Here is a 144,179-nt window from a genome sequence, read left to right on the forward strand (position 1 = left end):
AACCATGGGGACATGGGGATCAGTCAGTTGGTCAAACAGTCTCCCAAAGGAAGCAAAAGAAGATCCAGCACTTTTCAGAGTAAAAATTGGTCTGTACAACAGAATAAACAGTTTGAGTGTAAAGATAACTTTTCTTCATTGGAAAGGGGTGTTGCACAGAGCAACACCTGTTTCCCTGTACAAGAGAAACATGAACAAAGTAGAGTGAGTCCAGTGAAGGGCCTCGAAAACAATTAAGGGCTTGGAGCATCTGACGTAGGAAAAGAGGCTGAGAGAGCTGAGTCTGTTCAGCTTGCAGAAAAGAGGTCTCAGGAAGAATCTTATCCATGTGTATAAATACCTGATGCAGAGAGTAAAGAAGATGGAGCCAGACTCTTCTCAGTGGTGCCTGGTGAAAGGACAAAAGGCAATGGGCACAAATTGAAATATAGGAAATGCCGTAAGAAAAAGTCTATTTTACTGTGAGGGGAAGATACTGTGATGTCTCTGTCCTTTGAGATTGTCAAGACCTAACTGGGCTGAGAAAGGTCTTGAGCAACCTTCTCTAGGTGACCCTCTTTGTAGAGGGGGAGGTGGACTATACGATTGCCAGAACTCCTTTTCAACCTCAGTGAGTCTATGACTCTATTTTCTTGGCAGTATTTCCATTTCCTAGTCTTAGCTAAAATTTATCAAGTGCACTCTTACCAGCTAGTTGAGGCAAGAACAGCCTACAGCCATTATAGAGGACTTTCTTCCAGCCTCTTTTGACTGTATTTTACAGGGCTAGCTTCATGCAAATACATGCTACTTCCACACTGGTTACCCTGTAATGCAGATACTAAGGCACTACAAGCATATGAATCAGAACATTTGTAAGTACAATAAGCCTTCCTAGGGACAGATCAAAAGATACCTTTTGTTGTGCAGCTGAGAAAACAGCAATTCAAGAGAAATTAGAGTCTTCAAAGTTGTGGCTCTGGAGCTTAACAGATGGGCTTCTTCAAAGATTCATTATTATTCTAACAGAAACTATAAATACCAGAGTGTAAATTGAAAAACCAAAACACACACCTGCCAGTTTAAATCCATCAGATATATGGTCAGCTTTCTGCAACAAAGGCAACGGAAGAAAACTCTCAGTACTCTAAAAGAAACAATATTAAGCACCTCATCTTGATATGAGGGACACAAAGGTGGTTTTCACCATATAAAAGATTATAACAAATGTATGTCACTAAACATCATATCCTTAGAAAAAATGCAAACACATTTTTTATACATTGTATACAAATGTATACAAATACATTTTATACACTTATATCTTTTAAGATCTGGGGTTATCACACAAGAGAAAATTTCAAGCAAAACCTATTTCTTAATTGTTAGATTTTTCAGCACTGCTCTTTATCCTCCCTTCCCTGCACAGCTCACGTCTGTGCTTCTGTTTCTCAGACTACTTCTAGGTTGAGACCCGCTCGGCAGTGCCTCGTTGTTTGAGGACTGAAAATGCAAAGTGACAGAGGGAACCATACAGAAAGTGTGTGTAACAACGAGGCATGCATATCAATAAAGATATAGATGATATAAATGATAGATATAGATATTCCAAGGGTAGCCAGATGCCAGCTGAGAAGAAATATGAACAACGTAGGTTTCTTCCAAATCATGCGAGTCTGTGCTGACAGCCATGCTTCTTTGACAGAGAAGAACAGGCTCAGTTCTGATGGAATGGGAAATTTCTGCCAGACCAGACTACTCCCAAAGCAAGTGACACTGATACCAAATCCCCGCCGCAGCATAGTGTGCACTGCTCTCTACAACCGCTCTGCAGCTGGGCAGAGGTGAGGTCTGTCCTTCATCCTGCTGAGCACCCTTTTGGCAGAGACTGCTGCTTAATGAGAAAGATGAAAATTAGAAATTGATTACTAGTTTGCAGAGTCTTGACTCACCTTCACAGAAGATGTGTCCCTTTCTGTTTGGTTGCCTGTGTACAGCTACGTACATCAATAATCTTCATCTTTGGTAACAAATACAAAGAACTCTTTCATTTTTCCTCAGCAGCCACTCCATGTCTGTTTTCTACTGCTGTACTATATAGTTTCCTTTGATAAACTCCTTTTCTGCAGTGATTTGCTGTTTTTCATCTCTTAATAGTGTTTTAAAGCCTTTATTTAAATACATTAGCTGTGGGTTTCTTTGCTCCACTTTGTTTTCTCCTTATCACTTTTCTCCTCATATTCTGTTGTTCTTCCTTTCCTAATGCCTTGTTATACCACTGATTGCTAAGCCTAACTTTCTTTTGAAACCAATAGGAAGCCTGCCTAGGAGTCTTTTCCTGCCCAGCACAGGATTTCTCTTACTCTTTCAAAAAGATTTTTGCAACATATAGGGGTTTTTTTCCACCTCAGAGACCTATTTTGTTAGGAAGCTGCAATCACAGTTACTTTGTATAATTCAGGATACTTCTGTGATTAGGATCTCGAGGAGCCTGGGGTTAAGTCCTTGCTTTACACAGATTTGCAGGTTTTGGGTGCGATTGGTTCACCCAAGGCACCAGAGTTGTTCTACAAGCAAGAACAGCTCATGCTCTAATTCAGCTGAAAATATCAGTGCAGTGCGGTGCTGGAGTGCTTCCTTCTTGCTAGGTGGCTAAATTCCTCCCAGACAACAGAAAGTTTCCTATTTGAGCTGCCTTGCATTCAGTGGGCTCACCCAGCTTGCTCCTCTTTGTCCGCAAAGAATGTGCAGGTATCCTCTGCCACTTAGGGCATGTAGTCCCTTGGCTTTGACTGCCCCTCCATATAATAGAAATAAATCTCCCACTTACCTTTGGAGGTTCTCTAAGGATTGCTACATTGAAGATTTTTATACATTTAGCTACTCTGGTAATATAAATATGATTAAAAAATCACATTTATTAATATTAGTAAAATTGCATAAAAATGCAGTCAAGACTCAGTGAGCTGCAGATTTGAAAATTTAGTGTTTTATATTTGATTTTAAAGTTGATTGAGAATTAGTTGTCTCTAAATCCTGAATGCTGCACTCTAGCTAACACAGGAGTGCTGTGACTTCATTCTCCCATTTCTGGCATGATGGTTTGCATTACATTCACAGCTTAATATATGCCATCGTGCAAGCTTCTTTTGCAAGAATCTTGGAGGAAACCACAGGATGCCACTTGGCAGGGAAAAAAAGGATGGTATATTATTGGCAAGAGATATTTCCAATAAGATTCCTCTCATTTATTAATCTGGAGTGGTTGTAACTATAGGTCACAAGTGATAGTCTGGTTGGTGCTATAGGTCACAAGTGATAGTCTGGTTGGTGCCTGAGGCTAGATATACTCTCTTCCCTGCTGGGTAAGCAAGAAAGGAGAGAGAGGGGAAAAAATATGTTTTAAGTTTATGTATAGCTGGGCACTTTTCACATATATTCTCATCTATCTTGTTTCTGCCCAGGGACTGATAGTTGCAGGACTTCCCATCATGCTGGATCTGACATCCTAATCCACATACTCATCATGCACTCTCTCTGGCTGTTACTATCATTCCGTAACATTCTGTATCATATCTGCTTCTCTATGGGGAGGAAGTTTCCAGTAAATAAATATTAGTTAGATATCTTTTTAGCTGTAGTTTTAATTAATTTCTGCTAGACTTCTGAGCAGCTTTGTCACATGAGTTACTTCTGCTCATGAAAGGATTACTTATTATCAGAACTGTTGGAAAAAAAGAGAATAGAAGCTTTGTGCAAATAACGAAGCTGGGGAGAGTAAATGAAATGGGCTATTTGAACCCCAAACTGCTCATTTCATCTAGAGGAAAAGAAAAAAAAAGCACATGAAGAAAAAGGCCTAGAAATTCCTGAAGAACATTTTATGTCTTCCACAATATCCTGCAAAATGTGATCGTACTAGATGAGCACATTTTGCTTTCACTAAAGATGAGAACCAATATAACAGGTGACTAAATTAGCAACCAGTCAAAATTCAGAATTGTTTTTATAGAAAAACAAGATACATTCCTTTGCCCTGGATAATAGAAATCTAGGAATCTGGAGATATCTAGTCGTCTATCTAAATTGTTTGGGTTCTGTGAAGTCAAAAGACATCACAAGTGACCCATTTCAAGCAGTGTTACTCTAGCAGTGGATCACTGTAGGATATACTATGTACTTATCCTTTACCTTTAGATTTTCTCCAGTGTATCCAGTTTTGGGCAGACATTGAAGATAATTCTGTTGAGATAAACTGAAATAAATCCTCTTTTCTTCCTATCATCTTTTAGCTATTTTACTTAATAAAACACCTAATTTTTAAGGCATTTCATATATGCTGAAGATAGCATTTGCAAAACCCATGAGAAGGGAAAAGAATCTGCTCTCCTCAGAAGATGTTCCTCAGTGCAGTTCCATGTTCAATTTCATTAAAAGGTGGAGAGAGAAGGTTTGTTGATAAGAAAGAGGGCCTTCAGCATATTTTGGAAATGTGAAAGTACATCTCAGGCAGTGACAGCAAACTTCAGAGGTCAAATACGTTCAGTAGGACTTGTCTGAACCTATTGCATACAGTTTGCTGAACAGAGTAGTGCGGAATATATGCGCAAAGCCACTTTAATTTCTATATCTCCAGAGAATCTACAAAATTTCATTCAGAGTTCATCGTTCCTCAGGCTCCATGTGCTCCACAATACTCAACAATTGTGTGTTCTATAAATCAGTAAGTCTTGATGTGATTTGAAAAGCCCTGGCTGGAGTTTTAAGAGAGTTGGCTGTCTTTTTTTGGCTCTTATCCCTGTTTCCAGATGGTAGAATGCATTTATAGACATTGCATACATTTCCACCCAAAACATAAACAAATAAACAAACCTGTGCTAAAAATTATCCAACATTTAAAAAATCAAGCACCAGAAGTTAAGAAATGTGAGATTACAGGGTCATCATGTAGCCAGTTCACAGAATATCCACAAATTAGAATGCTTGAAATTAGGAGACTTAACTACTGTAAATTTGAAACAATTATTGATTCTAGGTCAAGGACACTTTTTTTGGTCATCTATTTTTTGCCACAGAGATCTTCAAAATGCCTATTTAAGAGAAAAACCTGCTATCACAAACTGAAGCTAGAATGCAATAAGATTATCTGCTTTGTAACTTTATCCTCTAGCTGTGTTAAGTGGGCTCAGTAGGTTTAGTGTCACCCCGTTGACTGAGATTCATCAATAATAATCTTGTTCTGCTGCTTTGTTTGCTGTGCTTCAGTTCTGTATGAATAAAATGCAGACAGCAGAACTACAAAAGACAGACCACTGGATCGACTCTCTGCACTTGTTCTACTCTGAATTTCTTAAGCACAAGGCATCACATTTGTACACAGGTTTCACAAGGAACTACAGCAGCACTGATCCCTATCCCTAATGAAAATATTTCTTGCTGAGGCAACCCTAAATTTTTTCATAGCAACAGCACACCAGCAGCTCTCAACCAGTCTCAGCCAAAATGTATCTGCATCTTCCTTTTCTTGTTTTCAGCTGATGATTACTGCAGAAGTTCTAGTTGCCAGCTCAGTGACGTTGCCCACTGTGCTATGGAGTGTAGGTTTATTTCCATTTTTCCCAGCCTGCTAAGCCATCTCATTCAACTGATAACCATCTCTGTGCTGGTTATACCCCTAGTTTTGTTTCATTGGCACAAAGCTGGCCAATGAATTTGGTTTGCCAGATTATCAGATGCTCAAGGGACTCCTTTCAGTATCTCCCAGTAACCTGACACCTATTGCCATCTCTCTCTGCAACAGTTCTTTGCCCATCCTACATTACTTCTATATTAAATATATACCTATATAATCCTTATTTTGTCATCTCCAATTGCAGCTCACAGTCATATTCAAGGCAGCCTCAAGACAGGTCTTAACAGACTAGGTACCCAAACTTGTAAAACTAGTTTCTTTCATAATATATGAAACTTATAAAATTCGGGCTAACTTGCAGGATATACATGTTTACTTTTTCTCCCTGCAGTTCTAATACAGAAATGCCCTCCTATGTTGTTAGTTTTAGGCTTTGTTTATGATGCTGAACACAAATTTCCATAATAGCATTGATATATCACTGTCTACAAGTCATTACCATGACTGAGTTATTTATGTCCCTAAATATTTACGTATTTCATTTCAACTGGGCACTATTTATCAAACAAAGGCAATCACTGTGAAACAAAGTCAGCTTTTTGCTTGTGAAGGATGATCCAAATATAAGCACTCTCTTCCTTCTGACTATACATTAATCTTCTGTGAAATAAAAAGCCTGTCCCTTTTTCCAAGCCAGGAGCAGCAAAATGATTTCAGACTACATTTTTAAAGTACTCTGTAGAAAATTATTCATTTGCGAAGTCCTGATCAAGATATTTAGTGCTGTATGCATATTTCATAGCAGGGCAGATCGCTATTAAACATACACAAAACCATTACGAGAAAGATAGTATCAAAAACACAGCAGTAATAAAAATCTTGCCTCAAATGGTAGAATTAGCTATTATTTAACAGGAAAAAATATCCTATTTCCAGGTGGGTTTTTTTTCTTTTACAAAAGGATGAAAAGTTCATCAAGAGCTTTGAAAAGAATCTGAGAATAAGACTGAATTTGTCGGGGCCCAGCTTTTGTTCTGCGAGGATACAGTCTGCAGCCATCACAACCCTAAGCCCAACTGGCCCCTCCAGGCTGATGTTACCATTAATAATTTCAACGTGATTTGCCTGGAACATCGTGTCCAGGCTTTCTCTTCTTTGCCCTGTTCTGTACAAATCTCATCTCTACAGACAGACTTCCAGAAAACAGGGCCCTCAAGAGATCTTCTACACCATCCCTTTGGGCCAAGGCAAGGCCACGCATATCTAAACTGCTCACTACAGGCTTTTTGTCTAACCAGCTCTTAAAAATCTTAGTAACAGAAGTCCCACAAACCATAACACGAGTTGTAACACTCTTCTCTCATTATTAAAGCCAGTGTTAAAAATTGCATCTTAAAATAGGTGCTTTAGTCATGTTCGTTTGTTAAACATTTAATACTTAGGGGGAAAAATCATTAAAAACTTATATGAAGTACATTGTTTTAGATACATTATTTTAGACTATTAAAAAAAAAAGTCTTGGTATATGAACACTAACTTAAGCAGCTACTGATATTTCAGCATACTTTCCTGGCAACTAGTTTGATACTCCAGCTACAACTGTCTACATCAGACCCCACTCCTAAAAATTATGCTTATCCTGTCAGGTATTGACGAACACAAAGTACCCGTACCTTTAATTAAAATTAAAGTAATTAAGAATATTATACGTTCAAAACAGTTCTGCAGCTTAGAGGTCAGGGCCAGATCAGTCTCTGAGTTGTTATTTATCCACACAAAATACCCTTTGACTAATTTGCCTATAAGCAGCTTATACATTTCCAGATTTTATTGTCATCATCTGTTTACTGGCAGCTATGAAATACAAAATAGCTAAGTTCAATGAATAAATTATTTGCTATCAGCAGTCCAGCAAGCTCTCACTTTCCGTTAACATCAGAATAGCATTGCTTATCTTCAGAGTAATACTTTTTGTTGAATCTTTTTCTATTGAAAGGATAGAATTTCCAAAATAAATCAGCAAAAGGAAAAAATAGATGGTATAAATAATTGTTCTGCAGTATATTTGGAGAAACAGTACATCTCAGCCTGAAGGTTGTCATGACTGGAAATGTTCCTTTGAGGGGTCCTGTCACGGGTCAGCTGCAACTGGTTGCAGCACACTCATCTGCACAGATCGCTGGCAAATTGCACAACAGCACCAGCGAAGCATAGGTTCTCACTTACTGACATTGTGTTCAACAGAAAATTGAAAACAAGAAGGCCTAAGCTGTGAACAACTGACATCAGTCCCTGGAGAGCTTCAGAAATATAACGAAGCAGATAAATCGAAACCAAGAAGTCAATGGGCTTTGAAATCCTGGGAGCTGCTGCTGCTGCCTCATAAAATCAGGATGATGTGTGTTTGTGATGGGAAATATGGGTTATAAGTAGCACTGTATCATTAGAAGTAGTGTATTCTCCAGCTCTGTATGAAACTGTCACCGATTATACCTCCTGCTGACCCCAGAAGATGATGCACTGTGTTGGGATTTTTGCCCAAAAAGTCCTTTGAGAGACAAGAACTGCAGCAGGCAGCAGTGGCTAAGGTATAGCACTCAACTGAACAAGAAACAACAGCTTTTCCCAAGTCCCGTAACAACACTGATCTAGCCAGAAGATTCACCAAGCCACTTTACCACCAAAGTGTCTTAGGGCTCAGCTAGTTAAATTATGCCAGGTTAGGTGTTTTTAACGCACAGCCACATAGTCCTGTGCACCAGGATTTTAATTACAGATGATGTGTATTAACAGATCACAAAATTGGTCTTCACCTTGTGCAGTACAAAGGCAGCTGTGCTGAAGTGAACCGTTCGGGAGCTATTTTAGCTAGGTTATCTTTGCACAGAAGTGAAGAAAATGTCCTAGCCATGTGGCTTAGCTGTGATATAATTACTTCCACAAATTAGCAGTTAAGGATAGTTTTCCCTTACACTACTTCTGTAAGAATATCCCTCTCTTTGCCCTGGACAAGCAGACTGACCAGAAATATTTGAAAATGTAAATCATGTGAATGCTTCTTGTTAATTTTTAAATTTGGCTGAAAAGGGAAGATTTGGGAAACTATCCATACAAAAGACCAAATGAGGCAAGCTAGACTCAAGCCACATTTATGTGTGTTATGCCATCTTGATCTGCAAGACACCAAATGAGAGATCTTGGTCAGACTCCTTGGTCCTGAGTGACTAACGAACAACCACCACCAACAGGACAGCTGAGTTTTACAGTATCACAGTCCAGATCCTTGTTCTCTCATTATACATTGTGCTTAATGTAAGGTTGAACTGATTCTCCTCCTTCATTCTAAATCTGGTTTTCAAGAACTAAAAGAAAACTGCATTCTTTTTCAAGCCCACAAAGTAATTTTGTTTGTTCTCCTAAAAGAGTAAAGAATGAAGCAGGCTTATCTGTAAACAATTCTTTTTCTTTTATCAGTTCTACACTTTTCACATAATGCTTGTCAGAATATCAGAAAGACTGCTTAAAAAAAGAAAAGAAAAAAAAGTCTGACTCATGTATTGGACTGCTGAGATAACACTGCAGAAATGGGTACAGGGAAAAAAAAAACAAGATAATGTTTCAGAAGGTTCAGCTTGCTGAGGCTGCAGCTGGTATTATCCTGTGATGCTTAAATAACTTATACTTTAGAAACCTTGCAATCAAAAAACAACTGCCAGAAAGCCAACCAGACTGAAATATTAGCAGAAAAAGAGCATAATAGTCATGTACCTCAGAAACTGCGAATACGGACTCTGTGAATATCTCTTGCCACTTAATTCATCACCTATTAAAAAAAACAACTGTCAGCATAGTTCTCTAAAGCATATGTGAATACATATGCATAAATGAAATACTTCTAACAAGAACCAATCTGTCAGAAACCTCATAGCTGAAACACCAATTAAACCCTGCCTCAGCTCTTCTGCTAATCCAGTCAACGCTCTCGCTATGAGTCTCAGCCCTGGGCACCAGCAGCCAGCACCGTGGGTTGCTGGAGATGCCCAAGGGATTTCTATGTACGACCACACAGGCAGAGGGTGGTTCACAGGCCTGAAGTAGGACAGAAACACCTTAAAAAGTGCTGTTAAAAAACACCACTACTTAGCCTGGCTGATAAAGCTAACCTGCACCACTTGTCTTTCCAGCCAGTGCTACATCACACAGCATTGGCAAGATCTGAAGCACCCAAAGGGTGTCAGCACATTTCCTGACTTCTCATATATCTATGAAGCATGCCCTTCATCAAGATCTTATTTTGGAAAATACATTTTAGGTATATATTACATGAGCAGTCACAGCCTTTTGCCAGTAAGGAAAAGATGAGATTCACTGCAGCAAAGGGTATATGAGAATAGAAAGCTGTTTTCTTTCATGTACTCATTTAGAAGTGGTAAGTTTTAGATGATTAAAAATGTAAGCGCTACTAATTTTTAATTCAATCACATTTACATGATTTTTTCTTTAATTTTCAGAACAACTATCAAAATTGTTTTATCACTCTTTAATGATTTCATTCCTTCACTATCATTAAAGGAGTACTTTGGAATATTTTACAAACATTAATGGGATAGCACCTTCTTTTTAGTGCTATTTTTGTCATGTAGGTTTTCCAAGAAACATTGAGAATGTTAACAACCAAAATAGAAAATTGATTTTTTTTTTCCCTAATAAATACACCTGAAATTTACTTTTCAAATTTTGCTGTCTGTTGAGGGAACATGTATCACCTCTTCTTTGGATAGCATTCTCTAAAAAAGGAGGAAAAAATTATTTAAAATAACAGAATTATAATGAAAGGGGAAATAAAAAAATCACCTTTTTGAAGACGATATTAATAGAACTGAGGCCAGTGCCTCAGTTTACACATCTATAAAATTTATTTTGTTAAATAAAATTAAAGTATAAAATTAAAAAGTATACTTAAATTATATTAAATAGCTACATTATAAATGTATATACATTATATAGTATATTTATATTATAAAGTACTGTGGTACTTAGGTTTAAAAACTTTAAAACTGAAGCAAGCAGGCTTCGATGCTCATAAAAACAAGCTAAATTTAGGTTCGACATGGTTCAGAATGTTCCAAAGCAATAAATCAGCCCTAGGAAAATGGGGAGACCGGCTTAAAGAAAATGAGAAGAAACTTTATGAACACACTTTTTGCTTTAAAGATAGTTTTCTGACATTTAAACTTTTATGATGTAGATTGGTCTCATTTGCAGTTTGACCATGAGAGCTAAAGAATGCTTTCCTCCGAAGACCAAGCTTAGATTCTCACCCTCAAAGACCTGACATCCCCAGCTCATATCCAGGCTTACAACACAAACCTCACAATAGGGCCTCCAGAAAAAAAAGGAAAATATGACAGCATGAACACTGCTGCAGCAGAGAGCAATTTAGCTTCTCCTAGTGGGCTATAATTTCTTCTTTGCTCAGGTAAGCAGACACAAACACTACTTAGATGTCATGAACCCAGATGTTCAGCTAATAACACAACTGTTTTCCACAGCAGTACTGCAAGTATCTGCCTTTGCCTTTCACTAATGCAAGATATGTTCTCTGCTACATATTATTTTCATTTTCATTCTTGCCTCATAAATTTTAGAGTGAGTAGGAAATTAGTAGGACCAGTCCTGCCTTTGTCTTTCCATATGGACATCCATTCCCTCAACTGCCGGACCTACATCAATTTAATCTGAACTTTAAAAGCATCGCAACTGATCCATAACACTCCAGGAATGCTATGGATGTTCTGAGAGGGATGATGGTCCCCATTTCACAACATGAACTTAAAAGTTCACTGACAAGTACCAATTATCAGTTGCTGAGGCATGTGATTATACTGTGCAAGCTACATTATCAGTTTATATAATTACAAATTATAATTTGTGTCTCTGTCTGAATGGATTACAGAGATTGCAATTTAGCCCTCGACATTCTATAGCCTCTTCATGATGAAGGAGCAAAACAACCATTAACAAGGAAAAAGCGTACCCCACACAAGAGGTGCGCACAGTGCTTGTGGCTGACAACCAGTGCTGAGTGGGATAGGATTATCCATGATCTAAATGAAGTAAACCGCAATGGGAAGAGGATTGCAACCGAGAGAAACCCTGCCCAGTACCTGTTATGAAATGCTGAATGAGAAAAAGAGAGATTTTTTCTGACCATTCCCAGAGACATACTAATGCAAACGTCTTAGTCTATATGTTTTGCTATGCTGAAATCTAAGCATTTCCTATTACATCTGTATTATGTCTCTCTCTTCTTTTTCCAGCTTCTAATCTACAATTTCTTGGTTTAGCTAAAGCGTCTAGTTATACCCTGCCCTTGCTGGAACAGAGCTGGGTGAGAAAAGGCTCGGCATTAACTTTTCACCACCACTTCCCAGGTTAAAACTGGCATTTCTTCAGATCTCCTGGCATAAAGTGTTCAGCTGATAACCTGATTCAGTCAAACCGATCAGGCTTAGCTAAAACATGTTAATAGAGGCCCAGGCAAGCAGAGATCCCACCTGGTGCTGACCCAGGTCAGAGAGCTGTCAGCCCCTTTGCCTGTTCATCGCCACGCTCACCCTGCCTTTCTGCAAAGACTAGCACCTCCTCAGAGCTGCCAGACAAGCTGCTGGGGGTTGTGTGGTTGTTTTTATAAATACCAATCCTTTCGGAAATCTAGGTATGGAATATCACCAAACAAAGAAACTGGCCCTGAAACAGAAATAAGCAGAGAAAAAATTCTGGTCAAGGACTGGAAAAGGATCTTCCTACACAAGGGTGGGTGACAGCTACAACCACATAATCCCGCTCTAACACAAGCAGAGTTGTTCTATTTCTATTTAGTGTTTTCTATTACTAGTCTAAAATTCAGAGTTAGAGAAACAGGCTTTCTGATATTCTTTATTGCCCTAAAATACCTCTTACAAAGAAATTTCAAAGGTTTTAGTTGCCTTCACAGAAGCAGCATTACTGTTTTCTTACATTCATCAGAAGGAATTGTAACTTGATTTTAATGATCACAGAACTCAGTTTTCAGAAAAGTAACTGCTTTTAAGGTGAATTTGCATATGTATATTTTTAACAGAACATTCAGTTCATTCTTAAATTATTTAAAGACTCTTGGATGAACATGCCAATATGACATTTAACTAGAAGAAAGGAAGAGCGAAACCGGAGGAGTGAATAATACTGGATGAGAGACCTAATGTAGCCCTGTAGCCCAGTAAATACAGTACAATCATTGCTCATAACCGGCCACAGGCTTCATATGAACCTGGAAAGGCCTCTGGGGTGAGGTTTGTCAGACTTTGTCTGAACTTGGCTTGGCCTGCCTGGAACTCTGTTTTAGCTTGTTTAGCTGTAACAGTGATTTTTCTAATAACCAGTTAGCTAATTGCTCATTTGTTTTACTTTGCATAATCTCCTTGTATAATTATTTGGGATAGCCATAATTTTTATGTGCCTAGTACTTACAAGTAGTCCTCTGGGGTAGAATGAAATACTGATGCCCCTAGCATAACAATGCAGTGTAGAGGAAGGCAGGCATGATAAGATGAAGGACATGATGTAGAGAAGCACAGGCAAGTGGTAACAAGAGAGGGAGCATAGGCTAATGCAGGTGACAAACTACTCGCTGGTGATCTGTTAAAGAAATGAGAACTGTGCAAAACCAGTTTCAATAATAACCAGGAGAACAAAGAACAAGTATCCAAAACCATAAGGCATTGCACATAAAGCATATTTAAATGCAACAGGAAATAGCTGAGAAAGAGGAAGGAGGTAAGCGTGGTAGAAGATGTATAGACGGTGCCAAGTGGACTCCACAGTAAGAAGGAAGGAATCATTTGCGTCATGCTCCTGTTGGCAAAAAGAAACCCCACCATCAATGTCATACGGCCCCAGAGAGGGACCCAGGACTCTGGTAACTCAGCATAACTCATCCATCCTCCTGACCAAAGCCCACAGCCCAGGACCCAGAGGGTAGCCAAGGGGTGAGCGTAAGTGCAGAGGGAGAAGTGGATACTAGAAAGCATGAGTACAATAAATCAACCATACTGTTAATTAGACTTTTTTTTTTTTGTAATGCTCTTCTTCTCTTTTTTTTTTCTTTACCATTAGTAATTAGGTCTGGACTAGTAATAATTCTTTGATTAGACTGTTAAGATTTCAATTACACTGACAATATGTTCTTGGCTTTATGTGTAACATGGTTTTTCCCTTGTTCATAACAAGATTTTAAGTGTAACTCTGAAGAGGTAGCGATTATTTGTAAGATAGTCAGGTTAAAACCCTGCAGCAACTACTTCTATCAATAAGGTATCTGCTATATTAAGGTCCTAAATTAGGAAAGAACTATAGTTTTTATGCAATCCCAGAGAAGTGAGATTTGGAGAAAGGGTTGAATTATTTCAGTGAAATTCAAGGACCAAATAAGATGTCCCAAAATTTTTAGACATGAAAGCTACTTAAGAAAACTTATGACTTTGTACTTTCCCCTCTTTTTGTGGAACCTGTCATTACAGTATTTTGTAAGCGTTTTTTTTTTATTTGCACTTTGTGAGTTTGTAGACTAATCCAATCCTGTGTCCCCATAGTAAGAACTGCAATTCCTAGCAGAGCAAGAGGCGATGTCCCACTGCCATCCTCCCTGTAACGTACACCAAATCCTGCTCAGGCCAGGTGACTGGCTCTCTAACTTCAGCTCCACTCTCAGCACCTCCACTTCAGACAGTGATTCCTCGATATGATCGGACTATGCTCTATCTAGTTAGCCATTTGCCTCAGCAAACAGTGAGGAATCAGCCTCAAACTCCTTACGCTAGGTTTCCCTGGTGATTTCTTCTGCAATTTAAACTAAAATACCAAAGGGGTATGCTTTTCTAATTAAGGCATGAATTTTAACAGACAAACATATGATTCTCTGTGCTGTACTGTAAAATAGCTATAAAAAACAGCAAGCGCTTAGCTCCATGATCTATGTTCTATGATTGACAGCCAAGTGGGAATTGCCTTCATACTTGCTGTGCCATTGCTAACTTATGTATTTGTTATTGCTAACTTATGTACTTTTACTGAAACTATGATATGGCAGAGCTAAAAACAAGTTCGACTGCCAGCACTGAGCAGGCAGAACACATTTTATTTAAAAAAAAAATCTGGAAAAATATAGTTAAAACAAGAAATATTTCCAAAGTTTGATCTGCACAGAATAAAAACATGGAGGTATTTCACTAGAGGAGCTAAGGCTCAGAATAGTTGTCCTGGAACAACCCTTCGTGCAGACATCATGGCTTCATCTACACCAGATAGCAAAAGTAGGCTAGCAGTCAGATTCACAAGCTGTCAGAATCACACAAATCTGAGCCTGCTCTAAATTTTGAAAACATGTCTTAACGTACCTTGCTAATTTTCAGCTAGCTTAAAACTCCATCCTCAGTGTAAAATGTACCAACAAGCTAATTCACCCACCCTCCCACCTACCTCTCCCAGCTGTATTAATGACCCAGCTCCCCTTCAGGAGGTTTTCCAGACTTCTACTACTTCCTTTTAGTCTGCTTATCTCTAGTTTTAGCTCAGTTGACAATTGTATTCTTCTCATCTACTTATTCCAGGCAGAATCTAAAAAGAAAGGCTTTCCACATCATAACTGGTCTCTGGAAGGCCAGTCCTTCAACTCACTTATCTACCTGCTGTGGGTCACCAGGAACTTTCTGCTTCCCCAGTGAAATCCTAGCCATCTTGTATATGCATTTCTCCATTCATCCTAATGAGCACATGATAAAAGCTATATAACACAGGAAAGGGAAGGAAGACAGGAAGATACATTCTGCATAAACCTGTTAAGAAAATCATCAGGAGTCATTGTCTGCAATGGTTAAGAAAGCTACCAGAGTGAAAGAACTATATAGATTTTTTTTCCTGCTTCTCAGTGAAGACACCGTTGTGTGGCAGAAGCAGTGCAGAACCATGATACATAATTATTATATACATAATCAAATATTGGAAAAAATTCATCCATTGTATAGACAGGCATAATACGTGTTAAATGAATGACCTGGAAATAAATTTAACATGACTGAAAACTGAAAGTGAGCTCAGGAGTGGTATATAAAGGCTGTGCAGACCTAACCATTACTGTTTACCTTGTGGGGGAATCCAGAGGCATCTTCTCGTAGCGCAGGCTGAAGTCCTTCCTGGCTGATGTGACACTGCCTGCTCCTAACGCAGGATGGTTTTAGAGAGACCAGTTCGGACCGTGCAATGCGGCTATGTGGGATTGCTTTTCAGAGTGCCTAAGGCTTCAGGTCGCTCCTAGAACAGCCGTCTCAGCACAGCAGAGACATGACAATCTGTATATGTGCTCTGCCCACCTAAAATGTCTTTGTGCTTGTCTAATTCTATCCAAAAAGGAGAGATCATGCTACTGCTGTATCTACTAAAAAAATGGCAAACTCATATGTACAAAAAACCTGCAGAAACAATGACCTCATAATGTAAAAGAACATCACTAGGGAATCCAAAATTGAAGTGACTCATTTGGAAATCTATAAAGATTAAAGAGACGAGTTCTTAGAAGTCTTAATATTTTTTTTTCAACAGAGTAAAAATATGCAATAAAATGAGATGGTCAGCAAGGGCTACAGTTAAATGAGTAGCAGCTCAGAGTATGGTTTCTTTGTTTAATTAGGTGACTCAAAATACTTCCCATAAATGAGTGGCAGGGACATGCCCTTTCCTCTGAGTTAATGAATCCATTAGGAACCAACAGCCTGGGCAGGACTTCGTATTATTGCCAAAGAAATTTTATGAGATTTGAAGATACCTGAGTTTGAAAGAGGAGCGCAGCTTTCTGAGAGGTCAGGTGAGTAGGTATCAGCAAGAAGTCCTTTTGGTTGTTAGATTTCTAGAAGCTGTAGCTATGTGAAATGAAAGCAATTAGGATTGTAAAAGGATATGCTGTTTCTTTTTACATGGCTATTGTTTTGCATAATCTATCCAAAAGCCACTGTGTTTATCCTAAGTGTGCTAGAAAGATATTCTTTGATGCACCAGAAAATTGAATTGAAGCTCAATGAAAAATATGGTGTTTTTATCTCCATAAAAAAAATCAAATTTTCTGTGAAAAATAGAAAATTTTAGCAAAATAAAATTGTTTTACTTGGTGAAGAAAAAAGTAAAACAAACATTTACAATGAATTTTAAATAGGATTCTGTTATGAATACTGATCAACCTTGAGTCTCCCTGTAACGTCAAAACCTGCACTTGTATTTAAAGATTACACAATAAAGCCATTCTTTAGACAATTTGATTTTGGTCTCAGGAAGTCAAAGGCAGCCTGGAGACCTCCTTCACTGAATCAGAGGAGACCCTCTGAGAATCACCGAAAAGAGCAGTTACAAAAATGCTGAAAGTGAAAAAATTGCACAGCTAAACCAAGGGAAAAAACTTTCACAGCCCCTTGCAGCCAGAGACAAACAAGAATGTGATACTATCAGAAAAGCCAGACTTGTCCATCCCAGCTTTGAGCAGTTATATCTCCCTTTCCTGCTGCTGAAAATAAGCTTTTCTGGTACATAAACAGGGAATTTTGAAGCTTCTAAAACAAATTGGTCCTACAGCCCCTGCTGCTGTTATATTAAAAAAAAAGAGAGAGAGAGAGAGAAATGTTCCAGCTGAATCTTTAAAAATAGAAGGAAATGTTCCCTTTATTGTAGTGAAATGTCAGCCTGATGTGCAACTGAAAAAGCCAAGACCCCAACAATTTTTATGCCCAAACCACAAAAATGACTGAAATTGTGCTTTGTATCCAGCATCTCTGAAGACATTTGCCTTAGTTTTTGCAATAAATTACAATTTAGTGCAAAAGCTACAGTCCTCCAATGCCAAATGAATTAGACATTGGAATGTCTAATGCATTAAGGTTCTGTTTAATGTAAATACATGTATCAAAATTTGGCTGCTGCCAATGGAAGCAAAAACATATAAACTGAGAGAGCTCATATCCCCTTTCACTTTACCAAGTGACTTCACTGCCTATGTTAGAATTACTTCTGATTAAAACAGGTGTGACTGAGAAGAAAATTAGGCATCATCTCTAGCATTGATCTAAACATATTGTTGATGCTAAACATATAAGATAAGTGTAGTTAAGAGAAATGAATTTTCCTCCTCTATACAACCACTCTTACCAAATACATCCTTCTAAATGTCAGACTCCTTGATGAAGTAAATACTGTATGAGTCATAAGCTTCTTTAAATGCAAAGGCACTATATTGAAGCAACTGAAAATGACTTTTAATTTTCTCTTTAACGATGCTAAAGGGTGTGTATCTATAAGATGCCCAAGTCTGACATCTGAGGCAGAAGCACAGATGCAGTTTCTTATTGTCTGTAAATCATCACCCATTCAGTATTTCTTTTTTCTAGCACTTTGCCTTAGATTTTTTTTCTCTCAAAATTCAATAAATCATATCATGAGATTTAATCACAGCCTTCTGTACAAGTTATGAAATAATCATTGTCTGTTGCATTATTTCTCCTTGATAACTTTGTTGCATAGTGAAACGCCATACAATTGTACTATGCTCCAAATAGCTAATTCTTTATTAACAGAGAAACAACAGCAGCAGCCCATAATAATCTTTTTCATTATGCTCCAACACCTCACAAAGTCCTTGGTGCTTTTTTTTTTTTTTTTTTTTGTATTGTAAGACTCAGATACACAAGATGGAGACTTCTCATGAGATTGTCAAGAAAATGAAGAAGGGAGAAAGGAAGAAAGGAAACATTTATTACCAGAGAATAAATCTGAAATGCAGTACACTGAATAGCAAAATGATTCTTTACCTGAGACTGATTCCTTTGGCTGATTCAAAGCCCAGTGATCTCAGCATCCAAGTGTGACACCCAGAGTTGCTCAGTTCTTCTTGGTTTCTTTTGTCTACTTCCAGAACAAAATGCCAGCTAAGATCTTGCTCCTTTCACAGGCTGGAATCTAACTACCTCTGAAACAGACTGGAATAAATTAAAAACTACATGGGTGAAATGAAGATGTTTGAGTACAACTATGCTACAAGCACATCTGCTAAGGAAAATAACGCTGAGAGGATGTTAGATCTGACACTTGCCAGGTCATTGCATGCACAGTCCTTGTAGTGGGCAGTGGAAGGACTTAAGCAGTTATAAAACCCCACATTTGGACTTAAATTTTGCATTTTGTGCTTAGGTATCGTGCTAGATAAAGTTACTAACTGGTGAGGGCAAGGCCTTATTCAATCAGTGTAACAGAAACATTACTAAAGAAAGAAAGCGAAGACCCAAATAGACCCCTAGTCTTGTTTACAAACATATTCCTAAAATCCATCCCAGTTTTCCAGCAATTTACTCTTTTGCTAATGTCCTATCTGTCTTTTCAGCTTTATTTGGGGGATATTTTTGGCTTCAGTTATGTTGATCCAAGTTCCTTTTGTTCCTTTAACTGCTTTGGCTAATGTTGGCTCATTCTGGTTTTTTATCATTTTAGTTGCCATTTTTTTGTCTGTCAGCCCTCCAATATTCTGTCTATTTTTGACAAGCTGTCAGTGGCTAACTCTGTTCTGTGTAAGTCAGGTGCTCCATAATATAAAAATATGTTCGATAAATAATTGTATTTATTTTCTCAAAAATACCTGGGAAGCTCAAACTTTTCTGTCCTAGAGCTAAAGAGAAGAAACTTGAAACATCAAAAGACTAATTAGCTGGTTAATGGAAATTGTCATCCATTATAAGTGGACAGAACAACTGGAGGGAGCTGCTTTTTTCTCCATTGCTTTTCTCAAATGAAGCATAAAATAGTTTTAGGCCTCGCTTTTCCTCCACCATCACCAACCACTCTTGCCTTAAAATAGTTTTCTGCTACCGGAACTCCATTACCTTTAACTAAGCTAGCATTGATTTATCCTGCATGGGGGAGGAGGAATCATGAAGAGGATGAAATGGCTCCTACTTTTAACAGAATACTTTCCTCCTGATCTCACCTTGTGCTGACATCATGAGCCAGTTGTGGTTACCCCTCGCATGCCATCATGAAGTTAAAAAGCTTTGATATCTGGTAATAAAAGAAATAGCTTACATAAATGCCCTTTCAAAAAGGTATTTAGTAAAGAGGCTTGAAAGGGTTTCCTGCATCAACTGAAAAACCTTGAGAGTTGAGTGCCTACTCATTTCACTGCTGCCGTGAAACATAACAAGAGAGTAAACAAAAAATTACAGTGACATACAACAACATTAAGCTCTAGCAAGGTGAGACCACTGAAATGAGGACTTGCAAAGTGCTTGTATTTCAAAATACAATATTTGTGAGTTTTGATAAAGAAACACGTCTTTGCAAAGCAAACTTAAATACTACCATACAACACTTGCACTTAAAACAACATTTGTTAGAGCACCATTTTATGTGAGGGCATGAGAGGAAATGTGTTTACTTTAATCTTTGGAAGCAGATGGGGCTTCTGCTATCATAAAAAAAAGGAGCTGATCGTTAAGTGTTGTCAATATAGCTGGGTTCCTGCTCTGTCGTTCTGTTTTAGAAAAATTCGACTTCGAAGCACTCCATGGCTCCCTCAGCATTTCAGCACAGACAGAAGTCCGAATGGAGAAGTCAAAGCGGGGTGGGCATTCTCTTAGCAAGACTGTCCCTTTGAACTAATATCTGATTGACAGTTGCTTATCAGGGGAAATAACCAACACAAGGTATTTGAAATAACATTTTCCTATCCCCCCAAAAAGCCCTCAAAAGCAGCCAAACTATAAGTGTAACGATAAAATTCAAAGCTTATCTATTTGGGAACAATATAGTAAGTCAGTCCGAACTGATGACGGGTATAGACACACAAACAAGTTACAAGGAAAGATAGGCTGTGAACTTAAGATCTTAACTTTAACAACTCTCACAACTGTATTCATGCATGTTCCTGTATCCAGAAAATGAAAGACAATTTACCTCTCTTACCTGGTGTTTATTACAGTCTCCACATCAAGAGTTACCTCGGATTAGTACTGTATTGCAAATTCAGTCTTGCTTACCTCGTGGTAACTTGTGCATCTGTCCATATGCCAGACACACTTCACATCTACAGCAAATTATCTATCAAATATTAAACTCCTCTGCAGAAATTGTGCATTTTAATTGGGAGTAAAATATTATTTTAGTTTAGTATAATTAAAATTCGTGGTAAGCTCAAGCTAACTGAAGATAAGGTTAATTCTGAATTTAAGTGTTTGCAGAAGAACTAATTGCCTTTCAATGAAATCAGTATTAAATGTCAGTCCAGACTGGGGGTCTGCTGTAGGTCTGCTGTAGACAAACCCTCAGAAATCAGGCACTGCACTCAGGAGTCATTACATGCAAATACTCAGAAGAACAAGCAAGCTGCATGAGGTAGCTTAGCTCCCTCATGCTATCTGCTAAATTATGGTATCTCATTAAATCATTTTAGCTTGTATGACAGTTAACAGAGTTACATAAGAACGAGATTTGTGAGACACCCTCGTAGTGACTTCTGCTTAAGTGTTTAATTAAGCGCAAACTGGCTGTGAAGCTCTGGACTCCAGGTCTAATGCATAGATGGATAAATAAAGGTTAAAGAAAGAAAAGTAAATATCAAATGAAGATGATATGCAATAAAGGTTATTTTTATTCATTGTGGTATTTTCCCAGGTTAAGCTTTTATGAGTTTTGTAAATAGCATCATCTGTTAACTACTTAAGCCAGATAACAAGCTTTACAAAATACCCTGATTTTACCAGAAGAACTATGAAAAATGAAGCAATACTGAACTGAAATTAAATTTTTCTCTCACTTCAGTAAAAGCATTCCTCTCTAATTTTATCTGGGAAGATGCACACAATCAGAAAAACAGTCCCAGATGTGGGTCTCTAGCCACACCGAGCAAACCACACGCACATCTGCAAGGCTATGCCTGTGTCGGGGGGCCGTAGCCTAACCACCTTGGTTTATGGCAGCCTTGCTTTGCCAGCCCACTGCCTGCCTTCAGGTTACCTTCCCGATCCAATGCTGCTGCCGCAGGCGGTATCAGAGCTTCCTTTTCTGCTTGCTTTCTGGGAGAGTGGATTTCTAGGAGATGGTTCAGCCACATTCCTCACAAACTAATCCACCAGGCAGAAATCAAGATCATATACCCACATTTCATCACAAGACTCATCTGTTTTGTACTAAACTAGTTGTTCTCATTGTATTTTCAGAAGCACATAGGTAGTTTAGAAGCACCAATGTAGTTGAAAACTCTTTCACTGGTGGTTCCTTAAATCATACCAATACTATTGAAGAGTCCACCTTCCATAAAGACAGACTCACTTCTTCAATTCAAGAATGTCTGGAAAGCCATCTGCTCAGAACAGATTTACCCTATGTATAATCAGATAATCAAACACCAAGATGCAGCAGCCTTTACGAAATTGTACTTTCCCTACAGGTTGACTTGTTAATCTGGTGCCAGGGCACACATACATGCCTTTGTGAAACCAGCTGTTCCTCAGAAGATTGCTATGTCATGGTAGAGAAGATACCATCAGTATGTGATTCAGCACATGCTGCCATTGCTAACACTGCTTGGAGATTTTCTAACAAAATAGTTTTTGCTTGGAAGAAGTCTGTTTGTCAAAAGCTGAACTACCTACTGAAACATGAACACCAATTTAAACAAGAATGTCATTGCCAAGAGACACTTCTTTTCCTCTAGGATAGTTAATAAATACTCCTGTGACAAGAACACTGATCTAAGATGTGAGCAAACAAACTTCTTTTCCCTGTTCTGTTTTCTTCCCTGATTCTTTCCTGATGGGTTGCAGAAACAAGTTTTCTTCTAGCCAGAGCTGTCAGCTGGAGATTCCTGCCCCACTCGGTGCTGCCATGTGGCTCAAGGAAACCCCTGCCAGATGAGCCATTTGCGTGACGGGATTACTCAAAACTAACTGCTACTTAAGCAGTTTAAGCCAGTGTTCCTCTTTTTGACTGAAGTTAATATGGGAACAACTGCACGAGTGTCTTGGGCAAGACCTCAGGTGCCAGCAGCACGCAGCTGAGGGTTGGTGGCAACAGTCACAAATTCCAACCAAGCCTGGAGTTTCCACTCTTGGGTTCAAGCATACTGCTCCACTCCCCTGGCTGTTCTGCATAAGCTTCTTCCTACACTTCCCAGGAACTATTTTTCCTTATAGACAGTCATTCAACCCTCAGTCCTCCTCCATTCTGATTAAAAGTCTTTTCTGTATAATAATATACTTTTTCTGGCTAAATGAATATTTAGCTACTTAATGTTTAAGCGAAGCAGCTCAAATAAGAAAAAAAATGGCAAACAAGCCTAGAATATCTCCTAGAGAACAGAGAATTCTGTAGGTTATTACTACAATTTCAAGTTTTTCTAGGCCTCAGAAAGCTATTTTTTATTCCTTCTCAAGTCATGGCTCGGTCTGCAATTTCAAGAAATTGCCTTGAGTTTCCGTAATTCAGGCAGGTACTAATTATGAAGGCAACTATACAATTTTATGGTTACCATCCTTTAATCCATTTGGTTGTTCCATCACTACTTATTTCTCCTTGATGCTCATCTCCCTCTCGCCTTCCCCAAAATCTTGTTCAACAAAGCTGATCTTTAAAAGCCTTTCAGTTCCTATCTGTAGTAGACAAAATCCTTTAAAAAGCTAATCTCAGGTTTTGTTCCGTTTGACACTAACACATTAAGCCTCCAAGAACTCTTTGTATTGTGCTGTCAGCTTACATTTTTCAGTGTTATAGGATTGAAAAGATGAAAATTAAACGGCAAGCCAGAGCTCGCTCCAACAGCACGAGTAGATAACCATGGCTCTGTCTCACCTCTTCAGTACATTTTTGAAGGCACCTCAATAGGTTTTCTCCATATGTATACAAAACTTTATTTTTTCTATCACCACAATAAAGCACTGCTCTGGGGCCCTGACATCAGAGCATGTAACTTGCAAGAACTCCAGGATTCTTAAATTCAGACTGCAACTACCAATTCACATAAATAAGAGCCACATCCTATCCGTGCTGAGGGAAACAGAGCAATTCCTAACGCTTCTATCAGGTGGTGGTGTTTGCTACCGGCCAGACGAGGCAGCTAGGCATATTTGCTTTAGTCAGTCATGACAACAGCCTGCAGCTGACAAAAGATCGTATTTTTTACTGGCTTTCTTCAGTGCAAACTGATTTTCAGCACAGTCATAGTGTTCTCAGTTTCTGTCCGCGTGTGTTACTTTCTACTGTGCGAGGCAGTAGGTCGTTCACGTTGCCCGAGTACCTTTTTTCACCCTGATGGTTCACAGGCTGATGTTAGTCACCAGCTAAACAGAGTAAACCAGCGCCAAACACTTCAAATGCAGAACAAAATTTTATGGCTACTTTGTACTAGTCTCTATGTAAGGTGCAAAGCAGAATACTTTCAAACCCTTTGTATTTCATGTCCTCTTCTGATCAGAGTGGGCAGAGGGGAGCGAGGACTACTGCTTTATTCCAACGCGCATGCCATTTTCTCCGTGCCTTAGAAAAGTCCTGAGAGGCTCCCTGTTGTACAAGCGTAGCATACTCTCAAACCTTACACCAGCCTAAAGTAGAAACATCACACTGCCGAAATGCAATAGCTTTCAGAAGACTTTTACTTCTAATGTTCACAGGTTTCTGCTAATAACTTGCTTTTGTTCCTAGAGGGCTATTCATATGCAAATATTGGTCACTCTTCAGTCTGTTTAAAAGCCTTCTGATAGGTAAACTCAGTAAATATCTTGGCCTCTGCTTAGCAAAAACAACAAGCTGAGATTAGTTCATTTTTTTGGCATATGTTTCACAGAATATTGGCTGCTTAAAATGTACAGGTAACAAGCTGCTCATAGAAACCTGGACCTGTATGCAATGTATCACAAGCAGGGAAAACAGATAAATGTATTTAAATGGAGCAGGTGTGCTTGCTAAATGTATATCTCTGTACACACACTATGTATTCATCTGTGTACATAATGCATACAGTAAATGCATTTAAATAGAGTAGATGCTCCTATAATCAGAATATAAATCAATAATTTTTATGATGGATTGTCCTATTATTGCTTGAAAATCAGCAAGATAGCTACAGAAAAGTTGAGAGCAACCCATTTAAAAAGCATATCTAACAGGTAAAATACCTATGCTCAACTTTCCCCAACTGTAAAGCATAAGTAGTATTTCTTTTATTTATATATATATACGTGTGCGTGTGTGTGTATGTATGTGAAAGAACATTTCAGAATAATAAGTCCAAGAGAACAACACACACAGACAGAGCCTGTCTAACAAACTAACCTGTTTTCAGATTTTAATAGAAAAAAGATCACACAGAGATAGTCATCAGTTAGTGCATAATGCGTATATTATATTCCTTTGAGACTTTTCTGTGTAGGATTTTCAGACTTGAACACTGATTTCTTGATCAGTGTTTATAATAAACAGGGAAGCAGACTGCTTGCAAATATTTATGCAAGTGAAAAGAAAAATAAAACACTTTTGGCCAGCTTGATAGTTGTTTAACATGCCATGCATTTCTTTAACGAAAAGGAGCATCCAAGAAGCTGTGTTTGCTGTTGTGTGGAAAAATACAGATATCTCCTGAAAACTAATACTGGCATTATCTCCCAATGTAGAATTAATTCCTATCTGCTCAAAGACTACATTGCCATGGGTAGTTTGTTCAACTCACGAAAGTAGCAATCCCTTTTCTACAATGTTTTAAGAGGAACTAGCTATCCTGCGCAGGAATAAATAATGCACCAGTGGGAATTAAATTGTATTTTAACGAATACAGTGTGGGGATTTTAAAACTGCTCTAACTTGTATAGCTTTCACATCAAGAAAAAAACAGTACTATGACTAATCTTTTTGTTAGACTCAGTCTTTTTGTTTACATGACTTAACTTGAAAAGGTACTAATCCAGATAAAAAGTCAAGTATTTTAATTAATATCTGGTTCATTATCATGTCCAAATCTGGACATTACTAAGCTTGTAAAGTACATTCTCTATCAAAACTATGCAAGCATTTTTGCTGCTTGGGAACTACCCTCAGTTTTGTCCTAATTCCTTTTCAGTTATGAAGTTTGCTTTCTTCCCCATTCTTGAACAGTACCTACAAAAAGAAATACCCAGGACCAGGACTGTGACATTGGCTTTCCCCTTCCATGGATTCCCCTTGCAAATTTGTGCAAGACGTGTGGGAATCCTTGTAAACATGACAAGCTGCCTACTTGCCCACAGAAATCAGATCCAACAGATCCCTGTGGTGTGCACATTACCATTGAATCTGCCACGGAATAGAAATCAGTTAGTGGATCTGGGCTTTCATCTCCCTGTGCCTCCTTGCCTTTTTTGTGGAATAGTGGACAATAAAACTTTTGAACATCACAGTGTTAGTTTTAAAAATGAAATCTGCTACATACCTAAATACTGTTCTAAAGGAGACAGACAAAATACTACAGATAGAATAGGTGTTTTAGGTGTTTTCCAAAGAAGCTACAGAGACTGGAGTTGGTACCCCTGCAACACGGACAGCTGCGCCTGAGCGAGGCACCCTGTGCTTCTTTATAGTCAATGAAGAAAAGCAGGGCGAGTTTTGATGTTTCCTTTCATCCCATAGCAGGCAACTAAACCAGATTGCACAAACCCCATTTCAAAAGTGTTTATCACTCCCCGTTCACTACAAAGGGCATTTAGGGGGAGTAGCTCATACGCTGATCATTATAGAAAACAAAAATTAAGTGCAGCAGATTCCTACCATAGCTGTCCAATTTAATGAACCTGGTTAACCGTTTTCATTAGGTTCTTTTGCTGCAACAGAAAATTACTCTTAGCAACATCCTTTCAGCTCCTTTTCAGTACAAGGAGGAGGAAGGAGGAGCCAACGCCATATGGCTAGCCAGCTCTCCACTGAATGCTACCAAGAACTCCAAAGGACAGGCTTCAAGAACCACTGTTACACAATATACCATTAATAATATTTTCACTGAATTAACGTCTGGGGATGAATCCAGCAGAAAACATGCACAAAAGACCTTTCATAAGCACACATGCAGATGAGGTCCATTCTGGCAGACCTCTGTGAAAATGGTTTGTACTAGACTTTGAAGGGGCAGGAAAAGGTAAAGAAGCCAAAAAGGCATGGAAAACCACTAATCTCCAACAGCAAAGAGACTAAGATCAGCCTCAGTTCAGACCTGAAGAATAAATTATTTGTATAGTGTTGTCTTTACTTCTAGCATACATCAGAAATCTATTATTTTACGCTAAATATTATGTCTCTGGTAAAGCCAGATATTAAGCTGCACAGAAGTCATTTATTGGAGCCTAGAATATTCTTTAATAAATTCTATGTGTTTAATAATGCCAGCAGTTTCAACTATTATGACCATCTGTGACATTTTAAAAGTGCTTTTCTGCTAGAAAAGATTGCCTGGAAGTAGTTAGAGTGCAGTCACCAGGTCCAACCCAATCAAGCTGGCATGAGTCCAGACGAAGGTGACTCAAACTGAACCTTTGCATTACATTTGCAACAACATTTGAAAACTAGATCTGTCCTAACATGAACTTCTTCAAAATATAGAGCCTCTGATCCCATCTGAATTGGCTTTGACATTTAAACAAATTCAATTTTCAGAAGAGTTTGTATGCAACTTGAGTGGACACATTAAAATATTTTTCTTTCCATACATACTTATTCATGCTCGCCAAAAATTTATTTTATTTGGCTATGGAGCTGTTTTTACTTTACTGAAGTGCATCAGGCAAAGAACTAGGACAGAAAGAGTACCTTCCCTTATTTTAGATATATGGCTTCAGCTTAGACTGCAGGACTGCAGTTTTGTCTATGAGGGCAGAGATTTTTATGGCTGCATGCACTCAAATACAGTCACTTTGTTGGCTAAGTTACACATCAGGTTTCAGAGTGGATAGGCACAAGCTGTAACAGAGTTCAAGACTCTGAATGCCATATCATAGGTAATTTTATCACTTGTGACCTTAGAACAGTCATTTCACACAATCTGCAATACAAATTTCCTCTTGTCTTTTCTCTCCATCACACTTCAGCATTTAGGATATGTGACACTAAACACAGCTAACACAAGCCCAGAAGACTCGTCCAACTATCACTGATTGATCTCATCATCACTATAGACAAGAGTATGTATTGTGATAATGCTTTGCACACCTATCTATTATGGATGGTATTCAAATTCAACCTAATTTGGAAAGAAATTCACTGAACAGTAAAAACAGTCAGAAGAAAGAGGCAAGAACTGATAAGCCAAAGCCATTGACAGCACTTCACCTACTCACCTGATGAGGAAACATGAGGGGTGCTGAAAGAGTGAAACAAGAAAAGAGAAATACAGTTTCTCTCTCCTTCAAAAAAAGACACATGAGGACAGAGAAATTAAAATGAAGAACATGAAGTGATGCTTTGTTGGCATAAATCCACATAAAGGGGTCCATATTAAACCATTACAGAACTCATTCAGTTCCATATCCACTAATGGTGGATAATTCTTCTAACAGCTGTAAGAAACCCATGACTTCTGGGACATGTGGGATGTGTGCAAGGTGAACCAGGGAAACATTTGCTTTTTTTATTGTCCTCCTTCCCTAAGCATCATTTACGACCACAGCCTGAGCTAGATATTGCTTTAGTCTAACTCTCAATTTGTCCTTCATAAATTCTGATCAGAAAATCAGTTAATTGAATCTATTTAATATTTAAGAATTAAAACACTAGACCTTATGGACCAATTTTCCATGTTTCCATGACACAGATTAAAAAAATAATTTTCAGTTCCCATTAAGTCTGATTTAATTAATGAGAGATGCTTGAATACACTGGAAAAAGTAGTTACTGTCCCTTCTTTATGACACTGAAGCCAACAGATTTTTGTAGGCTCAAAACCTAGCCTCATAATTCTTTTATAGCCAAATAGAAGAATCTGCAACAGACAGAGGTCATGCTGACTACAGCCCAAAGAACAATATTACTTCTTATTGATTTCTTTTGTCCTCTAAAAAAAAATCTTACTCCACCAGCTTAATGTTTGATCTAGCCAGAATAACACTACGGTAGTTGAATAAATGACCCATAAATTTCACTTATACACTTGTTTTATGTTTAAAAGCCCTCATATAAAATTGCATTAGCCCATAACTTTCTGCAGCATGTCGGTTAATGTAAGGAGCGCTTTCGCCAAGGAAAATACAGTATGTGTTTTTTATTATTCCTCTTCAAATAATCAACCACAACTTTCAGCCCTGATGTAAGAGGGCATATCTTAATCTCAGTCATTAAGCTCTTGTCTTTAGCTCTTGATGATGAAAGCTAGAAAGATGAAACCTGTTAGATGAAAGAGAATGTCAGTTTGATGTATAACCCTCCGTCTCACTCTCATTCCTTGACCATAACATCTGTATCCATGGAAAATCTGAATGTTTTCTAACTCTATTATCAAGTTTTCATTCCCTAAGCCTTGCTATACATTTCACTTAAGAAATTATGAGGCTTATTTCTATTTATCATAAATCAATATATTAATTAGACTACAGGCTTCATATGTCTGATAAAATTAATGCCAGGAAAAGACAATACTTCTCTTGGTCCTCTTTATTTTCTATACACTAGCCATCTATGAAACTTGCTTAAATGATATCAAAGACAAAATATTCACAGAAGCGTTGGTTAATGCACAGGAGCCTGAAGTGAAGCCAGAAAATCTGTCCAATGGTTACTTATATATAGTATCATATATATTTCTTTCTTTGCATGAGAATTTAGAGAACCCTGCAGAGTGATGGTGCAAAATCAGCTCTAGAACATAAACCATCAGTATCAAAAAGCGTGCAGCTCAGTAACAAACCAGTTCCATTTTCCACTTCTGTCAAAGAAGAGACTAACAATTGTGTTGACAGTCAATGACAAAATCACTTAATTGTAAGTTATCAAATGTGCATCTTTTAGGAAGACACTTCAGCAGAAGGAGGAGCATAACATACCTTTGTTACAGATTGGCAATGTATCACGAGTGACTTCAAACACAGACAGGATCAGTGATTATGTCTCAGCTGCAAATCCAACTACTCAGGCTCACCACTGTTTTTGATTAAGTGAGCAGATCCAACTGTTCTCTCACTCCCTCACTTTCTCTGGGTCGGTAGATAATTATTTAATACAAAGTAGAATAGCCCCAACATATGATCCTGAGACAAAGAACACTCTTTCCTCTGACATAGAAGCAGATGTGGGTTCAAATCTTGTTTTTAAAATCAGACATCCAGAAAGAAGCTGTACCTAGGCTTAACATTACTTCTGGGAAATGCTTCAACCATGGGGTTAAAATCTGTTCTAAGAGGGCCTCCCTTTCCTCTTTACGGAAGGGAAAATAAGACTTAAGCAGGAGGACTTAAGCAGGACTTAGGCCAAACTAAAATGTGGATTAATCCACTGCTCTCTGGCTGGACTTTTTAAAAGTCTTTAAAAAGTATTTCATCTGATTTAAGTTAATTCAGTTGTTTTTTTTGAGGATACATTTATAAAAATAATATAAAAAAAAGACAAGGCTCCCATAATTGCCTAACCTGGCAAACTGTTAGCTCCTTTTTAGCCTATACCAATTACAAGTCTCCCAGACTATGCCCAGTTTGGGGAATAGCCTGGGGCAGTTAATGCCCCAACAGGCACATGGATCAGGCCACTCTGGGGCGGGAAACAAGTGGATGCAAACAGTGTTGTGCCATGTCATTTGCCATCAGATTGGTCTTAGCCAACTTATTTACTAGAAAAAGCATAGCCAGCATGTTTTTCTTTGGGTATCGTGCACTGTGCCAGATTCTCCACACTAGACAATAGGTTATCTAGCATTTTAGTGTTACAAAAGATAAAAGCCTGGGACAAAACAGTTTTGACTTTCTCTGGGCCTTCCTTCATCATTTGTAGAATGAGATAAATTTTACTTCTTTTTCCCTTTGTTACTATAAATGAGCAGACTGTAAATTCTGATGTATATGCAACATCTGATACAAGCTCAGTGCACAAAATAGGTAAAAAAATTATATCAGAAATCTGGGAACATATCTATTATCTGAACCCTCTAGGAGGACAAGAGAAGTGAACTACAGTTACCATTTGCCCTAGATGTAAGGAAAGATCCTTGATTAATGACTATTTACACACAATAAAAAGAGGTCAAATGACATTATGCTTCTATGTTGGCCTTTTAACAACTTCATATAGAAATGTGCTTGATACATAAAACAAGTACTATTGATTTTGACAGGAAAAAAGAATTAAAAAAAAGAGAGAGACTTTCGTATCCAGGGACATTCGCTAATGTTGTTACCTTGGTTTAGAAAAAAGAATACTCGCATATCGGGAAAACAAGTTCACTAGGGAAATGCCAACAAGATGAAATTAAAGCAGCAAAAGAGTAGGAAGCTTTCAACAGACCACAAAGTGAGAAGCAGCACATTTTCATCTGTGAGGTTATCATCTGGGGAGAATTCTTATCCTGTTGGTTTGCCTTTCTTTAAAGCAACAGAAGATTTTGAAACGTGGAGCCAAAAAAAAAAAAAAAAAAAGAAAAAAAAAAGGAAAAAAATCAAACAGACAATAATTATCCTTTGCAAAATGCAAGCAATGTTTACAGGGGAAAGAACTGCTCAGCACTCTCCTTGCTGAAGAAGGTTTCTGAAAGTAAGGAACCAGCCTCTGGGGCAGGGCAACATGCCACAGGCAACTCTGGGCTCCTAGGACGATGCAGCTTGTGTCCCAGAACAGTGCCTGAGGGCAAAAGCAGCCCTCGCTTCCCACAGGTTGTTCTGCACATCACTGTTAGACAGTCCTTGTGACAGCCTAGTCCTAAACCATTAGCTGAAGTTCAGCTCAAGCCCATTCTCCTCTCTGAAATAAACGTCCCAAGGAGAACGAAGGAGCTGTCTGACACGCAGCAGATCCCATCCTGCATTGATGAAATGGCCCCACCAGAAATACAAAAGTAGGAATGAAAATTAATTGGTAGTGAGTCTATTTTTTTTTTCATTTTTAAACTCTTCTCTCTTCTGCGAGTTTTCCTACAAGTAAATCTAAAATAGAGCAAATCAAATTCAGTTTTGTGAGGGGAAAGAAAAGATAAGTAGATGACTCCCTCTCTTTTTAATTCCTCTAAGGTAAAACACAATGAAAAGTATCTGTAAAAATTTAATACAAAGTAGAATAATTACAACAAGATTGAGAGAACAAATATCTGTATGACAACGGCTCAGTCACCCTGTTCCAAGATCAAAGTAGATTTAGGTTCAAGTTTCATCTCCAAACTGGGCATATCAGGAAGCTTTATAGTCATGTCATGTGTACCAGGGAAGTGCTGGTAAGTCTTTGGGTAAATGCCTTCTCTTGCTAGCCATGTAGCTGAAATCTTGACTCCCCTGAAGTCCTTGGCAATCCTTTCACTAAACTTGAATAACACGAATGATAATGCTGAATAATGTTATTAAACACACACAAGCTATCTTAACATTAAGGCTTAAAAGCTGCGACTAAATTCTTACATCTCTTTCACACTGGTAAGAGATGTTGGGTGCTTAGCATCTTTGAAAACTGCCTTTTATTTCAGTGCTAAATATTGCAAATCAGCTTAGCTTAATTATTTTTCATGTCTTTTGCTTCTTTTGCCCTAATGATTTTTCCCCTCTAATTACTGGAAAACTGTGCTTATTCTTGATATTGTGACATCCGGAACTGAAAATAAAATTCCACTGGACCCCAAAAGTCACAGAAAAGGAGTTATATTTTTGCAGTCTAAGGTTAAATATGCTCATATTGTCCTACTTGAGGTATATAAAAAGACTTTTCTTCCCATAATTCACTGCCCACTCAATTCTTTTAGAAAGGCTGAATAGTTTTATGGTTAAAATTCATATCAGGAGCTAAAGTAATACAAGTTCTTTTCCTGATATGCTGGAGAGACCTTTATGTGCTTCATTCTGGAAGAAGTACCACGTTTTCACTTGATGAATGCCTCTTGGAACAGCTCGTCTGGCTTAAGCCAGAAAATTGCTTCTCCTGAGAATGCTCCCATCTCTGAAGGATACATCTGTGTATGTGCCAGTTTCTCAACTATAAAATCTATAAAGTAACACTATGGTGCCTTAATGTACCACAAGTTCTGTTTTTGAGTTGCATGAGAACTGATAAGAAAAGCATTTATAGAAATCTAATCACGGAAACATAACCTTGTTACTCTGCCATCCAGAGTTTAAAATTTCTCCCAACCACTGACCACGTGGAATCAACTTTTATTTAGCTTTTGCAGATATTCTGAATCACTCTCATTTCCTGTTGACTTATTTCCTCTGTCTCTCTTCTTTCATTTTTTTAAAGATCTTTCACAGTCAGTTTTATCTGCAAATGTCATTAATGTTGCAGGTTTACTTTTTATTTGTAACAAGCGTAGGACAGAAGTACGTGTCTATCAGAAGAAATTTATACAGTTACAGCTTTCAGTGAAAAAAAAAAAGAACCTATTTGCAACATATGCCTGACCAAAATTTTTTGAATTAGCTCACAGGAATACCTAGTAGGATCAGATTCAGTCAGTTTAAGCCAGGGATAAAATTAATCTAGTAAATCTTTGCTGACATCCACTGAAATATTGGGGTCATACATTAACCATCTGTTGAAATGATTTCATGACATAAGGATATTCAAAGCTTCTAAACAATAGTGCATTAGATTTATAAGCACATATGTTGAAGGATTTTGAGGCCAACAACTTTGTAAGTATTGAAAGTATGCTTACTTAGTGGATCCAGTGTCATTTATAGCAGCTGTGTCTTCTTTCAAAGTCTATAGTGCTCAGACACCAAATTAAGCAGTGCAAATCATATTTCTTTTGAAGAGGACTTTAAAAGGCCTCTGTACTGTGCCACAAATTGGTAAGGCAAAACTAAGAGTACACTACAAAACTAGTTTTACATGTCTGTATGAAACCTCTCATATGACAAAAGAAGTTTGTGTTTTAGTTCTCTGGTTCCTAAAGTTTATTACTCTTCTATATCTATGTTCTAGTCTGATTTCATTGTGCAAATTGAAGACAACAAGTTGAATGAAACAAAATCAATTTTGTCCCTTGGAGCAAACTAGAGACAGAGATCATGTTACTTCTATCTCCACAGGACCACCTTGAAGAATATTTGCAAAGTATTTATTTTTTTCTTGTTGTTAACTGGGTAAATGTACCATAGTAACCAGGCTAATTTAGCAGTGAAACAATTCAAAAATGTAAACCAGAAATGTTCAGAAAACTTACTGCAGCTTTGTGGATAACGGATGCATTTGACCTTTCTAGATATTTGTGAAATCCTACCATCTCCCTCTATAAACAATTAAAATTGAAACAGTTCTAGATAGAGTATAGTAAAATGGCAATTAAGTAAGATCAAATATCCTAAAACTAAGAGTTGGTACACATGAATACCATGATCATACTTACAATATATTCAGTGCTATCTAATAATTAGTGCAGAGAAATTGAGCAGGATACAAAATTTTGAGACAAAATACCTGGTTCTGACTCTGATACTGCTGCTCACATTCTTGGCCAGATGCTCCTTCTTTTAGGAAGTACCTGATTATCAGGGCTTCAGATTAAAAAATATTACTTTTAATTATGTACACAGCTATTTCAATTCTGATTAAACAGGACAGAAGTGTGTCTAATTGCCTTGATGCTTTAAGTTTTAGAAGATTGCTCTGGAAGCATCCAAATACACATCCCTACCTGCTTTCTCCTTGCTCCCTGGGAAGACAAGGTTATCTGCCAGCCCAGCCCAGCAATAAATTAAGGTACTCTCCTACTGTCAAGACAGTTGTGAAGCTTGCTTCTTACCACGCTACTCCAGAAAGGGAGTAAGTAGGTGCATATATAACCCTCAATTAAGTGCATTATAGAGCACCAGCTGTGCTTACCCCAGGGATGATGTTCAGCAATCAGACAGCACGATTCCTCAGCTCAAACTGGACTGTCCATGTACTTAGCAGGGCAAGATTGTCTGAGAATCAGGTTTGTCCCACCCTTAGATATTTTCCACTTTTCCAAGTTTGGAGAAAGTTGATATCCTATACATTTTTTCCAACTGACCACCTGAAACTTCTTTTGTTTCATGTTTTGTATATCCATAACATCAGCATAAAAATAGTCAAAGATGAAATGAATCCTTTTCCGTGTAAATAATAAAAATAATAATAAATCAAAGGGTGGGATTCCTTTTTCTTGATTTCAGAAACCAGATAGGTGAAGTGACATTTTGATGAATCATGAAAAAGTGTATGTATTTTTAAAGTCAGAAAAGATTGATTTTGAAAAATTTCCTACAAACAGTTGAATTTCTTGTTTTTCCTATCATAAGTTGTCAGCTTATTAAAAAGCACATTTTCAACTAGTTCTTGTAACAGAATCTTATTCTACATTTCCCTGCGTGGAGATACAATTCAAGCAACTCTTCACTTTTGAATCTTGTGCTGTGCTTAAAATTAAACTTTGTGGTGCCAAAACTGATCTCTTCTATTGCTGCTACAGGAAATGCTCATTAATTCTTAAACTGGACACTAATGAAGTCTCTATATCTGAAGGATAAATGATAGTGTGCAAAGGGTCTCTCTGATTTTCATTGTGTGCCCCCATTTCATCCTGTTTATAAATACAATGGCAATTCTCCAGAGAAGTGTCATAGCTTAATTGTCACTTTTCGCCTGGGTTGTGATAAATATAGAGTAATATAATTAATTCAGCAACAAGAAAGTGCTGCTTCTTAAGGAGAAAAATTCGTAAGTTCCTTCATGTTGTCCTAGCAACTTAGCGGAGTTGACATAGATTCTTTTCTTTGAAGGAGGAGTAGGTACATGTCAGTTCTGAAACAGTGGTGTTATCTGTCATGAAATTACTTTGAGCACTGAATAGAATAAAATACTGTTTTGCAATTTGACTTAAAAGATTCCTGCATGCTAAATTTGCTGAAACAGATAATCAAGCAGGTTAACTTAGGCCTGATCCAAAGTTCTCTGAAGTCAGTAGACAGGAGGCTTGTTTGCTTCAAAAAATTTAACTAAAAGATCAGATTTTTAAAGGTATTTAGGTAGCTAAATCCCTTTATAAGCCCCTCAACTGATTATCATGAAAATTAATTGTCAACATGCTTTAAAAATCCTGACCCCGCATCTTTAATGGGAGAATTAATATATTCATAAATATTGGCATACAGAAATAAGTCTGTGCTGGTTCCTGGAAACTGTACAGAATCATACAGTGTATAGTAAAATGTACAGCACTACTGCATAGCACTGAGCTTGACCATTCCTCCTTTTCTGTTGTGGGTTGTTCTTAGGCTTGGGCTGCCATGGATTGTTTCCCTTGGACATCGTTGCCTCATTCCAGTAAGATAGCTTCATACGTGTGTTCTCATCCTGGCATTCAAAGTACACAACGCCAAAACAGAGCTTTCTTCATATTCCGGTGGAGACAGGTGAGCTGCTTTTAGTTGGTCCCCTTCTTGCTGCTCCCCTTCTTGCTGCGAAACCTCCATATGGAGCTTTAGCCTGATGAAGTTTCTGGTTTCTTAGTACATGCATAACTTCATTTTTCCTTCCCAGATCTGTTACAGCTGCCTGTTCATCTTTCCAAGGCCTGCTTCTGCTGAACTGTTCCTTTGTCATCTCCAGAATGCTGTTTGTTTTAAGGGTTTCCCTTCAGTGCTCTTTCTTCCTTGATAAGGCACCAAGTCTCTTGGCTTAGACAATTCTTCCTCCACCTGTGTGACAGCTGCAGCTTGAATCCCGTCGTCTCGGGGGACTGCCCATTCCCTTTCAGTTCCAGGCTGTCTCTCATCCACCTCTGCCTCTGACAGTGCCTCAGAAGGGTTCAGATTTGAATTTCTCCCTGCTGTCTCTGGTTCTCAGTAATATGTCATTGCGTTTCACTGCCCATTTCTGGTTAAAGTAGATTCAGTTTTATTTTCTGCCAATAAAAAAGCTGACATTGCCGCTCTTACCAGATGCTCAACCCATCCTTGAATCAGGGACAGATGATCTGAATTCTGATTATATGCAAGTTGATCTGACTTCAGAGAGGTATGAAGATAGAGGCAAAAATAATAATTATATCCTCCTCCTGCTCCTTGTTTTGTCATCTAGCTGTTACTAGTGACTTGCCACAAACTATATTCATTGCTGTTTAACTATACAAGACGGAGAAGATTTGATTCAGAGGAGGAAATACTTTGGCTAAATTGGTATTAAACAACATGTTTACTACTAATAATACTTTACTTTTTTTTTTTTTTCCCATGGGAAACAACATCAAAATACAACAGGTCATGCATGGCAATGATCTTTTTGCAAGACTAGCCTTTTTCAATGCCAAAAATATTCTAATGACATGTTCTAATTTTGCTTACATCTCACTGAAGTGCTAGAGCTACCTGAAGAGATATTTGCCCTGCTGTTCTACACTTTTAACAAATCCAGAAGATTGCTAATAGGTGGACATACCTTCAAGAAAGGGAAGCAGGACAGTAAACATGACTACTAGCCAATTAATCTAACAGACAAATTCTTAATTAAATCTTGTCTTATTTTATCAATTAAAAGACTAACTACGGGAATATAATTATGGCCAGTGATGATGTTTTCACAGAAATTAGATCCTATTGACCAAACATTATTTCATTATTTGAAGAGGTCACAAGTATCTTTGAAAAAAAGATAACTGTGAAGATATAAAAGTCCAATTATAAGGCATTCAACTTAGCAGCATATAATAATCTGATCTAAAAATTACCATTATGCATTATTAATAAAGCAGTCATTAAGTGAATTAAAACTTGGCCCAGCTCTAGAAACAGTTACAAAAGGGAAAAAACTGTGGGATCCAAGTAATTTAATATGATTCCTCAGGGTTAGCACTGGGCTTGAACTACATAACATTTTCATAAATGATTTTGAAATAAGGCTAGAGAAATCTTAAAACAATTACGGATGACACAAAATAAGTAGAATGATAAAGAGTAAGAATAGAACAGATATATAGAATGATCTGGAGTACTTCATCAGATGAAACAATTGAAACCCATTAAGTATTTTAATACAATCAAATTCACATTATATATCTAGAAAGAAAAATGCAAACCAGAATGAAAGTCGTGTTGGTAAACCAGGGCCTTAAAACGAACACAGGGTTAAAATGGGTAAATTAACAGTAAGTTGCACTGTCTTAGCCTCCAAGCGCTACATTGATACAAAAAGGGCTAATGTGATCCTTCAAATTATAAACCTGGGAGAAGTAGCATGATTTTAGTTCAGTGTCTTCACCAGTAGCACTGAAAGAGGAGTACTGCTTTCATTTCTGGTGTTCACATTTGGAAAATCATGGCACAAAACTTAAGATATACAAACATGAAAGGCTTAAAAGCTTAGATTGTTTTATCTTCTCAAGGAAAGACCTACAGGGATACGGAGTCCTAGCAGGATTTGTAATCAAGCACGGGCAAACCAAGAAGTACAGGTAGACAGGTCAAGTCAAACAAATTCAAATGGACAATAAGAATCATAGTTTCAACTGTGAAAATCTTCAAAAGAGACCAAGTACCACTTTTGATGATAGTAATAAGAATAGATCTAAATATCCTTTCACAGCTCTTAGTTCTGTCAATCTATCACAGCTTAATCAACGAGCAAGCAAAGGTAATGGAGTGACATTGGGCCTTGATTATCCTCTGAAAATTTTTCTCATTGAACCAGGGACCATGGAGAGAAAAAGAGCAATACTTACGAAGTTTTAAAACCTTGCACCTAGCACTTGAAATTCAAAACAAAAGATCCACTTTCTTTAGCTAAGCACAACCTCTTGTTTTAGACCTTACTTTGCAAAGAGTTTTATGCAAGGCTGACAGATCACATCATAAAGGATATACAATTTGCATCTTGTCTATATGAGAAATAGACAGATTAGGCCAGATTCCCACTTAGCATAAATCATTGTATGGACATTGCTTTGGCTCCCATACTCTAACAGGAAAAGACGCAACTTCCAAAATCAGGGTTTTGTCAGACACAGTCTTCACATAACCTAGAAGCACCGTTAATCTGTCCCTCAAATAGTTATAACCTGCTGCAAAAAGATTTTTGATGCCATTCAAAAGAAAGCTTTCCAGATACGTGAGTATGATAGAAGCAATAGAAAGATTTTAAATGCTTATAGATCTGTTAATTACACCAAATAGTCTCAACTTAGTCAACTGCCTCTCATTTCTGTAAGGCCCAAACTGTATCAGTTAGAAACATTGCACAGGTGGTGTTTTAAATTACTTGCACGTTAAACAGTGGAGGAGTCAAATCTCTTCTCAGCTTCCCAGTTTGGGCTATTCAGCCGTTATGATAATCTGTTGATTCTAAGGAAGAATCTAAGGAGGACCACCGTAAAGTCCCAGTAAGCATGACAAGCCAATCCCTCCCTTCAAAAGATAACACTTCCTAGGCCTATCCCAAGTTAACAGAAATTCAACTAAAGCTCATGTTTTTACCAAGGCTTGTGGGGCTATGTGGGAGCCCTCACCAGTGCAAATTTCTGTAAGGTCCTTTTGCATCTATGGAAGAGGGACAATTTATTCCAGATAGAAACGAGCCCTAATATTTCTCACTACATCTTCCAAAAGAGGCTGGCAGTAGAAATATTATATGTATCACTGTCCTATTATCCATACATAAGGCAATTGGGTCAGTCAAATGTAAATTTTCCCAATCTGCATTGACTGTTCCCAGTTACATGAGCACAGAAATGGATCCAAGAAGATATGCTCCATGATATTTCAAAGGAGCGAGGAGAGGCTGACTGCACAACATTTTGTACTCACTGGGACTCTTTTCCACCTTTCTTAATGAGAAGTGTATTGAGAGGTGTAGGTTTCCAGTCATCAGGAACCTACCTTGACTGTCATGAGTTTTCATAAATGGCAGACAGGAGCCTCATAATCACCGCACCAGTGCCCTCAGGTGAATCCCATCCAGCCCCACAGAGTTTAATCTATCCAGCCTCTCGGAGCAGTTTCTACTTTGCTGGATTCTGTCCTGTTGGTTGCCATCTCCCTCTCAAACTTTGGTGGTACACACATAAGTCTGGCAGCAAACTTTGCCCTTGAAGAGTAAGGCAAAAAACACATTAAGAATGTCAGCTTTCTACCCATTTTCTGCCACTAGACTCTCTGACTCAGTCATCAACAGACCCACTTTTTTTCTTGGACCTCCTTTTGCAACTAGCACACAGGTAGACTCCATTCTCACCATCCTTAATGCTCCTTGCTAGTTTTTTGTTCCAGCTGGACTTTGTCATTTCTGCTTTTGTCCTTAAGGACTCAAGCAAAGTTTTACACTCTTGCTTTTTGCTTGTCCGTTTTGCAATCCACCTTCTTCCAAGATCAACCTTTGGAGGTATCTTTCTTCCTCCCATTCACCTTAGTTAAACAAATACATGCATACGTACCTAAACGACGATCAAATAACACAGTGGTGCACATGAATATGATATAAATACGCAGACAGATACAAAAAAGGCTTGACTTTGCCTTTTTTTTTTTTTTTTTTTTAATAGCCCTTTCAAGTCTTCCTTACATATCACTAAGAGGTTAGTTGCAGGAGCATAGAATTTTGTACAGAATTCAAATTAGGAAAAATGTGATTACCAGACTTCTTCAGACCTGTGTCCATCTGCTCCAATTTCTTTCATCTGATATAGGGTAACAGGAGATGTTTCAGCTCCTATTAATGACAACTATAGGACAACCTGTTCTTAAAGAAACCAGCTTCCTCCATTCAGATATATAATGGCTGTCTTACGCACTGCAGTGTGTGGCTTTATATACCTTACTTTTTTTTTTACCCTAGTCTTTTTATTTTAATCTTCTCTAATGTGTCAGGAGATTTTTCTCATTATCTATAACCCTTTTTTGATTCTATTAAGCTTCTGGCTTCAATGATATCAAGAGACAGTGGGGTTCGGAGGTTAATTGTGCCCTGTATTTAAAAAGCACTTCCTTTTTTTCCATTTTAACTGCATTCATTTTTAAATAATGTTAAAATAGGAACTAAAAAAGAAGCTCTTTAGCTGAGTTTAAAAGAAAAAAAAATAAAAAGAGAGAGAGAGTTAAATTATGACACTCAAATAATTCTTTCCTGTAAGCCTTGGGGAAAACTTGATGGCACTGAGAAGCTGATGCAAATTGTCACTGTTAAGGTTAGATTAGAAAGAAAATTTTAAAAATAACTCTTTTAATCAGCTCCTTAGCTGGTATGAATCAGCTTAGTTCTTCAGGAGTTACTGGTGCTGAAGTGATTTACATCACCTGAAGATCATGCCCTTTGATCTTTAAATATCTAATCATTTTTATTGATCTCTTGTGGTCTTTCACTAATATATGTACATCTTTCTTAAGCCACAGTGTACAAAACTGGACATTCTACTTCACCTGAGGTCTCACCTCCTGTTTCTTATACATCATCTTCCCATTAATAAATCCCAGAATTAGATTTATTCCTTTCCTTGTGGCAAGTATCACTGATCCCTCTTCAGTCTGTGATCTATTACATCATCATCATCCAGGCAGTAACATTCCCATGCTGTATTAATAATTCTCCCTTCCAAACTACGCAAACACATCTCATCCCATTTTGTGCTTGAACTTACTGCATTTTATCTTGCTGACATCAAGCAATTTCTGCAATTAATCAAGATCATTTTGAATTATAATTGTGTCCTTCACTTTCCTTCACTTTCTTTAATAACCATTGAGCACTATTTATATAGGATAAAAATAATTATTAAAATAATAGTATCTCTTCACCTCTCACCACTTTGTTAATAATTTCTAATTTCTTTATCACCCTTTTTAAAGCCTTCACAGTACCACAACATGAAGCAATATCATCAAAAGAAAAGAAAAGAAAAGAAAAGAAAGAAGCTGCAGTAGTATAAATTGAAGGAACTCTCTCACATATAAATCCAGAGAATAAACATTTTCTGAAGAAAGTATCAATGTTTAAACAGAAGGAGTGTTTCAATGACTGACTCATCATGCAAATCAGCTTGTGACATGACATGCAAGCTATGTCAGGTGTTAATTGATGTTAAATATCCTATGGCAAAGACCAAGCATAAGAGACAAGCTCTCTTATGCGGTAAGTTCAGCTACTAGTAATTACATGTCTGAGAGATGCTTTAACAAGGTAACTGTTCAGTCAACATCTGATGAACATCTTTAACAAAAAATAGCACTTTACCTTTTTTTTTTCCTGAGACACCTGAAATTTAGCCATTAGCTACTCACCTAGTGTTATTCTTTCAACAGTATGAAGTTCATAAATACCTTTTAAATACCTTTTTCTATCATAACAGTCGCTTTAGTGCTCCTAAATGGAGATCTTTACAAATACACTTTTTGTGCATTTGTACCATAATGATGCTTCTTCACATAAGGACCTCTAGGAGAAAACTAATCTGTATCACTCTATTTGTTTATTCCACTATTGTTGTTTACACCACTGTAGATACACAGATCTGAAGAGTTTTGGAAAAGTGAAGATTGTGACATCTCTATTTATCAGGAGATATCATAGAACAATTCCAGACCTTCTAATTTACTAGAATAGAAGACTTACCAAAAACTGGCCTTCTTTTTTCATCTACTGCGTGACCTAGATCAAGATAGGCATTTTTAGAAAAGAAATCAGCATTTCACGGGAAAAAAAATGACTTAAGTACAGAGTTTCTTAATACTAGTTTGCATTTCATATTGCCAAGAAATGACTAAGTAATTTAGCCTCTTCCATTTAATCACACCAATTATCAAAATAGCACCACTTAGTTGTAATATACTTATTTTGCATAGGTAGTTAAATTTATACAGAAAAAAGATCCTAGAGAGAACTAGATACAGACTTTTAGTTTTTCAGGAGAAAAATAGAGGTGTACTCTGACTGATATGAGAATGAATTGCCTAAAATATCTAACTAAATGCAATGCAGCCATGAGCCTACTTTCCCTAGAAGCAATCTCAGGCCTTTCTGAATACAGTGCATTTGCAGCTTTCTACTAGGAGCAGCTCATATCTGCAGCTTTCTTTTTCTCTTTCTCCATCTGCTGGTTGTGCGGGAAAGCAGCAGAGCCTCAACATGAAGACATCAGACTCAACCGATTCTGCCCTCACACCAAGGTACTTTCATATTACAAGGCTTTTAATAGTTTCTCTGTATTTTGTATTTCTATAAATGAGATTAACGTCTGTCATAAGATATCCCATTAAAATAGCGCTGAGAGAAAGGGCAAAAATACCTGATCTTTACATTTTTTCAGGAAAAAAAATAACTTTTTGAAAGCATTCCTTATCTGCTTAGATTCCAAACATAAGAATATGACTGCTGGGCTAAAGCATATGGAAAGGGCTGTTTATGTTCACAGCATTATCATATCACTGCTAATACATGATGCGTTCACTACACAGTAGAAAGTCTTTGAATCAATCTGAGAAAACAGACATTTAATAAAATACTGGAAGACAAAAAAAGATGGAATGTTTAAACCTACACTGTTCCATAGTATAGGAGAGATCTAACAATGCAATACCTGTACTCGATGGATTTCTTTATGAAACACAGGTTGATGAAGATACCACAGGGACTGCAGGATAAAACCATTGTCACAGGGAGGGTCATACACTCAAAGAGAACAGAAAAGTGCGATTTAGTAGCAAAGAACAGGCCACTCGAAAACTCCCCACTCTATTTAACACCTGAGAAAAGGCAAACAACTTCCCCTTCCTCTCTCAGTTCCACATTTATTCATTGGATTAAAAAAATGCTAGAATGAAGCCTGCAATTTGAAGGCAAAAATGCTGTCATTTCACAGCTGTTGTATCTCTGTGTATAACCCACACATAATATCAATTAGTAATGAAGACAGTTTCCTTATTGCTGCTACGGTAAAGCAATCATCAAAGTAGTTAAAATTCTCGGCAAGCTTTCTAGGAGAAGATTGTTTTGCTTTTATATATAATGTCTGGCTAGCTGTCAAACAACAAGACTGATTGGCAGCTTGAATGATGGTGCTTTCAAAACGTGCCAAGTGTGCTCAGCTTCAGCAGCCCCTCACCTGCCCCTGGAGCACACACAAATACCGCGCACAGAAAGGGCTGCATCTGCAGAGCCCTTATGCAGTTTTGCCCGAAGTACAGGGTGGCTTGCTGAGACACTAATGCAAATAGTCTGGATCCATTGACCCCTCAACCTCTAGCACCCATCTTTCCTCTTATGAAGTTTGCTGTAAAGCTTCCTCCACAAAGAAATCTGAATCCACTTAGAATCACTGAAATCTCTTATATGAATTTGTACAGGGAAGAACGGAGCTGGATTGCAATTATTAAGCAGGTTTCACCTTGCAGTATTTTAGTAGCACAGTTAGAAATGGTTTAAAGCAGCAGTTATAAGATGGTAACTGAGCACTAAGCAGTTATGTGTTTTCACCTGATAAATATGAACACTAAGTTATAATATGAAGGAACAACACAAACTCAGCAGGTCCAAATAAGTGTTCACAAAAAATTACTCACAACATGCGAAGCCTAGTCATGAAACCACAGCCATGTATATACTCTTTGTATACACTATTCCTGTAGTACGTAGACTTATATATGCTATATATATTCTGTAGTAAGTATAGTAAGTATACTACTGCAGCAGGCTTCCATGGAGGAAATGCACTTACACCCTTAAAGGAAGTTTTAACAGTGCTACTTACAGGTACAACATGATAAAATAGCAAACAGATAAATGTGAAAGGTATTCCTTGTAGTAACATGATAGTATTATGTTTTGGGTGTACTCCCAAGTATATACAATTTTTGTATGAAAATATTCTTAAAATAGTATGTATTACCAGCAATATCAGAACATAACAGACCAGGGACTGATGCACCTTTAGTTGATGCCAAATACAAAAGCAGTTTAGTAGACGCCTGTCACAGTATCTATTTTAACGGTCACTTTGTAGGGCTGTTACAGATTGTTTTCCATCTCTGTAGATTCTGAAATATCTGCCTATATGACATCCTCAGCAAAGCTAATGATTGCTCACTATTGCTTACTTGTATTGCAAGATAAAGCTGGAGTTCAACCCGCAAAATCATGCTTCAAAGATCACTGAAGATAGAGTTGTGATTTAAAATTTTGAATCTGAACAAATGTTAGACAAACTGTAAGACTTCATCTAAGAATTGCTCTAAATCAAGGCTACCTAAGAATTTGTAACAAAAACTCATGACAGGAGTACCATAAACAGATAATCCAAATAATACACATACAAAAAATTGTACTATTTTGAAATGTGACAGAAAATAGACTGCCTTGAAGATAAACAAAGGTATTTCATAAGGAAAACACTGCCTCATGATTTTGTTTTAGGGATCTGATTAAAAAAAAAAAATCTCAGTAGAGGGCTGAATTTTAAGAGAGTAAGGAAACTAAGAATTTTTCCCCCTCAATTTATTTAGATTAGTAATGAAACTATAGCTAATCTTCTTTATAAAACTATAGCTCATCTACAGATAAAAATATAAAATCTTTAAATCTTAGCAATTCTATGATTACAATCTGTCATTTAACTCCTCTCTCTATATATACTCTGTGTCTACAAAATTAACACAGCAATTATTTTCCCTCTATAATGATAGGCTTCAAATACAGACAAATTAAGAAGGCTAGTAATGCTAATAACTAGGGACCAAAATGACAGCTTCACATCAACAACCAGGATTTTGTGCCTGAATCCCTCCCTTGTGGAGAAAGGTGGTTTTATTATCAGCAAAACTGATCCTTACCAGCTATAGGAATTTATCCATTGCCAAAGTTAGATACTGCATGAGTGCCATTTTAAGACTGTGGATCACAGAAAACGCAACATGAAACTAAAGCATTTAGATTAAGTAAAGCTACTTTGTGTATTTAGCTGTTACCTTTGGATTTAAATGCAGAATTCATGAGGCTAACTTCTGATGCAAAAATGAGGAGAAAAAATGTTCTCTCACCACTTTTCCAAACAACAGAGAGGTTTCTGTAATTACAGATGTTGGACGGCTTCCCACCTGCAGTGATGCCAAACAGCGAGGAGAACAGGTATTATGAATCCATGATAGATCCACATATTGTTGTGTTTAGAAAACAAAGTAAGTTGATAGCTACTACCTTACAAAGTATACTAGTTATCAGGAAATTTTACAATCAAAGAAAAAAATAAAGGTAGTTTCAAATTCACTAGTCTGGTCACATGTGTATCTGTAACTTCAGTAAGTCAGACAGTATTTTATTTCCCATTTGTTGGAAAAGTTAATAATAATAGGGAAAAAAAAACTTCCTTCAGCTTCTTAATCTTGACTTCATGTAAGCCCATCTGACATATTTATAGGTTCTGTAGGTGAACTCTAATTGAGGAAAGGACCTGTTTCAAGTCAAATACATCCTCCCCCAAGGTGAAACATCAAAGAAGGTGTTGATGATTAGAGAAAAATAACTTGAGTGTCTGGTTTTGCTCTTTGCACCATCTGGAAACAATCTCCATCTGGAAATAGTATGAATATGATTTTATACAGGTTCCTACTTTGCCAAACTTTTAACATTATAATAACGAATAAGCATCTTGGGGAACTCTTCTTACTTTGCATGAAGCCAAGCTAAGGCTAAGGCATGGCTTTTCTAAACTTTCTTCCCTTCTGTAAGCTAAACATTATCAGAAATGCTTACAAAAGCTAAACAATAACCACTCTACCAACTGCATTCTCTTACTGTGCTGCCCTGTTTCATAGCAGTTGCACTTTACAGAGCTGATGCTATTATTATTTCCCTTAGCCAAATAACCCTAACTAAACTACATCCTGCATGCTCTCCCCTCAGAGCAGGATCCATTACAAGCATGATTTCCTTATCCCCACCCAAACTTGTAGGTTCTGTAATCTTTGGGATAAAGCACTAGATGCAACAGTCTTGAATTTAAGACATGATATACAGCGTTACAGAGCACAGCTGCTGAGGAAGGCCCAGAGTCCACTACTGTACTACCTGGCAGCTGGATAGCATGGTAAGTAATCCTTGAGTAAGGGGTCAAGTGCCAGATTTAGTCCCTTCTTTGGCATGCTATGGGCTGCAGCCTGTTTTAAAAGCAGAAAAGTTTTGGTTTAAAGCAAAGGCTGTAAGGAAAGTGTCTTTGGAACTGCTTTGAAAAAGATTCAGTGCCACCTTTCCTTTTTCTTTTGACTTCAATTATTTCCTTCCTGTGTTCTTCAAACTCCTTGTACACACAGCTTACCCACTCTCAGAGCCTCATTACAGGAGAAAAGTAGGATTCAGTGCTACCCCCTTGCTCTCACTTCCAAATTTCTCCTTTAGATACATACAATATAAAAAGATATATGTTACAATATAAAAAGAGGTAATTTCTTCACCAGAAGTCTTCTTTTTGCTATCTGATAAGCATGCCCTCTACCATTCTATATATTACTAGGTATACTAGACTACACACTATACAAACGAACTGATCAAAGATGATGAACAATGTCCTAAAATTTTAGGAGTTTTTACTTTTCTAGTTACTTAAAGTATATTTCAAATGCATGTAAGACAAGCCACATCTTTTAAAAATAAAGAAAATCCAAGACTCTATATATACTTTACTCTCTCAATAATAGAATAAAAAAATAAAAACACATGAGAAAAAAACATATGAATGAAACAAAAACCTTATCATACAGGTGTTCATACACTAGGCAGTCTGAGTCAATCATAAATCCATTCATGTACACAAATTTAAAAATAAATTGCAGCATTTTATTATTGTGTGTGCTTTTTCTTTTTCATAATCTGAGACTGTCGTAGCTCCTCAGTCCCATGAGCATATGGACAAGATTCAGAAGGCAAAGAACAACCATCAGGATGGTGAATGAAAAACCAACAGAGACGTGTTTTAAATGCTTCAGCTGAAAGGCGTCGTTTTACTTCAGGCCTGTTTTTCCTTGATGGTTTCTCTTTTCTCCAGTCACGAATGCAAACTCTCCCATTTAGAACTGAGATTTAAAAACAAACAAAAAATATACAGCTGTTAATAGAGAGTCATGGGAATTGTACTGGAAAAAATGCACAGTGACATCCCGTGAATAAAATACATATGCTACAAATGGATCACTCAGGCAAAACCAAAATGTTCCATTTGCACAGAAATAGAAAGATGCGCACAACAAATTAAGACAATGTAGACATGGTCTAAAGGAGAATTGATTGATTGCCTCTGTGAGAGGTTTTGCTGTCATGTCAAAAAGCCTGATGCTCCCTTCTATCATCTTTGCAGAGAGTTTCTTTGTCCCCCCCTCCCCTTTTTTTTTTTTTTTTAAATACCATTTAGGATAATTTAAATTAAAAGGCTCTAAATTCAGATTGCAACTTCCAAACCTTTAACTTTATAAACATAACCTTTCCCTTGTTCAAAACTTCATTACTCCACATTTAAAATGTGATTAGCAGCAAAAATCTAGTAAGTCTTTTGCAACTTCAACTAGAAAGAAATGCTGCAAAACATTGGTCAACTGATCAAAGTTGACTGCACAAAAGTGTTGACAAGTGTAGTCTTGTATACAAATCAACAGTCAAAGGGTAGGAATCATCATAATTAACAGATTCAGCACTGAACCAGGGATTCTTTTTGGTTCTTAATTTTGGCAGAGTTTTACTTTTTACTGTCTCAGCACCATAAGCTGTACACAAAGATTTATCTGTGAACTTCTGTCAGCTCCTTACATGTGAAAGCAAAACAGAAAAGAATAAATGAAAAGTAACAAAAAGAGAGAAATAACAATGTAAAGAAAAAAAAACAGTGAAAACAAAGATAGAAGAATCTACTGCTTGTAAACTGGCATATTTTATTTCATATTCTACTAAAACTATCCTTTGTATCACACTTTTGTGGCTTTGAACATTTAATCCATGCCATTTTGTATTCCGAAAACTGCTATGCAGGCTACCACAGGCTAAATAAACACATTAAGGCTCACACAGTTAAAGGTTCTTCACTAGGCTGGTTTTATCCTGTGTTGGCATTTATTTTGCGGGGCCTGTTAAGTCCCAACTAAATCTCAGTGAAATGCTTTAGGGAAATTACTCTGAGCTTGACTGCCTGCCCCCCATGCCCACCCCAAATCATTACAGGAAAAAGAAAAGTTCTCTCTAGTTACACTACAGCATTCAATTAATCACTTTAACTAAAGGGTCACCCTGCTAAAAAGCTCTCTTTTCAGACACAACTGGCCTAAGAGAAAACTCTTTAATGACAGCTGCCTTTCCAATCTTATTCAAAGGAGAGTTTTAACTAACAGTATCTTAGAGCAATGAAGTGGCACATAAGCACCACCTGGTTTTCCACAAAGGTATAGACAGCAATTAAAAAAAGACCACTACTATGTTAAATAGAGAAACACAGAGAAGCCATAAAACAGATTATTAAAAAACAGCAAGAGGGAAAAAAAAAAAAAAAAAAAACTCTCTCTCTCTCTCTCTCTCTCTCTCTAGTCTTTACCTTCAAATACTTGATGGTTGTTCTTGAGCAGTGTCTGCAGGCCTCCATATTCACTCTTTAGCCTTTTTAAAGTCTCTTTATTTAAGTGCTCTGCTACTTCTTTCAAGGAAAGGTTTTCTGCAATAAATAATGAGGTAGGTATTAAATAAATACACACACACATATATATATATAAATACCAAAAAGCCCTGCTACTCCCATCAACTCTTAACTTCTGTATAAATTAAAAACTACAAGCAGAATCTATGAATTACCTACAAGCACTGCAGCAGCTTTGTGCTTCTAGTATCATGCCTGCTATGTATTTTATATGTATATTGTCTGTAAAATGGAAGCTTTCATTCTACAGGACTCAAGCCAGAATTTCCACATTAAAATGCAATTTACCACTATACGTACACTTAAAAAAAAACAGTAATATACAATCCTCATTGTGCTAAGCACTGTTTTCATGCATGCAGTACAGAGACTCTGACTGAGGATGTCCTAGCATATTAGCGTATGACAGAAAACTGTGAGGTAAATAATAAAAGTGGAAGAAGGAAAGCAGAAAGGATAGCAGTGTTTTAGAACTACTGTGTTTATACAATTAACAGAACCTTCTACTCCTTTTCTTTGGGACTAAACTAACTAAATATTCCCAATCATGCTGTGACCAAATGGCACTTCAAAGCATTTCTTATAGAATTATAGCCAGTTATTATGTGACTATCCAAAACCAAACTTAATATTCACACAAAATAGGTGTAGACTGATGTGTTTTGGGCAACAGGGCGCAGCTTTGTTTTGTTTTTCTTTTTGTTTTTTAATTTTGGCTTAGTATTTAAGTGTAGAGGAAATATATAAAGCAAATAATATGAAATAGAATTTATGCACCTTATTTGCATTCCAATGTGCAAAAAGGTATAATTAAAAAAAGGCCTCTGATTTGTCTTTCTAGCAGTGCTTGCCATTACTTTTTGCCCTTGCTGACAGAGGTTGTTACATTACTGTTCACTATTTCATAAAATCTGTTCACTTACTAAGCTTACAATAAGGCAGATTTTAAGGAAAAACAATCTCACCTCCTTGATTCCAAGTGTTCATACTTGTGCCACATGTATTATAGCAGGATTTTTCTTGGGTTGAATTTAACAGCAAGTTTGCCACATTCAAAACCACATCATCTACAAAATCCCGAGGAAGAGCAGCACAATTTCTGACTTGTTCTACTTTTTCCCTGGGTTGAAATCCAGGCATCCAAATTCTACCAGTGGTCTCAGTCTCATTTCCAGGAAATTCAGTGTCTGCTTCTTTGCACACATTGTCAGAGGCATCATTATGATTAAATCCAGCTCTTCTGTCATATGTGACCACAGCACAAGTCCGACGATTATGAATATATTGTGTTATCTGCTTGTCAATCAGAGCACATTGCACAGGTGGATAGGTCCTGTTTTTCCCAATAAGGCACACCTATTTTAGCAGACACAGGTAAATCATTATTTCTATCATACTATTTATATAGATACCCATATTTTTACACAGTCCTCCAACTGGCACACGACTTACCAGGTTTCTAAATCTAACCAAAGGAAATGTCCACTGGAACTCAATGCTCATTAGTCTAAGGTGCGTTTTCTTCTCATTTTTTAATTTTAGAATCATGGAAGAAATCCAGTAATCAAACCATAATCCATCACACCATAGAACCAACAAAAACAAAAAGATTTTTCCTGAACCTCAGATTACTTACAAGATTAAGGCTGAACATCTTTTTTTATTTTGAGAATATTTTTGCTTCAAACTTCATGGGACATTAAAAAAAAAAAAAAAAAAAACAGCAATATCTGAGGTAAAGGAAAAAACAAAGGTAGTTGAAAATTTAAGGTGAAAAGTCAGTCTAGAAGTTTTTCATCCCATAAAGATACATAAGAAATAACCATAAACCTTCCACTCTTTGATGTGTTTGGAACTGCACCTATGACCCTAAGTTTGATACAGCAGATCATTCAAAAAACAAATGAGAATTTTTAACCTCTCTTCAGAGAGCACTGTTTGAAGTAATGCCATTGACTACAGTCTATTCATTATTACTGTTCTGTAAGACCAAACATCGATGCACTTCAGAGAGCTAGCAGCATTATTTAAAATATTACCCTTTTAGTTGAGGGAATTCTAAGGCAATCTTCTTCTACATGAAAGCCAGATACCAATCCCACTTGGGAAACAAAATCAAGATATTCTCTGTACTGAGTCTTCTTGCTTTGCTTTCGGCTATACTTTCCATGGAAATCAAAAAAGCAGCATGGCAGCACAAAGTAGCAACAAGAATAGGAAGACCTACGAGAATGATGATAAACACAAATAAATGTAAAAGTCCGTTAGATACAAGCAATAATGGCAATTTTTATAAAGTGACAGGGCTTCAAGAAGTAACACTTTCTCTTTCAGTAATTCTATTAGTATAAACTTTATAAACTTAGTAGTAAAAGATACTGTTTCATAAATTATTTGCTATAGCAAATTACTGTGGTAGATTGGTTCACGTGACCAAATCTCTAGCTATCAACCTATTGCAACTGGTTGTGATGAGCAGAACAGTTCAAAGAAAGGCAGGACACAAGAGTAATTTTTCACTAGATTGAAATATAAAGAATGAAAAACAATTCATTTTTGAACTTCAAAACCAAATGCTATATTATTCTTAATTCTACAACAGAATAAATATTACTTCTATACTTCTTTACAGGATTAAAGAAGAAAAATTACATAGGTAATTAATCCTGGGCACCAAGTCCTGCGAAAAGGACAGAAGGTCTGGCTGCAACAACTACAGTTTTTCACCAACCATGCATGAGTAGATTATGTTTTTAATTAAACTCCTTTTTTTTTCTTCATACCTAGCTGCAATTACAGGTATCCACGGTGTTAATTCATCTGAATGGTTTCCTATCAACCAGTCAATATCGGGGAAGAGCTGACTGTCACCTGGAATGATCGTACATTCCTGAGAAAAACAGTAACAGCAACAACAAAAAAAGTAAATATAATTATATTTGAATATATTTTATTTCTTAATAAAGCATGAAGCAACAATATAAAATCCTACAAGCTGACAAATATATGGTGAACGAGAATCACAGAAGCTATCAGAATTTTCCTCAATCTTCACTTTTGACAGGCAGTAATGTTTTTACAGCTTCAAACACTAAATTAAGCAACAGCAGTTGTTAGAACTATCTTATGATACTCACTAATATAGGAGGAAAACTGGGAAGCAATAGGTGCATACCAGTTAGAGAAAGGTGGCTTATTTGGTAGCCTTTACAAAAGCATTTTGCTCACAGAAATTCAGTATCTGTGGATTGAGATACCAGTTCAGAAGTCCTCCAACCACAATGTTGCCTCAGAGAATAATAATTAGCCTTAGGAACACTCTATTCAGATATTCTTTGAAACATGATGAATTCTTCATATGGGTTGAGTGCCTTTAAATGTTTGTCTTTCTTGCATTCACATGTTCTTACCCAGACATTTCTCTGCTTAGCTCAAGAAACCCAAAGTAAAAAAAAAAAAAAAAAAAAAGAGAGAGAGAGAGAGAGAAAGAAGGAGAGAGAGAGAGAGAGAGAGGAGAGGGAGAGAGAGAGAGAAACACTAAGCTCAGCAAAAAATAAAGCCCTTGAAAATATTTATACTACAAATTCTCATATCCATTTTCAGAGAAGAACATGTATTTCACAATAATTAATGGGAAGATTAAAAAAAACCACACATAATACAAATAATCCTGTTTGAAATGCAAGTCTCTACAGATATTTAGGGAAAGCTCTGAAAACAGTTTCAATACTTTCATTTTATGTATGCTTTATGTTATTCTATGTATGTTTACGTTTCTTCTGTAGCTCAACATTCACACACATGCAAAATAGTAGCTGTACAGAAACTCAAAACAATTAGTGTAGGACTTCAGAAACCTCATACCTCTAAGCCATCCTATATTTTCTCTTCATAAAGCACTATTTTGGGTGTTTTAAGTCTCAGTATGGTGCATTAGTGTCCACTTCAATTGCTGTATCTCTGTCCATTTTTGTAGTAAGTAAACACAATACATACTCAGATAACACGCACGTGTAACATTTGTGTTTGGCAGGTTAGTATATGTTAATCCAGTGTTTGATAAACATTTTCTTATGACTGATTAAACAAATTACACCTATGTTTCTTTTCATTTTTGGTTACTGAATTTAGACATAGCATGAACTATCAATGCCATATTCCACATTCTGACAGTTGTTAATACCAAATTTATATTTACTATGTCTGACAGCAGTTTGGTGACGTAGCATGCCACCTGTTACATTCATTTATATTGCTGGAATTGGCACTAAATGTTACAGATGGCAATATTCATCCCACAACTCATACTTTAAGTAAAGCTCAAAACAGAATTAACTTCCAAGCGGAACAAAAAGGCTGTAAGTAGGTGCTTCTTCTGTCACTCCTGTGGCTAAGGGAGCCTTACATAGCAAGCAGGAAGGAGAAAACATGATTTTCCTCCCAACTCCCTCCCACACAAATTAGTACTTTGCTCATACACAGATTTTTGATATTTTTATTGTTTTCTGTTTTTTATCAAGTGTTCTACGTGAATTCTTATTTGTCTTGGTTAAAAGGAAAAAAAAAAAATCAAAAACACTCTTTTACTCCAAAGACTGACAGTTGATGCTCATCTTCCTAACAGTCAAGAAAACTAAGAAATTGCAAATGGTTAAACCTTAACATGAAATAAATATGCAAAATTCACTGTTTTCTGCAATACAGAAAGCAACTGGGACAGAAAGAAAAGAATATACAACAAGAAGGAAAATACTGTGTGATCAGATATATTATAGCATACTTATATATTTTACGTATTTATGTATCCATTTATGTATTTATTTATATATGTGTGTATATATATTTTAAAATATATATGTCTATATATAGATAAAACCAGGAAATATACTGTATTAATAGTATAAAGAGAATGAAGTAGCGCGGTGGCTTGGTGTTTTAGATTATTTTGTCTTGAATCGTTTAAATAAGATCTGATTGTAGATTTATACAAAAGAATTTTTGCCACCTTGCTGTCGGGGTATAGCTTTCCAAAGGGTTCCACAAAAGTCCCACTCTTCCTTCATCACTCAACAGTGAGAACTGTTGTTTGTTTAAAGTTGTTAGCACTCAAAGATATATTGAATACTATCTTTAAACAACCTTACTAGAGAGTAACTATAAAAGGAAAATTCCTTTAAAACAGTGGAAGTTGAAAGCACCATAGAGGATGTTTGAGAGAATGGGGTGAGAAGCTTCTGAAATCTAGAAAACAAGAAACAATGAACACCTCACACCCAAAGGGCAATAATTTATCAGCACCAAGCTTTAATGAGTATCAGACCAAAAACAGCTGGAGCTAAAGTGAATGTTCCTGTGCTGAACTGTTTCTGCTCTCATACACATGCTTATGTGGAATTTGAAATATAATCCCTCTTTCAGACTCATTTTCCTATCCAGTTTTCTGCAGGCTATTATTTCAATGATATACTACAAAGCCAGTACAGCAAAGAATTGGCTCCTCTAAGGTTCAACAATTTTGTTGCAAAACAGTACAGAGCACTCTAGAAGGTCAGAACCACTTTCAGGGTAGTTCTGATATTAATTCAAGAATAAACTTTGTAACTTAGAACATCAATTCTTTTATAAGGTACAACAGTGCAAGAATGCTACTGAACAGCATTTGATCTTTCAGCAAAAAAGTTTCATAAAGTACATGAAAATAAAGTACATGAAAATAAAAACAGAAAAACCACACTAGTCATTTCAGCTGAAAAAATAAAGAGAACTGAAAATGAGCAAGGATGTGATACTGCACTGCTCTAACTATCAATTCTCTTTACAGCTAACTTACAATAACACAGAACAGATGATTGCCATCATCCCAAGTCCACAGACCATTGCAGACAACAATCTATATAACCTGATGTTTGATCATATTTGCATGAACATAGCCTCGAGCAATGAACAAATAAACAAAGTTACAAATGATTGAGATTGACATACATTTGCATAATACCTCTAAATGAGTTTCTGATCCATACATGTCCCATATTTTTCTTCTCCTCACATCAATGCCTCTACCTGAATGCTGAAATATTTAAACAATAAATAAGTATAATTTTTAAATATTAATTTTACCAGAAATTTTTACACAAGCTCACTACATCTATATGTAAACAAGGATCATTCAATTTACACTAAAATTCAGACACATGAACAGCTTCACCACTTCAGGAGAAGTTGTACACTAAATCAAAAGGAAAAGACTAGGAACCATTCAGAATATATCTGTTTTGAAATTTGATATGGGCACACCTATTGAGACTGTTGAGGAGAGTTGGATTTTTGTAACAAAACCTTTCATAAAGTTAGTATTATCACGGTAGTAATGGGCGTTTTGTTGCTGGGGCTCAGGGAAGAGTCCAGTTAAAGTAGTTTGTGCTGGCAGAACAACCTTCTAAATACTGAGGTCAATAAGGCTGTTGAGAGTCCAAACATTTTCCCTGTATGAACTAATGGGAAATGGAATGAGGACTGGAAACTAAAGTAAGAAACAAAGACTACATCAGCAACAGTATTTGAACTCCAAGAACCCTGTGCAATATGTGAGCAAAAATAATACTTTCACAAAATCAATTATTAAAAAAGTTTAAGACACAGGATTTTTTGTCCATCAACAACACGTTTCTAAATGCGGCAGCAGTAACAACAACATAAGAAAAGCAGCACATATAGGGAAATTGGTCTCCTATTAGATCAATTTTTTCTGACCACACAGGATAGAGAGTTTCAAAACTTTTCTGCTGTTTTTTTTTCCTGCTTCTTTCAAAAAATTATGCCTTAAGAAAATTGAGCTTTACTGTACTTCTGATTTCACTCCGAAAAGCACAGTTCATTGTTAGGTCTTTTCACAATTACAAAGACTGAGATTGCTTCTGAAGATATGGAAAAACGTTTTCAAGACACAATGAATAGACTTCAGCTTCAACAGAATTAAGTTTACAAAAAACATCTAATTTAAAGTCTTTTGTGAGAGAGAATCTCTATTTTAAGATTTCCTATTCCTTTTCACTACATCTAATGCATGATTAAACTACATCACTACTTGTTCTTTTCCCTCTTCATTTCTTACCTGAGAAAGATAAATAGCCTTCAGGGCAAACAATTGCCCTAATAAAAAATAAATAAAAAGCTTCTAAACTTCTGCCAGGATTCGTTCCTAGTAACTACAGAATAACAAATATCCTATTAATATTACTAAGCAAATTAACTGAATTTTGGCTCTTTGCATGCTAAATAAAAGGAGAGCAGAATAAGAGTACTGAATAACTATTTTTACAAAACAAAACAAATAAACCATACACACTATTTACCCCTTCATTGTTTAAAATATGAACCAGTAGACCGTTTCCACAGCCGAGATCTACAAATGACTGTTTCTTGGACAATCCCTTCTCCTTTCTCTCTTCTTCCCAAAGAACCTAATACAAGAAAAGAAAACATTTTTGAATTATGCTCTCAAATTTACCCTAAAAGTATGCTCTACATAAGCCTCCTTATCAGCTTTAGTTTTCAGCTGTAAGAAAATTCGTAAGGGCATCGTAAGTGCAGCAACAACACATGTTCAAAAACATTAACATATTAACTGAACACTTTAGCATCTGTGTCCTGCCTAAGCTATAAGATTCGCATATTAAGCATTACTGTGTCTCATCAACTCAGGTTGCTGTAGAATTTAGTACAACTACATCACTGGCGTGTTTTACTCTAGACTTAATTTGCATTACAGTACACGATCTCCCATCTCCAGGATACTGCAGTGAAGCACCAAAGAGCTATTTATAAGCACCCATGGCTTATTATTAACATCAGGTGAAAAGGATAAGGATTGTTTTCAAAGCCCAATACACTAACAAACTCTCAACTTGTCAGTTTATCTCAATTATGTACAACATATGTAGAAAAACCGACCAAAACAAATTTGGAAGGAGAGCATTACAACAGCAACAGGTTAGCAGGTATGTTCCCATTTTTTAATAGTCCTGCAAAGGGTACTGGAGATGAAAGGAGAGCATGGGAGATAGCACAGATATTATAAAAGGCAGCCACTGCACTCACAGAGAAACTAACTTGAAGAAAGAGGCTTTAAACTGTTTGGGGGGGCATGCTGCTAAATAACAAGCATATTGTGAACTACTAAGCATCATCCACCCACTTCTGAGTGATTAGAAGCTGAAATAAATCACAGCTAAACAAATCAGGGCTAGAAAAGCATAGAAGTAAAGTTGCTAAAATAAAGGGCACACATGATGAACAGAGGAAGCAAGGGAAGTAGCAAGTAAGCTTCAATGACGTCATCGTAAAGAGCACCATGAAAGCATTATACCTGTTGAATAAAAGGTAAAGACAGAATTGGTGGCAGAGTTGGGGGAGGAGTTCTGTGTACTAGTTTGGTACATGTAACATCACTTTCTATTGAATAGGCAACAAGTAACCTACCTAGTTGCCCCAATTTCTCAATCAACCAACGTGAACTCAAAGCTTTTAGCCCAGTTTTAGTCCCTGCTCCATCTATAGTTAGTTTTATGTAGTTATGTAATTCATAACTAGTTAATCTTAATAACCAGATGCTTGTCTGCAGAAAATGAATTAGTCTCCTGCTATTGCTGTCAGATAAGCTTTTTTCAATGAGATGCTACAAGAGAGACGTTCATCAACTCTCCCCACTTACTTTTTCCCTGTTGAAGCAGAAATAGTCAAGACTATATGACTGAAAAAAAAAAAACGATGTTTGTAAAACTGTCACTCACTAATTTGCTAGTTTTGCTGGAGAGAAAGAAGCTGCAAATATCCCATGAGAATATCAGGTTGTGTTTTTTAAGTCACTATACTTTTGCACTCCTGGCTGTATCCAAGCAAACCCTTACCACTTCCTACACAAATCAGACCTATCCTCCACCCTCTGCCAACCCTCTTACGATGCAAATTGAATAAGCAGTTCTTTAAGCATGTGCCTAGGCAGTTGGTAAACTTCTTATAACTGCAGAATAAAACGAGGGTCAGATGGCCCCACTCTTCATCATCTCATTCTAGTTGCCATAAATCCATGAAGAGCTAACATCAGACCTATCCTCTTTTAATCACCTGTTTAGTATTTCTAAATGATGAGTTACTATATACCACAATGTGTTGATACCTGAAAAGTTTGCAAAGAGTTAGGTTATTAATATCATGTATTAAGCTTCATTTCAGCTAAGCCAGTCATTTCAGTAACTTCTTGAAATCACCACCTCTTTAGCTAAAGCACATTATTACTGTAAACTAATGTTCATGTGCATAAAAGTTTGCAAAAGAGATTTTTCAAGAGTATTATGCCAGATTTTTCCAGTGGTCACAACTACTGTAATTCATAATGAACAAGAATGAATTTGCTAATTTTTAAGATTCAAAAACTAATATTATCAAAGTGGTAAAAATAATGTAAGATATTATATAGCTCTTACAGTATTATATAGTCCACTATATAGCTCTTTCCACAAAACAATGTCATGATCACCATATCACTTGATGGAGAAGGTTTTATCACATCAATGTAATTATTAATATTTTGACAGCAGCCTAGGCCAGCCAGGTTTCCTCAGACAATTCTAGAAGTCTTTATGAGATAAGAAACTGAAGTTCTAAGTTTAAATAGTCAGTTAACAAAATAAATTAGTTCTCACTAATTTTCTAATTTCTGTAAATAAGCCAGCTTAATGATTTAGAGAAGATGCAACAGGTCTCTACATACACTTCAAAGTAGACATACTCTTATTGCACTCAGGACTGCAGTCAGAAAAACATTTTCATGCATACATAGTGACAAATCTAGATGTTGTCTACAAACCTGAAGTTTCTAGTGACTGTACATGGCTGCATTTTCATAGATTCTTTCCTAGGTGGTATCTTAGAAAACTGTACCAAGTATCTCTCTGAATTCCTAGATGTTCACAAACCTACTACAGTTGGCCTTCATATTGCACTTGAGGATGGAATTTGACCTGAAATTTTATCAGGGAAAGACAAAGCAGTGAAAAAATTTTTAGTATCTAATTAACAAATATGTAGTAAAAATTGGTATAAAAACTTAGCTTATCTCCAAATTGGACCCTAACCACGATTCCTCTAATACCTCAGTGCTTTTGGACCTAATTGCTTTAAATATACAGTTAGTCTGCTTAGGTTGTCAACCTCCTGTGATAAAGAATTGCAAATTTTTATGACATGTTCACAAAGAAGTTTCACTTTTCCTCTGAATTCAATTTTCATTTACTGCATTTATTTTTGTGGCACAGGGCAGTATAAAAAACACTTTCACTGATTTTCATTTTACTCTGACATTTAACTTTATTCCACTTCTAGAAGCCTATCTTTTGTAACCATTCAGTATATGCAAATCTCTACCTTTAACCTTCTTTAGTAGTACTCCCAAAAGCATTCCAAGCTTGCTTTGAATTGAGTTGCACTGAATTGAGTTGTAGCCACAAATTCTCCTTTACGTTGCGCTTGAAAACACTGTAGTAAGAATTTGTCTCTCTTAAATAAAAAAGGAGCGGAGGAAAAAAAAAAAAACAACACTTTCCCCTTGCCCCTTCCTTTTTTTTTGCAGATCCGTAATAACTGTATGTTAGCCTATTTTAAAGAATGCAGTAACAACAAAATGAAAGTAATCATGTTCTTAAGAAAGGTTTTATTTCTTCCTACTTACACAAAGCAGCTTCTTACCAGCAGATAAGCAGCAATGGCAACATCTTCATATACAAATTTCTCAGGATCCGTTACTTCAGGCCACACCTTCAGAAAAACAGAGGAAATGTACCGATTTCCATGCCATTCTGAACTAACTTAAATTAGAGTAATTTAGATAGCCACACCCTTTAATAGGGTCTCAATTTCATGAATTTTGCATCTTAACTCCATTAAAAAAAAATACAAAAAGAATGTAAACAAAGACTTAGTTTTTATGAGCTACACAAAAGACTAATGGGATAAAGAATGCCAACTGTTATTCAACCAATAAAATTTCCAAGAAAGTTATGATTCCATATGTGCAACTCACAAGTAAACTGCCTCACTGTACTGTAATAGAGCATTCATGTATCCTTTTGCTTACTGCAATTCTCAGGAAAAATATACTCCTTCTCCCTGTTGTGTGCAACATAATAACGTACTTATTTTTGTAACGTATCAGGCCATAGAATCATCCTGGCACAAGAGCATGAAGAGTCAAAGGGTGATGCAAAAGAGGCAGAAAGAAGAGGTATTATTCCTCTTTTGTAAATCACAAACTGAGACATTAAAATTATCCGCTCAACAGTACACAATGTTTATTGTGCAGCTGAAGACTTAACTCATTCACAAGCCAGTATCTTACCCACAAGTCCAACCTTCCTTTAGTATGTATCTTTTTATTAGTGTAAAAATATCATCAGCAAACTCTTAATATTTTCACGCTAATATTTTACAAGATATTCTTATCTGAAGAGAGACATTCTGGAAAACATCTAACTCATCAGGCAGCTAGTAGCTCAAAAATCTTGCTTTTCAGTTCAGTTCTTCCAAATACTATAAAAATCCAAATTGTTTTCTCCTTCTACATATAAAAAAAAAAATCACCTCCTCCTCCACAAACTAATACATACATTTAAATTAAACTGCTTTTTTAGGATAAGAAAATTAATTAATGAAAGAAGCAGTTTAAACAATAAATAATGCCAGAAAAGCATGTTACTATTGCCTTTTATTGCCAAACTTACCTTTACCATCTCTCTGTATTTTTCTTTAAGTTCCTGATAAATTTTGCTGTACTTTGCCACAGGAATGAGTGAGAGCGTACTTTTAAACTCACTGTGCTTTTTCTCCACAGACCATTTGGCCAGTTTGGACAGCAGCTCATTTCCAAGCCATGCTAATTTGGGGTATGCAATTCCATCTGAAAACCAATTTTCTGAAGATAACACTACAATAGACATAGACCTTTAAAAATAAAATAAAAAAGTTCCATAAATAAAATGTACTTTAATACTTTAGCTACCTCAAGAGAAAACTAAACCATTCAAACTTTATCTGTCAAATTACTTAAGTGGAGAAAAATGAGATGATCAAACAGAGGCGTAAGAGTAGACTGAGGAATAAAGAAGTATGTAATGCACAAAGCAAACAAACAAACAAACAAAAACAGTGAACTTACTGAACAATGGAACAGTCTCCCCTGAATTTTGTTAGCCTATTACCTGCTAATTCAAACACCGTATGAGTCTACTCTAGATCTACCACAAAAACAGACTATGAGATGAACGATCTGATTCAACAAGCTAATCCAAAGGCTAAGTAACAGTGAATAATTCATGAAAATACCAGTAAACTTTGCAAGAAAAATTATCACTAAGCACATTTCATGACCTTTAATTTTATCTAGGTCTCTTTAAAGCTATGTAAGCTGCCAGTGGATACAATCATGTCCTCAAATGCACTGCAGAATGAAGCTTCAATGGGCCATATTCTAATGACTGAAGCTCAGTAGGTTCCAAACAGAAATTTCCAATTCTAGCCTCAAGCTTACTAAAAAAATCAAAAAATCTGACCTTTTCTAGAAAACACACAAACACACACACACACACACTTGAAAAAAAGATTTGTTTGCACTGATTTTGGTTTTTTAGATGTTTCATTTTCAACTGAACACTATGTATTAAGATGACATTGTTATTTACTAATCATGAACCAATTATGCAAACCAAATCAATACCAGCACATGGTGTGATCTCTGAACAAAGGGTTTATTTCCTCTCTCACTTCCAGACTTACCATTCCTCATCTTTTATGTGCGTAAGTTGAATTTGATAAATATTGCACTTTTTAATCTGGTACTTTCCTTCACTGTTTTCCTCCAAAGGTAGAAAGGTCACAGTCCCATTAAAGGTATCTAAAAGGATTCATAAACAATGAATATTATTCCATGGTGCAAACCATCCTATTGCTTAGCCACAAAAAGTAAGTTTTTATTTCCTCACTACACTAAGTGCAAACTAGTAAGGCGAGATCTAGGACAATGCAGGAAGAACCTCAATGGTAAGAACAGATTCATTCCTCTGTTCGCCTAACATCTGAAACTACTAAACTGCTGGAATTCCCAGAATCTAGCACTCTGATGCATGATGTTTTCCAGAATTTCTAATATCCTGATTAGTAAAACTAATCACATTCTTTAAGTCTGAACATTTGCATATTGTGAAAGCTATATAATACAGACATTGTCATAGTCATGAAACTGTTTCTTTCCCTCACCTCCTAGTAAAACTAGACTCCTGGGGAGCACGTTCCAAATTAATGGAGACAGATACATCACTCTTGTTGTAGATACATAACCATTGCAGCTTTAAGTAGTAATCAATAATAATATCTAGAAATTTTACTATGTTCAAACACAGTATTTAACATCTGGTTAAAATAAAGCATATCTACACTTTAGTTTCAGCAACATCCAGCTTCTCCAGTCAGAGGTCCCGGCCTAAGCACAGTGTAAAACAACCTGTGTCCCTACCTTTCATTTATAGTAGTAATACGCAGCTCTAAAGAGAGATGATCTGGGAAGATTTGAGTTTAGATAAGGGCTCACATATCTTCTATATTTAGTTCAGCAATCATCCTACTGACACAAAGCACATCATACAAGGAACAAAGTGCTTATGTCTAGTGATGGAATTCCAAATACGAAAGACTATTATCACTAAAAATTATATATAAAATGATTGACTCCTATTCATAAGTAAAAACAGGCTTTTGGTCTTCATTTGAAATAACCAACAAATAAAAACAAAGGAGGCTGCCACAAAATATGAATGGCATGATACAATCTAGTATTCACATGTTACTGATTTTTAGTAATGTTTTATTTTACTCTCTATATCCCTCCTATAAAATGATTCTAAAAACATTTACTATTTACATACTACTCTAAGAAACATTTACTATATCACATTCCCTTAAAACAATTAGCATTACTGCCTGGAAAGACCTATACATTACAACATCACAAACTAATTGCAAAAATCTTTTTAGCAATTACTTATCCAAAAGACACTTCAGTATCTTTGGATATTAATCATATATAATAACGCCAGGAGCTCTCTCTTCTGAAAATGCTTCCTTTTAACTAGCATCAGAATAAACATTCCAACAAAACAGCTGCAAACCTCCAAACCAAGAATGTTATCTTTGCTAGGTAGCAAAAACTTCAGTGAATTTCAAAATTTTATATGTAAAGTAGGAAAAGATGATTGACAGTCTCAGCAAACATAAATCCTGTTATCGCAGCCCGTACTTTATCCGTACTTTATCCTGATATAAAATTTCGAATTTTTCTTTAAAAAAATGTAAACAAATCTAGAGAGCCTGTCTGTAAGAAAAATCAGAAGTAGCTCCCGAGCGCCTCTTCTTTCAATCAAGACGTTACGACACCGCCACACACGTTCTGAAGCCCCCGGCAGCCCCGGCCCCCAAGGCGTTTCCCACCGCCTGCCCCACACACGCCTGCAGGCCCCTGCGAGCGGCGAGCGGCCCCGCCGCGGCCCCTGCACGCCCTGCGCGCTGACTCCGACCCGCCCGCCTCACCTTGGACCACCAGCTCCCTCGGCGGCGCCGCCTGCGCCGGCGCCCGCGGCAGCAGCGCCCGCAGCACCGCGTGGAGCTGGGCGCCGCGGCCCGGCCCGCCCCAGGCCCTGAGGGGCGGCGGCGGCAGCACCAGGTCGCCGCGCCCCGCTGGCAGCTGGCTCCGCACCTCCCGCCACAGCCGCTCCAGCGCCTCCTGCCCGCCGCCGCCGCCCCTCGGGGCGGGCGGAGCCGCTCCGCCGGCCTCCCCGAGCCGCACCGGCCCCTCCGCTTCGATGGCGGCGCCGCACAGCCGCCTGTTGGCCACCTGCGGCTTCTCCAGCCAGACGCGCACCGCCGCCCAGAAGCCGTGGGGCAGCGCGGAGCCGCCGTCCCGCACCACCGCCACCGCCATGGCCGCACCGCCGCCGCCCAGAGGGAGGGAGGGAGGAAGGAAAGGGAAGGGAAAAGAAAGGAAAGGAAAGGAAAGAGGCGGCGCCGGCTCGTCAGTTCCGGAGGCGGCAACGACCAGGCGGCGGCCTCGGGTAAGCGCGGGTGGCGGCGGCCGCAAAATGGCGGCGCTGTGCGAGCGGCGGCGGCGGGGTCGCGTCGCGTCGCGTCGTGTGCGGTGTCGGCCCGCGGCGGCGGCGGCGGCGGCGGGGCCCGGCCCGGCCCGGCCCGGCCGTCGGGATCCCCCGGCCCGCTGGAAAACAAACGAACGTTGCTTGTTACAGTTCTCATGCTAACTGGTAAATGCATCTTTTGCAGTAGGTAACGCTGCGTTACACGCTCAGTGTTTTGGGTTTTTTTTCCTCCTAATCGACACAAGTCCCTGGCCCCAAATTCGGGGGTTCTTCAGTGAAGCTTCAGTAGATTCTTAAATACGCAATTTGCTTTCCTACACTTGAACCCTCTGTTGTTGCATTTCACTTCCTTGCTAGCTGAGGTGCCACTTCCATCATTATTTCTCGATTTCCTTTTCTGGTGAGTCTGTGCTTGACAGTAAAGGAATTTCTTGCAGAGAGCGGGAGGACACAGCACGGTTCTTCGTGGTGGCTACCAAGTGTCTGGGCCGTATTGTCATTATGCAAGACAATTCGCAATGATACACTGCAAATTCAGCTATTCCCCAGTGGTTTGCATGCCATCATTGCTGTCTGGTTGTGAATTTGAATTACCGACAGGAATACCTTCCACATACGCAGGTTTATAAGTCAGCATTTCTCAGTGAAATTGCAGCAGTTCCCTGTGAATTGAAAACAATTTGCATTATTACTTACAGCCACATCCATGTGCAGATTTTAAAATACCAGGTCGTGCCATTTTGCAAAACATGTAAGAAGTGGATCTCAGGTGTGCCAGAATGAAAATAACGCTGAGGTTATTCTTTAGGGCAGTCCTCTGACAATTTATTTCCTATTGTAATTGTCTGTTGTGATTTCCTAATTAATTCTGAAGCAGTTTGCCTGGAACCAAATTAAATTAAAACACAGTGTGAAGGCAGAGGGAATTAAAGTATGAGATTTAGGAATGCTTAAGTTTTCACTTGTGAGTAATCTCATTAATTTGCTATGTAAATAAAGCAAAATGCATATTTGAATAGCTACAGCAGTTTGCTATAAAATACTCCTATTCAGAGCCAGAAGTCTTGAACTTTTGCCTGATTTACCTGTTTTCCCATTCAGTTAGGAACTCTGCTTACTGGCTGTAGGAATAGTAATATCTGCTTATTTGGCTTCAGGGAGAAGTGCTCTTTCACAATACCTGTTTGTTTTTGGCTTTCCCTCACCATCCCCCAAAGCTCAGTACTGTAACTGCACCTTCCCGGAACTGATTAGGAAGTCACATGCAGAAATACTGCTGTACAGTCCTCTTTTAGTATGCTGTTATTATCCAGAACTAGAAAGTGGCCTCAATGAGAGGACTAGGTTGAAAGAAAATGAGTGGAGCAAAGAGATACATAAAGATTAGGAGGAAAAGGAATGACGTCAGGTGGGATGCTAAGCTGGTGGCTTTTGCCTTTGTTACTTCTGTAGTCCTTGCTGAGCCCCTTGCCAGCCGTCAGCCTGGACATCTTTCGAGTTGCTTTGATCACTTCTTCCAGCCAGGCCTGTGTCATGGTCTGGCCAGCTTCTGTTCCCCTGCCTGGTCTTTTGGGTCTCCATTTGTGCTTCTCACATTCTTAATACAGATCTCTGCCATCTGAATAAAGTGATAAAAATTACTGCATGTGATATGAGCAGGTAGTAGCAAAGGGCACTCAACATCTGCTTCCATAATAAGCAGAGGCATGAGCCTTTTTCTTTTGGGCCAGGCTATAACAGAAATCAGAGTTTTCCACTTCTCTCCAGAACTAGTAGAGCCATACTTACTGATAACTAAATTCTGCTGGTTTTGTGAAATTTTGCAGTTTGTTGGAGGAATATTATAACTCATAAAAATACAATGAAATACCATCAGACTTAATGGGTCTTATGCTTTTGATCATATACTCAAGAGACTGAGGCCAACTGCGTAGAAATAAATAAAAGGGGTTGGAAAAATGCTTAGAAGGAGGATAGAGAAGCTAAAAAAAGTCAGACGCCACCAAATAACAGAAATGAACATATTAACTTTGAGAAAAAAGAGGGAAAAAGGAAGGTTAAGTGTAGCTTAAATGTGGAGATCATAGTATATTGATTTAAATCTAGTTTTGAGTCATGGCAAGATGACACTTGAGAGAAGTGCATACCTGTGTGCATATAAATTTCCAGAACTGCATCTTCTATGTAGAAGAAATACCCTACGGTCTTCTGTGTTTCTTAAAGTCACAACTTCAATAGTTTTATTTGACTTCATTTACGCAGATTTAATCTGTACCTTTTGCAGATCCATTGCAGAAGAGGCTTCCTGCTTGTCCCATTCACCTGTTCTGTTCAAGTCGATAGGGATGGACAGCATGTTGCTGTCATTCTAGTTTCACAATTCAAAGTGTTCACCATATCCAAGCAATGAAAGAGTAGACAGGGCTGAAGGTGATTATGTTTATTTATGCAAAGCCATCTATTTGTTTCTGTGCCATACTCTTAATGATCTGGGCAGATATACCAAGGTGGCACAGAACTCACCTACCACAGTGGATCTGTGAGAGCCAGCCCACTTCTGGACAAGATTAATCACCTTAAATCAGTACTTACATCACTTAAATCAACTCTTGTGACAGCTCCAGCTTGCTTCATGTTGACCCACTAGGGTATTTGCTTTTCACTTTCAGTATACGGTATTTACAGAATCCAGCTGTGTCATCGCTTAAAGTAATCTAGTCGTCCTCTCCACCCTTCCTGCTCCCCATTTCCTATTGCCCCAAGTAATTGACTGGGCTTTTAGCTAATCAAGTCAAACATTCTTTAGAGCAATTATTTCATAGTCCATCTGTTCACTTAAGGAACCTTTAGTGTCTTTGATCTTATGGCCGGTTTGAGTCCATAGAATATATCCTTATTTAATGAAAATTTTCATGGCTCTATTCACTTTGGTATTTATAGTCTTGTTTAATTCAATAAAATTATGAGAAACCAAGGATCTGCTCCTAAAGTATAGAAGAAGAAGAAGGTATATTGCATCCTTTCTTAGCTCTTCTTCACCTCCAGCGGCCAAAGTGCAACAGGAGGATTTCATAGGCAGAGTGGCACAAACTGCTGTAAAGGGGGCAGGGTGATGCTGATTGACTAAAAGAAGCCGCAGAACAGTGAGCACTCTCCTTTTCCTGCACTGGTTTCTTCACACACCAAATGCTGTATCTGTGCTTCTAGGATATAAATATATCCTCTTGCCTGATCAAAAGCACTTATTTTCTTGATTAGCACTTTTTAAATAGCTCTTGTGGAGAGTTATTACAAACAGTGTGTGTTAGTACACACATTTTTTCTGTAGATCTCTGCAGAATTTCACAGATCTAATTCTGGGATTGATAACTGTAGTAGCAAGATTCTGTCACAACTGGCTTTTGAATGCCGCAATAGACATATCTTTCTGATTAAAGAGATTGTTCTAATTTCAGTAATAAAAAAGGTTAATCATTACAGAAAGTCTGAGATTGGAATCTTAATTTAAACTTTGGTACAGAGTATATGAAGTACATTGTATCTTTTGCAGAAGGAAGAGTTCCAGCTGTAAAACAGTAAGTTCTTGTTTCTTGAGAAAATAATAATGAATGTACTAAAACCTACCTGTTTTAGAGAATAGGATTTATGCAATAAATTTTATAAATTGTGAAACATCATGTAAAATTAGTCAATACATACAGTCCTTTCTTGTGCAAAATTCAGCTGTAATATTCCTACACTGATCCAAAAGTGCTTCCAGATTATATACAGTAGTATCATCTCATATATTTAGAAATTATTTTACAGACTTTTGAAAAATATATCAAAGAAAAAATTTCATTATCTATCTCAGAGACTATTCCATTTGAAAATTAAATAAAGAAATAGATGGATTAAAGAGGAAAAGAAATACACTTTTCTAACTTTGCTATTTAAAAACATTAAAATGCATCATTAGATGTTTCAACCCTTCAAGAAAAAAAGGCAAAAGCTATAAAAAATTGCAAAGGCAGAATTTTGTTTAAGTAGAGTATTACCATGCTATTTGAAAGCAGGCTTAGATAGCAGGAAGTACAGTTTTTGTCTTTAGATAGTGCCACAGTTTTCTGAAGGCATGAGAACTTTAGTGTATGTGCCATATTAGAACATGTAACGTAGTTTGGAAAAAACAAAACAAAACACCAGCATCAAAGGAAAAGACTTTGTGGATGTGTAAGAGTAAATATTTGTGACTCAATTCTTTAACAAAGAATTACACTAAGCATCTTGTTGGTAGAGAAAGGCTGTTTGCATAATGACTTACCTTTTCACACTCAGGCAAAGTAGAGGCCAATCTGCAGAATTTTACAGTGATTTGTTTTTTTGCAATTGGATGTACATGTATATGTGGTTTTATTACCCAGTAATTCATTTATATATTCAGCCACTGGAAGAAGAGGTCCAAGCACTTGCCATTTCCTTAAAGTCTTCTGACTTGGGCTGTTTATGTGTGAACACCTGTTCAGCACTTCAGTTATATGGAAAAAACAAAACTTGACATATAACCAATGTGCCATTTGGTTAAAAATCCTTTAAATCTTTACTAGTAATGTGGAAGTATTGCAGAGATCTTCTGCTTTTCAATGATTTTTTGTATGCATGTTTCTGTTGTTTGATATTTTATTGTTTTCTATTTGTTAGAAGTGAGGTGAATTAATTATTTACTTCTGTTATTTAAAGAATGTTTTTTTCCTTGATCTTTTATCTAATTCCCCTTTCTTAATATGAAATATTAATTGATGCTACCTCTTTCATATTTTGCTTATTTAAAAAGTTTTAGATAACATTTTAATAACAAAGACTATATCTTTCATTTATGTTTGATCAAGGGCATTTTTGTATTAGCTCTTGCCAAGCTAATTAAATTAGAAAAATGTAAGGCCAAGCTTTTAGTTCACCCTGCATTAACGGAACTCATATATTTGAACAAGGCTGTATGGATTTACTTAACAGCCCTCTTGAATTCCTTTTTATAATTATTATTCTCTTGTAAGATTTTCTGCGAAAAATTAGACATCTGCAGTGCTTCTGTTCATGATGTATTTGTTTCTGTTGGGTGCAGCACTGTTTAACTGAAGGATGGCACCCACTCTCAATCTGAAAGAAGCAACTGGCAGCCAAAACTCATGGGGTACTTTGCTACCGGATTTCCCTAAAGGACCACTTTGCAAATATCGTAAGAAAGCTTCTTTCAGTTGGAAGGAAATGGCTCTGTTTTTAGATGGGGAAGATATCATCCAGCTCAAGGTAAGTTTTGCAAGAATTTTAAGCATGTTTTAATTTTGTATAGAGCTATCAGTGTATAAAGCTATGAGTGTGGGTAATTCAGAGTGCTGCTACCTAGTAAAGCTTATTTCATTACTGTCATGAATAGTGGGGAAACCAGCATGTGCTACATTACAGGACTTCAATAAAAATACAGTTCTATAGAAAGAACTATATCATACTAAATAGGGTCTTTTACAATACTTTTACAGTTCACTTAAGCTGATCAAAGTTTATTCCACTGCCAAAAGGAGTATTTTTATCCTGCTTAGATCTGACAAAAGTTCTAATATCTTCTGTGCTGGCAATTAGTACTTGTGTGGCATTATAGTTGCACAGATTAGCTTACCTACCTGGCTGAAAGCTAACTCTACCAATAAAAGAAAACAATTATCAAGGAAAAGAGAGTCTGTGGAAATGTATGACCTGGAGGATGTAGAACTGCCTTTCTTTGGTAGTGGTATAGATTTACATATATTTAACTAATTATGAAACTTCACTGTAGTTACTAAAATCTTAGAAGGTGGATCAGAGAAATCAAAAGTTCCTTGATCTGCATCTGACAGATATACTTAAAAGTCACAGGAAAACAAAGGTACCCTGTGTTTGAATGGGCAAATAGTGCTGTTCATGCAGAGAAATAGTGACCTTAACTTAAAAAAAAAAAAAAAAAAAAAAAAAAAAAAGAAAAAAAAAAAAAGAAAGTGCATAGAATCTTATGTTTTTCTTCCCTCATATTATGGCATTTTCTTCAGAGGAAAGAAGACAACTTGAAAAATCTTTTTAAAAGATATTGCTTAAGGTACTGCATTTTTTTTCTGAATTACATGACAAACAGTTAAGGAGGCATGGATATCTCCAAGACACAGAGACTTGATGGAAAAAAATGCTGTAGCATGTCATCTAAGAAAAAAAAAAAGATCCAAAGTAAAACATTAAAAGATGCACATCCACAGATTGAACGTCCGTACACAGCAATCGTGTTAAATGGAGTACATTTCTGCATTTTTTCTTGGAAGCAGAGCAGTTGTGGCAGCCTAATGCCTTTAGCCTTATAGCATATTTCTAACAATTTAATCCCTGAAGCTTTACCTTTGTGCTCAGATTGAGGGCCGTTGTTCTTTAGAGTCCTGCCAACCACTTCACAGTGAAATAATGAGGCAGCTGTAAAAGCCAAGTTGTACAATACCACTCTCTTATATTCAAAGTGAATCAGTTGTACACTACTTCATGACTAAGACACTTTCATAAAATTGAGCTGCATGAACTATATATATAATGTTGGACTGTTTAAATGTGTTTTTAAATTCTGGGGAGTTTTGGTTTAGTCTATAAAGTTACCTCTTCTGTCAAACCATTGTAGTTTGAGGCCTAGTGTTGTACTAGGAGACTATTAACTTGTGTTGTTAATGCCCTTGGATAAATGTTCTCATGTCAATTTTTTTCCTCCCTCAAGAATAGAATCTTCTCTGCTTTAGAAAATGATCCTTTCTTTGCACATCATCCTGGAGAAGATTTGAGCCATGAGAAATATCAGGAGCTGACATTCCTGCGCTGTAAAAGGCTGTTTGAGTATGACTTTCTTACTCCACAAGAGATCACAGAGAAACCATTAAGGATACTAAATATGATTGACTGTTTGGGGATGTATGATTGGTCTCCATGTCTCAAGTATTTTTTACATTGTGGTGTAAGTACAGTTCAAAAAGGTATGCTGATGTCTATTTAAATTTAAGTATCTTGTGATAGCATAATTCTGTTGCTTTCTGCCTATTTTATTAAAGCAATATCTTTGCATAGTATATTTCTTTGTTTTTAAGAATCAAATTGAGTTACTATTTAAAAGAGAAGAGCTGGAGAGCTATGAGATGACATTCGTAGATACTTGTCGTTACTTCCTGTCTTCATTGGAATCCTGCAGAGGAAAACTGAAGTGGTATGGGCAGAGTCACAGAAAGATATTTTGACATCTGCAGCATCATCATCTTTTTCTTTTGTTGCCTCTTGTGCATTTTCTCTGTAGTAGTAGCAGCCAAAAGAACTTGATTATATGTGCCTCAGTTGGTGTCTTTGTTACAACACCAAAAACAGATATCATAAACTTTCTTGCCTCACCACATGATGTATTCAGAAGAAATGAAAACCTGTAAAATGATCCTCACTGACATCAACGGTTTGGGGTTGTGTTTATCAGCTGCCCCCCTGTTGTCTTCCAGAAAGAACACTTTACAGAGCTGGTCAAATAATATTAGCTGAATTAATTCATTAGCACTAATCACAGAACAGAGGAGGGTTAGAGAATGACAGTTTTCTTATGTGAATACCTATTCAGAAAGGTAGCTTTAAAAACAATAATTTTGTCTGTTCTTGAAGCAGCTATCTTCTGTTTTTGGGTCATGTACAGTGAAACAAACTAAAATACTCTTAAAGCTCTACTCAAGTAGACATCCAGAAGTACAAGTGGAAAGCAAGCTCAGTAAGCATTTTGAAGAGCTTGCAATGAATGCTTGAACAGGTTAGAACTGTAAAAAATTGATCATATTAGGAAAGTACTGCATTAATGGGCCATTCAGTCTTTGGTCTCTTTGATGAGTGTTTTTCCTCCTCAGAGGGCATTCAAACTTTTGTAAAGGGGCTATGATAAGATGAAATCTTGACTTATGTCCTCAAGGTGTAGTGTAAGTAGTAGTTTACTGTGCAAGCTACCTTCCTGAGTTTCTCTGATGGGCATCGCTATTACAAACCATTCTGTATGTGCAATTTGTGCTTTCCAGCATGAGGTCATGGATTTCACTCATAGTTCTCTGTTTTTACAGGTATTTGCAGGTACAATTTTGAGTGCTTCTAAGAGGTTTGCAGACTTAGTGAAACAAGTATATAACATGGAGGTAATTTTTTCTTATGAAAACTTCTGAGAACTTTTGAACTTCTTATGGACTTATGAGTATCAGATACTGTTAAAATTACTTCAGTACCTGCATCTTTGTGTCATTTCTGATCTCTTTAGGTATCTATGTGCTTCTAAATAGCAAAATAAAAGACCAAGGAGCAGATTCAAGCACTGAGCCATAACTGTCTTCACTGCTAATTGTTACATCACTTTGTGGAGCTGTTTTAAGCTGTCCAAGACAACATGCAGAAAAAGTTTGGAGAAAGTTCATCCCAAGGACTTCTCCCAAAAGGCAGTATAAAATGAGACTGCCCCAGTTTTGTCTCCTTCTACAGTCCTGTAATATAACCTAGCAGGTTTTACGTTCTTGGATACTCCCATATCCACATCATACACTTGCAAGCTTTTCATGATGTTATAAAAAAAACATTCTGATACTATGGACTGAAAAATAATTATATCGTATGGCCACAGAAATACCACATAGAGTCCAAAGGACAAAGTCCTTCACAGAGTAACTACCGCCAATCTGATCTAGAAAGAGCCAATCCTAAACAGTTTCTCATGTCTATGCCATTTGACTATGTGGTCAGAGTTCACTCTCTGGCCTCACTCTCCTTGATTTTGTAAGACAGATATATGTTCTGAGAGCACTCATATTTTCCTGAGCTTCATACTTGTTTTGTTATTCTTTACCAGTTTTTGTCTTGTTATTGTCAACCACTTGCCATCCTTATATATTTAACTGTCTTTCTTAAATTATGTGCTTATCTCTCAGCAAATAGACAGCAATATACTGATGTGTAATCCTAATTGGATACTGCATGTTAAGATCAGGATGAGTTCTGTTAATGATCCTCAGTGTAAGCAAAAGCCTGGGGATACGCATTTGCAATGTTAAGGTTAGATCTGCTTGGTTTCTTAAAACTGTAAGTCACTATCCAACAGCTGGATTTTCAATCATTTGAAAGTCTTCTAGTTTTAACTGCCATATTAAACTACACTTGAATTGTGCCTTATGTCTCCTTATTTAGATTTTTGGATGTTTTGCTCTTACTGAACTCAGCCATGGGACTAATACAAAAGGCATACGAACAACTGCCACATTTGACAGCAGCACTCAGGTTAGTCTGTAATGCTCTGTTATTTATTAACAAGGCACGTTCAGAGACAGCCCTTTCTCTTTTTCGTGTATTTCTAAGAGAAAAATATTGATTCCTGCAGAGAAAATATAGGAATTTCAGCAGTTAAGCATTTTCCCATGCAGGTTCCCAATGTTTTCAAAACAATAAAAGTGTTCTGTGGTAGTATTTTTGACTAATGCAAATCAGTGAGTTTATTACTCAGAAAACTTCCAAGAAGAAGAAAGGATAGTACTTCAATTTTCACACAGCAAAACAAAACACATAGAAGTGAAATATTATGTATCAATATTTACAGTAATTTCTCTTTCCATGTAAAAGTAGTTATTATAGCTTTGGGATATGATATAAGGATAGAATCGTTCGCTTTGTTACATCTCTTAAGGAAGAACTGGACATGCAGATTAAATTGTCTTTTCTTCAAAAAAGAAGGCTTTATATTTAAAGGTTAGAATTATTTCCTGAGGATGCGAAAAAAGAAGTATTAAAAAAAGAGGTAACTAATAAAAGATTATCAAAAATACCCAAAGCAGACAACAATAAAGTGCTCTGTTTAGTAAGATATTGTTTACTATTCGTAGTTGGCTTATTGAAACCATCACTATTGCAGAAATGAATTCGTCTTCTTAACAGTTTTTTCAGTAAATGGATAGAACTCAGCCTAATTTTGCATTTATTTTTGCATTACCAAAACAGAAGTTAAGAGAGGAGTTAATAGAAGTTACTCTCCGTCTTTATCATCTGTATTCTTGGGTTATGCAAAGTTAAACTTAAAGCTAGTTATTTGATGTCCCTAAAAGGTAGACTTACCATCTTCCTCCAAAGGCTGTAGCCTTTAATGGCAGTCTAAGGAACAGAACTGTGTGTTGTTATTATTAACAAACAAGCTGTACATCATTAAGATTACATTTCAAAAGAATGAAAAATATGAATCATAGATTTTAAACATAAGCATTGTATATCTTTCAGTAGGTCAACATTCCAGTCTGCGTTTTTCCTGCATACAAGCAATTAAAAAATCATTTAAGTAGTATGTGGATAATCAGATCACTGTCCTAAAAAAAACCTTGCAAGACTGGCAGCATGCAAAGTTCTATTAAAATAAGTGGAGGTTTATGCTGGTGTAGAGTGCACTGCAGTAAAAGAGATTGAAGTGACTGTATCTTTGATAAGATCATGAAGCTATAGTTTAGATTTCTTTTACATTCAGAAAAATGTGCTAGAAATGTGCTCCTTAGAATCTAAAAACCTGAGTGTTGGAAGCTATGTCTACATTTTAGGGTACATGCATTATCATATCCACTTCAGCATGTGCACTCTTCATGGTTCCCGAGTTGTCCAAGCTGGGAAGTACGCTGCCTTTCAGACTGTCAGCCAGGATTCCTTTCTGTAGAAAACTGCACAAGAAGGAGATGGTCCTTGTACAAGTTTCAACCCAACATGGACCCATAGCCCTACTTTGCATATCTTAACTCGGGATCTAGAAAAGGCTGCTGAGGCCCTCACTTTGCTTTCTCAAAATGAGTAGTTTAAAAGTTGAATTTAGGCCTTGCAATGAAGTCATGAACTTATTCTTTAAATTTGTCTCTCCAAAGTTAAACACAGGATAAAAAGAGAGGTCTCACACTGTTAAAATCAGGAATAGAGTGAAACCCTGGCAGTTAATGGCCATTTTCAAAACATCATCATGCTCATGAACAAGATTAAAGTAATTATATGCTGATTTTTGTGATTCATATAACTTTGCTCACTTGTTTTTTGTGGATACAGGAATTTATCATCAACACTCCTGATTTTGAAGCTGCAAAGTTCTGGGTTGGTAATATGGGGAAAAATGCCACTCATGCAGTTGTGTATGCCCAACTCTATACTCCTGATGGACAATGCCATGGATTGCATTCCTTTATTGTACAGGTAAGATAGGAATATTGTTAGTCATTTGGGAAGGGGGACAGGGTTCAAATTAAAGTTTTCTGTTATGCTGTTATTGATGTCTGACTAGCAGATTCTTTGGTTAATACCGTCAACATTTACTGCAATTGTATCAAGCATACTGGTTTTAAATGTTCACTGTTTTTATGTGATGATTGATGGCCAGTTTTGTAATGTCAATTTTCTGTAAATGGAAAATAGAAAAGAGCTGAAAAGCCTCCAGATTATCACACTACATATGCAGTTAGAAATAACCTATGCCATATGAAGTCATGAAAGTCTTAGATGAGGCTTAAGGTGGATTATGTCTGTCCATGCTGCAAGATTATCTACATGAAAACAAGTTTTTACCACAGAGATTAGTTTATAAGATAAAAGGCATTATAAAATATGCCGGTGCATTAGGAAAGTCGTAAACAATAAAATAAACTGATTGTCAATGGAATGTGATTTATGACAAAATCAAGGAAAGACACAAAACTGCTACCTAAAAGTTCTGTTGATTTCTGCTATGTCTGTGTAGACCAGAGGAAGGGTCTAATGCTAGTTTGATGAGGGAGATATTCATGCTTAAGCATATTTTAACAGACTGGTGTAATTACTGTCATATTACTTAAGCCTTTTTCACTGTGGGATCTATGTCTTGAAAGAGGTGTATCAGTACAAGTTACATCCAGAATTATGTGCTTGGAGAAGCAGGAAGCTTTGTTATGTTAATAACAGAATACAAGTTGGGAGTATTTTCACTGTTTGAAAAGTACAACCAAGTATTGTCTCACAACTAAAATACTATTTTGTTCCATTTCTATGCAGATTCGAGATACAAAAACTCTTCTACCAATGCCAGGTGTGATGGTAGGTGACATAGGAAAGAAAGTCGGGCAGAATGGATTGGATAACGGGTAAGTCAATCCATCTGAATGAGGCAACATGCCAGATTGTGTCACACTGTAGTGGTGCAAATATCTTCCAGTGTCAGTTCTGTACTTCTGAGGTACTTACTAGTGGTTTTAATTTGCTGTTATTTACAAACAAAACACACAAAAGGCCTTGAGGAATCTTGAATTTCAGTATTTACTACTCTAGTTAGAATACAAAGTACCACTGATACTCTAGCGATAAGCCCCAGTTTTACAGTCATAGATTCTACAGCGAGAATAACGAAAAACCCCCACAAAGTTCTGAGGAAAGGCAAAACAACCTCTCTTGCTATTTCGGTGAAAGCGCTTAGTTGTTTACTGCCTGTTTCAGTTTCTAGCCCACAGGAAAGACCAGACATGCTTTATTGTTAGTGAAGACAAAAGATTAATGAAACCCAGGAGGGAGCTAGCAATCGTGTTTAAACCTTGGGATTCCTGGACTAATCCTATCCACTGCATAACAGAAGGGTAAAGTTAGTTGTTTTTTCTTTTGTTCTCTGGATACAATTTAATCTATCATACTTGTTGCTCGAAAGACTTCTTTCCCTTAAGTCAGGAGAACTGGTATGAATAACACTATTAAAAATAAATTGTAGAAACTGAGTTAAGAGCTATTATAACATTAAATAAGACCTTTACGGACCAATTAAGAGTGCATTAAATGGTGAAAAAATAAGTTGCTTCATAATGACACATAACTGCCCTGCTTTACAAAGTTGTTGAGTGTGTAAGGATGGGGAAGCAACTGACACTCCCTTAAAATGTCTTTACTAATAACTCCATAACAAATATCAGTTTGTGGTGTATTCTGACAACAGCTGACCTATTTCTTTTTTCTCCCAGGCTTTTCTTGCTGCCTGTGGGTACTAAAGGGGGAGGGTATAGGCTTTCCGTAATAACTAATCAAATAACTAAGCAACAGGTTTGCAAGATTCAGATCCTCCTGAAAATGTATGAAAATGATGCACCAAGTTTTCCAAAGTACCTATTTATTAAATTATCTGAGCTAGGAAATAACAGAATGCTCAGAAGTAGCAGCAGGTAACTTACCAGAAAACTAAGCTCATGCTATTCAGCATGATCAAATTTAGATCTCAAACCAGAGGATGATTAGCCATCATAATATTAAGATGATACAGTTTTTGTGTTCTTAATCCAAAATTGAAATAATGAAGTACCTGGGATCCATTCTTGATGGCTGTAGCATTTAATTCGTATTAAATAAAGACAAACTGAAACATAGGAGATCAAGAGAAAGTTAGACAAATTAAAAGCAAGAAAACAAGGATGGACTTACCCTACCACAGCAGCATGAAATAGAATAGATGAAGGGAATGGTTGTAGATGATTCTTGAAACAGCATTTCATTTTCATTCACTTGTCAAAAGAATAGTTATAGTGCCAACATTGGGACAAATAAGTTTTCTTATCAGGTGGCTGTTTATTGCTGGAGCTGCTTATGGACAGATGGTTAGGTTTTCCTGATTTGTTTACCTTTTCCCAGAGCATCGTGAGCAGGTATGGCTCTACTTCACTATCCAAAAGAATCTAATGGGGAGGAGGTATAACAAGGAAATTGTGGTAGATGCCCACATAAAGGCAACTATAAATCATACTGTACACACTATGATTTTAAACCCTCTATTATTTGTATAGCTTTGTGTAAAAAAAAGATAGTAAAATAATAAGGAGAGATGGGGAACTTACTACTTTGTTGTTCTTTTTGTTGATTCAGTTGATTATAGATATATGTGTTTTCCTTAATACATGAAGCTGCAATAAACAAAGTATATACATCCTAAAATATCCTGCTGATACAACGGCTTTGGCTGGTTTTCCAGAAGGTCATAGGTCTTCTGTAGTTTTTTTGTTTTGTAGTGTTATCTGCTTCTGATGTCCCAAATGTCCTGCAGTGTCAAATACGGCACTGACATTCATATTTAAGCCATTGATTCTCATTGAGGCTCTGTTGCATAAAGACACAAAAGAAAGAAAGAAAGAAAGCATATAGTAAATGAAGTTTTTTAAAATGTTAAAAATGAACTGGGTTTTTTTTTGTTGGTTTCTTTTTATGCCTGCAGCTGCATTACAAACTGGTAGCCACCAGATGGCACCACAACATGAGCCTACGTGAGTAATGTAAATGTACTTCAGCTTCATGCTAAGTAGAAATGGACAAATTTTGCTGTTTATTTTTAATTTGGGTATAGTCTTAAGCACAACATGAGGAAGGAAGAGAGGATGCCAAATTTGGTGTACAATTTGTATATTCATGTGTTCATCTAAAGTTTGTCTGTATATCCATATGAGAGTATGGATGCAAGACTACTGTGTGCTTGTCACATGTCTAAGATGCACAGGATTTTAAAACCTGTTTTTTTTTTTTTTTTTTTTTTTTTTTTTGGCTAATCTAATGAAAAAAATATATCAGTTCTTAAAATACAGACAATGGCTTGTAATGCATCCAAAATGATAATACGCATAATACATTGCAAATAAGAGATAACAATAACTCTTTATCTTAGTGTTAAAAGGAATCTGGTATCTTAGTTATGATACCACCAGTCATTTAAAATAATCATACGGTATTCTAATCTTTCTGTTTACTTTGCCTATGCCTTTTGAAAATCTATTACCATTATTTCCTGCACAGCAGTGTCTAGGGAGCCCCAAACATAGATTTAGATAGCTAAGTATATATAAAGATAATCCTTGCACTAAAAAGATTAAGAAATCAACAACAGATTAATATGAGAGATACACAAGGGAGGCCCAGGATACTGAAAGACACCCTTCATTCTGCTGAAAACTATAGGAGGTTGTTGTCCAGATGTTCCTCAACTAGATTATTTGAAGAGGTTTGAGGCTAGGTGCCAACACTGTTCACAAGAGTTAGTTTTCCCTGAGTAACCTTCTTGCTCAGAAGAATAACATAACATTTATCTTGTTACACTCAGGATAAATGGTAAGAATGGATGTGATAGCATAGGGAAGATGTTAGAGATCTATAATATTTTATTTGAAGAACTTCTTGCTAAGATTTTTCGATATGCATACACACAGTTAAGCTCCTGAGTGCACATATGGAATATGGAGAAAAAATTCCAGAGATTCCTAGGAAAACTCAACTAATTTGTGCTATGTAAGAGAACCAAGTAGGTGATTGTAGCCCTTTGCGTTTTGAAAACTGTAAATCTGTTGGGTTGTTTGCCTGAAGGGTACTTTCTTGCTAATGCAAAGTACACTCTATTATCAGTAAGGGAAGAAAGTTAGGAAGCAATGTAGGAATTTTTGCAGTGTAAACCCATTTGACTAGCCTGCTTCTTAGAAGTCTGTCTTTTCAAATAATTCTCACAGCTTCATAACTGGGATGTCCTAAAATTACTTGGCTTTTGCGAGCCATTACAAAAAAGACAAAATTACTTGAAATTATTTTAAAATATTTTCCTATCTCTAGGCCATTCATACACATTTTATGTAATAAATACATGAAATAAAAATGAAACTCCAGTTTTTCATATGGTAGGCTTGGATTATTCTTTGTTTTGGTACCAAAAAAAATCAGGTTGCCACCAGAGGATGCCAGTGCTTCAGTCTTAATTTTTATAATATAAAGGTGTCCACTTGTTGCTAGTGGTCTGGGATTCTTTGAAATGTGCTGTTCACTAAACTCTGAAAATGGAAGTAGATGGGAGAAAAAAAACAGCTGCCAAAAGGAAACTGGTATTTGAGATCTGGAGGCTTTTCAGTAATATGCACAGCAGGTATAAGAGGAGAGGAACAAAAGACAAGAGCTTGGGTGAGGTGAATTTCTATTTCTTCTCTTTGATTTTTCAACAATTACCTGCCTACTCTGGTTAACATAACAACATCAGCAAAGTCACCCATTACTGCAGTGCATGTCAGCAAGTGCTGCCACTGAGTCAGTAGTAACTCTAGTTCATGTCCAGTTGGAACTAGTGGCAAACTTGCTTTCCTTGCACCAGAAATCACAAAGAGAAATAAGACACCCAGCTGAGTCAGTACAGAAAACAGTTTGAAGAGCAGGTAAAATTATGTTTCTAAAGTGATGCTTAACATGCCAGCCTTTGTAAAATACACTCTCTGCTGGTTCAAATGTATCTGCTGCCAGTGGAGATTTTATGTAGACAAAACCTATCACTAGAAGAACTAGTGAAATGATGGCATCATTAGCAAAGATAAAGCTGTTTATTTTAACTGACTTGTTTGTGGGAGAGAAAAGGATCTTTCTGGTGGAATATTCTGAGCTGTATTTAATTACAGTAATGGACTTTGGAAAACTGAAGCTTTTTCTTAGCTTTTTAACCGTCTTTCACATTCAGTTAACATGTGTGATCTCTCCACACGTATGACATGTGCTAAGACATTCAGTACTTCCTCTAACAAAATAATTGAAGCCAGATTCAGTATTCTAGATACTGAAAACAAAACAAAATAATCAAGAGGAAATGAGTAAGGGAGAATATACTGGACAGAAAAGCAGTAAGTGGTGTAAAAATAACCCTCATGGAAAGATTGCAGGTTCTGAAAGTCCTCAGTACAATTCCTTGTGTGTTTGCAAAAACGGTATATATCACACAACTTTCAATTCTCTGTAGATTATTTTTAAATATTATTGTTTGTTTGTTGGTTAGTATTTCAGTATCATGCCAGAGTTCCCATAATAAATTAGGGTTCTACTATTCAGTTTAAATGTAGAACAGACAAAAATCTAGTCCTTCAAAAGGTTTTTGTCTCCTAGTATTTATGCTGTTAGCTCTTATTTAGATTTTTCATTGGTTGCAATTATTTCACTGGGAAGATAGGAGCTGTAATGGATTGCTGGAGCCTAAATACTGTCGTTGAGCACAATTGCACAATCTGAAATTGTTCAATGAAGGTAAATCCCATGCACAGTTCCTTTCTGCTGGTTGTTTCTACTCTCGCATTGCCTTTTTCCTTGTGCTGGGACAAACATTTGTGTAGCTGTGTAGTGGACTCAACTAGGGAACTGGAACTGTCTGAAAACTAATCCCCCCACCCGCCAAAACTTGGCGGTTTTCAGCCAGATCGTTTGTCAAGTCTGGTTCACTGCAAGGCCACGGAAAGAACTATGCCAGGACAAAGAAGGGGACCGTACAGGGATGAAAATAAGAAAGCAAGCATAGAAATCAGTCCTACTTTCCAATAAACAGGCTTACACTTGCTTAAGATTTTTTTGAACTATAGCCTCTGACCATAGTTGCAAGCAATTGCATAAAGAGCAGTAGTAATGAAGAGAGCATAAAATAAAAACACGAAGTTACATATATCTACTGTTCTCAATCAATGTTAACAGTGCTGCTTGCACAGTTAAACCAAGTATTTTGCAAGACATATCCTGTTTATTTGCAATTTAAACCTAAGTGGTGATTTTGCAGTGAATCATTAGTATTTCTCTGTTACGCCTTCGAACACTGAGGTTCCACTGCCAAGGTGAAACATTGTACAAATACACCCATGCTGTGCGTATAAGTAAGACATGATCACATTGCTAAAGAGTACTTTCTCATTCTCGCCTCATTTTTGTCACTTACAAGTACTTCAGAACTGGCCTGGTTCATTGCAGTGCCTTTCACACCGACCAGTAATCCTGAGGAGAAGAAAGGTGAATTTATATCTGGTCATATGCTTGTTTTATCGCCCACAGAAATAAGACCTATATCTACAGTGAACTTCAAACATCCTTTTTCTTTTCCTTAGCAGAGCTCTGTCCACTCTAAACAATTGCAGAAATCTGCACATCCAGAACTCATTGCAGGACTGGTACTTAGACTAAAAGAACTTCAGGGTGAGAGGGTCTTTGTGTCTTTATGAAATCCATTAAGATAGGATTAGGGGACCTCTAAAATGGTATGTTGTTTTATCCCAGCTGTTCAACATTACTGTTACAAGCTGAATTATTACTTTAGTGCCTTGACTATAGAAACTGGGCCTAAACTACTGCCTTGCATAGTTTTTCCCAACTTCTCTGTCGCTCTTCTCAACTCTAACCTTTCTGTGAGTTTTCAGTTTGGAATATGTGGCTGTTTTCTTTCTCTTCTACAAGTTTTTCACCAACCCTCTTAAGTATTATTCTTCCCAAGGTTTACTGTATCCTATGGACAGCTGTGAGATCGCTTGACTAGTCTTCCAATACCATTCACCTGCTTCCTGTTCCTGGCTAGAAGGATTAAAGGAACTGTCACTGTACCATCTCTAACGTACTCAGTAACAAAAGCTGGCAGAAACAGCATTTCAGTGGGTTTGAAATTCACCAAAGTATGCTTGGGCTATTTGTACCATAGGTAACAGCCTATTAATTGAGTACTGGCAAAAGGAGTTTGTAGCTTTTCCAGGTGCTCCTTTTTTATCCACATTACTGCAGACCAGATGAATTATTATTGCATGATTTAAAGTCAATAGGATTAACTTTGCTTGAAATGTTCCCTAAACTACTGGCCAAAGGACCCTAACAAGAATGCTGCTTTTGGAATAGTGCTTGACTCTGCTCAGCTAATAGAAATGTGTATATAACACATTTTTTACGCATATATATATGTGTGTGTGTATGTTCAAACACATTTGTTTTACCTACTTGCTACATGCTGAAAAATTCACATTTATTTTGTATGTTATATGTAAAATATCATGCCTTAGGCATTGCTAAAGGTACACCAGTATTTAGTTGTTGCTAAAATGTTGGGGTTATTCTGTGAGTATGGCTGTCACATCGAGATGCACATGTACTCACTAGAACATACATGTGCACTGGACTGATGAAGGGTTGTAAGTGACAGAAATTTAAAGAGCAGAGAGTTCATTATTTATAGAAAGAGAAAACATTGTGGAACCAGAGCCATAAAGAAGGCATGTTATTTTCTTTTCCATTTTTAAATATGAATTTTACCAAAGACAGCAGTTAAGCACTGGCTCTCCTAACCACCAAAGTACAATTTGCAAATCAAGACAAAATGACTTGGGGCAGTTTGTTTTACAAATCCAACTGTGGAGTACCTACCATTTCCTACAGAATGTCAGATTAGATGGTCTGGTAGTTCTTTCTGATCTTGAAATTTGTGGTCCTATGAATTATCATGACCAAAATCACACAGCTGGAGGCAAATACAGTAGAAAGAATCATACTGTATATATTTAAAGTGACAGCTGTTTATCCAAATGCAGAAAGATTTTTTTATCTCAGTCACACTAATTGCTATGCAGAAGAGGCAGTGGAGTTTTCAAACCCATGGTCATGTCATCACCACATGCAACTTAGCTGTTTTCCAGACTTGCTGGTACGTGATATTCCCATGACAGTATACACAGTTCCATTATTGTGAGATATTTCTACTTTTCTTCAATTTCTTTAAGGGGATTTTCTCCTAAATGTGTTGACAGATGTGGTCCATGCCTATTCATTATGCTTTCTGGGTTAATAAGCATTAGAAATGTGATCTTTGACTTCGTTAAATCTGATTATTTATTTTTAATGTGTTCTGATACCAAGTTCAAATTGGCCAGTATGTCTAATGATTACAAAGTAAGATTTCAAATAGCATAAAAATTCTTGGAGGAAGGTCCTAACAGGAGTTGGCAGTCATATCACAAAGTCATCTAAGTCTCAGGTTCTGTAAGTTTCTGTTTTTATTTTCATCACTAGTGCTTACGGACAGTATATTTTATTTCTTTACTCATGGGAATTTTCTGTGGGATTTGTAATTGCTTATTCTGTCTCCCTTTTTTGCTTCTTAATTTGTACCGTTTTTTATGTGCATTTATTTTGATAGTACCTCACAGAAAAAGGAGGGAATGATGCATCTGTAACGGACAATATGATAGAAAAATTCTGTACTCTCAAAAGCTATTTCAGTGTACTTTATTTAAACTAATTTTCATTAAGAAAAGAGATTGTTATTATAATACGATTGCAAATTCAATATTCTGGTGTACTGCTTATGAAATACATGGCTATGCATATTTTATTTTTTATCAAAATAATTCTAGATAACCTTTTATCTAGTACAGAAGTAGCTATATTATACTTACGTCTGACAGATTATAACAGAACCTGCTACAAGATTATTCTTCCTTTCCTACAAAAGACTTCCGATAAGTTTAACTGTTTGGGATTTTACTGCAGTGGGTTGAAGTGGGTAAAATACTTAGGTTATATTGGTAGGTGTTTCATTTGGCACGTATCTGCAGCATATCCAATATTAATAGACTTGAATTTTCTAAATGTGAAATGTTAGTAGATTTGAATTTGCTTTTTAAGAACTGTAGAGCTGCAAGCAAGTATCAATATGAATAGTTTTCCACAGCTGCACACCTCTGCTGAATGAATTGAACTGATTGCTATAGTGTAAAACACAAAAAAGATAATCTGTAGGCTTGTTGATTGTCATGATTACCATGAATCTTCCCATTTGTCATATACAGGACTAAATATACTCCCAAGTGTGTATTTGCAAAGAGAAGGCCAAGAAATGGAGCCCTTTGAAAGTTCTTCATAATTTGTGCCCAAAATAGTGTATCATTGCTCTGTTATGCCAACTGCTCTTTTAAACTGTCTCATGATTCCAGTTTTTGTAGCCCATTCAATAGCTTTTTCGAGAGGTATTTCATTGCTTTCTTCTGTGCATCTTTTCCTACTTGGGAGGGACCCTTTGTAAACATCTGTGAAATTACCTTACTTTCATCACTCAAATTCCTTCTTTATATTCTTGTTTGCCCTCGTGGCTTACAAAAAAAAAATGACAATGGCTAGCTACCAACATGCTGTGCAGTTACTATATCATGCTAGTATTCTTCTGTAGTTAATATCTGCCTCACCGTTTGTTTGAACACATTCATATCTTCCTGCCTTATGCTTGGATTGTAAGAACTTAGGAGCAAACACATTCTTGTACTTCTAGGGCAGTACGGTATCTAGCAAAATGGGATGCTAAAGTAGGGCCCTAAATGCACACTCACTCTCCTGTAATTAAAATAATTAGTAATAATTAAAAAAACTTGAGTGTCTCTAACATGCATACTACTACTTAAAAATATTGGAGTTGATGTGTTAATCGTGATAGGTTTTATTTGGGATGTAGGAAGCAGAGAAAATACATTTAACCAGAAGATCTTTCTTGATGAGCTTTTTGTTGTAGATGACCTGAAAAAGATATTAATGAAGATGGTTGTAAGATTTTTGTAAAATCTGAATTTGCTTCTGCCACCAAGTAGTGTTGTCTCACTGAAACTGGTGCTCACTAAAGCACTTCTTAGCATGAATAAGGCTAGTAAGCAGCTGGTTAGGATAGCATACTTTTTTCAGTGCCTAAGCCTGAAAATACTCTGTATCTCGAAGGCTGAATAAATTCAGTATGCAGATATGTTTCCTTGGAAACAACTCGTAATTTTAAAGCACAGGTAGCAATGCAACCCTTATGTAATTTATTAACGTAAAAGACCTGGCTCTCATGAGCATTATTAAATAGATCAGCCAGTATTGGCAGACAAAAGGAATTTGCTTTGATTACAAATACAGCTTTCAAATGCTGTTAGATACTGAGATATTCCTGAGTAGAGCTGATATTACTGGTATTGTGCCAAGTTGTATTGCCCATTTGGGTGAAACATTTTATACACTTTCTTCCTGAAGAATATGAGCACTCAAGACATTTTGCCTATTATTACAGGTTCCTTCTTTATTACTGCTAGCGTGCCACAACTCAGAATTATCTGGCTCATTCCTTTTTAAGATACCACATTATGGGGAACAGAAATCCTAGTTTGAGCTTCAGCAAAGGAAAATATCCTTTTCAGTTCCCTCTTGGTGCACTAATTCAGCTATATTCTTTTCTGTATTATGCTGAAATGAAAGACCCTCACATATCTGTGTTTTAGAATTGTTGAAAATATATAATATCTCTATCCCAAAGCAATTACAGTCTCCAGACTGGAATGAGCAATGCTTCAGTACATCCAGGCCTTTTGGTTCAGCAGAATTTTTTGTGGTGGTGAACTATTTGGAGTCACAATAATCCAGTCTGGTTCTGAGCCGGAGAAGGAAGTTTTAATAGTTTATCCTTCCAAACTTTTAGATAACTGACATATCAAGTTAAGTAACCTACCTAAGCTCATACAAACTGAGCATTCAGTTCGTGTTTCTGGGTTGTGGGTGAAAGTGTCTAGAGTCAAATAGACTCTGTGTAATGTCTGTAATGAGTCATTTTATCCAGAAAACTACCTTTCTTCTCAAAGAAAATACATTGCTCTTCCTTCCATTAATCTTCTATTTCTTTACATATGAAGCTGCTGAAATGGTCCCCTAGAGTCAATGAGGGGTTTGCTTTGTTGTTTAAGCATCATCTTTCATTTTGAGTAACAGACTGCAGTTAAAAGGGGTAACAAATCACTTCCCTGCTTGTATTTCCTTTGTTGGCCTGCGTCTGAAGGCTTTTATTCTCCCATACATACTCAAATTACCTACCTGGTATGACGGTACTATTTTCAGTTCACTGGTACCTGAAATGCATGTGCGCTCGTTCCGTTGTTGTTGTGATCTTTTTTTTTCTGTAATGTAGACACTTAAAACTGTGTCAAGGTAAGCTTTACATTGCTGATGTATTTGTTTAAACAGATTTGCAATGTTCCATAATGTTAGGATACCTAAAGAAAGCATACTGAATGTAGCTGGAGATGTCACAACTGAGGGAAAATACTCAAGCTCTTTCAAGGTATGAATCAAGATTTGTAGTTCATTAATGTAGTTCACTAAATATAGAAAGGTACAATTAGGTTACAGAGATAGGGTGTGGGCCTTGTGGGTTGGGAAGCACTATGTATCTTGACTTAAGTAAGGATGTTGACACATTTTCACATTAAATTGTAATAATCAATAAATCTCATCCTTACATGAGTATTCAACACTATTCATGCCTGGAAAATACCTATTTTCCCTGCTTATTACAAAAAGAGTCTAAAGTTACTAGCTCAGATGCAAACATTAATTTAGTAATATCAGTATCTAGATAGAAGTTCCATAAGCTCCTGAGGAGGCACTCATGAGTCATAGTGTTTTCTCCTTATCTAGTTTAGATGGTTCCATAATAAAAAGTACTAGGTTTTTAACTGCGTTTCTGAGATATCTCAACTCATCTTATTGATTTTACCTACTTCTTGCTTTTTGAGCTGCCCCACTGATGCCAAAGTAGTTTCTTTGGATCTTGCCTGGACATCTCCACTGAATGTCTAAAAAACTAAAATTGGCCAGCCCTCTGGACTTTTGATCATGCTGCCAGAGTTACATCTTTACAGGATAGGTAAATGAAATGTTAACCTCACCATTCAGTCTGTGCTTTTTGTTCATTCAGGATGTTAAAGATCGTTTTAGTGCTTCTCTTGGGTCTTTGTCAACTGGCAGAGTTCTGATTACAGCAATGTCTGTGACCAATTTGAAGCTTGCCTTATCAATAGCCATTCGCTTCTCGGCAACTCGCCGTCAGTTTGGACCAACTGATGAAGAAGAAATACCTGTTCTTGAATACCAAACACAGGTAAAAAGTTTACAGTTCTAATCTACAGACTGTTGTATGATTAAAACAAAATTAGATTCAAAGCTATTACAAATCAAAATAGTGGCACTTAAGTTAGCAAAGTTTGTTTCATCTGAAGTATAGATCCTGTGCAGCTGCAGCAGTTCATTCTAACGTAAGGCCTCATTACTACCACCCCTGGCATGATCAGGCTTTTGAGATAAATTCCTAGAATAACAAAACTCAGAACACTCTTATTTCTCTGAAGTACCTAGAAATGTTTGTCCTCTAAAGAAGTAACTTTTTCAGAGAAAGACTGTCTTTATGTGCACATGAAGTTATTGCAGATGTAAAAGGTAGCATTGAAAAAAAAATGTCAGTGCCTCTTGCGCTGCTATGCTCATTTTCCCCTTTTTAGTCTTCATTCTTTAAAAATGTAGAAGTTGACGTGCACTGTGATTAGGTTCCAAGCTAACGCTAATTTTGAGAGGGATGTAAATGGTTTTTATCCATAGAGTAAGCAGATGAAAAACACCAAAAGGACTTTTGATCTGAAAAAGTAGAAGAAAGAGTATATATGGTAAAGTTCGGAAATAGAGAAACCTCAGATGTGCTGAATGAAATGGTTACTATATAAGAATTGTTGAAAACATACCTGCCCAGTTTGGCTGTACAAAGTGGGTGCTTTTTTCCTGGCTTGCCCTTCGTACTGCAACTTTAAAAGATTTTGTGGGTTTCAACAGTCTCTAGCAAAAGTTGCCTTCTTTCCACCTCTTCTGCAGTTAGGCTGAGTTTGCTTCCCACTATTCTTAGGAATCTCTGGATTTCTGTTACTCTGTAGCCTCTGCTTGCTGACCCTCATTCCCTACTTGCTCTACAACAAAAGCTTCCTCTTAAGCAGTTTCCCTTTTCTTTCATGGGCTTCCATCTGACCTACTTGGAGCAACAAAGATAATTTTTTCATGACTCCACAGCCCCCCCTTTTTTTTTAATAGAATTCAACAAACATAGCAAATATTAAGCAATGAGAAAACAAGTGCAAGTTACACCCTCTGTCCTATTGTTTTAAAGTAACATATGAATCATGACTGACTTGTGCCATGCGAGACATTATACAAAAACAAGGCAAAAATACATTCTTCTGCCCTCTGCCTAAAAAGCTTCGGTGAACATTTGCACTGTTTTAACAGGGTGTTTATCGCAAATTCATAAAATCCATGAACTGGAATGGTGTAACTACAACTGATTTACAAAGTAGTTATACTTAATTATGTTTGTAAAGGGTTATTATTAAGTTATCCTCACAATAAATCAGAGTTTCTCTGTTTGGACAAATTAAAAAGGGATGGGTTCGTTCAAAATTAAAAAGATAGTTAATGGGGAAAAGATAGTTAATGGGAAAAAAATTGTTTTCTGGAAATTTAAAATTATTTATCATAATTATTCACATAAAAATATATATCAATTTGCAATCAAATCTGTTTATTTTTCATTCCAGCAATGGCGCCTTCTTCCTTATCTGGCTGCTGCATATGTGTTAGATTATTTCTCCAAATCCCTATTTGAGAACTATGTAGAATTTTATGCAGGCTTATTGACAAAGCAAAGAAGTCAGAGACAGGTGAGATTAATAACACATTTCCTATTAACTGAACTCTTGTTACAATAAACTTGAAATTGTAAAATGAAAGATCTGTGTACAAGTCCTGAGTCATCTTACAATAAAAAGTTGTACAGCAATGTCTCAGAAATATGGGAAAAACAAACTAATGGATAAAGTGTGTATTCAGAACGATGCCCAAATTGTTAAAGTTATATTGGTTTCAGTGGGATTTAAGGTTATGTTCCCTTGTGGGACTGTTCATCATCAGTATATGATGATAATGCAAATTCAGTTTATGACTGTTGGAAATGGTTTTGCAGGAGGCAGAAACCAAAGACTTTCTGAAATGTTGTTATTCTTAGTTCACATATAAATTCTTGAGTCCAGATCAAGTTTATAATTCATGATCATGCATTAGGAAAAATCTTCTTAGAGTAAAAGGTTGAGAATCCTCTGAGTTGTTGGTTAATGGTGAGTGTCTCAGTCACCGTCAGACCATGAGAAGTTAACTTTTTATATAGGAAATAGTTTGATATATCTGTCTCAGTGTACAGGCTGGTTCTCAGCCAAAGCAACTGCAGCGTGATTTCTTGTAGCATATAAAGTGTATATATATGTATTTTTATTTTAACAATGTTAACTGTTTATTAGGGCCTACATAATGGGTACGAATTGTTTAGATCTTACTTAAACACTCAGTCTTTTCTAGCTAAACTACAGCAGGTGAAAGATTCATATATCAGTGGATGTGTATTTTAATTTTTTCTCTTCACCCAAAAATGCAGAAGAGTCTGTTTGATTCTATAATCTATTTTATCTCTGGAGGTCTCCAGTTCAGTCACTATCTTAGGCAAAACAGTCTCTCAGAGACTAATTGTGATAGAATAAAAATCTTACTGTTGTCGGCAACATTAAGAATTTAGCATTTGCACATTCATTTTGTTCTAGAAGGAGTCTTAAAGAATCTTGGGGGAGTTGCTCTTAAGCAAGCTTTAGTGCTAAAGACTCAGTGTTCCCAGAAACTCTTAAGTAATTCCCAGTATGAAGGTTCCAGATACACTTCCAAGGAAGGCTAATAGAGGTAGTATAATTGCAGGCAACTGTGATTCTTTGCAGATATTTTGGGGCATTTAAATTTCACTGCTTTTCTGAAATTGATGCTTAAAATTCACTGATGACCTTGAAAGGGAGTAAAGAATACAAATAGCCCTTTGCTGCCTGGAGAGAGGGGGATTGCTTACATTACAGAGGGGACAGAAGCTTTCTCTGGACTTGCCACCTTCAACCACATGGTTCTCTGTCTTGAGGAGGAAAAGAGTAGCAAGTAATGAACTGTCCCATTCAAATGCTAGCTGATATATCTGAGATAAGATGTACCCATGTGCCCCTTACCTAGCACAAATTATTCCTTCTCCAAGTAAGAACCTGAGTCCCCAAGATTCTCCAGATGTGGCTGTTTTCTTTCAGAGATGGCAAAAAAAAAAAGAAATAACTACCCTTACATAGTTTGCCAAAAATGTTATATATGTATTGGAAGTAACTGTTTTTCCTTTTTATTAAATAGTGCACATAGCTATGGATTTAATTGGTTTAAATCATCAATACATAACAGGACTTTGTGTAAGGCAGAAACATACTTCGTTGTATGCCTACAAATTAACTTGTGTAAAAATTATTATTGACTAGAAACTTGTTTTCCACAAAGGCTGATTTGGGACGTGAGATTCATGCCTTATCTGCTGCCAGCAAACCATTGGCTTCTTGGACTGCTCAGCAGGCAGCCCAGGAATGCCGAGAAGCTTGTGGAGGACATGGTTACCTTGCCAGTAAGTTGCAGACTTACTTTATACACTGTTCAAGAAAGAGAATGTTTATATTCCTGTCTACCTCAACTGATTTTGGGTCACAGCATCTAGATTTTAGGGCTACTTTTAGAAAGGACTTTTCCTTTTTTTTTACAGATTTGCTTTATACCTGACATCACAAAAAGAGCAATACCCATGCAGTATCTGCATCAGCATTTGAGCACAGTAAGACTGTATGTGTAATCCAGAAATAAAAATGCAGATTTTTTAGGTGAAAATAGCCCTTCTAAAATGGATTCACACTTTTATAAAATCTTCCGATTATATTCATTTTCTCAAGCCAAGCAGTGAATTTACAAGCTCATCTCTTGTTAAAAATAGCTATATATAGGAGCAGATGCCTTACATAGATCTCTTACATATTTGTCATAGCATAATTATTGCCTTACCCTTTGCTAATACATTGAAATATATTAAAATGTGCACTTGTTCTTTTTAAGTGAATCGACTGGGTGAAATTCGTAATGACAATGACCCAAACTGTACATATGAAGGTGATAATAACGTCCTGCTTCAGCAAACCAGCAACTACTTAATGAGCTGGATGAGTTGCATAAGAGGTCAGTTTTCGTTCTGGAATCTTGTGCTGAACCTAACAGTGACTAGATAATGGAATTAGGAGGTATTTTTATACAAAAACAACTGATAGTCATTTCATCATTTTGTAGAGCATAAGTAATGTGCTACAGAATCCATCACATGATTCATTCACAAATACACAGATACTCGCTGCAAGAAATATTCTTTCTCCTAGATCCTGTGGAAGCTAACTAGATGTTATGCCATCCCTAATCATGTTAATTAGTATCTTACTGAGAAGTGCCATTTAGTTCAATGGAGCTAATCCTAAAATTGTTGTGAGTCTCGGTACCTTGTTCATTATACTTAAACAGTTCATATCACCTAACCTAGTGGTAATTTCCATGATTGAGTTTCATAGTTCTCTAGGCAAATGATTTTGTGTCATGTTTATAGCAGTGATTTTCACCAACATCTAAGATTATAAAACCCTGCAAAAGGAGTTGAATCTTGTGGTGCTTATAGACAGTGATGTCAGGTTTTCTAGCGCTTATCTACCTCTCCTCACTTACTGGACTATGCCACAAAAAATAAATATTTTGGCCTATCTAAATCTGGCCTATCAAGTATATGTCTGGCTTTATAACACAGTTTTAGTTCCAAATAGTCTGATTTCTTTTCTCATAAATCATTTTTATTTTATTTGGTTTTTCAGAGAAAGCTCCTTTAGAATCTCCTTTTGGAACAGTAAACTTTTTGCAGAACTACCACCACATCCTTGGCCAGAAATTCACAGCCATTAGTGTTGAAGGTTGCATGGACTCTTCAGGTAGCCTTTTGCTGTTGTAGAACTGCTTTAAAAATCTTAAATTCTTGCCTGATCCAGAGATTTGAGATTCACCCTCCACTACCTACTAGATATTTATCAAATTATTATTTACTGACTTTCTTTGCACGTTACAGTTTGCTGAGGATGCAATTTTCATTTCTTAATATGCACTTTTGTCCCCAGAAGTACAATCTGAATTCTGTTGTGGAATTTTTATGCAGAATAGCATCATATGTATTTGTTCCATTTTTGTTCTTTTCAAATAGCATTTGTTATATTGGTTCTTTGCCACTCTGTTGTTGTTGTTCTTAAATGAGACTTGCGAGTGACACTGACTGCCACTATTTTGCATTTTAAATATCTTATTTTAAGAAACCACACATGTGATTTAGAAATATGTGGAAAAGGCTTTAAGTATGTCCACTGTTTTGACAATTGCTTTTGGTTGAATGAGGGAAAAGGAGTAGTGGTGAAAGAAAAGTCACTGCTGTTTTCTTGGCTTATTTTATTACATAGTTGAATCAAGGAAGACATTACATGCCATTCCCACTTTTGTGTTACTGAGATTGGCCCGTGGAGGGAAGAGAGAATGAAGACACAAAGAGATAATGAGATTGAGACAGGGAGCTGAGCAAAAGTGAATCTGTGAAACTGAGAACATGTAGGGGGAAGAAACTTCAGTCTTAGTATATAAGGGGCAGTTGGGTTGATTCCTGGAATTCATTAACCAGTCTTGTGCTCAAATAATTGCAAAAAAGCTGAACTTTAAATAATGATCAGAGTGCTACATGAGATACAAAGTAAGGTATTACGGTATATTACTATAATAGCTATGGGAAAAAATCTGAATAACTTAAAATACAGAAATAAGAAATAAATTTTAGTTCAAAATGGCTGCATATTTTCTTCTTTCTTTTATGTCTCCAGCTAGTGAAATCCATCAGAGCACAAACTAGTAACTAAACGAATTTTCTGTCCTCTTTTACAATTCCTACTGAACCAGACCGTAGTTTTAAAAATATCTGAGTCTCTTTATTGCAGTGTTCTGTTAGACCCTGGGCTCTTAACTATTCTCAGACAGCGTGTGAACACTGAGAGTCGCATAAATAATATCCCTACATTAAATCTTAAGCTGAGGTGCAGACGAGCAGGATTTATACCAGGTCTTTAAGCTATAGTACTTTTTCCCTTAGTAGTTCCAGACTGTTCTAAAAATATAACACACACAGACAAACCAATTAATTCACATGCAATTGCATTCATTCTACTACCTTTGCTCTATTGGTAGTCATTTGCTTGACAGCACAGAGCATCATTTCAGAGTTGAGAAAGAATGAATCCGCAAAAAGTTAACTGTATTCTGTTCTAAATTTACTCTCAGAAGAGACTCAGAATCTTGTAGACCAAAGCCTTAAAATAAGAAAGAAAATAACTTTAAAAAATTGGAGGGAATCAGAAAATATTTGTGTTTAAACTGAGCTGTGGATATGTCTGGTATTGTAGCTTGGGGTCAGTTGGAACTAGTGTATGGTCAAGCAGGATATGTCTTCACTGAAAGTTACAATCTCACTATACCCAGCTGTTATTTATTGCAGCTACAGTAATGGGCCGAGTGCTATGTTAATGGGTTAAAATGTCTATTTTGGATATCCACAATTCTTTAATGCCTGTGTAGCCTTAGAGATATTGCAAGAGGGAATTGATATCCTCCTATTTGGGTGTGGTGGCATTGGATCAAAATGAAAACTGTCTTCCACAGGAGTATCACTCTGCTTTCTGTGAGCAGAATTCTACTTCAAGGGAGAGTCAACCAAGCCAAGAGTTCTGTCCCTTAATCTTCACCAGAGTACTGGTTTGGGGTTGACTAATGAACCAGCACCTTTTGACTCTCAAAGGTCTTGTCCAAGAAATAATGGCTTTATTCATGCTGTTTTGTTTGTTGTTCACTGAAGTTTCTTGTTGATATTATCACCTTCACTTTTCATCTCAGGACCATAAATTGTGAATGTAGTAGGAGCTGCATGTGGCTTCTGGCATTATGAATGTGAATGTTAAGAATTTCAGTTTCTTCTCTTTTCTACAGTTCCTTTAGCAGCATATAAATGGCTGGTTTGCTACCTGCTCCGAGAAAGTGATCTAAAGCTGAACAAGGAGAAGCAGTCTGGGCGAAGTGATTTTGAGGCAAAAAATAACTGTCAGGTAACACTTATTCAGCTTTTTCATTTTATTTCCATGTGTTTTCTTCCAGGTTTGCCAGATCCTATTAGTTTTATCCCATTATGTCAAGAGGTATAATTTCCTCAACCATAAAGCAGCAAGTCATATAATTAATAAAATGTAATTGCTGTCCATGTGCATTGTATTAATCATGATAGAAGGAGGACAGTTATGATCGGCAGAAGTCTTCCAGGATAGTTCCCTTCAGAAAAGTGCAGGCATGTGGTGGGTAGTGTGTGTAAGTTTAAAATCGCAACTTCTGAAGACTATACGTACTACTATTAAATCTATTGCAGCATCTGATTATTACATCTCCATCTGCTCTTGTGGCCAAATACATACTGTAGGAAAGAATCTCGCTCTGGCAGGCAGGTAAACTAGATGATCTAATAGGTCTTTTCCATTGCTAATTTCTATAGTGCAAACTACTCATGAAAGATACCAGACTGACAGCACTGGAACCTGAAAAGGAAACACTGACAGTCTACAAATAGCAGATCCACTCTCACACCAATGAGCTTTAACAGTAGAAATGGCATAACTCCAAATTACAGTTTGTATCCTCAAGTTCCCTAAACACCTCTGTTACCTCCGTGAAGAAAAATGGCTGGCATCCAAAAAAGAACATTTGGCATTTGTGACTGAGGAGAGGGATCTGTTCCCCGAAGATGGCCAATGTAGTTAACCCTATCTGCAAAACTCATTTAAAAACTACAGGAAGGAATATTCAACTGTGCACCTAGAAGGAGCCAGCTTGGCTTCAATGGGGTATGATCTGTGTAAAATCACTAGTAGAATGAAGGAGACCTTTCCTGTGTTTACTATAGAAGTGGCACAAGTGGAGATGGTCTGCTATGTAAAATTCAGGACAAGAATTGCCCTCTAGTTGCGTGCAACGTAAGAAGTACAAGAAATTTGAGCCAGGTTGCCTGTCCACTGGCCAGCTCTTGGGAGTCTAGTTCTAGGGCCAGTATGTTAGAGAAGGTGATTTACTCAGCAGTGTAAAAGTGACTCACCTCGCTCCTGTGTTCCGCTGTGCTAAATTTTAAAGTTATTTAGGCACTCCCATGGAGACATCACTGAAAAACCTTAAGTCATTAGGTTTTCTTTCCCCCTTTCAATTTGTCTTCAGGACAGGGGAATTTTTTGCTATAAATGCCTCAGAAACATTAAAATGATTTACAAGTAGTACTTTAACAGTTTGCACATACCTGGTTTAAAACTTTCTGGGCATGAAGAAGCACTTTTCTGTCAGACCAGTGGCTGATGAATATATAGTATTTGTTCCTGCTGTGGAAGATCTGAGAGAGAATCCTAGCCTATCCCTAGTATTTTTTTTTTTTTTTTTAGTTTGGGAGTTCTCTGAAGACATCCTAAAGCAGAGAGGAGAAAGGGCTTTGTATTACTTCTCTATGATGTCTCATACAGGCTGAGAAGGTTGGAAACCTCAGCAAGGAGTGTCTGTTTGTCTTCAGCCAGAAGTTTGTTTAAAACAATACAGAAGTGCAAGCAAAGGTGAAGAAGATAGAAGAGTTACAGGAGAGCGGAATAGAGAAACAATTCCTAATATTTCATTTGGGATATTGAGGCCTATGAACTGACACTCATTTCAATATTCTGATCTAAATAAGTCCATCTGGTAAGGGGAGAAGTCTTTCCTAAGCCTGCAGAAAGTAGATGTGGATTTTCCAGTTCATACTTACATATTAGCTTGATATTAAGTATGCCACTGAACGATTAGAGAGAAAGACAGTGATATTTGTAGTATGGCTTTCTTAAATCCCACAATTGATTTAAATGCAAGAATAATGCAAGATTAAAAAAAAATGAAAGCTAATTAACTAACTCTTAAATGACGCAAACTGAACAAATGGATTAAAAGCAAATATCAGTTTAGAGTAATGCAGCAAATCAGCCACAAAAGAAAGAGCTTCATATTCCTCTTTTGCCCACCCACTAGATTGTTTTCATTCAGCAGCCTATTTCATCATATGATATATGCCATGATGCAACAAAGGTAAAACGTATCAAGGTAGTCAAGTCTTCCTATGCGAGTACAACTATTTAAAATTTTATACTCTGTGTTAACAGTAAGTGTTGATTTTTGCCATTCTGATCAGATAGTTGGCAAGGATTAGTTGGTTAGTTTTTTTCAAAACATATTGCAGGCCATTGTATTGAATCCAGTCACACTTACATGATCAAATTTATTTTTTTTATTAGTTGAATGACTGTGATGAGTTTTCAGTAGGTTACTGAACCTCTTTTAAAATTTTATTCCTTTTATGAAATTCTATATAATAATTAAGGTCCAAACCTGCTTTTGTCATCTTAGAATTTTTGGGGTTTATTGATCAACCTAAGGTCATCAGACCCAATTTTCCATGGACTCCTCTCCGATGTAGCTACTTGATCCCAGACAGTCCAGCTGTAAGGAGCTGCCAAATTACACTACTTAGATTTTAAACATTGAATCTGCCCTCTCTTAGGATTGGTGTGACTACCCAAACTGGACCACAGTGGAAAATTAGGATCTTACGTCTACTTGCATGAGGCAACCTTTGCAAAGACCTCGTAGAAAGTTTTCTCCTAGTATTTTTTGTTAGATTTTCTTTAAATCACAAGCTACATTAGCAGCAGATCCAAATGAACAAATCTCCACTGATTTTACTAGAGCAATACCATTTTGAACTAGCTGGGTATTCATTCTTTGTATTTGGTTACTCAGTATCCTTCTTTTCTGTTTCCTAAGGTATACTACTGTCGATCATTAGCCATTGCTTTTATTGAACAAACAGTCTTACAAAGATATCATGACTACACTCATGATCCCAGCGTGCCATCTACTCTGCAGTCTGTGCTTAAGAATCTCAGTGCTCTGTTTGGCCTCTGGTCTTTAAGTAAACATTTGGCTGTGCTATACCAAGGTGAGATCAGTTCCCTGTATACATTAGGCTTGTTACATTATAAAAATCTTAATTTCAAAATCAGTTCTTTTTTTCTTCCACATATTGCCTCTTGGCAGGAGGAGAGAATCCTAATTAGGATTTACGTTAGAGCATTTTCTTATTGCCTGTATAATGTAAAACAGTCATTCTGGGCAGAATTTTCAGGAGCAGGGATTTGGAAATACAAAACTGTAAATTAACCCCAAAGATTTACTCCTAGCTCAGAGAAGATGGAGTGCTCACAAGCAGGAGGGGACAGGGAATATACAGTCAGATGTATAATGTAGTTATTCATGCAGAAGGCTCTAAATGTCTTAAGATTAAGGGGTTTGCAGTGAGCTCATTAATGAAAGACAGTCAATCTAATTACACAAGATCACTTACTCTCTTGAACTGAGAAACTCCTTTGTAACAGTGTAACTTTTGCTGGTTTAAGCTTCTTTATATTATTTTGTTGTAAATGTATTTGCAGGTGGCTATGTATCAGGTGAACAAGCTGGAAGATTTATTCAAAATGCTATTTTGGAACTCTGCTACAGGGTAAGTCATCAATACTGAATACTCAGAAAGAGATATGTCAGTTATGCTGTACTCCAAGGGGTAAGTTAGCAGGATGTTATATTAATTGTTTCTAAATAACTTAATCTCAACAGAAGGCTAATAACCCATTGACCCTGAATCTAGTCCTGTTTTGTTTTTATTTGTTTGTTTGCTTTTGTTTTGTATTTTTTTACCAAAAACTGAAAAATAATATATCTTACAAAATGGTGCTTTTTCATTTGTGGCCTTGCAGTTTTTGTCAGAAAACGAGCCAAATACTTGAGATCTCCAATCCAGTTATATTTATTTAATTATGTTGTTAGTTCATGAATTGTTTTTCTCAACACAGAAGCTTTTAAAACTAGGTCATATTTTTCCCAGGTAAAATAAATTTTCAAAGAAGTTATGTTTTTAGAGTTCTTAAGTCTGTTTTTTTATGTCGTGAACATCGTAGTTAAATGTGTCTTAAAACTCCTAAGTAATGAAGAAAAGCATTTAAAATACAATCTCTTTTCGGTTATTATCGTGGGAGGAAAAAAAGCAAAATAAACCTAGTCTCCTTACAATGGATTTCCCTTATGTTACCACAAACCAGTATTTTATGGAAGTAATTTTTTACTGCTCTGGAGTTCACAGGTAGCCATAGGTATCTACAAAAGTTGCCAAATGAATGTCTTCTGTTTTTAAACAGTTGAAAGATGATGCTGTTGCCTTGGTTGATGTCTTTGCTCCTCCTGACTTCATTCTCAACTCTCCCATTGGCAAAGCTAACGGAGAGGTAATAAAATCTGTTTTAGTATTTAGAAATTTAATCATCTTGAAAGGGATTGTTTTTGTAAATGGCAATAATATGTTCAAGACATTTTACAACTGGGAAAGAAAGGGAAGACCCTCTTTTCAGTGCAAAGTACCATAGTTAAATTGATGTCAGCAGAGCAGTGACAGTTTGCATTTGCACTTTTCACATTCCAGCCTCCTTCCTATCTACCTCAAAGAATCTTTGCAATTCCACAACTGAAAGAAGATTGGGGAGCAGCATGTATACTGTGCTTTTTCTACTCTCGCTTTGAGGAGAGGCAGATTATATTCATGCTCTATGCATACAAATAGAGGAAAACGAAGTATATGTGTGAATATTTGAGGTACATCTATGTCTACTGTGAACTGTGCGTTATTTTGAAGAACTCCAATTCTGAGTAGATAATTTCATTTTCTCTTTGGTATGGAGTAATTGACCTTGACAGTGACAGAACAGAGAAAAGTATAGCGGAGAGTTGCACCTCAGCATGAAGACTTAGTGTCCTTCCCTAGTTTTAGGCTGTAGCAAAGAGTACTTAATTTTAGATCTTTCATTCTAATTATTTGGTTATATTTGAAAGTGATCTCTTAAATATTCAAATATGTATGTATTTTCCAAGACAAAACTAAATTGATAACGTTTTCAACAGCAACATGTCAGACATCCAGCAATGTGTCACATATTCTAAGGTAAATTAAACCGATCAGATTTCCACATCAAAATTAGTTCTGTTAGAATTTTTTACATATAAGAGGATAGAATAAGTTGATGCTGAAGTTTGCCTCAGTGAATGAGGTTTGCAAACCTCCATTCACTGGAAACTCCATAATACCTAGTATTATACTCAAATCATCTCATCCACCCAATGAATTCATAACACTTGCCAATTTTGTAGCCAGTGGTTTTTACATCATTTACCTATATACTGCCTTCCATCTAGTAATCTCAAAATATTTAAAAATTCTGTTAATAAAAGCCCCTAGAAACCCTTTGATATAAGCACATGTCATGATACGTGTTTCACAGCCTAGGAACACAAGCCCCAAGTTAGGGACAGTTATGACTGTAGAATTTACGCACCAATTATCACAAATGAAATGATGCAAAAAATTTTAAGAAACACTGGGTTTGTTTGCTTCATTAATGATAGATTCACAGTCAGCTTCTTGTCCTTACTCTCACACCTCTACTGTGCTTTGACCATCTCAGGATCTCCTGTCACAAAATATCTTCTTATTGCAATTGAATGAAGTATTGTATAGTAGTTTGGATCTATTACTAACTAGTGCAACAGCATTACTCTGTACATGCTAATTTAATCCTGAACTTACTCCAGGAACATCTCTTTTAAGCATAAAGATACAGAGAGTCACCTACCTCCCCTTTCCAATGTCGTTTCACTTACGCAATGAAATATAAGCTCTATACATAAATCACATTGGTTTGATAACACCTTTCCCAGTAAGGTATCCCAGATTCTACTTGAAAATTCTGGTCAAAAACTAAAGAGAGAGACCCAAGGGATCTTAATATAGATGTGAAAAATTCTGTCATGTTAGTGCTTCTCCTTGCTTTGATATGTCATTCATCCCTGTTAAGATTCAGAGACAGTCTTTCCTATAGTCTAAATCACACAAAGCAAAAATTGTATCGAGAGCATGAGAATGGCAACACTGGATCCAATTCGCTTAATACTCTGTTTCAGACAGTAGCTAATAGCAGAAGGAAAACTCTGTACAAAACAGTTGATATCTAGGCTGATTCTTCCCCCCACATGTTGTCTCAGCTTCTGATAGCTGGTAGTTGAAGAGGTTTCTCAAGCCATAGATTGTATTTCTGTCATCCTTTTTAATAGCCACCGATGTATCTATTCTTCATTAACTTTTCTAATCCATTTTGAGTCCACCTATCTTTTGGTTTCTGTGAAACTTTGTGGCAACATGTCCTGTTATTTAAGTATGAGTACTGTGAAAACATACTTCCAGTTCTCAGTCCATAACCGTTCAGTATCTGTGGGGGCCTTTTCATTCCTCTGATAAGCCTTCTTATCCTTATATGTATCCTTCTTGGTTCTGCCATGTTCTTTCTGACGTGTCATAACCAGACATACATGCAGGATTCAGGAGGTGGGTGCACCATGAATTTAGTTATTCGAAGTTCCTCTCTGCTTTTTTTTTTTTTTTTCTTGATGTATTTAAAGGGCTGTATTTCATTCCAAAGCCTCAACAAACCAAAATTCCTGCTTACTGACCAACTCTAGTCAGCAGGGACAAACTGTGGGATAACTATTATGTAGAGACTAGCAGTGCAGTAGTTTTGTTTACTGTGTACAGATTCTGTAGCGAATTATTAGAGCCTGGGGAGACTGCCAGGAAGTTTAACAGGACTGCTGAGTCAAATGTACTCAATATTGTGGTCTTGCTTCTAAAGTTTTGTCCCAAATTGTCCATCGTTTCCATGGTGATCAAGTAATACAGAAGGCAGCACAGATGTTTCTAAAGAGACGCTGACCCTAACAAAATGATTACTTTGAAAACACAGTATCTACAAATAAAGAAGGAAGGGCTAGAACTACATCTCAGACCATCTCAACAAGAGGACTGCAATCATCACTGGGAACTTTGTTTCCCTTTCTGTAGGTTTTTTTGAGGATTAAGTTAGTGAAAGAGGTCCTGGAGAAGAAAGCATCAGAGATAATTCTGGGAGAAGGAACACCATCTATAAGAACATATGTATTGACCAAAAGCCCATTTTCACCCCATATTCTGTTTCTAAAAGGGACTATGAGTGGATGAGAGTGGCATGAATATATGATACAGGGCATGTATACAGTCATCTTTCCTAGAATACTTTCTATCAGTCAGCTGGAAATTACTTATCAGCAACTAATAAAGCTGTCATGTAATGGATCTGGGTAAAACATTTGGGGATTTACTGTGTGAATTCTAACAAAAAGTTTGGGTTGATTATTCACATAAATATAGTAGCCATAGAAACTTATTTAATTCATTAATATTAGGAATTAAGAACTGATCACTGAAATCAATACAGCTTAGTTTTCTTACAGAATTTCTTTTGTTCAGAAAATACATTGCAAAAGAATGATGTAAAGCTCTTCCAGCAACTGTGTATCTTCGATTGAACAGTGCTGCATTTTACGATTTTTGAAAATATCAGACAACCAATTTCACCTGTATCTATATAGACCTTGAATAATGTGCATCTTATGCAGATAGGAATCTAAACGTCCTTGCCTGCTAAATACTTGCTAAGTTTCTTGAGAGCCATATTTAAACATATCTTGAGAAATTAATTTCAAGCAATGATATCCAATCCACGTGTTGCAGGATTCCATCAGGTTTTGCAAACTACCTCTCTCTAGTCCATGGTTTTCAATTTGTGTAATGTTTTTGGCTGAAATCTGAAAAAGGCTGTCAGTCAATCACTCAAAGAAAAGACTTAATAAAGCTCCCTGTCTCCTGACTGCCCATATTTATTTCTCTAATTGTTGCTATCTGTGCAGCTTATCAAATACTGTAGCATTAACACTTACATTTGGATACCTTTCTTTCTTTCTAATTACATGTATGTTAAACATTTACATAGTCTGAATTTTTCATTGGCTTTCCCATAGCTGTACTCCTATGATTATTTTTAGTCTCATACTTTCCTCTCCATTTCACACGTTTTATTCATTAATGAATTATAGATGGTTTGTGTTTCGTATGAAAGGAGAAGGAATGCAAAGGAGAAAGGAAAACAGTGGAAGCATTTTAGTACAAATTATGATGTGGTGTAGAACAGATTATACAAGCAAAAGAGGCAAATGAAGTTAATTCGGGATAATTCATGTTGTGCCGCAGTAAGAGTGGCCTGGGCCTAGAGCCACAGATTCTTAACCGGAGCAGGAGAAAAGTTTCCAAATATGTAATAGGCAGCTTTAAGCACTGAATTAAAGTTGAAATTCTTTTTAAAATAAACTTGAATGATCTGGGCATCATTTCCTCACGGAAGCTTCAACAATCTCAGCTTAAGTATTAAAGTTTTCTCTACATTTTTTCAAGATTATTTTAAAAAATTGTGAGACAATATTAAACCAAACTTGAATGAATTAAATTGTATCAGTAAGCCCTAGCCCAAATAATCAAGGAGCACATATATTCAAAGAATGTATTTATGTAATTAATGTATTTATTTAAATCATCACAGATACATAGGGCCAAGCCTTCTTTTGATGTCAGTGAAAGGCTTTCCACTTTACATCACTGACTGCTCTTATACTGTATCATTCTGTACTCATACTTAACTGCTGGAGATACAGCTTTCTTTCCTTCATATTTCTATAATCCTATTTATCCCTCATAAAATTGCTGAAGAATTAACAATCTGCTTATGAGAGAGGAATTTCTTACGTTCAGACTAAACAGTTCGTATCGGAGAGAGAAGTTTTGTTACTTACCAGAAAGGTGTTCACATACATGAGTGCTTTCAGATACAGTCTTCAGGTGTGGACAGAATAAAGATTAGCTTAATTTAGCCCTGTTTCTAAATTTTTACCTTTGATAATACAACTGATGTCAAATTGAAAACAACATAATCACACACACACACACAAAAAAAAAAACAAAGTAATGTTCTTATGCCAAGGGTGGTCTAAATGATTTACGTAGGAAACCTGATGTTTACACTAGTTTGAAGTTTTGTCCTTTATCTTTGTATATATTCTAGCTCATACATAATCACCACATTTGTTATCTAGAAATTCAATCACAATCCCAACCGAATATTTGTTAAATAATTTAAACTTGCAGAAATTTTGCTGGTTTTATTTTCTGTATAAATTAATCCTTTTTTTCTTAATTTTGCAGTTATATAAAAATATGTGGGCCGAGATCCTTCAAGGCAGCAAAGCTCTGAACAGACCTTCATGGTGGGCAGAATTTTGTATTAATAAACCTGTTACAGGCAGGCTGAGGTCAAGACTGTAAATGAAACAATTTGTAAGAGGCCAGATGGAGCTAAGATGGATACCGTATTACAGACATCAGAAGGAAATGAAATCGTATGTCAAACACAAAAAATGAAAGAGATTTTCAAATAGAGGTGCCAAATCTTAGAATAACTTTGAAATTGAGTCCAACTTGATCTCAAGGACTGTTGACATAATAGTGACAAGAGCAAAAGCAACGCATGTGCATATTATTCATATTTACTCAGTTAAATATAAAAAATGAAGATTCTTTAAGATCATTGCTTTGCAAAGTGTCTATACATAGAATGTTCCAGTAGTGTCTTGACTTTACTGGCATATTACTGAAATTAAATAATTAACAAGCATCTCCCACCAGTGGTTATAAACGAACTGAACAAAAGTATTTTTTCAAGATTCTAGGAGAGTATTAACAAAATAAAAGAGAATTTTAAAACAAATGGAAAAAATATATCAAGAGCAGCAACATGGATAAACCTGTATTAAGGAATGAGAATCATTTCAGAGCCCCTTTAAAGTCCATGAAGCTTTTCTGATTTACTTCATGTGCTCTGGTGTTAAAATATTTGATTATTCTTCCAGTGTAAGAGAAGATTTGGGAATTCGGGTAAGCTGCCTTTGAAATGTATGTATCTTTGTAAATGAAATTAATTGAAAATGAGTCATTTATACATTTTTTTTAAAAAGTGTGGTAATGCAAACCTGAAAGTCTTGTATATGTTCCGGTTAGTTATAATCCTTTCAGTACTGCAAACCTAGTAATAAGCCTGGGATAAGTCAACATACACAGAAAGTGCACCTACATTTTTAGATCAAAATGTACTCAAATTAATGTGTTTGAGTTAAAAATACTGTGCTATAAGAACATGTAACTGTATGATAGGCAGTATTGAACATACTACAAATTTTCTGTCAGCTATATTAACCTGTAAATATTTTTCTTTTCAAAAAGAAGAGACACTTACATAAAGCTTTGAAAATTCAGAGTATTTTAGGTTTTAGATACACTGTGGAAAAAGTAATTTTTTTATTGTATCTGTGAACTGTTAAACCCTAAAGCCTGCTTCCCTTGCTGTTGTAAGCAGGCATATCAAGTCAGAGAGATTCTTTCATAACTTGACTAGTATTTTTGGCTTCATCTTGTGCTGTTAAAATACACAGAAGTTAGTGCTGAATAGCACATTAGCAGAGTTAGATTCTTGTCCTTGAGAAGTTTTAAAATTTCCTAAGGAGTTTCCATGTCAGTATATAAAAGTTCATAAGTCTTTACACACCACCACCTTTGATCACTTAGTTCTGTGAAGGCTTCCACAGTTCCACCTAAATCTGACAGAGCTTAGGAGACATTTCACTGCAGAAGAATGCATTGCAAGGCCAATATTAAAAAGATTTCTGGAGTATCTCAAGGTATATTACCAAACAGAAAAATTTTAAGTTTTAGTTTGGTTTTCTAGGAGCAATTCAAGGTTAATTAAAGTTGATCACCCTCAGCACACTTCACTAATAAATAAATAAGTTGCTCACACTTCCACTGGAAAAATGGATAAAAATACCATGTTAAGCTTTACCTGTACTTTTTTTTCTGAACTTCATTTTCTTTGTCCAGAAGATTGTCGGTGTTGCTGGTGTTTTTTCTGTCTATATTCTTTCTTTTCTAATGAGGCATCATAATTCAGGATATCCCAGTAGAAATCTTTGTCTAGCTATCAAACAATATAAAAGAGGAAAAAGTTTAGGCAGCTTTGTTGAAAAGATTGGTATATACTAAGACTTTATTTTCTTTGAATTACTTTGCCTTTGAATTGCATTTGAATGTCCAATAGATGGCATCATCCCATGGAAAAAGATAAATACAGATAGTGTAGAATCATAGAGCCATATGATTATCTTCATCTGTTTCTATTTTCTCCATCTACAGGGAATCCAGCAAGTGTGGATTTGTAATTTGTATTTGCAATTTGTATTTTTGCAAATGTGAATGGAAATAGGCAGAGCACATTATTTCCAGAAACCAGTGTGAACACTGTGATCTTTGTGTCAATAAAAGGGACAAATGGGGAAAATGATGCCTCACTACTCAAAATGCAGAGACCAGTAACATTGATTGGCTGCTCCACATTCTGTACCATCGACTATCAGCAGCATTATTTCACCGCATCTTGAAAGCATGTGGTTTCCCTATCACCTCTGAGTTTTTCCTAAGCAATAATTTTCTACTGTCTCTTTCCTCACAGCTGGGAAGAAGTAGCAAAGTAAAACAATTGTATATAAATCTTGCGTGTAGACTAGCAAACTAGTTTTGAGGCCTTCTGTAGCCCAGGAAAAAAAAAGGAGAGCTATGTTTGGCAGGTAGCTTTAGCCAGCTATGTTTGGCAAGTAGCTTTAGCCACGCTTGTCCGAAAAAAAAAGAAACTGAGAAATCACAGCAGAACAAACCAAAGAACCAGCAAGCCCCAAAGATACCTGCTGAACACATAACAGGAAAAACAGAATTGTGGCTCTTTTGTGGAGATAAATGCCTAAACTTCTCCTGCTAATCTTATTTATTGCTACTAAACTTTGGATGTTTGTCAACATCCAAAATCCCTGATAGATAAGAACTGTACAAACTGACAGTAAACTGGTGTTTGTCCTGAAAAGCTTGTAACTGACTGAAATGAATATTGAAGAGAGTGTATCAACAAGAACATGATCGTGGGGGGGCAGAATAGGATAATCAGTAAAATGTCATGATTATAGATGCTCATATAAACTGTGCAAATACTTCACACAGCTTACGTTAAGGACATAACTTTATGAGAGCCTTGGATACCTACACAGTTAACCAAAAGCCTTAGACACCTGAGCATTTTACTACAGTCCAGATGACAAAGTGCCAAAGCTGAAAAAAGTGAAGATGGACTGGGTCCACAGCAAGGCTATGAGGAGTTACTCTTGGTAACATCACACATCTCTGTACCTCCAACAGAGGCATGGTGGCTGTTCATCAAAGCTGTTTGCAAGCTCAGTGCCAGGTGTTCAACAGCTGCTGCACTTTATATGCTTCCAGCAGAGACAGACTCATTCTGTGGGCCTGATCCACTCTGTACTGGATAGCTATCAAAGCCTTAATGTTTTCTGTATATATATTTGTTGTCATTCTTTCCCTTTAATCAGTTATGACTATGAATTTCTGACCAGTATATTATATTATCTGTATAATCAATTGAGCAAAATTTTTTTTTTTCACAAAGTCAACACTTTGCCAAAGGTTCTAGAGGTCTCCTTTACCCAGCTTTTCAGAGTAGCTGAAATTTAAGTGTGAACTTGCAGAGTTTAGTGGCAAGAGTGGAGGGAGCAAGATGTAATGAAATTTGGCCTCCAATTCCCTACTAAATCATAGGGTAGTAATTCACCAACTACCACAAGATGTCATTACTGTTTGCAGTCTGTTCCTCTTACAGGACATTAAATAGAAGAGACCTCTGGCAGAACAGAAAAGTCACTTCCCACCCAAATGCCAAATAATGTTGGATGCATCATTTTATCTTGGCTGGGGAGTTGGGTCAGAGGCTGTCGGACAGATTCAGTCCAAAGCCATTTGGCCATGGGAATCCATCCTTTCAGTTGCCACACAAAGGAAGCCAAATCTATCACCAGAAAGTTGAATGCATGTAGACCGGAAAGAATCTTGACATAGCTTTCCCAGTAACCCCAACAGCTTGTCTCCTTGACAGCACTATTTTTCTTCTTTGTGATTTCTCAAACTACCTACCTACCAGCTAAAGGTATTTCAGGCTGGTTTCATCTGTGATGTGCTATTTCTGCTGATGTAACTCAGTTAAATCCACCAAATGCTTTCATATCAGTATAACTCAAATTGTTCATGTGTGTTAGGATACCAAATACACAAAACTCCCTTGGCAGTGTGGAAGATACATTCATGAGACATTCGCAGGCCGTTGTAGGAGCTATGGTGTAAGGAGAAATTAGGGAATCAAATGGAGGTCCTACTGTCTTTAGCAACAACTGCAGTTCTGTAAATACGGGCTTTCCAGAGGTGCTGTTTTTCTACAAGTAGACTCATGCTCCTCTCATACTGCTGTAACTCCAAGAGCCTTAGTAATGTTCTGTTATTCCCAATTCTCATTATCCTGAGATAATGAGATAATAGGGCCCCAGATCATTTTAGCTTGGTTCACTGGCCTAAGGAGAACCATAAGCAAAGGGGAGCTCGCTGCATGAGACATCCATGTGATAGCGTAATCTGAGACAGAGAGATCCAGTCAAGGCAAGGTCAGCTGTGATCTCAGCAGGCTGCTCAGAGCAACGCTAGCAGGAACAGAAGCATAAAGCGTCTCTCTTCCACAAGCAAGTAAAGGCACAGGTTTATTAAACTGAAGCAGAGCATTTCACATCATTTCCTTTCAGAGGCAGAAAGAGTGATAAATGTAATTTTTGCTGAGAACAACGATTCTGCTGGCTACCTTGCCTTTTTGTTTTCCAGAATTTTACAGTCTGTTGGCATTTGTTGAGCCTTCTGACAGCATGACTCTCTCTCAAACAAAGTGCAGCTTCCATTGGGGTTTTCTTCACTGCATTTGTCAAAAGATAGACCAGCAAGGGTGTGGCTAGAACACTTTCCTGTGTGGGCTTCCTGAAGCAAAATAACACATTTTTACACTCTTTCCAAAATTATCATCATAAAAATAGTCTTCAGATTAAAAAAAAATCTTTTTTATATCTAGATTTTTTTTTTTGACATAGGAACTATGGTAAACATTAGTATCAAGCATCTGCTGAGATTTGCAGAAGACTCTAAAGGCCCAGTCTTGGGGAATGACAACCCTCACTCATCTTCCCTGAGTGCCCTCCACAACTTTAGCCAATATTCTTACATACCATACACTTGACCTACCATCTCCAGGAGATATTTTGGAGAAGGTTGCACTTAAGAATGGAAAAAATTGCGTAAGCATGAACCCTCTTTTTACAATGTAATAGATCATTTTTGTAAAATATAAGAATCAGTAAGATTCTTGGTAAGAAATCTGCAGACAAACATCATTCCCCATAACAGAAATATGGGCTGTGATGACAAAATCATTAATACTGAGGCAAAAAAAAGGCAAAAAGTATTCAACAAGTTGTTCTGCTCTGTATTTGTATGCTTTCATCACATGGAGATGATGAACAGCTTTCCAATTCATTAGTAATCCAGGAGCATGTTAAGTAATTGTGCTATGGTAAACACTATATATTCAGCAGACCGATATAATTTACAACAGAAGACTATCGCAAGTTGACTAAGGAGATCTTTGACCTTCTGGTGCTCATTTTTGTTATATTTAAGACTATCAAAGAAATTCTGACAGGCTAAGGCTTGCTACGTATTGTACCTGTATTTTAAAATGGCAAAGAAGTGGTGAACATGATTCAACCGCAAGTAAAATAATGGAAAAGCTGAACTAGGATTGAACTAATAAAATTATTAGCATATAGCAATATAATTAATATTGAAAGGTTTAGGGAAAATATACCTTGTCAGACAAGCCTGATTATATTATTTCATTCTTGGAGGAGCTTACAGGTATACTCAAACTGTGGTGTTTGAACATAAACAACACCCAGTGTGTGCATGTGTTCGTGCATGCGTGTGTGTGTGTGTGTGTGTGTGTGTATTTATACCTCTAAGACACTCAAATTAATGTCACATGACAGTGATTTAAAAATTAACGTTCTGCATATGAGTAAAACACACACAAACTGGATTAAGAACTTGCCAACTGACAAGAGCTCAGAAAATCATCAGTGAAGAAATCATTGAGTGTACTTTACGGATGGTATTAAGGATAATCCTAGACCTGTCACTGCTTATTATTTTCATCAGTGACCTGGAACAACAAAGCCGCTCTTAATAAAAGGTGCAGGTGGCACAACACAACTGGTGGAATAGTAAATAAAGGTGAAAACAAGCTATACCTACACCATAGTCCGAAATGATTAGTAAATTTAAACCAGCCTTTTCTGCCAAATTTAACATGCAGCAGCTCCTCCAAAAATATAAAGACAAATACATTTTGTGACTTGAAAGATCTGCACTGAGGTCAGAGCAGAGATGAGGTGAATCCCTTCCTTTGGGTGACTGCTCTCAACAACCGGTCTGCATTGGTGCATTTGGGAGAGGAGGCTGGGTTTTATAATCCTTTTAAAGGTTGCAGGAATGTCACCGGAAGAGTAAGATGCGAGATCCTTACATTTACATGCTCAGAAAATTGTTTCTTGTCCAGCTCTTGTTTTAAAATAGCCACATCCAGAGTTAGACCCATAAAAATGCAGGCCCCCCTATAGAATGGAAGCTACTATGGAAAATGGAGGTTTCTACAAGAAAACTAAGGCAGTCAAGGTGGAGTAAGCAACCTGGTGTGAGTTCTCAGCATGGTGCAGTAGGAAAAAAACTTCACATAACCCCTGTAAAACATGTTTAAGGTAAGCGAGTAGTGTGTAAGAAGGTAATTTTATCTCTGCGTGTGCTGGCAGAGACCAGATTCCAGACTACTGTTTCTTTAGTGCAAAGATCAGTAAAGGGTGTAAAAAGGAGAAATAAAATTGACTTCAAAGCAGGAGAAAAGTGTGGTACAGCAAGAAACTGGAAGAACTTAATCTGTTTAGCATGTCAAAGAGAAGATTAAAAGGTGATGTGATTATAATACTATCCGCCTCCCCCAAAGTGGAACAAAATGTTGAATGTCAAAACAAATCTAGTTTGTGTCCAATCACTAGGGAGAGATTTAAGGAAATGGTTTACTTTGAAGGCAAGTGTGTGCTTAAGCACACAGCATTTGGAGTTGCCAAACAATGGTCTATGGTTTTGTTACATCCTGAACCAAGATTTTTTTAAATCTTTTAAGAACAGCTGGTGCCATTTGAACTGTCCTCCCAAAATGTACTTCTCTGAGTGTCTTTAAATAATGATTTTTTTAAGCCCACACAAACACTTGGCTTTTTCAATCTATTTTATCAATGGTGAGAGTTTTAAGAGTTCAGAATTGAGCACTGGCTATATTTCACTTGTGTGATGGAAAGCCAGGAAAAACATTTCTCCTGGGGAGTATTCCCAGTTGTAAACTTATTTTTGACACATATAGGGTGGAATTTGGGTTCTTGTGCTTGTTTTGATCTCCTTACAAATTCTTATTAAAAGGATGTCTTCCAGCTTCACAGAAACTGCATTCTGCTCTAATCCAAAGCTGTGGATAAATCCCACAGCCAGAAGCACTAGGCAGGGAGTACTAGGCAGTAGAAGTACTACCAAGTACTTCTGTAGAAAAACCAGCTTCCCTACCTGAGTGAGGTACTGCCATCTGATTTTCTGGAAGGTCGAAGAAGGAAGGAAACACGCAAGTGCGTAAGAGACACTCTTAGCCCAGCTCTTCATTTAATTCAAAACACCGGTGCAGCTGAGCTACCAATACAGCAGATGAAAACCGCGTATTTTTTCACAGCCATCAGTTATGCTGAGCATCCACAGTGTAACCCGTTGGCACAGACCCAGTCAGAGCCACTCCTCAGCCTCACTTGTGGGCTCTGCCCGGCAGTGTCCCAGCAACAGCCACCAGGTGACACTTCAGAGGTGGTGCGTTACCATCTTTCCATACTCTACTTGGGCCAGAGAAATCTCTTAAAGCTCTTAGCCTTAGATCTTCATAGTTATTGGGTGCATATGTGTTCAGGGAATTTCCTTGTATGTTTCCTTGCTGTTTGTTTTGGGTTTCTTTTTTTTTTTTGTTTTTTTTTTTTTCTTGTTTGTCTTTTTATGAAGAAAATTTTAACTGTCTGTCTAACAGGTTGTCTGTACTAACAAGCACAGAGGTAGGTGCAGCGTTGTTAAGCCGTGTCATGGTTCCTCCTCCTCAGACTGTGTCCATTTTTCTGGTTTCTCCTCATTGTACTGAAACTGTTGGGCCATTTCTGCAGTAAAAGTCAGCCGGTCTGCAGTTTTATTTCTGTTGCCCTACTGTCCGTTGTGGGAGGAGTCCATATGTAATCAGGGAATGGTTTGCCTGTGTATTAAGAAATAGTCTTGGCACTAAACTGTTTGAGTCATCTTTCTGTTTGCTTGATGTCTCCCGTAATGATATTATCCAAAACTTGATTCACCAGCTAAGTTCACAAGATAAAATTTTAAACAATTAAAAAAATCTTCTCTGCTCTTTCATTTTAACCTGGGAAAGCTCAGAGCTGAAAAAGGGTCATGCTGTACTTTGCATCAGTTCAGGTTAGAGACCAAAAACTTATACAAAAAGATACCTTCCTTAGATATTTGATTTACATTATCAATTATTGTGGTTTTTTAAATGGGGAGAGAGTTTTATTTGTTGTTTTTCTTTGTACACTGCAGTAGCATCATCATTACTAATAAGGTGTGTCTTTCCATTTCTCAGAACCTCTGACTATTATATTATTATATTATAGTATTATATTGCCTCTGACTGACCAAAATGTTTCCTCATATGTATTCAAATTCCCAGTCAGGTATGCAATCATAGCTCAAGAAAACAATTTAAAGGTCCCATAGAGACTCATTTGTAGATGTTCTGATGTCATAAGACTTGAGATGACTCAAGATGGCAGCTGGTCAAGTCTTGTTCTTCAAGACAAGATGAACTATATGTGTGTTAGTCTTTAAATCAAACTTTTTTTGAATAACAGATTCAATGTTAAATTGTAATTAATATGCTGGAACAGGAAAATATGGCTGTTTAGATACCTGCTGTTTTTTCATATTATGTTATTATAGAATTTTTAGTGAAGAGCAAGGAGGATTGTTATAATGCTTAGGAGTAGAAATCATGGACCAAGATCCCATTGCCCTAAGTGTTGTATGCATTTGTAATGCATTGTTTTAATTGCATCTTTACAAGAACATAGTCCCTTCTCTCCAAAACTGTGCAATTTAAACAGAAGAAAAAACCCAATGTAATATGAAAAAATTAATCCATGGATGGGGTGAGTTAATACTAGTTAATAATAGTATTGAGTGCAGCAATTGCAATGTTCCAATGACCTGTTTTGGTAAATCTTTTTATAACTGTAGAATCGGTATTTAAAGGAGAGATGTGTAATAAGATAATGAGGCAGTGAAAGAATATAATGGGACAGTTCTCTGGAATTCTCTGGGATCTTCCCAGTTTGGAAAGGAAGATCATGAGAAAATAGATTGCCAGAGCTTGGCATCATGGAATAAAAAGAAGTTGGAGAAACATCTGGTCAGTGAATAAGAGATTTGAGAACTGCTTTAGGTTATGATGGGCCTTGAGAGTGCAGATCACTAGCTTACATTTAGATTGATACTGGAAACTCATAGAGAGCCAGGGAAAATGCAAAGGTCTTGCGGTAAAACAATGTGCAAATAATCTTTTGTATTCTGCATGGAAACAGTAAGGACAGAGCTGCATTTGTCAAGGTCAGAGAAATGGAGATAATCGACACATTAAGAATTGAGCGAGTTTCACTGTATGAGAAAGAGGAAAGTCAACATTTTACAGAAAATGTCTTCAAAATTTAGTGATGACTTGGACATAAGGACTAAATCATAAACTGAGTAACAGTTTTCATCCACAGCAAAGGTCTCTCTTTAAAACACTACTTTCAGTAATTACATCTGTGGCATTTTTTCAGTATTTTTTGCTTCCATATGTATCTAGGCAACACCTGGAATAATATTATTCTCTAAAAAAAATTCAGTACTTCTTTTCAACATGTTGCAACATGTCCATTTTAAGGATACATATTTCACACAGACACCCATACATACATGCACACAATTATTTACAAAATTCAATCCATGCATGTGTGTCCAGATGCAAAAGTAAATAGTTTTGATGTGCTTGTCCTATAATATAAAAATGGCTTAGTTGATTAGTTTTACATTTGGTTGCTATTTCTTTTTTGTCATAATTCAGCCAGAAATAAATGTTTAAAGTTAAGGCATAAACATTTGAATCAGGTATTTTTTTAACAAGTTAAAACATTATCGCAGTAATCAGCTCTTTATTATAGCATTGTGAAAGGTAAAGTGCTCTTTGTGTGAGAGATCAACTGGAATGCGTTGAGCTCTGCCTAGGCGGGAAGGAGGAGGAGGCAGTTGAGAGCTTATGGGTAAAGATCAAAGGGCAGGCTAGTGTGGGGGACACTGTTGTGGGTGTCTACTACAGGCCACCTGACCAGGAAGAGAAAGTTGATGAGGCCTTCTATAGACAGCTGGAGGTAGCCTCATGATCACGATCACAGGCCCTGGTCCTCGTGGGGGACTTCAACCACCCTGACATCTGCTGGAAGGACTACACAGCAAGGCACAAACAGTCCAGGAGGCTCCTGCAATCCATTGATGATAACTTCTTGTCACAAATGGTGGAGGAGCCTACGAGGAAAGGTGTCCTGCTGGATCTTGTCCTTACCAATAGAGAGGGACTGGTTAGAGATGTGAAGGTTGGGAGCAGCCTTGGCTGCAGTGACCACGAGATGGTGGAGTTCAGGATCTGACAGGAAAGAACTAGGGCAACAAGACGAATTACAACCCTGGATTTCAGGAGAGGGAACTTTGGGCTCTTCAGAGACCTAATTGGAGGAATCTCATGGGTTAAGGCCCTAGAGGGAAGGAGGGTCCAGGAGAGCTGGCCAGTATTCAAACATCACTTCCTCCAAGCTCAAGAACGGTGCATCCCTATGAGTAAAAAGTGCAGCAAAGGGGGCAGGAGACCTGCATGAGTGAGCAAGAAGCTCTTGGCCAAATTCAGACAGAAGAAGAAAATACACAGAATGTGGAAGAGGGGACAGGCTACATGGGAGAATCATAGGAATGCAGTCAGAGTATGTAGAGATGCGGTGAGGAAGGCTAAGGCCATGTTGGAATTGAGTCTTGCAAGGGATGTCAAGGCCTCTTCAAATACATCAGCAGCAAGAGGAGAACTAGGGAAAATGTGGGCCCGCTACTGAATGGGGCAGGGGTCCTGGTGACAAGGGACACAGAGAAGGCAGAATTACTGAATGCCTTTTTTATTTCCATCTTCACTGCTAAGGGAAGCCCCCAGGAATCCTGCAGCCTGGACGTGAGGGAGAAAGTCTGGAGAAGGGAAAACTTTCCTTTGGTTGAGGAGGATAGGATTAGAGACCTGGGCAGGCTAGACATCCACAGATCCATGGGCCCAGATGGGATGCACCCATGGGTACTGAGGGAGCTGGCAGATGTTGTTGCCAGGCCACTCTCCATCATCTTTGAAAAGGCATGGAGAACTGGAGAGGTGCCTGAGGACTGGAAGACAAGCCAGTGTCAATCCAGTCTTCAAGAAGGGCAGGAAGGAGGACCCAGGCAACTATAGGCCTGTCAGCCTCACCTCCATCCCTGGAAAGGTGATGGAACAGCTCATTCTGGATGTCATCTCCAGACATATGGAGGAAAAGAAGGTGATCAGGAGTAGCCAGCATGGATTCACCAAGGGGAAATCCTGCTTAACCAATCTGATAGCCTTCCCTGATGGAATGACTGGCTGGGTAGATGAGGGGAGAGTGGTGGACATTGTGTACCCTGACTTCAGCAAGGCTTTTGACACTGTCTCCCAGAACATCCTCCTAGAGAAGGTCAGGAAGTGTGGGTTAGCTGAGTGGACAGCAAGGTGGATTGAGAACTGGCTGAATGGCAGAGCTCAGAGGGTCGTCATCAGTGGCGTGGAGTCTAGTTGGAGGCCTGTGGCTAGTGGCGTCCCTCAGGGCTCGATACTGGATCCCATCCTGTTCAACTTCTTCATCAATGACCTGGATGAGGGAATGGAGTGCCTCCTCAGCAAGTTTGCTGGTGATACCAAGGTGGGAGGAGTGGCTGACACACCTGAGGGCTGTGCTGCCATTCAGAGAGACCTGGACAGGCTGGAGAGTTGGGTGGAGAGGAACCTCCTGAGGTTCAACAAGGGCAAGTGCAGGGTCCTGCAGCTAGGGAGAAATAACCCTAGGCACCAGTACAAGCTGGGGGCTGACCTGCTGGAGAGCAGCTCTGCAGAGAAGGACCTGGGAGTGCTGGTGGATGACAGATTGACCATGAGCCAGCAATGTGCCCCTCATAGCCAAGAAGGCCAATGGTATCCTGGGGTGCATTGGGCAGAGTGTTGCCAGCAGGTGGAGGGAGGTGATCCTGCCCCTCTCCTCAGCCCTGGAGAGGCCTCATCTCATGTACTGTGTCCAGTTCTGGGCTCCCCACTACAAGAGAGACATGGAGCTACTGGAGAGAGTCCAGCGTAGGGCTATGAAGATGATCCGAGGGCTGGAGCACCTGCCCTATGAGGAACGGCTGCGAGAGCTGGGCCTCTTCAGCCTGGTGTGACAGGACAAGAGGCAATGGGCAGAAATGGGCACAGGAAGCTCCGCCTGACCGTGAGGGGGAATTTCGTCCCTGTGAGAGTGACGGAGCATTGGACCAGGTTGCCCAGAGAGGTTGTGGAGTCTCCTTCTCTGGAGATCTTCAAGGCTCACCTGGATGCAACTCTGTCTACCATGCTGTAGGTGACCCTGCTGAGCAGGGAGGTTGGACTAGATGATCTCCAGAGGTCCTTTCCAACCTTACTGATTCTATGATTCTATGATTCTGTGAAAGTGATAATTAGAAACTGTGAAGGTAAATAAGATCATTATTTCAAGAGTTACTTTGTAAAAAACTGAGAGAATTTTCTACTACATAGTTTATTGAAGGATATTGATACTATTCAAAACAGCAGCAGAACTGCTGGCATATTTTGTATTTTAAGTTTGTGGGAAATTTTTGGATAATTTGATTTGTCTAACAAAGTTGCAATATACTTTTGAGTAATAAGGTCATGTAAGGGAATTACTGTTACTTTAATAAATGCATCCTACAAAAGATATCATAGTTTTAACTACCTCGAGATGTTTAGAGCTCAAAAACATGCAATTTCATTTTAATTAAAAATCAGAGCTAATCTATTAGCAGCAGTATGCCTGAATAGCCCATGGAAATTGTTTGCTGTTGCTATGAGACTATTCAGAACCATATAATGTCTGTGGATTAACATGTAGATATGTAAATTCTGAACACTTTTAAAAACTTGGTTTCATGCAAATTGCATTTCAATGCATTCACCCTCTCCAATTACTTAAGCGCATTTTGGTGTGTTTTAAATGATTGCATTGCACTATTTGCACACTGAAAAGGTGAATTCTGTCTCCAGCCCTTCCTTACTACACAGTATGGGAATTTCACCGCGTAGCACACTTACTCAAACTCTGCCATGTCTCATGTAGGGTGCAGCGATTGTGTGTGGCAAAGAAAGCAAGGTAAAATTTCATCCTCAAAATAAACACTGAATAATCTCAGTCAGGCCTCTGAGCCAGCGAGTTTCAGCTTGCAAAAGGTGCAGGAACGCTGATATGAAATGAGCAGCCACCGGGCGTGCAGGAAGCTTCCTCCACTGCACCACAGGTGCACTCAGGCCTAGCCCGTAAGCACTAGGTGTAGCAGGCAGTGGAGCTATGGGACGTGGACAGCCTGTTGCAGTGGCATCCCTGTGGGAGGAGGAAACAAGACCCAGAGCAATAGCTCCATCGAAGCATTACTTTGTTATCCTCCAGCTGAACCATAACGTACTGATGGCCCCTTCATCTCCTCTCCAGTACGGATGTTCTAACACTTTTGGAAAGGACTTGCTTCTTTGTCCTCAAACTTTGTAAAATGAGTGAATGTTAGGGAGTAACACTGGTTAAATCTGGCTAAAATCGCTTGTTCACGTTAGATCTGAGCACAGATTTTGGAAAAGTCAGAACTGGGGTACTAAGAATACATTCTGCGGTTTTCCTCTTAGCAGCCACTTTAAAGCATGAGGCACAGCCTGAAACCAGATTCCCTTGCAGTGTGGTTTGACTGCACCTGCCCATCCCTAGTGGTCGGGCCAACAAGAGCATCTGTGGAGGCACAGACCGAAACATCTGTACATCACCCTATAAACACAGTTTACCAAAGGTTACCCGATTACCAAAGCAGCCTATGATTCAAGAGAAGGACTTCTGATAAAAGGAGAAGAGGAGGATATGGTAAAAATTTGCATAAGTTTAGTATGTCTTACAGAGTAACCAGAAGCAGATTTATAATCACATTAAAGTGTTTACACAGCAATGTAATAGCTGACACAGCTGTTTTCTCCTCCCACGTTGTCAAACTTCATTTTGTTTTTGTCTATTTTGATATTTTTGTTTTTCAGACGCGATATATTATACCATATTTCATTATTGGCTTCCCTGACTTCCATTATGATATAAAGATACTGCAGAATGATTTATGTCTCAAATATGGATAAACTGGAGTGTGTACCGCTGTTAAAACATCCTCCTCCCTTGTGAAGGAAACGAGGATTTACAGACAGAATACATCGCTTTTGGGTGGCTCTTCTAAGCGCAAGATAAAAATCTCTGGACATTCGAAATCTAGCCAGTACTGTTTAGAGCTACCACTTTGCAAATCTAAGCAATGCCCTCAAAAGACATTACACTAGCAGCTTAGTATGATGAAGCAGAGTTCTGCCTTGCCTATTACCTCTCCTAAAAATGTTCCTATCTCCAGGAAGCAACATCACATAAATCACTCTCCATCCGCTGCCAGCTGGCATCTTAGTCCCAGCAGAGAAGCCAGAAGACAGCACTGAAGCTGAAAAGCAGGATTTCTGATCTGTATGCAATTTTGGTCCAGTTTGGACTATTACTATGTTTTTTTAAAATTTCTCACAAACCACAATTCCTGAGAAAATCAGTTTCAGAAAGACTAATAGACAGTCTTCTGGAAGCAATGTTCCAGAATCCTCCTACTCCTTTGAAACTGGCCTACTGTTGTGCCCCAAGATCTCAAAAGCTTTAGCTCTTGGTGAAAGTAGACATTAGAGAAAATTGTTCAGCTTCATCATCTTCATACCTTCATTTTTTTCATGAGCCTATCTTTCTGTCTCAAAGTGGTGTAGATGGTGGAGCACCCTGAAGGGCCACCTGCTCGTGCTCTATTCTTTCTCTCCATCAATATTTTTTTTTTCTGCCATAACTTCAGTCCATCCTGCCATGCTCTCCAACGCTGAATTCCCAACAGGAGGCACCTATACAACAAGTCCTGAAATGAAGTGGCCTGTGGGAATCTTATGCCTCAGACCAGGTGACAGATACACACCTATCTGCCTGTCTGATCGTATGAGGTCAAGACATACCAGCTCATGTGATGGTGGAAGGAATGTGGTACTAGGCTAGAGGTGCTGCCAGCAGGCTTCTCTGGGTGCACACCAAGCTTGTAACACTGGCTCAGGCTCTGCTTTAGGACGCCAAACTAGATACAGTTAGTCTATAGATATACAAGATAGCGCATCGGGAATGTGGGGGAAAAGTGGCAGCAAATCTGTGCTGCCGCACTGAGGATGTGTAATGTGCACTCTCGGTGATGCATGTCTCTGTGTAGTGTGTCACCCTGGTTTCCCATACCAGAATTTGCATTCTCTCTCAGGAGTTCTCGCACTTGGCCTATGTGCGAATCACAAAGGCAAAATTTCAGGCACCATCAAGGTTCCAGAGCTCCTCCAATATCCAAACACCTGTACACAGCAGGGAGCCGGTAGCTCCCTAGCCACCGGCCCAGAAATGACAGCATGTGACTCAAAGTCTTGCCACATTTTATTTCCCAGCAAAACAGGTCTGCTCTTTAACCTGGCATGAACCTCTCAACTTCTCCCTCTCTGCTGCCAAGCCTACCTTCATACGCCCACGGCTCCCCTCTCCTTCCACAGCGCTCTGCCCATTTTCCCCATTCTACTTCACCCCACTGCATCCTAATTTTCTCCCCACAAACACCCATGTATGAAATTCACTCTAATCTTGTAGAGATCATCTGAGTGCTACTATATTTTTGATGCAATCAAAGTCTTATATTGAAAATTCTCCTCCAACTGATGTGACTTTAGAGCCATAGGCTACCTTTCCTTGTTTCTGGACTTTGGGGCTTTGCCAGTGGCACAATTCATGTTGATGCAAGCTTGGCATTGGTAGGACTCCAGGCCCACACACGTCCGCTTAAATCAGTGAACAGTAGGTGACCCAAACCATTCCCAGCTGCACTGCTCACATCTTTTTAATTTCCCTGACACATCAGCATAAAGCTGTCTGTAGCTTAACTTATTGCCAGGGACTGTGTTTGATCTGGTTTCCACAAAGAGGCAGAGCTAACGGTAGCATTGTCCTCTACACTTAAGTAAGTAATAAAAGGCAGCCTGCGAAGAAGCTTCTGCCATTTTTCTTTCTCTTTCCACTAAGTGTGAGTAGTTAGCCGTGAAAGGGCCTGCTAAGGGTCTCTCTGCAAGCACTGAGTAACCCTTAGCATATTACAGATTTTCCTCCTTATTAGGAGATCTAAAGGCACCTTGGGCTGAAATTGTATCCTGACACTTAAAAATCTGAGCACCCACATGTAACTAAGACATCCCAATGGAAGCACAACCATCACAAGAGGGTTTTCTCAACATCTTAAAGTAGCTGCTGACTTGGGTTAACAGTATATAAATTGATAGTTTCTATGGCAAGATGGTTTTTTATCCAAGATAAAGGTCAAGCACATCTGGAAGACATAATAGCTGTGTCCTATAGAGACTACATCAACTATCTTGCTGCCAAAACCTACTATAAACAGGCACAAAGGGCCAATCTGCTGATTTTCCCAGCTGTCACTGGTTTATTTAAGAGGCTAAGTCAGTTTTCAATTATCATTCTGTTAAGAAAAAATAAAATCTATTGTGCAAGCTCTCTGCCAAATTACCATTGCTGAATCCACATTTACTTGAATTTTGAAAAGCTCATTTTCTGTTGTACTATTTATCTCCAAAAATTGTATATATTTTTTAAGTAGTACTTAAAATCTTCTAGCTACTTCACAGAAGGAGATGAATATACTTCCTTGTAATGATCATAGCAAGGAATCTGATTTAAAGGGGACAACTGTTTGCTATCTCAGTCTGAACTGTCCAATTCACCTTTTAAACATGTCAATATTCATTTTGACTTTATTTTTGCAGTGCTAATTTATCTCACTGTAATGCCATTACTCAAAACTGCATAGCACAGCCATGGGGGAAAAGGTATCGTGCTAAAACACAGCCATAAGAGACTGTATATATCATAAACATATATGTGTGGCTTTATTTTTAGTTTAGATATATATATGTATATATATTATAAACTAGAACAAGAGAGTGCTGTCTTAGAGGAAAAAACTTTTTCAAAATAGCATTTCAAATCTGATAAGATAGAATGAATAAGAGAACGTGCATCCTAAAGAATTCTCTTTACTACTTGTTTTTGAACATTTTTGAAGTTCCTTCTATTGAAAGTAGGCCACTGTGGAGCCAGAGGTGTCAGAGGGAGAACACAGCTCTGCAGCCCACTGGTTATGTGCTAATGGGCTTGACTTAGGTCATTTTGACTATCTTGACCTTTATCTTAGCAAAGCCCCTAGCATGCGAACTTCCTCAATTTGCTCGGTTGAAGCCTAGAAGGACGATTGACTTCAATCATGTAATTGCATCACATCCTCAGTGAGGCTACGGTTCTGAGCAGAGTCTCCAGGAATTTCTGCAGGTCTAAGTACTATCAGTTTATAGACTAGACTGAATGTTTTTTGTATTTAAAAGAAAATTTGGAACAGTCTCAGATAGATACTGTTTTGTGTGTCTCATTAATCACCTGTAAAGCAATGCATTGTTTGAGTATGTAAAAACTAGCCTAAGGATTATAAGCAAATTTTGAATGCAGAGAAGCATTCAAATGGATGGACTTGCAGCAGCTGATTTGAAAGGATAGGTAGGAGGAGAAGGAAAGCATTAGACATATCATTGGCTTGTCTTTATTACTAGAATTAGAGCAACTGAGAAACTCTCATTGCAGTTACTCCTTCTGTCACTGACGGTTTTATGTCCTTGGAAAGGTAAAGGAAGGAAAGAGATTCAAAACAGAAGGAAAAGAGGAGTCAAATTAACATTGGCTTGTAATTTATGCCACTAATCAAATGAAGAGAGAATACATGGTGGAAAAGGTACACCATGGTGAGTTTGCTAGGGATTTATAGCACATCCCTGTGCAGTAGTTGCTTGCATACTTACTTCCTCATGACCTCCACTAAATTTTAGGCTGCTTTCTCCTTAACTGAACCATTAACGAAATTTTTATTTGGCTCAAATATAATTGATTGACTAGTAATGTAGTTATATAGTATGCATGAACATATATCTATATAAGGAAGCTTTTCTTTCTTCCACCTCCAGATCAGCATCTCTGTAGTCTTTGGCTGTACTTTGCTAAAGCAAGACAAACTGGCCGTGTGGAGTATATTTATAAAAATCTTTTTATATCCTTATTCTTTTCACAGGCTAGGGAGAGTTAAATATTTGTGAAAATGATTAATCAGCTCCTTTATTTACACAGAATCTCTGCCCATCACCAGAGGTGGAGAATTATTAAATGTCTGCTTGATGAGCTGATTCACATAAAGTGATTTGTTTTCTTGGGAACAGCGCTGTTAGAAATGATAAGGTCTGGAATCCATCAGTTTTAGGAGAAAGGGAAAGGCAGCACCAGCAAATGAAGGGAGAGGCTCTGATGAATCAGCACATCGGAGACAACAGCAATCCAAGAGCACAACCAGAAAATTACTTGGGACCTGCTGGAGCAGCAGGTGCACGTTAGTCAGCATCTATTAGCAATTTTTGTAAATGGGAGTCCAGGCACTTCCAGAATGTTCCTTCTCTTCCACTGCCTCTTCCACTTCCACTGCATTTGGCACAACTTCTTTTTCCAAAAAGCTGCCGAAACTGCCAATTCTGTGGAATTCTTGGGAATGGAAAAGAATTGTTAAGTTTTCCTGCAAGATAACTCAGGATTATAGGAAAATGGGCTAGGCCAACAAGCCATATATTGAATACATTGGGGCACAAAGAGGTATGTAGGAAGTGCAGAATATTGAATCTCAGATTTTTACTCAGTGGATAGTGTTTGAGTAAGGAAATCACTTGTAGTCTGTGATATTACAGCAAACTACCCACTGAACAACCTCAATGCAGCCAATTGCAGGGATTTGGTGTCTGAACCAGCCTCTCCTGGCTTAGATATCCTCCACAGAATGGTGCGGTGGAGATGGTTGTCTGGACAGCTTTTATCATCACCAAAGAGAAACGAGCACTTAAAGGGTTCATATCACCTATTTTAGATGTCTGTTCCAGGATGAGATGACCAGCATTACTCGCCGTGTGTAAGGGCACTAGGACACTAACAAAGGTATTGGTTCCCACCCTGGAGTATCCATTAGGTGAGATGCCTAGAAGTCTACATCTGTGCGTCCCCACGTCTGCCGCTCTAGGAGTGACTTGGCACATAGCTCCCAAACAACGCCAGTGAGAGCCAGAGGGAAGGTCGTGAAGAACCTGCGGCAACTGCCTAGTAAACGCCCACCTACAGCCTGCGTCCTCTGCAGCCTCAGTGGAGGAGAAGCTGGGAGGAGAGTATCGTGTCAATGGAGCGAGATTCTTCTAGCTATTCTACTGAGCAAAAATGTGAACGTGAGCCAGAGAGAAAGATGAGAGCAATAACAACATCCCAGGCTAGCTCATTTCTTCTGTGTATGAAGAAATAAAACTTTAGCTGAGAGCAAAGCAGGGATTTGGGGGGAGATTATTTATTTACTGATAGCCTATATTGGATACATCAGCTAAACTGTGAGTTCTGTAAGACACAGTCTGTTTATCCAGAGTCTGAAACAAGAGGAATCACTTCTGGCCCCCTTTAAGTGTTGTGTTATAAACAAAAGAAATAAGCCCAAGAATCCGACCTCTACCTCCCAGGGAAAGGTACCCTAGGAGCCTCTGCAGTTACACCTCCGTTAGTAAGCTAGACTAGCTTAGAAACGCTGTCAGGCGCTCACGCCAGTGCCGCAGCCCATTAATGGCAAGACAGGAAAGAACACACACATCAATGTGATGCAAGTTCAGTCCACCTTATTATTCTACCTATCTGGCTTATATATCTTTTCAGCAGGCTCACGTGTTCACGCACTTTGCAAAGCATCGCTATTGGTTGTCTAGCATTGTCCAGGTGCATCTGCTCAGTCTCCAATTGACTGCTGTGTCAACTGCCTTCCCAGGTGCATACACTTCTGCTTATCTTGCTGTAAAATAGCCAGGGCCCCAACACCTCCCCCTCTTTTTTCAAAAACAGGTCCAACGGCCAGCCGCTTCACCTGGCGCTGCTTGAGTTATTGCTAGGAAAGTAACCGGTAGGTGCAAATAGGCATTTAGGAAGGAAAAAAAAGGGGGGGGGGAGGGAACTTTCATCTTCATCCTGGACTCAAAAAATGAGCTGAGCAATAATTTTCAAAAATGAAGTAAGCAATGGCATACTAGGTTATTTTTGGAAAGCTGCAACAAGTGCTAAAAGCCTCTAACCTATAGAAAGAAATAACACTGTTAAGTTCGGTGGGATCATCAGACAAGGCAGAAGGGAAAGAGTGAAAGAGCTTTGAGAAGCTGCATGTAGAGGTGCCATTTGAAGGCAGGGAAGGCTTGGTTTCAGAGCTGGAAAGCTGTCCCTTATTCCAGACGTGGTGCAAACTGGAAAACATTCTGTACTTATATTTATTTATTCATCCTCATGGCGTGCTTGGTTGCCCAGAGGAACTACTGAGAGTAGTTTACTGTGCTGGTTGTTAGAGTGAGGTTACACACACTTCAAGAAATTCAGCTGTCTGCCACTAATGAATTGTTCAGAGTGGCTTGAGTGTAATGATGCCATCAGTAGAAGTACGCCGGATCCATCCCAGGTGAAATTCTGCTGATGTCAATGGTTTTATTCTCAATGACGTGCTTGTTCCAGTGTGTGTAGCTAACATGTAGAAAGAAGAGTCTTGTAAAGGACTCACGTGAATTTCATTTGTCTTTTCTAATACTGATCCCAAAGTACACCGAAACGCAAAATTGTGATACTTACCCTGGCAGCAGCAAAGCATTTCTATGGACCAATACACAAGTTTAGTCCATTAATAGTTATTTCATGTTTTTAACTGAGCCCTTTAAAATTTTACCTATGGCCATATAAAACAATGGTTGTTCCTTTCCTTGACTACACACTACTTTTCTGAATTTGCAAAAGTAAAAAGAAATTCTGTAAGTCACTCTTACCACTGGCTATTTTGTGATGGGGTTTGCTTCAGGCAAGCCCACGGCTAGGGCATAGTAGGCCAAAAGAGGAGTGAATCTTGCCTTCACTTCCTTCCTGACTGGGGTGTTGTATAAAACAAAGGAATAGACTGTCCCTGCCCAAAAGGCCTTTACAGTCCCTTCTCTCAAGTATTTAAAGACCTATTTTATTGCAGGACTCTTACCCTAAGAGATAAGAAAGAGTGTATAGACCAAAACTCAAAGCACAAAACAGTAATTTCACCCAGGTCATGTAAGAAGTCTGCGTCAGAGCTCCCAAATCACTCTTATCCCGGGTTACTCAACTATTTTTTCCAAGTTCTGCCAGAAAATTGTATCATTGTCCCGCTGGTAGCAAGCAATGCTTTGGATGCAGGTCTCCCTGGCCAGAATGGCTCTCCAAGCTGTCTCAAGTATTTGCCTGCATTAGCATGGGAGGCATCACTGTCTGAAACTGCGACAAAATCCAAGTAAGTTGTGCTCCTGGTCAAGATTTAGTGCAGAGACCACCAGCTCTGGTTTAGTGACTGAAAATAGAGAGCCATCCTTCCTCTTCTTAGAGCTTTCTAAACAACGGGAACAATGAGGGTAAATTTATGACTGTCTGGGTAGTCCGCTTGATGCTAATTCAAAGAGTACAACCTACAGCCTTCAGTGTTGTTATCCCTGAAAAAAACAGTGTTTTTGTAATGGATCTGCTTAAGTGTGACCTCTTAAATTATCTTTGCTAGTGGGCTGTAGCAACAGTTCTCCAGCTGTTTTGTTATTCATCAGTAACCATAGAAATTAAAGTGCTGCCAAGTATGCGCTCTTTGTTTTCAAAGGGCTGAAAGATGATGCAGTGATGTCTTTGCCCCTCCTGACTTAATTCTGAACTCACCCACTGGCAGACATGACGGAGAGGTGAAGAAGAAACTTGCTGTCACTGGAAAGCTCAGTCACCAGCGAGCTCAGTCTAAAAGCCAGTTCTGTATCTGGGCTGTTGGTGCGTTTTCAAAAAGCCTGTAACTAGAAATAGGATGTGGTGGAAAGTCATATCCTGTTATTCAGTAATTGCCATCTTTAATGAAAAACTTCTCTTATTTGTTTGTTTATTTTTATTGAGATTGAACGGAAGCAGCTCTGGTATTTTTAGCTGAATGACTTATATTAGAAAGGGAAAAAAAAGTATAAATCTCTCTCTTAAAGGGACACCTTCAAGTTAATTATTGGTCTATATTAGGTTTTAATGTGGACTTTTTACTGGTCATTCTATCATTAGCATAAGATTCATCACCTCAGACTTTAGCTGTGTCTAAACTGTCATCCAAGCTTTTTCAGCAGTTGGTAGGAAGAGACACACCTCCAATGGACAGTTCATCCCACCAGCTTTAAATATCTGTCTTAGGATGGATCCTCTCTCTTCCCTGTTACAGAAGCAGCCTCGTGGCTACTTTAGACCAAGCTCCTGACTTTTAGACAGCTACAGTTAGATTGGAGAAGTCCGATCCTTGGTGGCTTCCTGCCTACTTCCTGGGCAATTTAAGAACTGAGAAACCTTTGTGTTTTGATGTACATTCCACTGGTCGCTTCTCAGCCACGCTTTGTACTGCTCAGTAGTAGCTGCTATCCACAGGCAGCACATCATCCAAAGAGCTTTTGTTTTCTGTTGATCTGAAATGCCTGTCCTCAAGAAAAATGATCTGCTTCCCATCTGCCTAGGAGAACATAGGGGATGTCTACACCACATGCTGAAGTGCAGTGGAGGGATTTCTGCAGCAGCTTTTCAAACAAATCACACACATCGAGTACTTACTAGCTTTTGGTTTGGGAACAATAAATAGACATACAACCTCAAGTGTTGCTGAGCACTTCTGGTTGGGGTGAACATGTGAGGAGGCAAATTGTGTATCTCTACAACCATACTGAAAGCAGCTCCACCCCTGGAATTGCTCATCAAAGTTAAACAAAAGGAAGAAGCAAAAATGCACGGCTGCTTTCTGCCACCTTCTGAGGCTGCACTAATGCTCGGTGTCACCACTTCTCACAGGCACTTCATCTAGGGCTGGACCAAAGGGGAAAAATCTGATTTTTAATTTTGACTTGTAGTCAGCAGATTGTACATACTGATGTTTAACAAACAAACTGAATCACTCAAATGCTTGGAGTGTGGGGGAAAAAAAAACACTTCATATTGGTTCAAATAAGGAAATCAGCAAAATGCCATAAAGACGAAACTGCCAGCTCCAGATTCCAAATGAATAAAGAAGTTCATATTTAGCTCCTACTATTTCTGTTTCAATCATAAACTATTTCTCATTAAATACACACCATCATCTCAAATGCTCCACTGCACATAGTTGTTTGGAGCTCCATAATTCTCCTCTATTTTTAGTTTTGCTCAAAGATAAGCAAATGGCAAAGGACAGCAAGTAACTGATTCAGGCTGGTGTTTTTACAGATCTTTTGCAGTTGCTACTCTAGGAATTACTCTGGAAACAATCCAAACCTGGCCCAGTTCCCATCAAACAGTTTCTCTAATGGTATCTGTCACATCTTAAGAAACCTTTTCCCTACTCTTAGGAAAGGGTAGGAAAAATGAGTTTATGAATTCCTTGGTATAGCAGAAGAAACAGTTTTTCATAGTAGGCACCTGAGTTATTAAATGCTTCTTTGTGGTCATGAAGATGAGAATAGAGAGGGTCATGTCTTGAAAGAGAGAGACTTTTAATGTAAATGACAGGCCTGAATGTCAAAGGGGTATTAGTCGGCTGGAATTTTCTATCCCAACTGTTCATATTTTCATGAAAGATTTGCTATTCCCTAATTGCACATCAGAAACAAAAGTGTTTCCATCTAATAATAAACTCTAAGCTTCTTTCCAGAATCCTTTCAAAGTGCTCTGCCTAAGTTGCATATAGCCATAGAGGGTTTTAAATTTACCTGTAGATTGGATTCTGGAAGTTAAACAGGGAGTGAGAGCACAGAAATAAGATTCAGTCCCAGCTGTGGTAAATGGTAGTGGCTGGAGTGGGCTGGGAAACAGTTTTTTTATTTGCTAAAAATGCAAGACTTAGTTCTATAAGTAGGAAAATCAGTTTCTTAGTAGCTGGTACAAAGAGAAATAAAATCAATGGAAAGACAAGAGATGCCGAAGATGAACTACACAGACGTGAACCCAAGCTCTCAACCTTCGTTGCAACTCTGCTTCTGTCAATGATGTGTGAAGGCATTTGAGTCTCACAAACCTGTTGTGGTGATCTTAGGAGAATATTTTAGCTTTACCATGCTGTCAAATGCATTGCGGTTTTTCCAAGCTGAAGGGAAATTAGACTCACCAAGCCCGAACTTAGCCAGCATAAATTTGGCTGAATTGGGTCTGGCTCAGTTGTCTAGTGTAATTAGATGAGCTCTCATAGGATGAAGTTAGAAAAGAGTAAAATTTAAATTAGAATACGATTTCTAAGCTTAAAATGAACTAGGATGTGGAACAGTCCCATAAGAAAAGAGGCCGAATTCTTGTCTCTGAAGTCTTTCAAAGCCAGACCACACAAAGTCCCGAGCACTTCTCCCAGGAACTATCATCCACAGGCAGGAAGACAGAAGAGATGAGGTCATGCACGACAAATATCAAAACCCTCCTTGAAGTGCAATGAGGGAGACATTCATCTCCCCACTACAGAGACAAAGACAGGCAAAGAGGTTAAAGGCTAGCTCCAGAAAAGTTAGATATAATTGAATGAAGAACCCAAACTCCTAACCGTGATGTAGAAAATTCTCACTGCTGCTGTTAATCCTGGAAACATCTGAGGTAGCTGATGTCCCCCACACGCTCAGAGTTGCACATTGATATTCACATGTCCAGAACAGCTTGACACAATGAAGAAAGACCAGCCACTGACCCCTCTGGATCATGCCAACCTGTGGGCACTGAATGCACGCTTCTCATATCCCCTGAACCCCTTTTGTGTAGTCGCCCTAGCTCCTACTTCTTGTAACACTCAGGTAGAAAGACCCCGTGTTCAGTCCTCCAAGCCTTCGGCTGAGGGGATTCAGCGCTTTTCTCGCAGAAGAAGCTTGCAGCTGCTCTGCCAGTGATGGGGGTTTCTGCTCTCCTCCTCCAAAAGCTGCCTCTCTATGCAGCCAGAAATGCCAGATTTAACAGATTAGATGGAAAAGAGAAAACAATTTTGCAAAATATTGGGCATATAAATAGGGCTGAATTCTGATTTTATTCTAGGATGGCTTTAGTTTATGAACATAAAATATAAGAACAGCCCTCACTTTCAGGTGCTAAAACCTAGTCTTCCCCCCTCCTCTTAGGGATTCTTCTTTTGCACTGCGTTAACACCCCCAACCCTCTGACTCTCCTGTAGGACTTCAGAGTCTTTAGGCCAGAGAGATTTTGCTTAGTGCAATAATTTCAGGAGAGGAGATCAGAAGTGCTCATGGACAGCAAGTCCTGAGCTCAGTGAACAGGGTATTCTCTTAGGCCATGGGAGAAATTGGAAATCCTCAAGAAAAAAAAAAAAAAAAAAAAAAAAAAAAAAAAAAAAAAAAAAAGCCCAATTTTCTCATTTCCTAGCCCAATCTGTAGTCAGTAAGATATGAGGTAACAGGCTAGCTTTGGCACAGCCTTCTTTACCTCCAGCGGTTCTTTAAAAGCGATCTCTGACTTGGGTCTTTGAAAGAGCGATTGTAACCTCTCTCTGTAGGATGGAAGGTGAGATAGCATGTCCTAAAAGCACACTGCGGTCATCTCCAGGGAGGCTCCCAAGCCTCTGCAAAAGGCAGGGTGAGGGCTCGTGGGCTCGCCAGTTCTCCTTGCCCACCTGCATGCTGGGAGCGTCTCAGCCATTGCAAGCCACTCTGCAACCCCAGCCCTTCTCCAGGAGACCAGCATCTAACCAGCATGGCAAAGGTTTTGCACGAGACTGCTGGAGGCTAGAAACCGGCTCCTGAAGGACAGGCAATGCCACATTTCAGTCTTTGCTAAAGCCGAAGTAAGTTTGACATGTTCATCGGAAGCCTGTGATTTCAGCCTTACTTCAGCTAATCTAATAAATATGAGCTTAAATCTCCTGTTAAAACTACAGACAGGAGCAGACACTGCGTTGTCTGATATCCAAACTCAGGCTTAAATGTAAAATGACTTAAGTATACTGAGGCATGTATATACAAGCTGTCCAGGAGGCAGAAGATAAATGTTAAGGTCTCATAGTGTTTATATGAGAGTAATAACAGTTTCTTCATGCATGTAAGAACAGTTTGAAACTTTTACAATAAAGAATAAAAAAAAGATTACTGGAGTGTTTTGGAAAAAAAGTATTTACCTCAGAAATTTATCCCATCTGATTAGAATGATTTTAGAAAGCAGAATTGGCTTGGAATAGTTACATGTCAAACAGCTGCTCTCTCAAACAAAATCAGTCATTAAAATATAAAGCATCGTACGCCAATTTGTCACGTAAAGGGCATGTTAGCTAAAACGGTTAAGTGCTACTATGCCAGAGATCATTTACATAGAGAATTATTTTTAAAACAATTTGAAAATGAAAAGAAGCTTGGCACTGTAAAAGATCATTTTGCACAGCAATATTTTTGCTTGCAGCATATGTCTTACAAATAGCAAGAATATTAGAAGAGTCTTCTAGGAAATATGCTTCAATAAAAGCAACTAAAAAGAAAAAGAAGATGAACAAAGGAAAACAAAACTGACGACTTCGTCTTGACCACAAACTGCCTGAAGGCTGAATTTGCACTTTCAAAGATATTTGTGTTGCAAACTCTAAAATTTACTGTACTCTGTTCTGAACTGCCTGTGCCTAGCACATTTGTTTTATCAGTGTTCAAATAACATCTGATGAAGCTGATCCCTTGGAAGATATTTGTCTGGTAGAGCTCATCCAAGTCCACACACCCAGTGATGTCTGGTAGGCTCCTTCTCTCATGACAGACTGGTTTTTCATTTGTTGCAGCAAATTCCTGAAAACATATGGCAAACTGGAAATCATCCTAACTCAACTGCTTCATCTCGCAATGACACACACTGACTGATTGCATTATGGAGGTCTGCATACATATAACCACAGTTTGTAAATGTTGTCCCTGATGAGTTTGGAACAATTTTCTGAAAAATTTTACCTTCCACAAACTGAAACGATGCATTCATTCTACTGCAATGTGATTTTTAAGTAATATGACGAGCTATAGAAGCCAAGGCATTGCACACAGAGGGTTACTAAGAGGCTGTTGCAAAGACCATGAAAAACAACAGAGAAGCATCCACAGACCTCAATGAACTTTGGGTCAAACCTTGAACATTTATCAGAGCTGTTACTGCCTTTTTCCTTTTCCAAGGACTCACAAATTAAAAAGAAATTAGGTGAGTTTACATCTAATTTTCATTCACTTCCAAGCACAAAAATAAGATCCCTTGCTATATTAAGAGTAAAATACTAATTGTTTTACACAATGTTTTTCTCGATCCATAAATACACTTACAGCCAACTCTCCATTACCCACTAGCAGCTGCAGATAATGCCACGGACAGACAGACAACCAGGCCAGTCAGCACAGGTTCTCATGAGACTTCTCTACGCTACATATCTCCACTACACATCTTTATTAGTTTGGACATGATACTGCTGCTTTTGGACGTAAACTAATTCCACATATTACTACAGAGGTGCTAATGGGTTTATAATGTTCTCTCACAGGGTGGCACTGACTGACAGCCCAGGTATGCACTAGCTTGTCCAGATCCAGATTTTTTCTGAATTTCTTAGGCTTTCATTACCCTGTAGCTGCACAGGTGGCTGTAATTGAAATAAAATAGAAGTTCGTTGGTTTAAGTTTGTTGTTGTTGTTGTTGTCGTCCTTCCCCTAAAGAACCGAAGTATCAAGGATTCATTAATACACTGCTATGCTTTTGTAGTCCAAAAACAGATCTCAAAGGGCCCATTGCTAAGTGCCAGCGCCAGACTACTAACATGGAGCACTTGGCGAGCTTGCCAAAAGTAGCCTTTGAAGGACACTGCACAAAAAATTCAATGTTTCCAGTGCCTGTACTGGAACCAAGGCATCTCTTTAAACATGTTCTCTTTGGTACTATTCCCCAAATGTAGGAGAAATTAACATGATTTATAATTTGTTCACAAAATATGATCTAATCTCTAAATGTTAAGGGTTTTTTTTCATTCTAGTGTATTCAGAAGAGACCAGGACAAAAGGCTATACTGTGTCTGGTAATGATATAAACGTGGTTGCACTAATATACATATGCTTACACATGTATAGATGATTTTGATCAGGGAAGGAATTATACTGGTAAATTTTTTTTTATTAATATACATTTATAACTCTGCCCAAATTAATGTTTTGCCTGTGTATACACACTGTGAAAAAAGAAAAACACTCTTAAGCAATCCCAGCTACATGATTACAAGCACTGTACTATTTGGTGGATACTCAAATACTCTTTTATCCCTCTTCTAAACTTATTTCAGGGATGAAATACAAACGTGGATTGCACTCTATCTTTCCTGCAGAAAAAGGTTTAGGGTACATTCAATTTAGTGTCTTGAAATAACATCAAGTGATACAAAAAAAGCTGAGTAGACTTCTGCATATGACCCGTTCGTAAAACAGCTTTACATTTCATCAAATCCTGCATTTATAATAATGAAATTGATGTTGCAACCTTTACCTAAAGAAAATATTTACTTAATATCACTGAATATTTCAAATGAGTATTCAAGGCAGGACATGGTCTGTTATGTTGTGTACGTTATGCTTAGAAGTCGAGGCAAACCTCATTGAAATGGAAGTCAATAAGCGACTTCCCCAAGCATTTTGGATGCGTCCGCAGCTATTCTGCAACTTGTGCATGCAGCCAGACCACTTCTCCCAGGCACGACAGTCCAAAAAGTCTTTTTCACGCTCACTGGCTTGATCCATGCTCAGATATTTCATTGCATGTGAAGATCATTCTAAAATTCTTTTTGTTGGTTTTAAGAACTATTTAAAACTGTAAACAGTCAGGTGTGCATATAAAGCTTAAACCTTCAATTATCACTGTGTATAGAGTTATTTTCTACAAGCTTTTGGCAAATTAGGAAAACCCTACCACAGCTGTGAGTACTTCTATTTCAACATCTGAAATTCCAAAGCTATCAGCACATTAGCTCAAGCCTTGGTGACTCGTAAATCTTTCTCAGCATTTTATTTCATGATGTCTAGTTCAAGCATTAGATGGAAATTATATTTCACAAAGAGGCCATACTTAAATTGCATTACTTAAAGAGAAGCAAATGGATTTTCACTTTAACAGCAGTCCAGGTAGACATTAATGAGTGTTTAGAAAAGCAAAGATCCATTTTGAGCTAGACAGACTAATACAGCCGTTCTTAAATAGGAAAAAAAAAGCCAGAGACTTTTTTATTATTATTAATGATACTGGAACATGAGGAATATCTGAAGGATTGAGACAAGAACACACTGTCTAAAAATTCAAACTTGAAGGCAGTCACAGCCCTGACGCAGCAGCATCTACTTTGCCAATAGCTGGTGACAAGCAGATCCACCCACCCAAAGAATGCTGTATCAGCCCCTCTTCTTCGGCCTTACTTTCAACACACCCTGCAAACAGCAGAAGAGCTGCTTGCAGCAACTTGAATTTATCTAAGTCTGTGAAAGAGCTTTATCCATCCTCAGTTAACCTATGAAAGTGATGATATACCCAGTTATGGAAAACAAGACTATTCCTATGTTGTTCCTGATGATTCTTCTGTGATTACAACCGGGAATCCAGTTCCCCTGATCATTCAGAGCCATGACCTGCCTTTGCCTGCTCAGTGACCTTTTTTTTTTTTTTTTTTTTTCTGTGTCACGGCCTATTGTGTGGGTGGCTTAACTCCATCTAGGATAGCCTCTAGACTAGAGGTTAGTGATCTGTGAACTCAAGGCTTCCCAAACCATAGAGAACCCAGACGAGATCTTCTGCTTTCTACTCCATCGTTGGCCCAAATTAGCCATGTTGTCCAAATTGCAGGGTTTGATCCCTCTTCTTAGGATACAGAGAAACTTCTGCCTGGAAGAAGTCTCAGCTTAGCCTAGCACTTTTCTCACAAAGAAAATTCACACAAATGGTCATGCTGATCCCTCTCACTACCAAAAAGCCACATGATCAGGGTACTCACCCCAGTAAGAGAGCCAGGTTTGAGTAACCTACATGCTGGATGAAGTGCCTTACCGACTGATACTAGAGAGTCATTTCACCATTTTCCTTTCTTCCACAAGCTAGTGATTACTCAGTAGCTTATGCACAGTGAAATAACTCCATCCAGAAACACCATAAGCAGCCTATGCTAGTCTGTCCACCAACAGCACAATGGTCTGAGTACTTTCCTGACAGACTGGTGGGGGCTTAGGCATGCACCTTCTCTTTACATTCACAAGAGAACACGGGGTCCCGCAGACTGGAGAGGCTTCACTGATCTTTTGTGAGAAAAACATATCTCGGCAAAGACTCTTGGGCCCTTCTAGAGGGTAGAAGAATTTTCATCCATTTTTGCCTTAATCACTGATCTATTAAAGCTTAAAAAGATGTTTCACCTCTTCCTGCATGCTACGTTCTGTGGAAAACTGGAACGTGTCCTGAGAGCACCTACTGGACCTCACAAATAAAATGGACACAGTATGTGGAGTCTGGGGACTCTGAGAGGACTTAGATGCTGATCAGTGATCAGGATTTGAGAAACAATCCACATGCCCAACACCAGAAATGTTAGCTTCTAGATACCTGTGCTGACAGGAATTCAGTTTCTATAAAAGAGATGAAAAATTCCAAGGATCTATGTTTTGGATTTAAATACCTTAAGCTCCTTTCAGGACTTGGCCTTTCTTTTCTCTCTCTGACATTGATGCATTCATGGCTTGCTGATTTATACAGTGAAAGTGACATAATGCTCCACTATATGCAGTCAATAAAAATCGAAGCCAAGCTGCAAAAAATAAAAGCTTTTTTTTTTTTTTTTTTTTTTTTTTTAATGCTAAACAGAAATTCTGTGTTATTTAATGGACTACCTGCAGTGCAAGGAGTTACTTCAGGCAGGTGGCAATAAACAGGGTCCAAAACTCCCGCCTATATAGAAAGCAAATTGTTTCCAGACAATGAGAAGGTTTTCAGGATTAATAACAAAGGTGAGGCAGTGTGAATAAGTAGCCTTCAGAGATAAAAATTCTCCACCCTTGCTTCCTGAAAGTCAGCTCTGGAGCTTTTATTGACTGTGGGACCATTCTTCCCAGAGAATTTCCAGGTGGACCGCGCAGTCTGGGCATTGTGTTTTGCAGTGCTATGAGGTCAGATGTGGCACACAGGCTGCATCTAGGTGCACAACTCCAAAATGGTGGCCTTTGGCGGCTTGATTTTTACCAGTGATCTACGCACCTGGGCAACGTCAACCACATATGCAGCAGCACTGACAATGCCGAGAAGTCCACTACATCATTTACGCCAGAAGACACAGATGTCGAACGTCCTTCCATCTTTCTTATAAGCTCAAGATTTTTATGGCATGTCTGCTGAGCAGGGTTCTGCGTGGAGCTGACAGCAGAGCCGCTGGCGGCCGCAGTGCTCGTCTTTTATCCAATGACGCAGGGGCAGAGCATCTGTCCAGTTGTAAAACAACTGCTTCCAGAACATCAGATGTCTCGGAAATGGGATCTAAACATTGAGCTGCCGGTGGATGACTTCATACGCCACTCCTGAAGTCAGCCAGCTTTCCCAGTAATTTTAAGGAATTGCTAGGCCAAGAGAACATCCTTCTATTTTCTGTTTAGAGAATGACTTGGATTCCGGTTCTTGTGGTAAGAACTGTATAAGTGTCTTGTCCAATTGCTATGGCTACTGTAAGAATAGGATACACAGTTCTTAAATGCAGTAAAATTTTGAGAATGTGCTCCCATCTAGTTCTTAAATGCAGTAAAATTTTGAGAATGTGCTCCCATCTTTCAGAGAAAGGCCCAGCCAGTAGATAAGAGTGTTGGTTTCGTTGTTGCTTCTGTCTCACTCAGTTTTCCTTGGGCAAACCTTAAGAGCAGGATCAAAATTGCCCAGTTTTTTTTCAGTCTTTAGAGGGCTATATTCATATTTTACTTCACTTCTCATTTGCCCATGTCATAATTAGCTAGGAACATGCTAATAGTGTGTTTTCAATGTTTTATAAAAACTAATTAAAATTAATTAAAAAATCCCAAATATCCTGATATTATGGGCTTCCATCTTTTCTCTTGTAAAATATTTCAGAGTCTTCTGAATCTCAAGATTAAGCAATACTTCTAATATTCAGCTTATAGTTATACTGAGTTCATCCTCCTTACTCATGCCCCTTGGGCTATCACTCCCCTTGCTGTTTTCATCTTTAAGTAAATACTTTTAGCAGGTTTTGTCTTCTCTCTCAGTCATCATTTGGCCCAACTTGATTCTTTTTTCTTAATTTCAATATATGACTTGTTCAGTTATGCCTTTGACTTCTCATTCAATTCTACTCTTCACATTCAAAATACATTTTTTATTAGTGATGCAATTAAATTACTTATTACTTAAATTACTTATATTACTTATTACTTCATATCTACATATGAAGCTCCGAAACACTTGACTCTGGAACTTTTTAATATTAGCAGCTCATTTTTACCTCCTGATTCCTGTTAAAACCTGTTCTTTATTGACACTTTTTGAAGCATCTTTCTCTAGCTGAATATATTAGTTGTAAGCAAATTTAAGCAAATTTAATATTAGCAGCTCATTTTTACCTCCTGATTCCTGTTAAAACCTGTTCTTTATTGACACTTTTTGAAGCATCTTTCTCTAGCTGAATATATTAGTTGTAAGCAAATAAAATGAGCAAATATATTAGTTGTAAGCAAATTTTTAACCGTGCTTCAGTTTGTGCCTGTTGCCTCTTGTCCTGTCACTGGGCACCACTGAAAAGAGTCTGGCCCCGTCCCCCTGACACCCTCCCTTCAGGTACTTGTACACGTTGATCAGATCCCCCCTCAGGCTTCTCTTGCCCAGGCTGAAGAGGCCCAGCTCTCGCAGCCGGTCCTCACAGGGCAGGTGCTCCAGCCCTCGGATCGTCTTCATAGCCCTATGCTGGACTCTCTCCAGTAGCTCCATGTCTCTCTTGTCCTGGGGAGCCCAGACTGGACACAGATGAGGCCTCACCAGGGCTGAGTAGAGGGGCAGGATCACCTCCCTCCACCTGCTGGCAACACTCTTCCTAACGCACCCCAGGATACCAGTGGCCTTCTTGGCTATGAGGGGGACATTGCTGCCTCATGGTTAACTTGGTGTCCACTGGAACTCTCAGGTTCTTCTCCACAGAGCTGTTTTCCAGAAGGTCTACTTCCAGCCTGTCCTGGTACATGGGATTATTCCTCCCTAGCTGCAGGACCCTGCACTTGCCCTTGTTGAACCTCAAGAGGTTCCTCTCCGCCCAACTCTCCAGCCTGTCCAGGTCTCTCTGAATGGCAGCACAGCCCTCGGGTGTGTCAGCCACTCCTCCCAGCTTGGTATCATCAGCAAACTTGCTGAGGAGGCACTCCGTCCCCTCATCCATGTCACTGATGAAAAATGGGGTAAATTTATTATAATCTCAAGACCTTTGAGAGCAAATATTATTTTTTAAAAAACTTTTCAAAAAGAGGAGGATTTAACCTTTAGAGTGGAATGGCACTGTGTTGAATAAATCAAGGATAATCATACCTAACTAATTCCTTTTCAGAATACCAACTTTCCCAAACTTATTCAGAAGACAAATGATACAAATGATACAAAATGATACAAATAAACTGTTTCTAATAAAGCAGATGACTGGAGCTCAAGCATGTGAGTTCTTGATGAAAATGAATAAAGGACATTTCATGCTGGTTCTCTGGCATCATGATAAAAAAGAAAGTCTGTACTGATGTCTATAAAAGGCGCGCTAATGTTCCTGAAACCTAGAATTGTCTTTTCAACCTGTCAGATCAACTTTCCTTATCCTTGCTGTGCTGGGGATGCTGGTTCTTCACACTCCTTAGCCTTTGTGCTCTCCTCAAAATGACATCTCTGATAAAATAGAGTGGTAGGATTAATATACAGTAGGAATTCAAAATATTTGCTGAATCCGGATTCTATAATAGCATGGCATGCAATCTCATTTTAGAAATGAATTAAAAATTACTTGGATGACTGGCAAGCAGACAATGGACCATAAATCAAGGTTAATGATAATGGCAGTGTAACAACTTGGAAGGGAAGATGAACATCAGGAGTATTGCAAAAATTGGTGCTAGGCCCAGCTTTACTTAAAGTCATTATTTATTATGTTAATGGAAACTAAAGAACACTAAAGTCAAAGTAGTTGCCAAAAATCTATGGAAGATGGAGAAGTCATCTTGCCTAGCTTCAAACATCTGAACATTACTTACTCAGACCATGATAGTTTTCTAGATACTCCTGAGAAAATGGGGGGAAAAAGCTACATCAAAAAAAAAAAAGAATTAGACTAAGAACAATAAGTTACTGTCTAGAAGCACTTTTCTATAGACTCAGAGAAAATCTAGATGAGTGTAATATATGACTGAAGTCTGGGTGACCCTTTCTGAGCAGGGGGGGGGTTGGACTAGATAATTTCCTGAGGTTCCATCCAACCTCAACCATTTTGTGATTCCATGATAAATAAAGGTAGGCATACATTATTAAGCAAACCTTCCTTTTTAAAAATGTTCTTAACTCTTTATTTTTCTTCATTTCTTGAGAATCTTGTTGTGGGGGATAAATATATAGTTTGACTATCTTTTAGATTGTATTCAGTACAGTAATGAACTTCTTTGGGGAGGAAAAATGGTATCAGCAAAGGCTGCAGCTGGAGATATTCTTGCTTTGGCTAACTCTGTTTCTGCATAATGAACACACACCAGTGGAAAGATGAACAAATCTTCTGTCTCAGTTGCTAACCCTCCCCGAGTTATCACCTCAACTCAAGCACAAAATTTCTTCAGATGCACTTCAATCTGAAAAAATGATACCAATCAGTGACCTTCAGGGTGATGTTTACAGCTGTCTCTGTGTGATAAGACTAAGAGCAGTGGTATAGATGCCTGAGGCAGGCAAAATAAATTCTTAAAAAGTAGCCAAAAATGCTATCAAGGACATAATATAGTAAGGGGGAAAAATACATGAGAAAAGAAAAGATAATAAGAAACCAAGAGACGATTATGGATTAGTTAAAGATGCTTAAATAGATATAAAGAATGTCATATGCTTCCCTCAGGTCTGGAGCAAAGAGCAGTGGAAGGATATCCCGGTTTATTTTGGTGTACCAAGAGACAGTTGCGGCAACTGTAAGAGATGAGTTAAATTTCTTGTATTTCATGTTTTTAATTCTGTTTGTCCATCTCTTTTTGGGGAATTCAAGAAAGAGAAAAAAAAGAGAGAGGGAAAAATACCCATCTTTCCATCAGTTTGTCCAGCAATTTTACCAGCAAGGTGCCATTTTGATCCCTAACTTTTTACTCCATTCTCCATTTTCTTACCCACCACTGTTTCAGCATAGCCTTTGGGAAATATTAGTGGGCTCCTTTGTATGAAACAACTGTACTACTCCATGTTTCCATCCCTCTTCTACAAATAGCTGCCTTCCAGCAACTGAGAAAGAATTTAGGTCTGCTAGATGTTAATTACATGCTTTCCTACTCCCACCTCCATGTGCACACTCTGATCCTTCTCTCCCTTATCATAAAAACATCATAGAAACTATGTTACATGGCTAGAATTACAGTAAAAATATTTCTATACGCAGATGTCTGTGTTCAGTTATGGCTCAATATTCTCTCAGGAAAACTTGACTACAGTGGGATTTGGTCCATGTAATGACTGAGCAGAGTTTTCAGGGAATGAACTACCTAGCATAGAAACTCCCACAGAAATTTGATTCAGACAATCAAGGTAGTGAAGTTTAGCCAACAGGTGATTGTGGGAATTCTGACACCAAAACTGAAATGCTTTGACTTCTGGCTCTACTTATGTTGTAATGCAAGATCAGTGCCTGAATACACATACATCAGCTTAAGCCTGTAAAACGTTTTATGGTATTTCAAGTTCTATATAAATATATTTTCTATTGTTTATTACTTTTAGCATGATCTAATTTACAGACCTAATAGTAGATTCAAGATATGTTATAGGCGGAATTGGTAGCACTGCCTACTATTAAACTTTCCTAACACTTCCACTTACAAGACTCTGTATTCAGCAGCTTACAGTTTTGCCAATCTTGAACCATTTGGGCTGAAATTTTACATATTGAGTGTAAAATTCAGCCTTAGGCTGGAAAGTATCATCCAAAGTTGTGCAACAGTTTAGCTTTTTCCAAGAACAAAAGTGGAAAATTTGAACATTTTTACAATATTAGAAATATACAGACATTTTCACTGGAGAGGCTACATGCCTAGACCACAATACATATTGGAAACCTGGTGAAAATAATACCTTCTTTAAGGAGGAACAGTTTCATTGTTTTCAGCTAAATCTGGGAAAAGTTTTACAAAATTTAAACTTCTATGAAATCTCAGTTTAAATGGGCTCAGAAGGCATCTTCAGTTTTAGAAGTTAAACAACATCAGTTTTGTCCTCACTGAACAGACTTAAACTTCTTACATCTCCTCTGAATGATCATTAGTGTTGGGATTTCAGGATGAAAAATAGGGTACCTATCTTTTACAGATTCTTAAAAATCCGCTTTCTGGCATGCAGACATTTTAGTACAGAAAGCTGGGCTGATGCAAATGCAGAGGAAACACCAACTAGTATGTGAGGGACCAGAGATGAGAAATGATCTACTGAGAATGGAGTGGGGGACAAAGATGGATCAGTGATGGGCAAGGGTGGTCTGCAAATAAGTGAACAAGATCAAAACCTTTGCTGGAGGATGGAAACTGAGACTGGCTGAACGACACAAATGGACCGAGAAGTCCAGGAGAATCAAGGCAGTCGTAGGAACATGATGGAGAATGTGAGACAGAAAGTAACAAGTTTGGAGTCATAACATACTTTTTTCTTTAGCCTGGAATGGATGCTCAGCTTCCTAAGACTCATCATTCTCTATTGCCAGCAAATACTCTATTGGTGATTTGTGCGTATTTTTCTCCTCTACAGCTGGTCTGTATAAATGATATCAATTTACATCTGCTATATATTACTTAACTTCTTGGTGGCACCGTGATGAGTTCAGTAGGGACATATGATGAAATATCTTAATTTATTTTACAGAAAAGAAATAGGAAATTAGGTCCGGTCAGAAATGGGTAAAGTAGTTTAAGATGGCACTCCACCAAAACATTAATTATTGTTCCTCTGATAGTTGTAACTGTTCTCACACGTGGGTCATCACTGGATGAAGCACCTCAAAATTTATCTATCTTCCTCATCAGTTCAAATTCTGGTGATTTCTTACTCAGCTACTCAGATCTGACTGTTTTGCCACTGAAACAAAGAGCACTCACACAGTCCAGTCACATAACTCATATGGACAGTAACCTCCGTCTAGAACAGGCCTTAAACGAAATGAACAATGAAAGAATTTGAATAGTCAAAAGCTCAGACGTCAATGGAAAAATAATAAATAGACATTTGTTAATTCATTTTGGTACCCTGATGATGTAATAGACCTGTGGAGAATGCTGCATGATATAGATGGAATAAAAATGCCTGTGTGCAGAAGAACTATTTTCTAATCTTTAAGGGCCTGATTTCAGACTCTGAATTTCATCTGTGTCATGTTAAAACATTCTTTATGAGATTACACACATAATTTGCTAAATTAGGAACTAATCAATGTGCATGAATTTTTTCATCACATCAGGTTGCCTTATCACGTTTCCAGTATGAGAATTTCATTTTAGACATCAAAACTTGTGTTATTCAGTTTTTTACTAGCGAAACCAAAGTAGAAAATTACAAATTACTTTGTATACTTTTTCAAGGGGTTATATATTAAACAGAAAGACAGTAATTTCTGACTCTTTGATTGGAAAAAGCTAAGATGATATTTCATTTCCAACTCAGCATAACAAAACTCAGTCACTGCTTTTTCCATCATTTGACTTGTCTTTTAACTTTGAATGGTTTTATTTTGTGTCTACTAGTGCCAACAGAGATTTGCCTTTCATTTAGCATCAAACACAGAAACTCAGCTTCAAGGAATTAAATTGTTCCTCTTGCCTAGAGTGGAAAGGTTTGAAGCTTATCTTGAGCTAAAGCAGCTTACATTCTGTCTTTGCTCTCCTGGGCTTCATTCTGCAAGGCTCAACACATAGATTTCAATTACGTGCTGATCAAGCAGCATTGGTTTGGGGTTTTCTTAGAAAACTCTGTTCACCTTCCTGAAATGGAGGAAATCTGAGAGCAATTATCAGAGGAAGAAATCATTCGCAATCTGAAGAGCCTGCAGGCTGGCCATTGAAGCAATACAATGTCGCTGCAGAAAGACTGTAAGACTGAGGTGATTTGGATTCAGTCCTTCATTTAAACAGAGTAGCTTTAATCAAGTCATTTAGAGCTACAGCCAGTGAGTAACCTAGACCACAAAGACAGGATTTTATTGGAATGAAGGCATCTCTGTCTGGAAGATTCTGCCTAGACAGTGTCTGACTTTGAAGGCAACAGAACTCCTGAAGCACCACTGGGTTTGACTGAGATGTTGTTTAGGTGCTCAGAACTGGGCACCTTGGATGGCAAAAAAGAATAAAACCTTCCTCCTGGTGTGCCCGCAGGGTCCAAGTGGCTAAATCTAAGAGATTCCTAATCTAAGAAAATCCTAAGAGAGAGAGAGTGTGTTTGTATATTTAGTACAGGATTTGCACAAATTTCTCTACCCATATTCAATTCAAAGAATTTTCAGTGTAAATTTTAACTGTACTAGAATGCACCAAAATCCGGGAATCCTTCCTCTGCACTAAGCTAAAGTTTTTACCCCTTCAGTAGTTGTTTCATTCTGGGTCTTGGATTCCTTTCGGCATCATGGAAAAGGAGAGGGAAAGCTCTCATTCTTCCCAGCCTAGCCCGTGTGGTCAGGGTACTCGTATGAGCAAGATGGTTGAATGCCTTTCATTCAGCTCCTGCCTAAACCAGAGGTCTCTCCTTTTCTGGTTAAGCATTTAAAACATAAGACTATTATATAAAATAAGCATACCACTTTCTT

At 37.7% G+C, this 144,179-nt stretch overlaps 2 protein-coding genes and 1 long non-coding RNA gene across 5 annotated transcripts; 1 reads left to right on the forward strand and 2 right to left on the reverse strand.

Moving 5' to 3' along the window:
- Nucleotides 1-19,667: 19,667 nt before the first annotated feature.
- LOC134140314 (uncharacterized) lies at nt 19,668-43,585 on the reverse strand. Its single transcript, XR_009958384.1, has 3 exons — nt 43,392-43,585; nt 42,428-42,463; nt 19,668-19,738 (listed from the first exon to the last, which is right to left on the reverse strand). It is a non-coding gene; the product is annotated as an uncharacterized LOC134140314 (long non-coding RNA).
- A 4,031-nt stretch (nt 43,586-47,616) lies between these two features.
- Nucleotides 47,617-64,544, reverse strand: TRMT44 (tRNA methyltransferase 44 homolog). The gene is made up of 11 exons (XM_062575288.1): nt 64,107-64,544; nt 62,301-62,418; nt 61,250-61,469; nt 60,219-60,287; nt 56,828-56,935; nt 55,471-55,542; nt 52,259-52,365; nt 51,515-51,698; nt 50,441-50,831; nt 49,377-49,493; nt 47,617-47,874 (listed from the first exon to the last, which is right to left on the reverse strand). Exons 1-11 carry the CDS (start codon nt 64,495-64,497, stop codon nt 47,642-47,644), a joined length of 2,010 nt encoding a protein of 669 aa, XP_062431272.1. The 5' UTR covers nt 64,498-64,544; the 3' UTR covers nt 47,617-47,641.
- Nucleotides 64,439-107,877, forward strand: ACOX3 (acyl-CoA oxidase 3, pristanoyl). Of its 3 annotated transcripts, XM_062575285.1 has the most exons (19): nt 64,560-64,627; nt 68,217-68,241; nt 69,768-69,952; nt 71,427-71,660; nt 72,787-72,858; nt 73,895-73,984; nt 75,773-75,916; nt 76,748-76,836; nt 87,503-87,599; nt 88,236-88,418; nt 89,896-90,018; nt 91,706-91,826; nt 92,306-92,425; nt 93,100-93,213; nt 95,297-95,412; nt 98,183-98,357; nt 98,851-98,918; nt 99,610-99,696; nt 104,586-107,877. In XM_062575285.1, the coding sequence occupies exons 3-19, from the start codon at nt 69,785-69,787 to the stop codon at nt 104,703-104,705; spliced, it is 2,121 nt and encodes a 706-aa protein (XP_062431269.1). In that variant the 5' UTR covers nt 64,560-64,627; nt 68,217-68,241; nt 69,768-69,784; the 3' UTR covers nt 104,706-107,877. The 3 variants fall into 3 exon arrangements, with proteins under 3 accessions (XP_062431268.1, XP_062431269.1, XP_062431270.1); XM_062575284.1 differs by lacking the exon at nt 68,217-68,241 and having other exon boundaries at nt 64,439-64,627; XM_062575286.1 differs by lacking the exons at nt 64,560-64,627; nt 68,217-68,241 and adding an exon at nt 64,768-64,831.
- Nucleotides 107,878-144,179: the final 36,302 nt, after the last annotated feature.

Source organism: Rhea pennata, chromosome 4 (assembly GCF_028389875.1).
Source record: "Rhea pennata isolate bPtePen1 chromosome 4, bPtePen1.pri, whole genome shotgun sequence".
Lineage (NCBI taxonomy): Eukaryota > Metazoa > Chordata > Aves > Rheiformes > Rheidae > Rhea > Rhea pennata.

Bases quoted from the DNA above. Each gene is read 5' to 3' on its own strand.
- TRMT44 (XM_062575288.1), bottom strand. From the start codon at position 64,497: ATGGCGGTGGCGGTGGTGCGGGACGGCGGCTCCGCGCTGCCCCACGGC. The intron at 56,936-60,218 runs GTAAGAAGCTGC...TTCTTGTATTAG, and splicing joins CCATTGCTGCTTATCTGCTG to GTTCTTTGGGAAGAAGAGAG. The intron at 50,832-51,514 runs GTAATATTTTAA...CTGCTAAAATAG, and splicing joins GAATTCCCTCAACTAAAAGG to GTGTGCCTTATTGGGAAAAA.
- ACOX3 (XM_062575284.1), top strand. From the start codon at position 69,785: ATGGCACCCACTCTCAATCTGAAAGAAGCAACTGGCAGCCAAAACTCA. The intron at 91,827-92,305 runs GTAAGTTGCAGA...GTTCTTTTTAAG, and splicing joins AGGACATGGTTACCTTGCCA to TGAATCGACTGGGTGAAATT. The intron at 99,697-104,585 runs GTAATAAAATCT...TTAATTTTGCAG, and splicing joins TTGGCAAAGCTAACGGAGAG to TTATATAAAAATATGTGGGC.